The following is a 144,179-nucleotide window of genomic DNA, read 5'->3' on the forward strand; positions in this document are numbered from 1 at the left end:
GATCAGTACCATCACTTATTAATTTCTTTGGTATATGTCTCTCAATTGCACTCGACACTGTCTTTTTTTAAATCATTCCACATCTTTCCTACGCTTACGTGATCGGAACGGAAGGAGTTGAGACAGTCTCTTAAAAAGGCGTTAAGAGCATTTTTATTAGCTTTGCGTTTCTTTTTGATGACTAAGGGTGTTACGGTATTCAGCCTAGCAGCAACTGCCTTGTGGTCGGTAATCCCTGTATCCGTCATGATAATCCCTATTTGTCCAGGATTATTTGTTGCTAAGAGGTCAAGCCTGCTTTCGCAACCATTTATGCTTCGAGTGGGCTCATGTACTAATTGTTCAAAATATTTTCTGAGAAAGCATTCAGTACAATTTCGGATGACGTTTTCTGCATGCCGCTGGCTTTAAACGTCTAATTTTTCCAGCATATCGAGGGTAGATTGAAGTCACCACCTATTATAATTGTATGATTGGGGTACCTATTTGAAATGAAACTCAAGTTTTCTTTGAACTGTTCAGCAACTATATGTTCTGAGTCGGGGGTCGCAGGAACTACCTACTTCAATTTTGCTACAAGGTCAACTACTTCTGACAGCAATAAATACTCTTCCACTAAAAGTACTTAATCTATCCTTTCTGAACACTGTTAGGTCGTTTGAGAAAACTTCGACTGAACTTATTTCCAGCTTTCCACACCTATAACTATTTGAGCTTCAGTGCTTTCTATTAGGGCTTGGAGCTCTGGTTCTTTCCCAACATAGCTATTACAATTTACAACTACAATACCGATCGTCTCTGCAACTACCTTACTGTGTTTTACCAACTCCCTTTTAGACGGACGCCCTTTCTGTGGTTTCCTGAGATCCTCTAACCCAAAAAACCACCCAGTCCCTTCCATACAGCCCCTGCTACCCGTGTAGCCGCTTCATGTGTGTAGTGGACTGCTGACCTATGAAGTGGAACCCGGAAACCCAAAACCCGATGGCGCAAGTCAAGGAATCTGCAGCCTACAGAACAGCCTGAGCCTCTGATTCAGACCCTCCTCTCGGCTCTGCACCAAAGAGCCACAGCCGATTATATCGACGATGCTGCAGATGGTGAGCTCCGCCTTAATCTCGCCAGCAAGACTGGCAGTCTTTACGATTTCCGCTAACCTCTCGAAACCAGAGAGAATCTCTTCCGATCCCAAGCGACACACGTCATTGGTTCCGACATGAGCCACCAATGGAGGTACATAAACAGAGTCTTTTATAAACCCCCACAAGAAATAATCACATACAGTCAGATCCGGTGACCTTGGAAGCCAGTACTGTAAGGCCGAATCATTTAGTCCAGTGCGAAAGATCCATCGTTCGGTAATGCTTTGATTTAAAATTTTCTGCACTTCCAGATGCCAGTGTGACGGTACCCAATCCTGTTGGAAAATGAAGTCCAAAGTTCTAAAGCATGTCGAGATATGTACGCCATGTAACAGTGTTCTCAGCAAAGAAAAATGAACTATACACCTTATCCCGTGAAATTGCACAAAACACAGTAAATTTTGGAGAGTCCCTCCCATTTTGTACAACTTCGTGTTGGATCATGTAAAACTCGAGAGTTTGCGCTTTCCTACTGTGAAACGTCCCCTTTGAAAAATTATCAATGACTGTGCTGATAAACCTCTTACGTTATTTGATTTTCAAACTGCTGAGCAAAACTGAACGTACTCAGACATTTCTCTCTTTACTTATTCTGATCATCACTAAACTGACACGCAATATTTTTTTTAGCGCAACGCAACCTGACTTTCAGTAATCCCTACAATAACCTATACCTTTCATGAATCACTTACCTCACAAAAATCTTGGTTACTCGAACTACTGCAATACAGCGAGCGCCAATACTGCCAGCTAAATAAAAGATTGTAACTACTGAAGGCACTAACTACTGCTAGGCATAGTTAGCAAATGAAAGATTTTGATACAGAACAAACAATGTATTTACCTTAATAGTGTTCAAATATATATATCAGTTCATGACATCCAGTCTTTCAAATTTCCTTTTTCTGACGGACACACGTCCCGATCGTCCGCTCTCAAAACTCTGCCATCTCTCTCCCCACATCCACCACTGCTGGCGGCTCACCTCCAACTGCACAACGCTATGCGCTGTTCACATCCAACTGCCCAACACTACACAAGCGAATATTCCAACAATGAGTCCAACCAGCCACAGACTGCACACAGCACAGTCAGTGATTTTCATATAGAGCGCTACGTGGCGTTACCAAAATAAAAACCTAAACAGCCTACTTACAACTGCACGTTGTTGACGCACATATCTCAAATAACATAACAGTTATGATTTTTTTTAAATTGGGTGATTCCTTTTGTACGAGGTGCATTCAAGTTCTAAGGCCTCCGATTTTTTTTCTAATTAACTACTCACCCGAAATCGATGAAACTGGCGTTACTTCTCGACGTAATCGCCCTGCAGACGTACACATTTTTCACAACGCTGACGCCATGATTCCATGGCAGCGACGAAGGCTTCTTTAGGAGTCTTTTTTGACCACTGGAAAATCGCTGAGGCAATAGCAGCACGGCTGGTGAATGTGTGGCCATGGAGAGTGTCTTTCATTGTTGGAAAAAGCCAAAAGTCACTAGGAGCCAGGTCAGGTGAGTGGGGAGCATGAGGAATCACTTCAAAGTTGTTATCACGAAGAAACTGTTGTGTAACGTTAGCTCGATGTGCGGGTGCGTTGTCTTGGTGAAACAGCACACGCGCAGCCCTTCCCGGACGTTTTTGTTGCAGTGCAGGAAGGAATTTGTTCTTCAAAACATTTTCGTAGGATGCACCTGTTACCATAGTGCCCTATGGAACGCAATGGGTAAGGATTACGCCCAGAACATGGACACCATCATTTTTTCAGCACTGGCGGTTACCCGAAATTATTTTGGTGGCTGTGAATCTGTGTGCTTCCATTGAGCTGACTGGCGCTTTGTTTCTGGATTGAAAAATGGCATCCACATCTCATCCATTGTCACAACCGACGAAAAGAAAGTCCCATTCATGCTGTCGTTACGTGTAAATATCGCTTGGCAACATGCCACACGGGCAGCCATGTGGTCGTCCGTCAGCATTCGTGGCACCCACCTGGATAACACTTTTCGCATTTTCAGGTCGTCATGCAGAATTGTGTGCGCAGAACCCACAGAAATACCAACTCTGGAGGCGATCTGTTCAACAGTCATTCGGCGATCCCCCAAAACAATTCTCCCCACTTTCTCGGTCATGTCGTCAAACTGGCTTGTGTGAGCCTGAGGTTGTTTCGGTTTGTTGTCACACAATGTTCTGCCTTCATTAAACTGTCGCACCCACGAATGCACTTTCGACACATCCATAACTCCATCACCACATGTCTCCTGTCAATGAATTTCAATTGGTTTCACACCACGCAATTTCAGAAAACGAATGATTGCACGCTGTTCAAGTAAGGAAAACGTCGCCATTTTAAGTATTTAAAACAGTTCTCATTCTCGCCGCTGGCGGTAAAATTCCATCTGCCGTACGGTGCTGCCATCTCTGGGACGTATTGACAATGAACGCGGCCTCATTTTAAAACAATGCGCATGTTTCTATCTCTTTCCAGTCCGGAGAAAAAAAATCGGAGGCCTTAGAACTTGAATGCACCTCGTACACCCTACCTTTCTCATGGAGGATCTGTTCGTCCGATTTTGTAATCGTTTGATATCTGATTAATGTGGCACAATCGTCTATGGCTTCCGTAAACGAAAATTTAGTTGTGACCTCGGCGTGATTTGAACATGCAACCTTCTGTTCTGCAATCAGAAGGCTTCTCCACGGAGTTTTTTTTTTTCTTTCCCCTAGTCCCTTAGAGCCCTTCATTGTTCTCACCAATAATGCCTTCGTCAGCCTGGCTTCTTTCCATTCAGGAAAGGTATTGTGGTAATTTGAAGCGAAGTAGATGCAACATACACTCCTGGAAATGGAAAAAAGAACACATTGACACCGGTGTGTCAGACCCACCATACTTGCTCCGGACACTGCGAGAGGGCTGTACAAGCAATGATCACACGCTCGGCACAGTGGACACACCAGGAACCGCGGTGTTGGCCGTCGAATGGCGCTAGCTGCGCAGCATTTGTGCACCGGCGCCGTCAGTGTCAGCCAGTTTGCCGTAGCATACGGAGCTCCATCGCAGTCTTTAACACTGGTAGCATGCCGCGACAGCGTGGACGTGAACCATATGTGCAGTTGACGGACTTTGAGCGAGGGCGTATAGTGGGCATGCGGGAGGCCGGGTGGACGTACCGCCGAATTGCTCAACACGTGGGGCGTGAGGTCTCCACAGTACATCGATGTTGTCGCCAGTGGTCGGCGGAAGGTGCACGTGCCCGTCGACCTGGGACCGGACCGCAGCGACGCACGGATGGACGCCAAGACCGTAGGATCCTACGCAGTGCCGTAGGGGACCGCACCGCCACTTCCCAGCAAATTAGGGACACTGTTGCTCCTGGGGTATCGGCGAGGACCATTCGCAACCGTCTCCATGAAGCTGGGCTACGGTCCCGCACACCGTTAGGCCGTCTTCCGCTCACGCCCCAACATCGTGCAGCCCGCCTCCAGTGGTGTCGCGACAGGCGTGAATGGAGGGACGAATGGAGATGTGTCGTCTTCAGCGATGAGAGTCGCTTCTGCCTTGGTGCCAATGATGGTCGTATGCGTGTTTGGCGCCGTGCAGGTGAGCGCCACAATCAGGACTGCATACGACCGAGGCACACAGGGCCAACACCCGGCATCATGGTGTGGGGAGCGATCTCCTACACTGGCCGTACACCACTGGTGATCGTCGAGGGGACACTGAATAGTGCACGGTACATCCAAACCGTCATCGAACCCATCGTTCTACCATTCCTAGACCGGCAAGGGAACTTGCTGTTCCAACAGGACAATGCACGTCCACATGTATCCCGTGCCACCCAACGTGCTCTAGAAGGTGTAAGTCAACTACCCTGGCCAGCAAGATCTCCGGATCTGTCCCCCATTGAGCATGTTTGGGACTGGATGAAGCGTCGTCTCACGCGGTCTGCACGTCCAGCACGAACGCTGGTCCAACTGAGGCGCCAGGTGGAAATGGCATGGCAAGCCGTTCCACAGGACTACATCCAGCATCTCTACGATCGTCTCCATGGGAGAACAGCAGCCTGCATTGCTGCGAAAGGTGTATATACACTGTACTAGTGCCGACATTGTGCATGCTCTGTTGCCTGTGTCTATGTGCCTGTGGTTCTGTCAGTGTGATCATGTGATGTATCTGACCCCAGGAATGTGTCAATAAAGTTTTCCCTTCCTGGGACAATGAATTCACGGTGTTCTTATTTCAATTTGCAGGAGTGTATTTAGGTCCCAGGGTGAGTCAACAGCCTCGATGCTGATAATGTACTACGTGACTGAGATTGGCAAGTGGGCTGAGAGGGCTCTGAGCCGGCGATAGCTGGAGGTGACACAGCAAGAACGAGATAGCGGTCGCTGTGTTTGTCAGAGATATGATCTCTCTTGTTCTATTTGTTTAGGTGTCACTCTCTGTCCTTCAACGAGCTTTTAGCCTGTATACTCATAATGTAAGCGTTATGCAACGAGTCACAAATAGCATCTGCGGAGTACTCGTAGGTCAGAGTCAAGGAGAGTCATATCTACAAACAGCTTCTAGTGGGTTCCTAACAAGGCAATATCGTCTCTGGAATGCCTCATTTCAATGTCAGTGAGACCAATGTTTCCTGCGAAAGTTGAACGTCAGTATATGGACAGTAGATTAATCCTCCAGTTATATAACGATGAAGCAGAAAATCCACATAGACGCGTCACCTTCATTGATGAACTACGAAATGTCCTAACGGAGACCTGTGGCCTCCACAGCGGCTTCACCCTGTGGAAAGTCTGCGAAGCGGCCGCGAGAGTGATGTGCTGACCACACGCATCTCCATACCGCATCGTTTAATGAACAAAGTAAGAGCATATGGACTATCAGACCAATTGTGTGATTGGATTGAAGAGTTCCTAGATAACAGAACGCAGCTTGTCATTCTCAATGGAGAGAAGTCTTCAAAAGTAAGAGTGATTTCAGGTGTGCCGCAGGGGAGTGTCGTAGGACCTTTGTTATTCATAATATATATAAATGACCTTGTGGATAACATCGGAAGTTCACTGAGGCTTTTTGCGGATGATGTAGTATATCGAGAGGTTGTAACAATGGAAAATTGTACTGAAATGCAGGAGGATCTGCAACGAATTGGCGCATGGTGCAAGCAATGGCAATTTAATCTCAATGTAGACAAGTGTAATGTGCTGCGAATGCATAGAATGGAAGATCATTTAGCTACAATATAACAGGTCAGCAACTGGAAGCAGTTAATTCCATAAATTATGTGGGAGTAGGCATTAGGAGTGATTTAAAATGGAATGACCATATAAAATTAATCATCGGTAAAGGACATGCCAGACTGAGATTCATTGGAAAATCCTAAGGAAATGCAATCCGAAAACAAAGGAAGTAGGTTACAGTATACTTGTTCGCCCACTGCTTGAATACTGCTCACCGATGTGGGATCCATACCGGATAGTGTTGATAGAAGAGAGAGAAGATCCAACGGAGAGCAACGCGATTCGTTACAGGATCATTTAGTAATCGCGAAAGCGTTACGGAGATGATAGATAAACTCCAGTGGAAGACTCTGCAAGAGAGACGCTCAGTAGCTCGGTACGGGCTTTTGTTGAAGTTTCGAGAACATACCTTCACTGAGGAGTCAAGCAGTATAATACTTCTCCTACGTATATCTCGCGAAGTGACCATGATGATAAAATCAGACAGATTAGAGCCCACACAGAGGCATACCGACAGTCTTTCTTCCACGACCAATACGAGTACTGGAATAGAAGGGAGAACCGATAGGTACCCTCCGCCACACACCGTCAGGTGGCTTGCGGAGTATGGATGTAGATGTAGATGTAGAGGGGGTTGTTTGCATCATGGATCCTCAACCAAGCTGGCCACGGCAACGGAGTCGACATTGCTCCACATCTTTGTTGCTGCCTCCCACAACGTCTTTGACTCTTATTTTCAGTCGGGTCCGCAGCATGGAACACGTCATAATATGACATTTCGCAGTGAATAATTCTAGGTAATTTGCAGATTGTTTAATTAGTAATTCTTCTTCTTTACTACAAGCTTATTTCGGTTATTCTGAAGTAAACCTGAAGATGTTACATTTGGTGACTCTACTTTTGTTTGTAAAAGTTGTACATAAAGTCCAGTTTGTATGCATTGATTCTCGGCACGTCTCGCAGTTGTCCGCTCTGTAAAAGAGGGTTATTTAGCTTACATTAATGTTACTGGACTGCGCCAACAGAACCACAAGTGCAGGTCAGAAGTCAGCCCCACTGGGAGTACCCTTCGCAGGTAGCTGGCGCATCTAAAATGACGGTTTGATAATGCGTCGTGTCTCTAGCTTGCTCTTGTATCGCATCACTTCACACTTTTCATTTCTGAATGCGCGGTGAGCAAGTAAAGATGCCCCTAACAACAGTGTGGCTGTTGAAAGGGTTTCGCCTTATTTGACGCAACCCACATAACGTAATTGTCATGCGTTCGCATCCTCAGGACAATTCTCGGCGGCGCACTGTAGGTGCAACCAAGACGGTCCTGCAGCGTTTTCGATGGAAAGTGCTTCATCATACACGTACAGCCCGGATTTGGCTCCCTCCGATTTTCGTACCTTCGCTCACATGAATGGATGGCTGTGAAGAAAACATTTTGGCACAGACAAGGTGAAGATCAGTTTAACAAATTAGCAGAAAGCACAGACGGCTGGTTTCTAAGACGAGGATGTTGGAAAATTGGTTCAACGCAACGACAAATGTGCAAGCTGGAGCAGCGGCTATGTAGATATGTAGCTGGAAAATATAATTAAGTATTGGAAATAAACCATTTTTTTAATTTTCACTGTGGGTTCTATTTCGCGATTGATCAGAGGTAGAAAAAGCTTGCCCTCGTAGCAAAGTTCCGCGGGATTTCCCCATCTCCTATCACCTACTACTTGGCTTTAAATTTCTGTTTATCCAACCGTTTTCTGTATGTTTTAAAAGGGTTGTCCTACATGTACGAAGCACCTTTATTTAACAGTATATGATGAAAATACATACAGATATAAAAACATATCTCCTTTGCAGAATGTTGTGAAGGATCGAGTATAAGGTCAATCTTATCACAACCCATTCACGCTACATTGGTGGTCAAACATGAAAACTCAAATGGTTAAAACTCTTCTGGGTACTGAATTGCATCATTGTATGAAGTAGCTTGAATTATATAAATAATAAAAACGAAGTTTCGACAGAGTTACGACGGCCTTCCTCAGTGTGAAACTAGTTTTGCAGGACGGAAGGTGGCCGTATTTATGGCCGACAGTCGTTCTCAATACGCCAATTTGTGAAACTGTATTGGCCTTAGAATATAACAGGCTTGTTATGAAGAAAGCGAGAACTGAGGAAAGAAGCTATTCGTGGACTTTCCGGCTTGTCAATGATTGGCATTGTATGCAAATCAGAGCTTGGCATATTTCCTTCTTGGCGGGCACTGAAACGCAGTCCCTCTGTCCGTTTCTTTAGGCCACGGGTAGTAGCCAGTGACCCGCGGGCTGGATCTGGCCGTCGATTGGTTTCAATCCCGTCCGAAGAAGAAATTCGCAAAGTAACTCTTAATTGCTTGTCAACAAGGATTGCCTCTGTCATTACCCTAATTAGTTATTTTATTCTTTCTCATATTAACTTTAGTAAATAATTCTGTCCTTTACGGACATGTTAGAACATTGTAATTGTTGACAACGAAGAACGGCTCTTTTTAAGCCAGCTACTGTAAAATGCCGTAAATAAAGATGCAATATTCACAACACGTAAATAAACACCTGAAGATGGAGTGAACATAAAATGAATCTACTCTCAAAAACACCCGTTTTCATTCATAATTTGTTGTCGTGTCAATAAAGGGGTGCCATTGACATTGGTGTGTTACCCCATAAACATTCACGTAACGGACGCTATAGGTTTAACCTTATGCGCTAGGAGCCCTGCAGTCGCGTCACGTGATGAAGTTGCCCGCGAGCTTAAGGAAGTATTACGAATCAAGCCCGCGGGTCACCAAAAACTGGTCGTGCCTGGTTTAGGCTGTCGCACCCGTGCCGGATGAGGCTTCTGTCCGCCAATTCTCGCGGTCCGTCGGACTGTGATTCCTGCCAGCCAGGACATCGCAAGTTTGTAGCCGTCCTCTCCATTAATGTTGTCAGGCTGCTTAAGGCTCGTAATTTCAGTCGCCTCTTGTATTTTGGGTTGGCGCGTCCACGACTCTCTCGCCAGCACATGTCTTTCCTGGAACATGATAGGTTGTCCACAGTCACAGTGGTGTTCCGTTATCGCCGATTTATTGTGCTGTGCTGTCCGCACACAGCATTCATGCTCTGTTACTCATGTTCTGAGCAGAACGGCCTCTCTGTATCGCCTTTGCAGGCAGCCCCGTTCACTGCATCCTTGGTGAAACCTGCGGCTGCTGCAGAAAATATGTTTGACGCCTCGTTGGCAGAGGACTTCACATAATCGTCCACTGACGCCCTTCACGTACAATAAGTGTACTAGATGAAGTTTCTCCCCCTTGACTTCTTCTCTTGTTTTATTTCAGTTGTTATTGGCTGCCTTTCTTACCTTGCGCGATACGATAGCGACAAATTGGCGAAGATGGTATTTCTACAATAGTTCCTGTTATTCCCCAGCGCTGTGCATAGCTTGTAAAAATGTATGGCAGTGGGAAATGGTTAACTAGCACAGGCTAGAGACCAGTAACACCCACGTAAACCTTATGCTACATATATGTAACCAAGGCTGGTGGAGGGTAAAGGCAAATTTTAGGAAAGACAATCGAATTCCAGGGTGGCACGCATCACCTCTTCATTAAAATAGCGTTTGATAGCATAGACAGACAACAACTGATAAATGCCTTGATTGAATGAGGAAGTCCTGGGCAATTGTAAGGGCTCGTGAGAATGACAATGAGTGAGGTGCAGAGTAGTATAAGAATGGGAGGAATGGAGTCTGATCTACCAGATATACAAAATGATGTACAGCAAGGAAATGTTCTGACGTGTCTTCTTTATAATGTTGTCTGGGAGAAGGGTATGACGAATGCAAGCCTACTGAGCAGTGGCATAAGCTTTTATAAAACTGTGCGGACACTCTCACATGCGGATGACATAGATATAGTTGCAAGATCTCGGAAAGCAATGAAGGAGACATTCATCGCACTTGAGGAAGCCACTAGAAATAATAGATTGAATATCAACCAGCAGCAAACTAAATATATGTCTGGTGGGAATGCAGGTAATGAGGACATGCCACCCTCAGCTATTTTGGGCGGTTATACTTTAGAGAGTGGAACAGTTTAAATGTCTGGGATCGACAGTCACCCACTCGAATAACACCTCATATGAAGTTAAATAGAGAAAAAACAGAAAAGAAAGCTTATTATACACTAGAACACTATTTTCCTTGAGGCTCTTAGCTCGTGTCAACAAATCAACCATTTATGAAAGACTTAAAACACCAGTGCTTACATAATTCTTGGAAACTTGGTACTGAAATCAAAAGATATTGGATTTCTAGATGCCTTTGAGAGACAGGTACTTCAAGGAATCATTAGCCCAACCTGTGAAAGAGGAAGATGAAGGAGGAGGTAAAATGAGCTGTGCACTGTACATACAGATCCACCTATTAGAAGAATAGTGAATTCAGCCAGACTGAGATGGGCAGGTAGATGGTATGAGTGAGTGATACAGAAGTAGCTAAGAGAACATAAGGTGGAAATCCAGAGGGTCAAAGAGGACGGTGTAGAATGAGAACCAAGTGTGTAGATTGGATCGTAGAAGACCTATAGAAAATAAGCTGTAGGGGATGGAGATGCAGAAACAGAATTACAGCTTCAGACAGTCAAGATTGCTATTTTACAGCATTTATTGTGATGACCAGTTACAGCAAACTACGTTGTCATTGTCCGATCTGTGAACCATAGATTAACGTATTCCAGCAAACTGTGAGCAGATGTTGTGTTGCTGTAAATTGGCGCCAGCAAACCACGCGGCAAAGAGGTTGTGAGAAGATCGACAAAGGCCAACAACGAATTCGCAGGAAACGCGCCGCCAACGTCCTCTCAGCCGCCAGCATTTAGATAGCCGCCGTGGACCAAAGCGCCAGTTAGTTGGTCTGTTAGAGTCTGTTGCACCGAGTAAGTTCCAGTGTCATCAGTCGCAGCCCAGAGGGAATCAAAGTAGCAGTTAGCTCTGCTGTGAACTCAGGCAGCACATAGCGACAATAATTGTGAACATAGAAGACTTTGTACTTCACCAGCAGTAAGGCTAATGCGGTCTATACAGAAGAGCTTGTACCACAACGAGTATCTTGAGTTAAGTAAACTTTCCATTCTTATGAATAAAGAACCCAGTTAATCTATGTGTGCAATTCGTGCCATAGAAAGAGTATACAGGCCACCAAACAACATCCTCTCGTTGTTTCCCATGCTACAGCTCTACAGAGACATTGGGACGACATAAAAGATGTAGAGGTGTAAGTAGTCTGTTTAGGTTTTTATGTTGGTAACGCCACGTAGCACTCTGTACGAATATCACTGACTGTGCTGTGTGCAGTTTGTGGCTGGTTGGAATTGTTGGAATATTCGCTTGTGTAGTGTTGGATAGTTCGATGTGAACAGGGCATAGCGTTATGCAGTTGGAGGTGAGCCGCCAGCAGTGGTGGATGTGGAGAGAGATACGCCAGAGTTTTGAGCGGACGGTCTGGAAGTGCGTCCGTCAGGAAAAGGAAATTTGTTTAATTGGATGTCACAAAATTATGACTTTTGAATGCTATTAAGGTAAAAACAGTGTTTGCTCTCTATCAAAATCTTTCATTTGCTAACTATGCCTATCAGTAGTTAGTGCCTTCAGTAGTTACAATCTTTTATTTAGCTGGCAGTATTGGCGCTGCCGTATTGCAGTAGTTCGAGTAATGACGATTTTTGCGAGGTAAGTGATTCATGAAAGGCGTAGGTTATTGTTAGTCAGGGCCATTCTTTTGTAGGGATTATTGAAAGTCAGATTGCGTTGCGCTAAAAAAATATTGTGTGTCAGTTTAGTGTTGATCAGAATAAGTAAAGAGAGTCTGAGTACGTTCAGTTTTACTCAGCTGACTTTGTATCAAATAACGTAGAAGTTTACCAGCACAGTAATTGATAATTTTTCTAAGGGGACGTTTCAAAGCGGTGTAATACAATTTTACATAGCCATGGACTATACCACAGAATATAAAATACCTCTTGCAGTACGTTTCACTGAATCTTGATCACATGTATATTATATCGTCTCATATCATAGAATGATACTACATGAGCATGAGAACAAAAGTATATAGGCAAAAAAACATAAAAGAACTATTATATAAATCAGTGTACATATTGCACTGATTATACAAGCTCATCTTCGTACATTAGCAGAATGAAGACTGAGATTTTCAAGCAAACGTCTTAGGCTTTACAGCCAGTCACCAGCTGGCACAGTTGTAGTAGTTACAAATAGAAATACATCGTGTCAGGTGAAGTATAAAGGCAAACTAGCTATCCAAGAATGTTTCACTGCAGACATATACTAAACTTGACAATGGCAAGCATACATAGGACATGGGAAGTTGGTAACTAGTGGAGAATTGTTGAAGAGTCCGCGGTCCACAGTGAACTGCAGCGCCTCAGAAGAAAATAGAAGATCATGGCTGATCAGAAGTCGCAATGTATATTTTCTGAACCGCGTTTTCCACCTCATTAAGAATTTTACCATCCTAGAGCAGCTTGAATACTGCAAAACATGAATAGTAAGTTAGAAGTGGAACCAAGAATAAGAAGAAAAAGAATCATGGACCCATCCGCAAAGGAGCTATTAACTAACTACCCGTAGTACTAAACCTGCTTCATTGTTACTGCTGTAGTTTAGGACATAAGTTGGCAAAAAAATTGACAGGAGATGATACCAGTATCAATCTACACAAAATACTGTAAATAATACTGTATGACTTATACCGTGATAATAATTCCGGGTGGGTCAGTGGTAAGTAAGTCTTTCCATTGGACGCCACTTCGGTGACGTGCGTTTCCCTAACCTAGCCCAGCTATACAACTGGCGAAGGGGACCTACAGTTTTATGCGGAATCCGAACAACGTGTTGTTTCTGGTCACCCCTCAAATCGTTGAGAGGTGAAGGTTGGATTAAAGGCATACTGACAGATTCCAAGGCTCCATCGGGATTCCGTCTTGTGACTTATCGTTTCCCATCTTCACGTTTTATTGCCAGGCCACCAAGCCCGTCATCTTATACAGTGTATGAACAATTTGGTTTATCTGTATGACACGAAGAAGGGCGTACTCTGACTGAAGGAGCATGGGGAAAGAGGTGGTGCTACCTAACAGCCTAACTGTGACTGCCTCTGTAGAAGCAGAAGTTTAAATATGGATGGACAAAAACAATATGAAGATAAATAAGGAGGTATTGAATAGAATTGGGGAGAAGAGGAGTTTGTGGCACAACTTGACTAGGAGAAGGGATCGGTTGGTAGGACATGTTCTGAGGCGTCAAGGGTTCACCGATTTAGTATTGGAGGGCAGCGTGGAGGGTAAAAATCGTAGAGGGAGACCAAGAGATGAATATACTAAGCAGATTCAGAAGGATGTAGGCTGCAGTACGTACTGGGAGATGAAGAAGCTTGCACAGGATAGAGTAGCATGGAGAGCTGCATCAAAGCAGTCTCAGGACTGAAGACCACAACAACAACAACAAGCAAAACGCGAATATCAGAAGGGTACTGAATAATGTACGCTAACGGGGAAAAAATAGCAATACCAAGAAGGACTTGTGCGACATAAACGAAATTTCCTATATTTGAAATTCAAAGTTTGCTCTAGGCACATAAGAGTGGCACCATTATCCCCATTATGAGGATACAAATTAGGTTTGCTTCAGATACACATTGTAACAGTCGTGAGATTGGACGTGGTCAGTTGATGTTAGTCGAGAATGCCTTGAGGGCGACAAAGACCCGATTATCTGCATCTCATTAAGTTTGAATGAGGTCATGCAATCGGGCTGCTGGAAGCTGGATGTTCCTTCTGCGGTATTTCAGAAAGACTTGGCAGGAATGTGACCCCTATACATGACTGCTGACAGTGGGGGTCACGAGAGGGAATGGGATGCGATTTTGTATGACAGTAGGAGCAGTCTCGTGACTATCCCACGCATCCTGACTGTTTCTACGTCAGTCTGGCAATTCTACCTGCTGGGCTGCTGTTCATGAATAGCATTCTAGGGGCTGTTTTCCAACAGGATAATGCCCATCCATATACCGCTGCTGTAACCCAAAATGCTCTTCAGAGTGTCGAAACATTGCCTCGGCCTGCTCGATCACCAGATCTGTCTGCAGTCGAGCACGTATGAGACATCATCGGATGATAACTCCAGCGTCATCGACAAAGAGCATTAACAGTTCCTGCACAGAACAACCAAGCGCAATAAGCATGGAACTCAAACACACAAACTGACATCCGGCACCTGTGCAACACAACGCATGCACTTTTGCAATCTTGAATTCAGCATTCTGGCAGTTACACTGATTATTAATGGACCAGCATTTCACACTTACAATATCTTATCTCTCACTTACATTAACGTGTAATCTTGCAATGTTAATCGCTCAAATGTGTTACCTAGGCGAATGTATTCCCGAAATTTCATTACTCTACAAAAATTTTTCATTTTTTTGTGTTGTGGTATCCGTCAGTGTGTTTATAAAAGTTAAGTGTGGTCTGTATTAACTACATGAAGGCAGGAAGCAATCTCATAGCAATAGTAAGGTTAGCCTGTGAGAGCATAGCAGATTTTCCGCACGAGGTAGCTGTGTGGTGTTAGGCGTCTTGCCAGTGTTAGTGCAGCTCCCACCATCGAAAATTCGATTCCTCCCTTGGGCGTGGGTGTGTGTGTTGTCCTTAGCGTACGTTAGTTTAAGTTAGATTAAGTAGTGTGTAAGCCTAGGGGCCGATGACATCAGCAGTTTGTTCCCACAGGAACTTACCGCCTCATCATAGCAGACTAAAATCTGAAATGCATGCGTTGTAAACTAGGTAATAACGTATAATTCGTGTTAAATGGTATACACAAAATAACTTTGCGGTCTGTCATTCAAGGCAAGCAGCATAATGATTACACTTTTAATCAACATAAACTGTTGTTGTGATCTGCAGTCCATAGACTGGTTTGAGGCAGCTCTCCTCACATGTCTTTTCCATGCCCTTATCTCTGCATAACGACTACAACCTAAACCCCATTGAACCTGTTTCCCGTAGTCAACATTACCGCCTCCCCCCTTGCCCATAGGAACTTTAACCCCCCCCCCCTGCACTTCCCTCAATTGAAAAATTAACTACCCACTTACGCCTTAGGATGAGTAACATCACTATTTTTAGCCAAGTTGTACCACAAATTTATTTTTTTCCCCTATTCGATTCAGTACTGCTAGATATCCTATTTGCTTCCCAAATCTTCAGCATTCTAAAGTATCTCTGTTATCTTCTTATCAGAGCCCCAAATCTTCAGCATTTTAAAAATGTCTGTTTGCTCCTTATCAGAACCGTCCATTGTACACGATTTACTTCCAAATAAGGCTGCAGTAAAAAAAAAAAAAAATAAAAAAAATCTTTCAGAGACAACATTCTAACAATTAAAATTATATTCAATGTAAACATTTTTTCTTTTTCTTGGAAGTTCTTTTTATTATTAATCTGCACTTTGTATCCTCTTAACTTTTGTCACATTATGAGCTAATAAGTTAAGATTGTTCTTCAGTCCATCGACTATCGACTGGGTCGCACCCATGAGCAGTTCGTATAATGGTGATTGATGAAGTCACTCCGTGGGATAAGAGTACTCCAGATCATTTGAAGTAACATACAATTAAATAACAATAAACCGCTAGCGCCCTCAGAAACCAAGAGCATAGTCGAAAAAAATGGAGCAATTTCATTATCTCATTCTCGAGAGCCAACCACGAACTATCCAGTTGCTGTTGGCTTTATGTGAATAACCACTCAAATATCCACAGGGCAGTTGTGGTGTGGTATTAACTAGCAGTGCATGAGTACGTTGCTTGCTGATTACGGGTAGATAGCTCTTCTGTTAACTCCCTTGTTCTTATATTGATCATTTTTCCTGTTCTGATGTGTCTCCGGATACGTAAGTTTTCCAATTATGTGATTTAGTCACATTTTTGTCCTAAATGTCTTGTGGTTTACACTGATCTTGTCTAATCGTTTTGTTATCCAGCTCGCGTGTTCTCAACTTTGGGGCACTAGATAAGTCAACAGAGAAACTACACCGATATTCGAAGGCAAGCATGTGCGAGAAAGTTTTTGAGCAATTGCTTTGACATCTTTATTTTCCGGATTAAAATACCTCACATGCTGCTTTACTAAATACAGAATAATCGTTTTCAACTAAGACATTTTTCAACAACGTTTTGCCAACCCTAGAGCGTCGCTGCTACTTTTCTCACTCCTTTGTTAACTACTTTGTTTTTCCACCGCACACAGTGTGCAATGTAATACAGAGAGACCTAGCATTGCTTGGTATTTGGGTTTCATTCGCTGTAATAACTATGACCATAACTGCAGAGTCGACTTATTTTCGTCTGTTTGGTTGAACTGTGACCTGATGATAGCAGCTGGCAGTGAAATTTAAGGTCATGTGTGTGAGTGAGTGTGTGTGTGTGTGTGTGTGTGTGTGTGTGTGTGTGTGTGTGTGTGGTAGGACAATTATATTATTTATTATTCGATCGTAACAGCTACACCCGCTTTCGAAGTTCAGGCAGATAGCACGCCTGTTATCAACCACACTATTTACCCAAGTCTATTTGCTGTCATAGAAACATTGTGCAGAAAAGTGGAGTCTTCAGTCTGACAGGGCATTGGAAACTTTATCTTCTGTCAATAATGCGATTAAAAATTCAAAAAAATTCCAATATTCGCTAAACAAGCAAGAAAAAATATGCACGTGTACATTGATTGTCTCATGTTCCTCCTTACGTGTATCGTTTGGATTGTTTTAGTCAATGTAGGTATCTCTCTTAATTTCTTCACTCAGTTTTTTAACACCCCCAACTATTCTTGCCACATCCTATATGTGACGTCAGATACATGTTGTCTCATTTTATTTTTAAGGCTCCCTTCCGAAGTTGCAGTCATTCTAGTAATACAGGACATACATCGCCTTTTGTTACTCTAATAAAAGTCTTATTTAAGCCATATGCGTTTCGCTTTATTTTAAAGGATCTTTAGTGGCCAATTGTTCTTCCATAAATCATCTCTAACGTTATCAGGAGATGCGTTCTACGCATCTCAGCGTGGAATGTCAAATCCCTTAATCGGGCAGGTAGGTTACAAAATTGAAGAAGAAAAACTAACAGATTAAAGTCAGATATAGTGTGAATTAGTCGAGTTCGGTGGCAAGAGGAACAGGACTTCTGGACAGATGAATACAGGTTTGTAAATACTAAATCAGCTAGAGGTAATGCAGGTGTAAGTTTAATAATTAATAAAAAAATAGGAATACGGGTAAGCTACTACGAACAGCATAGTAAACGCATTATTGCAGCCATGAAAGACACAAACCCCACATAGACCACGGTAGTACAAGTTTATATGCCAAATAGCTCCGCAGATGATGAAGAGATTGAATAAATGTATAATACGATAGTGGATATTGTTCAGGTAGTTAAGGGAGACGGAAATTTAATAGTCACGGGTGACTGGAATTCGATAGTAGGAAAAGGAAGAGAAGGAAAAGTAGTAGGTGAATATGGAATGGGGGTAAGGAATGAAAGAGGAAGCCACCAGGCAGATTTTTGCACAGAGCATAACATCACAGCTAACACTTGGTTTAAGAATTATGAAAGAAAGTTGTACATGTGAAAGAAGCCTGGAGACACTGAACAGGTTCTATAATCGTAAGAGGGATTTAGGAACCAGGTTTTAAATTTTAAGACATTTACATGGCAGATGTGGACTCTGACCACAATTTATTGGTTATGAACTGTAGATTGAAAGCTAAAGAAACTGCCGGAAGGTAGGAATCTAAGGAGATGGGACCTGAATGAACTGAAAGAACCAGAAGTTGCCGAGAGTTTCAAAGGGAGCATTAAGGAACGACTGAGAAGAACAGAGGAAAGGAATACAACAGAAGACGAATAGGTAGCTTTGAGAGATGAAATATTGAAGGCAACAGAGAATCAAATACGAAGTGCTTTCAAGTTCTAAGGCCTCCGATTTTTTTCTAATTAACTACTCACCCGAAATCGATGAAACTGGCGTTACTTCTCGACGTAATCGACCTGCAGACGTACACATTTTTCACAACGCTGACGCCATGATTCCATGGCAGCGACGAAGGCTTCTTTAGGAGTCTTTTTTGACCACTGGAAAATCGCTGAGGCAATAGCAGCACGGCTGGTGAATGTGCGGCCGCAGAGAGTGTCTTTCATTGTTGGAAAAAGCCAAAAGTCACTAGGAGCCAGGTCAGGTGAGTAGGGAGCATGAAGAATCACTTCAAAGTTGTTATCACGAAGAAACTGTTGCGTAACGTTAGCTCGAGGTGCGGGTGCGTTGTCTTGGTGAAACAGCACACACGCAGCCCTTCCCGGACGTTTTTGTTGCAGCGCAGGAAGGAATTTGTTCTTCAAAACATTTTCGTAGGATGCACCTGTTACCGTAGTGCCCTTTGGAACGCAGTGGGTAAGGATTACGCCCTCGCTGTCCCAGAACATGGGCACCATCATTTTTTCAGAACTGGCAGTTACCTGAAATTGTTTTGGTGGCGGTGAATCTGTGTGCTTCCATTGAGCTGACTGGCGCTTTGTTTCTGGATTGAAAAATGGCATCCACGTCTCATCCATTGTCACAAGCGACGAAAAGAAAGTCCCATTCATGCTGTCGTTGCGCGTCAACATTGCTTGGCAACATGCCACACGGGCAGCCATGTGGTCGTCCGTCAGCATTCGTGGCACCCACCTGGATGACACTTTTCGCATTTTCAGGTCGTCATGCAGGATTGTGTGCACAGAACCCACAGAAATGCCAACTCTGGAGGCGATCTGTTCAACAGTCATTCGGCGATCCCCCAAAACATTTCTCTCCACTTTCTCGATCATGTCGTCAGACCGGCTTGTGCGAGCCTGAGGTTGTTTCGGTTTGTTGTCACACGATGTTCTGCCTTCATTAAACAGTCGCACCCACGAACGCACTTTTGACACATCCATAACTCCATCACCACATGTCTCCTGTCGATGAATTTCAATTGGTTTCACACCACGCAAATTCAGAAAACGAATGATTGCACGCTGTTCAAGTAAGGAAAACGTCGCCATTTTAAGTATTTAAAACAGTTCTCATTCTCGCCGCTGGCGGTAAAATTCCATCTGCCGTACGGTGCTGCCATCTCTGGGACGTATTGACAATAAACACGGCCTCATTTTAAAACAATGCGCATGTTTCTATCTCTTTCCAGTCCAGAGAAAAAAAATCGGAGGCCTTAGAACTTGAATGCACCTCGTATGTAAAAAGAAGAGAGCTAGGAGAAATCCTTGGGTAAAACAAGAGGATTTGATTTAATTGATAAAAGGAGAAAATATGAAAATGCAAAAAATCTAGTGGGCGAAAGGGAATACAAGCGTCCCAGAGGTGAAGTCGACTGGAAGTGCAAAGTAGCTAAGCAGGAATGGCTAGAGGACAAATGTAACAATGTAGAAGAATATATCACTAGGCGTAAGATAGATGACACCTACAGTAAAATTAAAGAGATCTTTGGAGAAAAGAGAATCACCTGTACGAATATTAAGAGCTCAGATGGAAAACCAGTCTTAAGCAAAGAAGGGAAAGCAGAAACGTAGAAGGAGTATATAGAGGGTCCATGCAAGAGCGATGTACTTGAGGACAATATTATGGAAATGGAAGAAGACATAGATAAAGATGAGATGGTAGATATGATATTACGTGAAGAATTTGACAGAGCACTGGAAGACCTAAGCCGAAACAAGGCCCATGCAGTAGACAGCATTCCGTTGGAACTACTGATAGCCTTGGGAGAGCCAGCCAAGACAAAACTCTTCTGTTTGGTGAGTAAGACTTATGAGACAGGCGAAATACCCTCAGACTTCAAGAAAAATATAATAATTCCAATTCCAAAGAAAGCAGGTGCTGACAGGTGTGAAACTTACCGAACTATCAGTTTAATAAATCAGGGTTGCAAAACACTAATACATATTCTTACAGATGAATGGAAAAACTAGTAGAAGCCGATTTCGGGGAAGATCAATTTGGATTCCGTAGAAATGTAGGAACATGAGAGGCAATACTGACCCTACGACGTATCTTAGACGATAGGTTAGGGAAAGGCAGACTTAACGTTGACAACAGTTGTAGATTTAGAGAAAGTTTTTCACAATATTGAAGGGAATACTCTCTTTCAAATTCTGAAGGTGGCAGGGGTAAAATAGTGGGAGTGAAAGGCTATTTACAATTTGTACAGAAACCAGATGGCAGTTATAAGATCGAGAGGCCGAAAGGGAAGTAGTGGTTGGGTGGGGAGTGAGCCTATCCCCTATGTTATTCAATCTGTATACTGACCAAGCAGTAAAGGAAACAAAAGACAAATTTGGAGTAGGAATTAAAATGCACAGAGAAGAAATAAAAACCTAGAGGTTTGCCGGTGACATTGTAATTCTGTCAGAGACAGCAAAGGACATGGAAGAGCAGTTTAACGGAATTGACAGTGACTTGGAAGTAGTATATAATACGAATATCAACAAAAGCAAAACGAGGATAATGAAAGGCAGTCGAATTACATCAGGTGATGGTGAGGGAATTAGATTAGGAAATGAGACACTTAATGTTGTAGATGAGTTTTGCTATTTGGGAAGCAAAATAACAGATGACGTTCGAAGTAGAGAGGATATAAAATGTATACTGGCGGTGGCAAGGAAACCGTTTCTGAAGAAGAGAAATTCGTTAACACTGAGTATAGATTTATATGTCAGGAAGTCTTTGCTGAAAGTATTTTTATGGAGTGTAGCCATGTATGGAAGTGAAATATGGACGATAAACAGTTTAGACTAGATGAGAATAGAAGCTTTCAAAACGTGGTGGTACAGAAGAATGCTGAAGATTAGATGGGTAGAACACGTAATGATGAGGAGGTACTGAATAGAAATGCGGAGAAGAGAAATTTGTGGGATCGGTTGGTAGGACGCAATCTGAGGCATCAAGGGGTCACCAATTTAGTATTGGACGAAAGCGTGGAGAGTGAAAATCGTAGAAGGAGATCAAGATATGAATACACTAAGCTGATTCAGACGGATGTAGGTTGCAGTAGGTACTCGGAGATGAAGAGGCTTGCACAGCATAGAACAGCATGGAGGTGCAGCAAACGAGTCTTTGGAATCCAGACAACAACAAAAACAACATCAACAACGTTCTGTTACACATATATGTTCCTCTTTAGTACAGTGCAGTTCACTGACATGGAATATGTTTTCGTTTTCTTGTTGTGTGTCTCCACCTAAACCTCGTGATTTTTTTTCCTATACATTAGTAAATAAGTGGTCAGTTCGCCCATGCAACGTTATGCCTCCCCATACGGTGACCATTCGACCACCAAAACAATCATTTTCCGACAGTGTTCCAGGCAACATTATGTGTTCCCACCTCCCACCTGCACCCGAATTTTGAGTATTAATTGAAACGGTTTCCTTTATCGTTTGCGCAATAGCTGGCACGTCTTTTTGCAACGCTTTAGAATATGTTCCTTCGTTAAATAACTTTGCTTTGTACTCCACGTTTAGCGCGAGACACTGCTAAGAGCGTTTCCGCGCGGCTCTGTCTGCTCGACACCCGTCGCAAACCCACAAAAAACTTGCAGCACTGAAACGACAGTCGCAGCGGCCTCCAGCTGCTGCCACCTTCACAGTTCTCTAGCTCGCTGTTAACACTGTCTCAACATTGGCTAAATCACCGAGCACTTTTCTTACTCACTGGAGTATCATGTCTATTCAGTTTGCAAGCTATTACAGCTATGAAATATTGAGTGATTGACTTTTGTTTGACCAGTGTATTACCTAGTATTTCGGATAAGACCTCGTTCGTTCTTTACGCAAACAATGAAGGGCAATACTCTAACAAACATTCCCTCTTACAGTTCACTTTTCACAGGTATCACTGCCTACTTTGAACTGTATCCATCCATCAAAAACCAAACTGTTTCTCAGCTGGACGTTCTGCGATGAAACTCACGTTAATTACCCGTCTGAAATAAATCTTATGTGCTATTGTTTGTGGCCACCAAGCTCTAAGTGAGCTACTTACTTTAATTGTTTTATTGAAATATTATCTGCTTTGTAGCAATCTTGAATTATTTATTACTGGTATTTTTCTCTAGCCATTTCGGAAAAAATACTGCGATGATTTCAGTCATCTATCTTTAAAAAGGGGGTGTCTTTTGCAGTTCTTAAATATTGCTTAATCTTCTTGGTGGATCCCATACCTGGCCAGAACTTTCCCGATACGGTCCGTGACTTTATTAATGAACGGTTGGAAAACTTTTCCATTAGTTGACCGTTGTTGCTCTTGACTTCTTCTTTGATGGAGGGCTCGATCAATTTTCTTGCTGGTACATCCGTTTTTCATGAAGGCTGACCGTAAGTCACACCACTAAAGGTTCCTACAGAGGACATTATAGCGAATGTGGAGGCAGGAATCCGTTTGTTATCATCGCATTCCGCGGATGAAATTAGGACTGAAACAGCCAGAATATTACGCCAAGCGAAACCACCAGCAATTTGTCTCAGGCGGAAAGGATGGCACTGAGAGAAACCCATGCGCATAAGAGCATTATTGTACTTGTAGCCGATAAAGGAAATGCTACGGTTTTGCTGAACACCGAAGATTGTCACAAGAAGATTAGTGATCTTTTGGATCCCACTACGTATAAAAAGCTTCAGAAGGATCCTATAACCAAAATTTTGAGAAATACCAATCAACTGGTAAAACAATCTTCTCTTTCTTCGGATGATAAAAATCAACTCTACAAAACGGAAGTTTATCCACCCAGACTATATGGACTCCCAAAGGTACATAAACCACAGGTCCCGATGAGACTGATTGTGAGTGCTATAGGATCTCCAACACAAGAGGTGGCCAGATATCTCGCCTGCTTGCTGCAACCACACATCGGCAGAACGGACTGTTACATTAAAAACTCGGCGCATTTTGTTGAAAAACTGAGGGAGATGAACGTCAGCCCAAGTGATATTCTTGTGAGCTTCGATGTAGTGTCATTGTTTACCATGATGCCTCTAAACGAAGCTATTTCATATATAGCAGATATTTTTACGACTGACATAGTGGCTTTATTTAAACACTGCCTGACGACAACTAGCTGTTGCCAATTTATTTATGGAGATCTTCGAACAGCGAGCGCTGCAGACTGCCAGTAAAAAGCCTGCTAAATGGTACCGCTATGTTGATGACACATTTATAGTGTGGACTCATGGTGAAGAAGAGTTGAATGTCTTCTTGGTGCATCTGAACAGTATTAACCCTAAGATACAATTTATGACGGAGAAAGAGAGCAACGGTCAACTCAATTTCCTGGATGTGTCGGTAATTAAACGGGTGGATGGGACGCTGGGCCACAAGGAATATAGAAAGAACACTCACACGGATCGATACCTCCTCAAGGAATCAAACCATCATCCTAAGCAAAAACGAGGTGTCATGAAAACCTTGGTGGACAGAGCCAACAAAATCTGTGAGCCAGCTTACTTGCAAGATGAATTAAATCAATTACGGTCAGCCTTCATGAAAAACGGATATACCAGAAAGGAAATTGATCGAGCCCTCTATCAAAGAAGAAAAGAAGCCAGAAGCCAAGAGCAACAACGGTCATCTACTGGAAAAGTGTTCCTACCGTTCATTAATAAAGTCACGAACCGTATCGGGAAAGTTCTGGTCAGATATGGGATCGAAACAATCTTCAGACCCACCAAGAAGATTAAGCAATATTTAAGAACTGTAAAAGACGCCCGACTCCCCATAGCAACACCTGGGGTATACAAAATTCCATGCAGTTAGCCGAACATAAAAAAACTGTCGCTTAGGACACATCGAAAAAGCTGAGCATGTTTTTCGAGATGGGAACCACGATATTAAATTTAGTGAGACAAGGGTTCTAGCACGAACATCCCATTATCGTGCGCGCATGTATAGAGAAGCAATAGAGATTCACAAACACCATAATAATTTTAATAGAAAAGAGAAAGTTTTGAAGTTGGACAAAATATGGATGTCGACGTTGCGTCAGCAGAATGACAATCGATTACTCTTAATCAAGAATGATGACGCCTTCCAAAGATAAGCATACCGTCGGCATCACGTGACAAACGGTGGTGCCCTCTATGCGCTCTATAAATGAGAGAATACCTGGCACGCGAAGCGTCATTCACCACCAGCGGTAACGTAAACCGGCATAATATGCCGGTATGGAATCTCTTATCAGAGTCTATCCATGCGCCTACCGCTAATTTTCGACATCAACGTGCAGGTAGCAGGTAGCAGTACTAGCAATGGAGGGTATATAAAGCCTGTCGGGCTGGGGGGGGGGGGGGAGGGGGGTGCGGTTCGTGGAAAACAGTGCAGTGATTCATACAATGTAGGCTTGTAGGCTTTCACGGCCGGTGTTTAAAATTTCCACCTAATGTTTCGTCTCCATCTGCGGGAGACATCTTCTGAGGTTGTCCGGCTACTGCCACAAAGGCTTTTTTTTTTTTTTTTTTTCATTCCCACACCTGAGTGGTGGTGGGCCGGCCACTGGAGAGCTTCTAGCTCTATTTGGCCTTAGCTTAACGTAATTCTGTTTGGACTGTATTTATTTTATTGGTTTGGGGTATGATGGGGGGCTTGTTTCTCCCAGTTGGGAATTTATTCGCAGGCACTTTTGGGAATACCCAGAGAGGTTTGGGTGTAGACCCCAAAAGGGTACACGAAAACCTAGAATGTGCAATACGATTAGGGTGCCTGGTGGAGGCAGCTGTCCTCACTACAGCTCTGAGACATGTGGTGTGTTGGTCATGAGTACGGTAGGGACGCCACCTTCTCGGTAATGGAGGTTGTGGACAGAATACAGTTAATGACGAATACTCTCCTCACCAACTTCGGAGCCCTATGAGACTTAGTTAAGAAAGTTTTCGAAAGACGAAACGAAAAATGTGATTTAGATGAATTGTATAATCAATCTGTCATGACAAATGGGAATCTAGCACACGACTGGGGTAAAAACTGGCCAGAATCACACGTTAGAACATATTTTTCACGTGAGCCATTTAAACATAGGACAGATGAACTCACAAAATACACTCCTGGAAATTGAAATAAGAACACCGTGAATTCATTGTCCCAGGAAGGGGAAACTTTATTGACACATTCCTGGGGTTAGATACATCACATGATCACACTGACAGAACCACAGGCACATAGACACAGGCAACAGAGCATGCACAATGTCGGCACTAGTACAGTGTATATCCACCTTTCGCAGCAATGCAGGCTGCTATTCTCCCATGGAGACGATCGTAGAGATGCTGGATGTAATCCTGTGGAACGGCTTGCCATGCCATTTCCACCTGGCGCCACAGTTGGACCAGCGTTCGTGCTGGACGTGCAGACCGCGTGAGACGACGCTTCATCCAGTCCCAAACATGCTCAATGGGGGACAGATCCGGAGATCTTGCTGGCCAGGGTAGTTGACTTACACCTTCTAGAGCACGTTGGGTGGCACGGGATACATGCGGACGTGCATTGTCCTGTTGGAACAGCAAGTTCCCTTGCCGGTCTAGGAATGGTAGAACGATGGGTTCGATGACGGTTTGGATGTACCGTGCACTATTCAGTGTCGCCTCGACGATCACCAGTGGTGTACGGCCAGTGTAGGAGATCGCTCCACACACCATGATGCCGGGTGTTGGCCCTGTGTGCCTCGGTCGTATGCAGTCCTGATTGTGGCGCTCACCTGCACGGCGCCAAACACGCATACGACCATCATTAGCACCAAGGCAGAAGCGACTCTCATCGCTGACGACGACACGTCTCCATTCGTCCCTCCATTCACGCCTGTCGCGACACCACTGGAGGCGGGCTGGACGATGTTGGGGCGTGAGCGGAAGACGGCCTTACGGTGTGCGGGACCGTAGCCCAGCTTCATGGAGACGGTTGCGAATGGTCCTCGCCGATACCCCAGGAGCAACAGTGTCCCTAATTTGCTGGGAAGTGGCGGTGCGGTCCCCACACGACACTACGTAGGATCCTACGGTCTTGGCGTGCATCCGTGCGTCGCTGCGGTCCGGTCCCAGGTCGACGGGCACGTGCACCTTCCGCCGACCACTGGCGACAACATCGATGTACTGTGGAGACCTCACGCCCCACGTGTTGAGCAATTCGGCGGTACGTCCACCCGGCCTCCCGCATGCCCACTATACGCCCTCGCTCAAAGTCCGTCAACTGCACATAGGGTTCACGTCCACGCTGTCGCGGCATGCTACCAGTGTTAAAGACTGCGATGGAGCTCCGTATGCCACGGCAAACTGGCTGACACTGACGGCGGCGGTGCACAAATGTTACGCAGCTAGCGCCATTCGACGGCCAACACCGCGGTTCCTGGTGTGTCCGCTGTGCCGTGCGTGTGATCATTGCTTGCACAGCCCTCTCGCAGTGTCCGGAGCAAGTATGGTGGGTCTGACACACCGGTGTCAATGTGTTCTTTTTTCCATTTCCAGGAGTGTAGTAAGTTAGTCATGCAGGAACTCCGAAGAGTGATGGAGGAGAGGAGATTGGATGTGCTCTGTTTGCAGGAGCCATACTCCCAAGCTGGGCGAATCCCCTTCGCAGCAGCCAACTGGCAGGTAATCCACAGTGAAGTGGAATCAAAAGCTGCTGTTCTGATTACCAATAGAGCACTGAGAGCTACAGTCCTTGCACAGTTCTATGATGACCACTGCAACGTCGTGGAACTACGGTCACCTGTTGGAGTGCTGTACATTATAAACATGTACTTCCAGTATGGTGGGGAATTGATGAATTCCTAGACAAATTAACACTAGTGATCACGGCGTTGAGGGGGCACAGATGTATCGTCACAGCTGATATAAATGCGAAATCCCCCCTGTGGTTCAGCGGAACCCGAGATGATCGAGCAGAAAAAGCCGAAGAGACCACATGGCATTACAACTAATAGTCGCCAATAAGCATGGGCACCCCTCTACCTATACAGGTCGTGGGGGGTGAAGGTACCTTGGTGAAGTCTAATCTCGTAACCAAGGTAAGAGATTGGATGGTCTGGAGTAAAATTACAACCAGCAACTACAATCTCATTACATTTTCACTAGGAGACAGGGAGTGTTGCTGGGACATGGGGTGGGAGACACAGCTCAACTATAACAGGACTGATTGGGACTGCTTGACGAGGCACTGTGACATACCGACATTGCCAGAAGGTGATGAGAATGTGGAGGAATACTCTGAGGAGCTGGTGAAAGCAGTCATCAAGGCAGTGAAAGCAGCCATACCAACTAGGAGGAGAGCCATTGTAGCTTCCCTGTCACCATGGTCAGCCAAATTGGGACAGATGCGCCAGTCTGTAAGGAGGGCGAGGATACTACCAGCGAAGTGTGGTCTGGGAAGAAAAGCAATGTTGGCTGCAAATATACAGGGAGGCAAAAGAACAGTTCCAACAGGAGCTAAGGGCAGTCAGGCTAGAAAGCTGGGAGAAATATGTATGTTCAAAGCCAATTAGCTACAGACCCATGGGGCATCCCATACAAGTTAGTATGGGAAAAGATAAGATCACCCATGGCGTTGTCTACTGCAAGGGATGGGGGCCAAGTGATGGAAACTTGGCAGGAGACTGCTGAGGTCCTCCTTCGGGTCTTGTTGCCTCACGATAGGGAGGAAGATGACTCTGAAGTGCAACAGCGAATTAGAAGAGGAGACCAAGAGCACTATAGGAACAATAATATGGTATATCCCTTCTCTGAAGGGGAGGTGGCTGCTCACTTAAAGTCCCTTAAGAAGGGCAAAGCTCCTGGCCGCGATGGCATCACAGCGGAGGTGTTGCAATTTCTGGCCACCCAGCTGGTGGCACCTCTCACTAAGTTATACAATGAGTGCTTGAGGCTCAGGAAATTCCCCCTCCCCCCATTTGTAAAAAATCCGATAATCAAAAAAGGTCCAGATAAAGATCCACAGAAAGATGAATCGTACAGGCCCATTAGTTTACTGGACCTGTTGGGGAACCTTTTTGAGTGGTTGCTGGCAGACAGACCGGCAGCACACTGCGTACTGTGTGAGATGAGTGACAGTTCGGTTTTCGGTTGGGAAGATTGGCGTCTGAAACCATCGCCCTTGCCACAGAGGTCTGTGACTCAGCCCCACTTAAATACGTTGTCGGCATCATGATGGATATCAGTGGCACCTTTGACAACCTGTGGTGGCCTTCGCTCTTCTCCCACCTGTGGGAGAAGGAGTGTCCAGGGCCGTTATACGGCTGTCTTAGGAGCTATTGTGAGGATAGGGAGGTCTGGCTATCTTCCCCTAACGGGACAATCAGTAAAAAGATTACAAAGGAATGTCCACAGGGCTCTGTCCTGGGGCCACTCTTTTGGGACATTAACATGGAACCCCTCTTAGATAACCTGCAGAACAGCGATGATGTGCTGGAGGGCACAGCCTACACAGATGACCTCCTCTTGCTGGTTGGCGGTCATAGCCGTGAAGATTTAGAACGAAAAATCGCAAGGGCCATATCTATCCTGACTACATGGTGCCATACTATCAAAATGAAAATTCCACCAAGCAAGTCCACATACTTACTACTAAAGGGACAACTTGTCAGAAACCCGACAGTAAGAATAGATGTCTCACCAGTTCTTCGACACCATGAGGTCTGATACTTAGGTGTAGTTGTTGATGAGAAGTTGAACTATTCATCACATACTGACACCATGAATCAAAGATATCTAGAAACGCTCAATAATTTCATTGGCATTGGTATAAACGATTCCACCTGCCACCAGAATCAATAAAACTTTACCACAATTCTGATATCAATTGTAGGACATGGGTCAGGAGTCTGGGCTCACAGGCTTACAAGGGTCATGCCTACTATGGCCGTAAAAAGAGTGCAGCGAAATATGCTTCTGTATTCTGTAGGGGATTGTAGGACAACTCCAGGTGGAGCACTATCAGTATTAATGGGACTTTGTCCTCTTGGTATAAAGATTGGGTAACAGGCGGCGTGGTATTGGGTAAAAAAGGAGAAGAGGGACAAAATAATAGAACTAAGGGGGATTCACGTGGGGAACAAATCAGAAATTAAACGTATGGGGCCGAGGAGCGATTAGAGCTAAAACACTTCAAGCCATCAAGAGGACTGCTGCAGTTCCTTAGTGGACATGGACCCTGCCTGGCATACCTATGCCAGTTTGGGAAGGAGGCTACACCAACGTGTGACTGTTGGGCCACACCAGGCACCCTGGACCATGTGGTGTATGAGTGACACCTCTTCGAGGATGTAGCGGCACAATTAAGACAACAGCTACCAAATTACGACACGTACCACCTGCTCAGGCAAGAGGTTCATTTCCAAATCTTGAATAAACTTCCTAATGAAATATCAAGCGAAGTTATAAAAGAATTCCTAAGGAACAACCATTAATAGATCATACCTAATTTGGACTCCGTACACCTGTCCTGTTCCGCTGGGGCGTGGACTTGGCCAGCCGCTGCATGGCTCGGATCCGGCACGTCTAGGATTAGGGGGGAGGGTGCACATTCTAACTGATTCACACACTTACCGGACGTGACTGTAGGATTTAGTACTAGGTTAGACGTAGGATAAGATAGGATAATTCCATTAGTATAGTACTGCAGCGATTCACTATTGTGGGCCAGCCTGGTGCCAGGGGCATGCCCTCTGGGATTAGCTCGGTGGGCGCGTCCAACAATGCAGGTTTATAAACGCTGGCACACCTGTAACGCTGCAGGTTGAGTAGAGTAGCAATAAATAGTACATAAGTAAAACACCGGTAACCCAAAGACATAGCAAGTAATGCCCATAGTGGAAACAGGAACATTACATGCCTAGAAATGCAGTAATTGTAATTGTAATAAGTATAAATTAGGACCCACTAATGTATTTGGTGGTGGCTTATTATGTATCATGTATCTGAAGAATACAGATTTTAAAAAAATAAAAAATAAATAAAACAGGGACACGAACTGTCGCTTCGGCATTGTCAGGGCGTACAGATCTTGATCGCCACTTGCTCTCAACTGCACCTATGTAGAGAAACTGCAGCAGATTTGATCAATCACAGTCTGCTCAGCGTCAGAGCAATTCAGCTTGCGTTTCCATATTTTTAGGGCCAGGGTACATGACTTACTAATCACCTAGTTAAACTGTCTTTGCCAACCAGGATGCACCCAGAGGAGTAGTAAATAAGTTGTTAGTTGTTTACTGTATTCAATGTATAACTTGTTTAGTATAATTTATGTCTTGTTTAAAAAAATAAATGTTGTTAGTACACTAAATTTTACCAATAGTCTCAATAATTTAAATAGTCCCACCAGAGTTACCTTTCAACCTTTGCACTTGAATCACCTGAGTGCAAATGTCAGCTCCGCCAGTGCACTGCCCTTTTATTATTGTGTGGGTGATACTAACGCCATCTGTACATGTGCGTATCGCCATCCCATGACTTTTGTCACCTGAGTGTTGCTCAAATAATCTCGTATGCAGTTTGAATTTCTGTCACGATAGATTTGAGTTTCCTGTTCCCGCGGCAAATACATCACATTGGCACATGTTAGGCATGAACGGGGTTTGCTTGTCCGATTACTAGACATGAATGGAGTTTAAGTGTCCGATCAAATAACAGTTTTATTGGTTTTCCCAGCTCAGTTGTGTTACAGAAGACATTATATTTTCCTCTTGTATAGACAATATTGTGTCAGCATCGTTTCTAAATTACGTTACCTGTAAAAAGGGAGGGACAGAGAGAAAAGAAATCAGAGTCTGTCACAGCAAATGTCATAGAAAACATTTGCAACAAACTGCATTACTGTATCCAGCATGTAATGGTACTTGAATTACGTAACCATTATGGCACATCACCTCAACCTCTCGATACCAGCAGTATTCTACTGTGTTCCTGTAAAGTAGTTAGCATATTTCTGAGACAACATTCAGATTTGATTTCATTAATGTAGAGGTACTTTGATAAATGAACATGTTTATGTTGCAATGATATTATTCTTATGTGAATTCTTTTTTTTTTTTTCACTATGACGTTTGACGTACTTGTAACTCTGATTTTTGGACGCGTAAGCGGTTATTGAAAAGTCAAGTCTTGGTCGTCATGTTGAAAAGACGCAAATTGTAGTCAGTTTATAAAATGTGAACTTTAACTGTGAGGAAGATATTTTCAAGTATGTTTTATATATTGAAGTAATATTGCAACAACAAAAAAAAAGAAGTGTAACTTAAATTCGGTGTGCTGATTACTTTTTTTACATCACCATTGTGCGAACTTGCAAAAGTTTAATCTTCAAGAATGGTTTATGAAACACATCTATAAAACTTTTGAATATCGCAGAATAACACCTAGGCCTCTTTGCATCCGAGTGTGGTATCATCACTACCTAGATTTTCGACGATTGAGCCATGAGTTCACAACGAGACCAACGTGGGAAACACGAAAAGATGAGTGCCTAGTTTATCCATTATTTCATGAAATGAATTTATTAACTGTGCTCCAATGACACCTGCCACATAGTATAACTTTGTTGTTGCCCGAAAATACAGTATTTAGCAGCGTGAGCAACACCACAATCATAATTAATTTTTGTCCTTTGTTGTGGTAGGGTTGTTAGAAGCAGAGTTCCTTAGAAATAAATTTCGGTAATCAGGAAAAGGCTTTATCCTCACCATGTAGATTACAGTAGGGTTTCATTCGAAAGCAGTTCGTTGTAGGGGAACTCAGTGAGAGTCACGAAGGTCGTTCCTATGGGACACTACCGTAGTTACGCTACGCCTGCGGTAAGGCTGACATGAGATGTGGGCCGTGGGATGTGCGGCCTGTTGTCGCGACTGGGCAGCCAATGGCGCCTCTGGACCTTGCTTCAGGCGTGACGTCACGATTAGAAGGCGCCCCTGATGTTTGGCAGACCCGCCGACAGTTGCCTGTTGGAGACGCGCGCAGCCGGCCACACACCTGCAGCTACAGCCACAGCGACAGGTAGGCGCCAAAGCTCGGCGCAGCTGCAGCTGCCATCAAGCGTGCGCAGGGCCGCCCTGCCGCGGGAGGCTGACGCAGCCGGTATCGGCCGGCGCTAATCCGGCAACGTTTTAACTCAGCTTTACACCGCAGCGAGCACAACGGAACACAAGGGATCGACCACTCGCGGACAATTCGCCAGCGCTCTCTACCATTCGCTTGTGTCTATAAATAAGCAGTTACACTATACTCGGTTCATCATAAGAATAAACCTGATGTAAACAAACAAACGCGATTATTGGTCAGCAACCGTAGCTCTCGTACACTGGTGTTGTACAGCGATATGTACATATATAGATGGCGGTAGTATCACGAACACAATAATAAAAGGTCAGTGCATTGGCGGTGCTGTCCTTTGCACTCACAAGGGGAGGCCACGACGTTTTGAACGCCGATTTACTGCAAACTTCCTACAGTCGTAGTACTCCATGAGGACAGCAAAATGTGTAAGCAGTAGCGCGTACTTCTCAAGCGTTATTGAGAAAATCGCAAGATAATTTCGATCGTCAAATATATACCTGTGCGTGGCCATTTTTACCATCAAGCGCCGGCAGCCGAGTGGTTTTTTTTCTTTTTTTTCTTTTTCGTTGTTGATCGTTGTGTTTGGTCGTTGCGGACGTCACATGACATCCGTTCAAGTTCGTTTGTTGATCCTTCCACTCAGTATTTTTATTACAGAGGCAAACCGGCTCTCTGACCGAGATTCCCGCGCCCGGATTCCCATGTTCGATTCCCGGCGGGGTCAGGGATTTTCTCTGCCTCGTGATGACTGGGTGTTGTGTGATGACCTTAGGTTAGTTAAGTTTAAGGAGTTCTAAGTTCTAGGGGACTGATGACCATAGATGTTAAGTCCCATAGTACTCAGAGCCATTTGAAGCCATCTCTGACCGAGAAAATCGTAAGATAATTTCGATCGTCAAGTATATACCTGTCCGTGGCCATTTTTACCATGAAGCGCCGGCAGCCGAGTGGTTTTTTTCTTTTTTTTTTTCTTTTTCGTTGTTGATCGTTGTGTTTGGTCTTTGCGGATGTCGCATGACATCCGCTCAAGTTCGTTTGTTCATCCTTCCACTCAGTTTTTTTATTACAGAGGCAAACCGGCTCTCTGACCGAACACGCTGAGCTACCGTGCCCGCCGGTTTGTTTTTCCACGGAAGACCTCAAAAGACCTTGCGTGTGCGGAAACATAGCCTTTATTCAATGCAGCTGGTGCCGTTTAACTTTGTTTTTCTTGTTTTTACGAAAAATAGCATTCCGCAACTTGTAATGTCGAAAGCAACGATTAATTGTACATCTTTCGAAAGCCGTCTGTGCCGGTCAAAACTTGGAGGTAACAAGTCGTTTCTGGCTCCTTCCAGGTATAAGGGATTTCTCAAATCACAGACAAGCATACATTTTCAGTATCATATTAGAACAAATAAGCCCTCGGTCACAAATATTAAGTCAAAATTGACCAGGTTTCGAAGCTACTGTGAGCGTCGTCTTCAGAATTAGACTAACTGTTCTAAAACATATTAGGTATATAAAACATTAATAAAATTAGTACTGACTGGAAAAAGATGCAGTACTTACCAGTCACATATTAAAAAAGATCTAAGCCGGATAGGCGACGTCGTGAACAGATCTTTTTTTAATATGTGACTTGTAAGTACTGCATCTTTTTCCAGTCAGTACAAACTTTAATTCTATTATTGTTTTATATACCTAATATGTTTTAGAACAGTTGCCGGCCGCGGTGGTCTAGCGGTTCTAGGCGCGCAGTCTGGAACCGCCCGACTGCTACAGTCGCAGGTTCGAATCCTGCCTCGGGCATGGATGTGTGTGATGTCCTTAGGTTAGTTAGGTTTAAGTAGTTCTAAGTTCTAGGGGACTGATGACCACAGTAGTTAAGTCCCATAGTGCTCAGAGCCATTTGAACCATTTTTTATCTCGCATACTTTTCCGTTCCTCCTATACTCCATTCATCATAAGAATAAACCTGATGTCAACATTACACCATGTATTCTTCCGCATTTGCTGGAACCTCATTGGATTTCGTTTCACGTGGAGCGGAAGCCGTTTCAAGAACAGTCAAGTAAGATAATGAGAATACCTTTTATGCTGTGCATTACGCATACATCGACTCAGCGATAATAGGCCTACGTTGCAACGACTTTAAGGGCGCATTTAATATGTACAGCACTGACCAGGAAAGTGATGCAACTAAACTGCAGTGATGCAAACAGTTGCAGTAAGGACATAAAAAAAAAGACGAGCATAGAACATTACAGCTTTGAATGTAATTTAATTTTGAATAAGACGGAAATAATCTACGATAAAACTCAGGCGATACGCTTCTTAGGTGATCGGACGAAAAACATAAAGATGACCTCGTCCCATAGTGCTCAGAGCCATTTGAACCATTCTTTGTATTATAAATCTCATTACTGTGTCACTGTGTATGAAACTTTAATGCATTCTGATGTATTAACAGCCATCGACGTTTTTCTTAATCGTACTTTATCTACGTAATTTTTATTTCGAAAATTGTGTACAATCACAGTCTCTCTAAACGCTACTTGTGCTGTAATTCTCTCGCAGTTCATACGTACCGTGAAAACTGATGACACTGTTTCCTGCTTCGTAGTGAAATACGCGCGCAGAACACCGTTAATGACTAGAAACAAGTTGTCCTTAATGTTTTCACAAGATTACGGAGAAAAATCAGCTTTGACGTGTTTTGAGAAACACTCTGTACTATATTTAACACATAAAAATTTAATTATAGGCGTGGCGTAATCGGTGGTGTTGTGGATTAAAACTCGGTTGTCTAGTGGGCGGCCGTTGCAGACCCGTTGGAAATGACAAACTTTTTATTCGGTTTGAATATCTAAATCATTTAACTATGAAATTCATCGTACATATGGTAATTAACTGATACTTAACCATCGTTTTTCAAGAAAAATGCACTTCTTCCAGTTTCTAATAACAAACCGCTCGCAAAATTCTGGTTTTCATTGAAAATACTGTGGTGTGCGTACTGTAAGACCTTCGGTACACACACCGTCAGATTATTTGACTTGTCGCTCTAACGAAGTAGGAGAGTGTCAGCAATATGTCTCGTGGTCTTATGATGGCGTGTTTATCTTCTGCTGTTAGGTCAGACGATAGAAATGCCACTTGCACGCTTAGAGTAGCAGATTGACGGTGACCAACTTTAAACAGAACTTGATTAATGTTCACACACTTTTATTAAAATAGTAAAAAGCATAGACATTACGTAACTTGATTCTGGATGCTGTTTACAATTGACAATCTGAAGTTCATTTGGTCTTGGTACGTTAATCTTATTCTCACATATCTCTGATACTTGACAAAGTGTCTATTCATTTCTCTTCATGGCTATGTACAGGAATATGATAATCTTATTAGGTGCAGACTGAAACTTGACTATAGACTGGTACAGACTAATGCAGACTGGTGCAGACAAAAGCAGACTAATGCAGACTGACTGATCGGAGGTCTGTACACTCGTTATAATACCTCACACGTTCAGGTATCACTGCGCGAGTGTGATCCGCGAGGAGAAAAGGTTCTACATTAGCAGCAATCTCACTGGCTGTGTTACATATTAATACGCGGATCGGCGGAAGCAGAATTTGGTCCGTCTCTGTGGCAGCGCCATCTCATAGTGCGGAGACGGACGAGCGCTGCGCCTGCACTGTTGTGCTTAGAGGGGCGCTCTCTAGTGGGAAAGTTGTGTGCGCGCTGGCTACGCGGAACTATGTACAAAACAAATACATATTCTTAATTATCGATCTTTTATTAAAGTTTGCTGAAGTTAATAAAAATGAAAAATGTAAAATCAAATACTTTTTGTTTGAATATGCCCATTGTTTTGCAGCACAGATACGATCTCACTCGCGCCAGGGTGATAAGCATCGTAGAAACATAGAAAACAATGATTTTCACGGTTTCGAGCACACTGTAGACATGCTGCATTTTTACTGTTGCCACCTTAAAACCAACAGAATTGATCTGGAGACAAGTTAAGCAAGTTCTCGCGAGAAATAACAAGACATTTAAGTTCCCAAAAGTACTGGAATCAATGCACGAAACTTTGTGACTCGTAACTGCCGAACGATGGCGAAAGGCAGAAGAACCCATCCTTAAACACGACGGGGAGGATATGTGGACTTTTAGGTGTCTTCAGTTTCTGCTGCTAATCGCCTCGTTATCAACGTAGCAGTACTGAAATGTGTATCTCGGAGCCAGATATGGAAGGAGTTCAGAGATTACCAGACGACTGACTGTAGTACCTCTAGTGGCTTCAATATTTAACTACGTGGTAAAATCCCATCAGTGTACTTTTGCGCCGCATTTAACTCATGCAGAAAAATTACCATTGTTAAATTAAGGGATTCTTATCACTATTGTTTCTAATTACAATAGTATGTTAGCTAAGATCGACAGCATGTTATGTTTTCCGTCCGATCACAAGAAGCGTATCGCCTGGTCCGCCGCTCGTGGTCTCGCGGTAGCGTTCTCGCTTCCCGAGCACGGGGTCCCGGGTTCGATTCCCGGCGGGGTCAGGGATTTTCACCTGCCTCGAGATGACTGGGTGTTTGTGTTGTCCTCATCATTTCATCATCATCCAGAAAAGTGGCGAAATTGGACTGAGCAAAGATTGGATAATTGTACGGGCGCTGATAACCACGCAGTTGAGCGCCCCACAAACCAAACATCATCATCATCAAGCGTATCGCCTGAGTTTTATCGTAGATTATTTCCGTCTTACTCAAAATTAAATTACATTCAAAGCTATAATGTTCTCTGCTCGTCTGTTTTTTATGTCTTTACTGCAACTGTTCGCATCACTGCGGGTTAGTTGGATCACTTGCCTGGCCAGTGCTGTACAAGTTAAATGCGCCGTTAAAGCTGTTCCAACGTAGGCCTATTATCGCCGAGTCGATGTATGCGTAATGTTCAAATGTTCAAATGTGTGTGAAATCTTATGGAACTTAACTGCTAAGGTCATCAGTCCCTAAGCTTACACACTACTTAACCTAAATTATCCTAAGGACAAACACACACACACCCATGCCCGAGGGAGGACTCGAACTTCCGCCGGGACCAGCCGCGCAGTCCATGACTGCAGCGCCTGAGACCGCTCGGCTAATCCCGCGCGGCGATGTACGCGTAATGCACAGCATAAAACGTATTCTCGTTATCGTACTTGACTGCACTCGAAACAGCTTCCGCTCCACGTGAAACGACATCCAATGAGGTTCCAGCAGACGCGGAAGAAAACATTGTGTAATGTTGACATAAGGTTTATTCTTATGATAAATGGAGTATAGGTGGAACGGAAGAGTATGCGAGATAGTTGGCATAGCATATGAACACTGAGTTGTTGTTTTTTGGCGCTAATAATTGGCACACAGGATACAACTCTATACTGGATGAACCAGAACTCCACCGACAAACTTTCAGAGGTGGTAGTACGGACCGCAGCACGAAAAAAAAATCTACTAAACATGGACTTTGAAATGCACGTATTAAGTGCTTTGAGCACTTATTCATCTTTGCTACTGTGAAATACATCTCTTCTGTTGCACAAGTGCCCATAGCTCTTAAGCTATTCAATTTAGAGCCGAGGTTTACTGGATATTTTTTTCTCGATTTTCTCCGCACCACTGCCGGTGGTGTTCTGGTTCACCCAGTATTCTTAGTGCTATGACGCGAGACATATTCTGCTGGGCGAGTGTACTGTTTTCGATGAAGTAAACAAGATGGCGCAGGAAAAGAGGAATTTAAGTTTGTGAGTTAGTACTTCAGCGTGAAATGCCTGGAGGTAGTGTGATCAACACTGAATTGCAGCTCCAGCTTTCCTTAGCATTATTCCAAAACTTTGAACACCTGTGGGGGGGGGGGGCTTTTCAGTTGCTACTCACTACAATGGAGGAAAGTAGAACGGTAATTGCCGATGACGAACGTAACATGAAAAAGGATTGGCATTTCCACTCTGGTATTAGCAACTGGAAACATATACGCTAGGTAGAGATTGTATCAAATTCCAATACCGCCTATATATCAGTTTCTGGTATCTGCAGTTAAAATGCGAAGCACTTTCTGCATTTTAAAGTACATATAAGGAAGGTAATTTCAATAAAATATCATTAATTAAATGTGGAAGGCACATAAAAGATGTCAGATAGGGTACTTGATAAAAGCTGCTTCACGGGATGTTACAGGACAGATAGCTTTATCACAAGAAAATGATTTTTACTTGTTTGGTTAATTACATAACAACCTCTTAAAATAATAGTGAAACCTCAGCCACATAACTATACCGACCATGAACATAAGCAACTAGAATGATTAGGGCTTTTGTATACCTTTAATATTAATCAGCATTGTAGCTACATATTCACACTTGTTTACTTGCAAGTGCGTTAATGGTGCTTTACCTTTTTAATCAAAATAATTAAAAAGCTTGTTCTTATTCGCTCTGTTCCCATCCGGTGCAAGTAATCATCTTGTGGTTGTTGCAGTTCTTCTTATGTCCTTGCTTGCTAAGAAAAACTGGAGGGAATTCCGCCTTAAGAATACACAGTTTCACAGTACTGTTCTTACCCAGTAGTATCTGTGCTATATTCAGTGCGTTTCTGTTTATTTTCTTTCTGAAAAATTGTTGTTACACTTTAACCTCTTACATGGACTTTTGGCACAAAAGCGCAAGGAGCACTGAAATGAAAACGAGACAGATGAAAAAAAGTTAGTAAACTGTTTATTATTTCAAAATTAACAGCTATACCTGTTAATACACTGGTCCCACTGTGAACAAGACGGTCATTGCTTCCATGGAAAAATGTTTACTATTGCCTACAGAAGACTGAAGAAAAATCAAGACATTCATAGGACTTCAACACCTCGGCAAAGAGTTCGACGATAGAAAATGGCGCAAGATGTACGAAATTCTGAGAAAAATGGGGGTAAGCTATAGGTAAAGACGGGCAATGCACAATATTTACAAGGACCACGGGAAGGCCAAGAACAAAGTTTTCGTATTAGAAAGGGTTTATGTAGTGATGTAGTCTTTCGCCTTTGCTCTTCAATCTATACGTCGAATAAGCAATAACGAAAATAAAAGAAAGATTCAAGAGAGTGGGAGAGTGGGATTAAAATCCAAGGCGAAAGGATATCAATGACAAGATTCGCTGACGACATTGCTGTCCTCAGTGAAAGTGAAGAAGAGTTGCAAGAATTGTTGAATGGAACGGAGAGTCTAATGAGTACAGAATACTGATTGAGAATAAAGCAAAAAAGACGAAAGTAATGAGAAGCAGCAGAAATGAGAACAACGAGAAATTTATCATGAGAATTTGGGATCACGAAGCAGAAGTTAAGGAATTCTGCTACCTAGGCAGCAAAATAACCCATCCTGGAGGGAGAAAGGACACGAAAAGCAGACTAGTGATGGCGAAAATGGCATTCCTGGCCAAGAGAAGTCTACTAGTATCAAACATGGGCCTTACTTTCACGAAGAAATTTCTGAGAATGTACGCTTGGACCACAGCATTGTATGGTAGTGGAACACGGATTTTGAGAAAACTGGAGCAGAAGAGAATCGGAAAAAAGGGGAACATGATTGTACACAGGTGTGCTCCTCATCGTTCGAAACAATTCGACGAACACGAATGTCTTTGTTCGAGGTTTCAAAAATATGGAAATCGTGCGGGAGAAGATCAGGACTATATAAAGGATGTGTAAGGGCTACCTAGCGAAGCTTCTGCAGCGTACTATAAACAACATTGGCAACATGTGGGAGGATGTTCGCATGGGTACAACCGTGGTTCCGTGGGCAAACGCAAACAATTCTCCATAGAGACATAGCCTGTCTTGTCTCACAGTGAGATAAAGGTATTAACAATCATGGCGATCACTTATGAAATAATGAACAGTTGCTGGCCGGTGTGGCCGAGCGATTCTAGGCGCTTCAGTCTGGAACCGCGCGACCGCTACGGCCGCAGGTTCGAATCCTACCTTGGGCATGGTTGTTTGTGATGTCCTTATGTTAGTTAGGCTAAAGTAGTTCTAAGTTCTAGGGGACTGATGACCTCAGCAGTTAAGTCCCATAGTGGTCAGAGTCAATAATCAGTTTACGAACTTCTTTGTCACCTGTCTCGTTCTCATTTGACTGGCCATCGTATTAACATTTGCAGAGAGACAAACTATTGTCAAATATTTTTCATTAGTGTGCATCTGGAACAGAGTTTTGAGACACACATCATTGAGTTCAGGCCTTATAGTAGTCCATTTACGATACGTCTAAAGATTTTGGTTTTGTAGTATTTTAAATAAAGTGGATATATACATTTGTTTACATACCTCACATGAAGCAATTGATTGTGTAGCCTCAAAATGCTTCAAATGGGTCAAATGGCTCTGAGCACTATGGGACTTAACATCTGTGGTCATCAGTCCCCTAGAACTTAGAACTACTTAAACCTAACTAACCTAAGGATATCACACACACCCATGCCCGAGGCAGGATTCGAACCTGCGAACGTAGCAGTCGCGCGGTTCCGGGCGCTCCTAGAACCGCGAGACCACCGCGGCCGGCGATTGTGTAGGCTGGAAGCTTTAAACCTACAACACAATCTACAGCTTGTTATCTGTAAACAACAGAACTCTTTTTACTTTTCTGTTTATTGTTCATTTCGGAGTCGAATGTTTGTTTTGGTTTTTGATGTGTGTTTTACATTTTTTGTCGAGTGAATGCGCTTATTTCTTTCGCTGTTGTCACGCACGAATTTTGTGTATTTGGCGTGTCCGCTCCATCTAAGATGTCTGAAAGAACAGACATCATTTTGATCGTTGAGCCGTCATGAATTAAGAGATAACGGAGTTGCAGACATTGGGGACTTCCAGACATTGGTTATGAGTGGGCATTGATTAAATCAACAGGAAAGCTGAAAATTTGTGCCCGACTGGAATTCTAACGTGACTAGGCAGATAGCTGACCGCTAGAGCATCTGGACACAGAGATCATCGCAACTGCACGCACCATCTATGCTAGACCGCCTCCCGTCAGACCCAAATTCTCAACTTATCGACACACTACTGATGAAGTGGCCCTTGCCCATTATCGTCACCACTCGGGGCATTTCGCCGATTCCCGTTAAGTTCGAGCCCGCTGTGCATCTCCACTGACCACGGACGTGATCATTGGCTGTCCTGGCCTGAATTAGTATCCGTTCTCTCGGACAAGTCCGAAAGAACAGACACCATTTGGATCTAGCAGCGACTATGAATTGAGACAGAAAGGAGTTACAGACATCAGCTGCAAATAGACGTTGATTAAATCAGTGGAGAAGCTTGAAGATTTGTGCCGGACTGGGATTCGAACCCGGGTTCCTGCTTACTGGGTCTGACGGGAGGCGTGCTAGGGAAGTCCGATGCGATGACCACTGTGTCCAGATGGCCTCGTGGTCAGCTATCTGCCTAGTCAGGTGGAGATTCAGGTTAGAATCCCAGTCGGGCACAAATTTTCAACTATCCCTTTTGATGTCCACTCGCAACCAACGTCTGTAATTTCTTTGTAGCTTAACATGCATTCTGTATTGTTAGACAAGCACAGAATTGCCGGCTCGGGTGGCCGAGCTGTTCTAGGCGCTTCAGTCTGGAACCGCGGGACCGCTACGGTCGCAGATTCGAATCCTGCCTCGGGGATGGATGTGTGTGATGTCCTTAGGTTAGTTAGGTTTAAGTAGTTCTAAGTTCTAGGGGACTGATGACCTCAGAAGTTAAGTCCCATAGTGCTCAGAGCCATTTGAACCATTTTTTGAAGTACAGAATTTCTGCCGTTGTGTCACGTATTGTTACGGCTGTGTGGTGATCATTTGTTTCAGGGATGGTTTGTTTTGGATGTGGCGCTCAAATTTAAACGGTTGTTGACCTCTGTGATGTGGGTGAAAGTACCTAATTAATTCATCGCCTTTGAACTGTGGATCTCTTGGGTCCCAGAAACACTGTTACGATAGCCCTTCGAAAACTGAACACAGATCAAGCCCGAAAACAAGAATAAATGAAATGTGAAAAATTAAATAAATATAAGCAGTGAACGGCCCAAACGCAACAACTGAAACATTGAGGAAGGTTGAACGACCGCCGCGTCGTGGATAAGTGGTCACGGTGTTGGACTATAAGGCGGACGGACCGTGTTCAAAACTCTTTCGTGTCGTTCTTATTTCACAACGTTGTGATCTGTCAGTCCGGTCAGATTTGTTCTCCTTTTATAGTCTTGGCAGTTGTCATGCTATACATCTGTTATAGAGTATGAGTCATGTGGTAAGCATACGTTACCGTCGCAGGTAAACGTGATGAATAGAGAGATACCACGTAGACGTCTCACAGAAACGTAAACAACATATAAACGGGTGTGAACTATGTTACAACAAAGGTATTCATGAGCAAAAACTTCCAAAACGGAACGCTACTTCAAAAACGTTAACAACGTATGTTTTGACAGTGCACAGAGAAATTGTGCGGTTGTGAAACTTTTAACTACATCTACTCTTCATGGATACTCTGCGAATCACATTTAAGTGCCTGGCAGAGGCTTCATCGAAGCACCTTCACAATTCTCTGTTATTCCAATCTCGTATAGCGCGCGAAAAGAACGAACAGCTATATCTTTCCGTACGAGCTCTGATTTCCCTTATTTTATCGTGGTGATCGTTTCTCCCTATGTAAGTCGGTGTCTACAAAATATTTTCGCATTCGGGGGAGAAAGTTGGTGATTGGAATTTCGTGAGAAGATTCTGTCGCAGCGAAAAACGACTTTCTTTTAATGATGTCCAGCCCAAATCCTGTATCATTTCTGTGACACTCTCTCCTATATTTCGCGATAGTACAAAACGTGCTGCCTTTCTTTGAACTTTTCGATGTACTCCGTCAGTCCTATCTGGTAAGGATCCCACACCGCGCAGCAGTATTCTGAAAGAGGACGGACAAGCGTAGTGTAGGCAGTCTCTTTAGTAGATCTGTTACATTTTCTAAGTGTCCTGCCAATAAAACGCAGTCTTTCGCTAGTCTTCCCCATAACATCTTCTATATGTTCCTTCCAACTTAAGTTGCTTGTAATTGTAATACCTAGGTATTTAGTTGAATTTACGGCTTTTAGATTAGAATGATTTATCGTGTAACCGAAGTTTAACGGGTTCCTTTTAGCACTCGTGTGGATGACGTCACACTTTTCGTTATTTAGGGTCAACTGCCAATTGTCGCACCTTTCAGATCTCTTTTCTAAATCGTTTTGCAATTTGTTTTTATCTTCTGATGACTTTATTAGTCGATTAACGATAACGTCATCTGCAGACAACCGAAGACGGCTGCTCAGATTGTCTCCCAGATAGTTTATACAGATAAGGAACAGTAAAGGGCTTATAACACTACCTTGGGGAACGCCAGAAATCAGTTCTGTTTTAGTCCATGACTTTTCGTCAATTACTACGAACTGTGACCTTTCTGACAGGAAATCACAAATCCAGTAACATAACTGAGACAATATTCCATAAGCAAGCAATTTCACTACAAGCCGCTTTTTCATTAGCTATTTTGTTGGAGCTTATGTGACAAACTACTATATTTTCGTCATTTCCTTGGGAGTGATCATATTTAAATTCATGAATCGGGCAAGGAGGCATATCCCACTCACTTTACTGGCGTACAAATTAGGTGCATCGATAAGAGATTCCTTATAATATGAAACACGTAGTAATACCGTGTATGACACACCACATATGTTTTCCGGTGGAAGGTTTGGCTGACTTGTCGTCTTGTCATCAAACGTTTGCGGTTCCCATTCGATAGCTACTGGCTTTCGGCTGCTAATAGACTAGTTGTGCAGAATCTACTGTCATTATAAGGCCCTTCCTTACACCACGCTGTTGTAAAAGGACGTTATAATACGACACAGACACAAATTTGAACATAGCCAACTGGGGAAGGGGGGAGGGGGGGGGGAATAGGTGCGCGTGAGGTTTGAACAAGACCCGCGCGGTTCGCAGTCCAATACTGTAACCGCTTATCCCCGATACCGTTGCTAGTTTCTTCTGTTCTGTATTGCACTTGTTGTGATTGGACGGTTCCCTGCCCGCATCTCGTGGTCGTGCGGTAGCGTTCTCGCTTCCCACGCCCGGGTTCCCGGGTTCGATTCCCGGCGGGGTCAGGGATTTTCTCTGCCTCCTGATGGCTGGGTGTTGTGTGCTGTCCTTAGGTTAGTTAGGTTTAAGTAGTTCTAAGTTCTAGGGGACTGATGACCATCGATGTTAAGTCCCATAGTGCTCAGAGCCATTTTTGAACGGTTCCCTGTTCCTGTTGTGCTCTTTTTTCACAGTTCAGTACACCTTCTTCCTGTTTTCATGCTTGATCTGTGCTCATTTCTTGACGAGCTGTCCTCTGGAACCTCTCACCACTGAATCTGACGGGAGTACGGTGGAGCCGGCCGCTGTGACCGAGCGGTTATAGGCGCTTCAGTACGGAACCGCACTGCTGCTACGGTCGCAGGTTCGAATCCTGCCTCGGCCATGGATGTGTGTGATGTCCTTAGGTTAGTTAGGTTTAAGCAGTTCTAAGTTCTAGGGGACTGATGACCTCAGAAGTTAAGTCCCATTGTGCTCAGAGCCATTTGAACCATTTGGTGCGGTGGAGTTTCCTTTGTGAGCTGTTCCGTGGCGACAAAAGAAGCCACAGCACAGGACTTTTGAATCTATCTTGCGCCACTCTGTTTTGCGCATTGTACGTTTCGGTTACTGCTTATTACAAGCGTTGTGAAGGTATTTTCGCGGAAAAAGGCTGATTGCGGTAAGATATCTAAAAAATCATAATTACATTATTACTGTGTAACGATCTGCTGGTATGAATAAATACATCAAGTTGCGGTTTTTCTGCTAAATTATAGCGGACAATATGGCGAATTACCTAACGTTCGCAAGTAATTTTTATCATTACAGTCGCTGAATTACGAAACCGTCTTTGTCGTTTCTAATGAAACTACATACTTTTCTGTGTGGTATTTTAAATAAGCTTCTAAGAGAACTTTAGCGACAGAACACGCAGGGAGTCGATCAAATAGGACCAAGATAGTGCCGCAAACCATTGTCAGCCGAAGTTCCGCGAACGTCTTCCCTGTTACAGCAAAATTAAGCAAACACGTCACTGACGTATGGCTTTTGTGTTACCTATGCGCTTAAAGTCCATCGGCCTGTGTCGTGTTGTTGTAGCAATCAGATTACTTGCTCGTAAAGCTATCGAGTCGTTTCCAATGTATATGGCACTCGAAGAAATGAATATCGTTCATGGCGAATGTCGACAAGCTATTAGAGAAGCAGTGCGGTTGCATGCTAAAGAGTGTCCGGATCGTACCAAACACTCACGATCTGTCTTCACAAACATTACAAAAAATTCTAGAGCCTGTAAGTGCGGTGAACAAAACACCCCAAGCAAAAACGAGAGCAACAGATGAAATAAACAGAACTAGCATTTTAGCAGCAATAAACATAACGCAAATGTTCCTAAGAGGCATCTCGGAAGTACGACTGGGATCAACCAAACGAGAACTTTGCAAACAGTAGATTCCATCACATTTCACTCTCTTCACATTTCGCTGCATCTACTGCTTTGCGCCAATGACGTCTAAAATTAATTGCAGTTCTCCGAATGTTACCTACGAAAAGTTCAAAGTGATACGGCACATCTATGCAAAATTTTGCTTAAGGAAGAAGTGTCGTTTGATAACCATGGGCAACTCAGACGTCGCTATATGCACTAATCGTCAGCGGAAAATCCATGCTGGCTCAAAGAAGTGGATAAAATCAAAGCGCTTCTCTGTCAACGTTCGCTGCTCGTTTTTTAAGATCCGCGTCAATGGTCCCTGTTTTACTGGTAGAACACTAAATACACTGGAATATCTCTAGTTCCTAAGATATGTTGATGCTCCAGTTACTGGAAGACATCCCACTGAACATAAGGCAGTCAGCGTGGCACCAATATCACGAATGTCCCTCCCATTACGCCATCCTCTCTTAAGAGAACATTCGAGACCATTGGAGCGGTCGATCAACAAACTCAAAATGGTCTGCACCCTCAGAAAACTTAACGCTCCCATATTTTTATGTGTGGAGTAAATTAAAACAAGATGTCTATTAGGAAACACCGACGACTCCTGAACGCATGAAGTGCCTTGTAACAAGGGTATGCGCTGCTGTTAATTCCAGATGAAATTAAAAAGAAATGGTCAAATGGCTCTGAGCACTATGGGACTTAAAATCTGAGGTCATCAGTCCCCTAGATCTTAGAACTACTTAAACCTAACTAACCTAAGGACATCACACACATCCATGCCCGAGGCAGGATTAGAACCTGCGACCGTAGTGGTCGCGCGGTTCCAGACTGAAGCGCCTAGAACCGCTCGGCCACTGGGGCCAGCGATGAAATTCAACGTACAGTATTATCTCTCCAGAGTCGCTTCATTGCGTGTAGCAATGCGCAAGGTCTACATTTTGATCGCTTACTATCACAACCGTAATAGTAAACACAAGAACAGTACCTGACGCACATTTTTGTATACTAGGACAGGTGTTTGTGAAACTTCTTCGCATGACGGTGGCACAGTGGTTCGCGGTGCTTATGTCGTGATACAATTTCCATGTTATGTCATTGAAGTTCTCTTGGAAGCTTCTTTCAAATGCTACGGAGAAAAGTAGAAAACAAAGCAAGTTTCGTATTTCGGCGAGTATGGACAATAAAAATTACTTTCCAGCGTCAGTAAATTCGCCACATTGTCCGCTATAACTTGCCGAAAGCGGTGTCCCAATATATTCATTCATTCTGGATATATGGGGGTGGGCTGAATTAGCTGCCTCATGAGTGTGTGTTTGTGTGTGTAGTAATTAAATAAACGCTCTTAGTTCGTGAACCGGAAGAAGAGCAAAGAGAGTTCCAACTGGGTACGTCCAGTTATGTCATCTTCCTTCTACTCCAGGGAAACCTCCCAAGAACATTGGTCAGAATCTAGGGATGGGAGCTATTTTTAATTTGACGCTGATATTTGTTTTGGCATATAATGTACAGTGTGCCAATGTCGTCGATACTCGCATGCTATGCTATCGAGCCGCGTTGTTGACAACTGAAATCTGTTTGACATTTGCTGGGTTCGCAACAGTGGTGGGTGTACGACGATTACTTCGTTTATGTAATTTCCATTACACTGTATTCGCTGACAGTTCCCTAGAGGTAATTAAGCTCAGAAGCGAAAGGAGGATGGTTCCCTATATTTAGCTGAGAAGTTTTCGCACGAATGCTCTATGCTGTATTGAATTAGATACAGCACGTTAAGGCGACTATTGCTATGGGTAGGTCAAACAAATGCGCACTTACGCCACACTGATTACTTCACGGTATGGCTTGCAGGGTTAACGGCCAATTAAGTGCCCGTCGATAACAGAAACTCGTTTCCGTAGTCCGATGTCGCGCTATCTGTGAATGCATTACAGGCCGAGTTTGAGGCTCAGATACGAGTACTTTCTCCTAGCCTGTTTCCACAAGGCCATCCGCAACCGTCGGTCTACTTACGAAAGCAGGCCACAAGAGGTTGGACGAGAAGCTTTCCCCGCGTCCACAGTGACTAGCAACGGCTCCAAGTACATTGAGGTCGTTTGCCGTACGCCGCATCGAGTTGTCAAGACAAGCGCTCGTATAGGATCCGTCACTTTTTATCTTAAGACTCAGTCGCTGCAAACGAACGCTACGTCTACGTATATAATTTACGAGTCACTGTACAGTATATGGTGGGAGGGGACTTAATATAAATCTCACCCAGTCTCACTCCTACTGCATAATGACGTCTACATCTATATCTTGAAAACCGCTGTGAAATGCATAACAGGGGTCACTACTCATTTTATGACTTACTAGGTGCTCTTTCCGCTCCATGCGCATATGGAGTGAGAAAAGAATGATTGCTTAAATGCTTCTGCGGGTGTTGTAATTAACATTGTCATCGAAGACCCTGCGAGAACGGTGTGTATTAGGTTGCAGTATATAGGTCTACACATCTACATCGCCAAACACATTCCGCAAGCCGCTATCGTGCATGGCGGAGGGTACTTTGTATCAGTACAAGTCATTTCCTTTCCTGTTCCACTCTCAAACATAAAGTTGGTAGAGATATGGAAAGTCGACTGACTGTATGCCTCCGTATGAGCCCTAAGTTCTCTTATCTTATCCTCGTAGTCCTTACGCGAAATGTACGAGGGTGAGTCAAATGAAAATCTTAAATATTTTTTACATATTATTTATTGTGCAGAGGTAGTACAAAATTTTCAACATAATCTTAAATATTTTTTACATATTATTTATAGAAGACACTCAAAGAGCACGTCTGTGATTGTTGCAACTGTTGTACGGGCAGCGTGGGGTCTTGTATTGTCATGTTGCAAAAGGACACCTGCTGACAGCAATCCATGACTTGATTGCAGGCCGCAGATAATTTTTTAGGAGATCTGTGTATGATGCACTGGTAACAGTGGCCCCTCTAGGCATGTAATGCTCCAAAATGACACCTTGATGTTTCGTCCCCAGTAACGATTCTTGCAAGGAAGCCATCACCTTCTCGTTCAAAGCGCCGAAGAAGTTCTTCACAAGTATGAACACGTCGTTCTCTCATTTCAGGAGTCAGCTGCCGTAGCACACATCTTGCAGACACTTTGTGAAACTGGAGCACATCATGCACAATATGGTGTGCTGACCCATGACTAATCTGTAAACATGCTGCAATATCATTCAGTGTCACTCGGCGGTTTTCCTTCACTATAGCTTCAACTGCTGCAATGTTCTGTGGAATCACAATTCGTGGTGCCTGACCTGGACGAGGAGCATCTTCCACTGAAGTCACACAAATTACGAACTTCCTACTCCATTCGTATACTTGCTGGTGTGACACACATGCATCACCGTACTGAACCTTCGTTCGTCGATGAATTTCAATAGGTTTCACACCTTCACTACGCAAAAACCGAATTACAGAACGGTGTTCTTCCCTCGTGCAAGTCGCAAGTGGGGCGGCCATCTTTATATTGATACTGCGACGGTATGTGTGCAGTTGTGCTATGCTGCCACCTACAGGCCATTCTGTACGCTCTTTGTAGCATGCTTACCAACTTGCAGGATAGCGGCGCGAAATTTCCATTTGTTATTACAAATTTAAGGTTTTCATTTGACTCACCCTCGTACATTGGTGGCAGTAGAATCTTTCTTCAGTCAGCTTCAAATGCTGGTTCTCTAAGTTTTCTCATAGCTTTCCTGAAAAGAACATCGTATTCTTTCCAGGACTTTTCCTTTGAGTTCACGAAGCACTCCGTAGTACTTCCGTGGTTACCGAATCTACCGGTAACACATCTAGCAGCACGCCTCTGAACTGCTTTGAGGTCTTCCTTTAATCCGACCTGGTGCTGATACAAACACTCGAGGAGTACTCAAGAATGGGTCGCACTGGTGTTCTATACGTGGTCTTCTTTACAGATCAGTTACACTTCCCTAAAATTCTCCTAACAAGCCGAAGTCAAGCATTCGCCTTCCCTATTAGAATACTTACACGCTCGTTCCATTTCACATCACTTTGCACCGTTATGCCCAGGTATTTAATCGACGTGGCTGTGTCAAGCTGCACATTACCGTTGCTGGATTCCAACATTACGAGATTGTTTTTCCTACTCATCTGGATATTCTGCTCATCCTGTCCTTCAGATCGTTTATGTATATAGAGAATAAGTGCGGTCATATCACACTTCTTGAGGCATTCTTGACGATACTGTTGTGTCTGATGAATACTCGCTGTCGAGAACAACACATTGAGTTCTACTACTTAAGAAGTGTTCGAGCTTCACATATCCGGGAACCTAATCGGTATGCCTCAGTGTGGCACCGTGTCAAACACTTTCCGAAAATCTAGGAGTATGGAATCTGCCTGTTGCCCTCGATCCATGGTTCGCGGGGTATCAAGTGATAAAAAGGCAAACTGAGTATCGCACGAGCAATGCTTTGCAAATCCGTGCTCAGTTGTGCACAGAAGCTGTTGCGTCTCAGGGAAATTTATTACAGTCGAGTTGAGAATTGTTCAAGAATTCTGCAGCCAACCGACGTTAAGAATATTCTTCTGTAATTTTTGGGATCCTTTCTTTTACCATTCTTAGAAACAGGAATTATCTGCACTTTTTTTTCCAATAGATTACTCACCTAGTGGTACTTGTAAGTAGACTTTCAGGGGACATTTTGAGTCGCCCTTCAAATGTCTGTTAGTTCACGTGTTTTTTTGTTTTTTTTTGTTTTTTTTAACTCTCTTCCGGTAGTCAAGCAAATCTGTAAACGTTCGTGCTGCTCCTTCATTACATTCAATACTTCCGATTAGTCACATTTTCTAAGGGTCCCACATACTTGAAAAATATTCTAAAATGTGACGCACACTTGATTTGTGAACAGTCTCCTTTTGTAGACTCATTGTATTTTCCTAGTACCATACCAACGCACCAATATACCACCTTCGACTGATACTGTGTGATCATTTCCGATCCCTGTCAGCTGTTACATCCACGTGTTTGTACGATTTGACTGATTCCAATTGTAGCTCGCTGATGATGTGGCAACTATGTTTTTTTGGTTTTGTGATCTGAAAAATTTTACATTTCTGAATATTTAAACAAATTGTCCTTCTGTGCACCACTTTGAAATCTTATGTCCGACTCGATATTGTGCATCTTTATCCAGACAGTACTTTATTACAGATAAGTTCATCAACTGCAAAACCGTTGAGGTTTATTGAGCGAGAGTATAATATGTGGGGAAAATTATTGGAGATTTGTGCCACAATGGAGAAAGAACCTGGATTTTCTGGTTATTACGGAGTATCCCTTGTACTAGGGTAATCCACTGTGTTCTACCGACTCCGGTGTTTCAGACGTGGTTTTCCCATATGCCACATGGCAGAACCTCTAATAGAACTCTTCGAAAATCGCAGGTAGAAGAACCACTGCCGGTCAAAGCAAGAGTCTGACGTGCACATGTGCTCTTGTAGCTTAATAATATGGATGAGTGATCGCTATAATCTGTAATTCCGGCTTCGAGCCACATGTGGCACAGATATTCAGCACCGAACATATATCCTATAATACTATGACTGCAGCTTTACTACTCTATGGATCCGATGTACGGACTAAGCTACCAGACAATTACAGAGAACTGAAACGCTGGAAATCAAACTTATAACACCTTTAGCAGGATACAGATTAGATCATAAGAGGAATGATGAGATAAAAGAGGAGTCCCACGTTCTGGAAATAGCAGAGAAAATCCAGCTGTATAGAAAGCAATGATACGAACATCTGCTACGTATGGATCAAAGCCGGATACCAAGGGAAACCTGTGACTACAGATCCAAGGATAGAAGGAAGATAGGGCGACCACGAAAGAGATCGTACCATGTAAATTGCTTGAATTCCAAACAGACAAACTGTCTAAACCGAAAATGTACATGGCAATGATGATTCTGTCATTTCAGGTTCTCTGTATCTGAAACGTTTGCACTGATAACAATTTATTTCATTGCATGTTTACTGATTAGGTTACCATAGATCCATTCTTTTTAGTTCACAGCCTGTAACTCATTTCAGAAAAATGACTGTTTGTATACCACCGCAATCGTCTTAACGTATCATTTTTTCAGACAGATATACGATGAAGTCGGAGGAATTGCGCACAGTCTATGTCGGAGAGCGAATCTTTGCATTTACCCAGCAGACTGCTAAGAGAACAATGTCTTCTTTCTTCCCTTCAAAAATCCAAATTTACGTTTTCTGCCCCTTTCTGTTTCTCTTCCATACGAACATTCACGATCCCAACTGTGCATTCGTGAGTTTGTAAGGCGTCTGCTGTCACATATTCTTGATGTTGTTGTTGTGGTCTTCAGTCCAGAGACTGGTTTGATGCAGCTCTCCATGCTACTCTATCCTGTGCCAAGTTCTTCATCTCACACTACCTACTTCAACCTACATCCTTCTGAATCTGTTAAGTGTATTCATCTCTTGGTCTCCATCCACGATTTTTACCCTCCACGCTGCCCTCCAATACTAAATTGGTGACGCGTTGATGCTTCAGAATATGTCCTACCAAGCGATCGCTTCTTCTATTCAAGTTGTGCCACAAATTACTCTTCTCCCCAATTCTATTCAATACCTCCTCATTAGTTACGTGATCTCCCCATCTAATCTTCAGCATTCTTCTGTAGCACCACATTTCGAAAGCTTGTATTCTCTTCTTGTCTAAACTATTTATCGTCACGTTTCACTACCAAATTACTACACTGCATACAAACATTTTCAGAAAAGACTACCTGACACTTAAATCTATACACGATGTTAACAAATTTCTCTTCTTCAGAAACGCTTTCCTTGCCATTGCCAGTCTACATTTTATATCCTCTCTACTTCGACCATCACTAGTTATTTTGCTACCTAAATAGCAAAACTCATTTACTACTTTAAGCGTCTCATTTCCTAATCCAATACCCTCAGCATCACCCGATTTAATTCGATTACATTCTATTATCCTCGTTTTGCTTTTGTTGATGTTCATCTTATATCCCCCTTTCAAGACACTATCCATTCCGTTCAGCTGCTGTTCCAGGTCCTTTGCCGTCTCTGACAGAATTACTATGTCATCGGCGAACCTCTAAGTTTTAATTTCTTCTCCATGGATTTTAATTCGTACTCCGAATTTTTCTCTTGTTTCCTTTACTGCTTGCTCAATATACAGATTGAATAACATCGGGGACATGCTACAACCCTGTCGCACTCCCTTCCCAACCACTGCTTCCCTTTCATGCCCCTCGACTCTTATAACTGCCATCTGGTTTCTGTATAAATTGTATATGGCCTCTCGCTCCCTGTATTTTACCCCTGCCATAATTTGAAAGTGAGTATTCCAGTCAACATTGTTAAAAGCTCTCTCTAACTCTGCAAATGCTTAAACAGTGCTCTAGAACATGTCCCACGTCTAAGACATGTAGAACGGATTCTGAGAAAGTGAAGTGAATCGGTACAGAAACCACTTACAAAATGGTAGTCTCCATTTCATATCACTTCGTCGTATTAGCGATGGATATTTGAACAATGCGGCAGGATACAGATGCTCTCAAAAATATTGTAACCGGATAGTACTGGGCTCTTTCGGCTTGTTATGAGCATTATCCCGCATTTTGTGACTTTTAAGAAGGGATGCAAAATCACATTGTCAGTAAATGCACTGAGACTACGGCTGGTCCAGTTAGATAGAACTTTAAGGTATATAGAGGACGTTAGTAGCCTAAATGTACTTCCTTGAAGCTCATCCGGTGTGTCTAAAGTTTCCCTGTCCAGTGAAACGCGCTGGCTTCTATTAGTCGAAAATTCTTGGAATCTACCACACATGCAGAGTAGATATTCGGCACGATTATATCTCAATTAGCAGCCGACCACAGTGTGGACAATTTTCGAAAACCTAGGGAGACGCCATCTACCTGTACACTTACCTCTACTATTTATAGAAATAGTGTTTGAATGGGGACGAGCTGGAAATCAAAACGCAGTTTCTTCGTGGATCAGTCCTGATTCTTTGCAGAACCCTCTCTTCATCCAGGAATGTCTTAATGTATAAGATTGGAACATGCTCTAGGACCCAGCAACAGACAGACCTTAGCAATATTTCGATATTGCAATGTCTGTGTTATTCCGAATACGATACAAAGTTACTTTGGCACTGTGACGAGTACAGCCGTTATGAAGTACATTAAATGTATTCGCAGTTGCGAATATGAACAACCATAAGCTGTAGAATGGAACGAGGACAATGAAAACTCGTGCCGGACAGGGATTCGAACCCGGACTTCCCGCTTATCGCGAGCGGACGTCCTATCATTTGGTTATCCCCGCGCCACTCAAGGCCAGACCCAAAATTCCATATGTCGTCAACTCTGTGTCGACAACCAGAACTCGTACATCCATTGTGTACACTACTGGCCATTAAAATTGCTACACCAAGAAGAAATGCAGATGATAGACGAGTATTAATTGGACAAATATATTATACTAGAACTGACATGTGATTACATTTTCACGCAATTTGGGTGCATAGATCCTGAGAAATCAGTACCCAGAACAAGCGCCTCTGACCGTAATAACGGCCTTGATACGCCTGGGCATTGAGTCAAACAGAGCTTGGATGGCGTGTACAGGTACAGCTGCCCATGCAGATTCAACGCGACACCACAGTTCATCAAGAGTAGTGACTGGCGTATTGTGACGAGCCAGTTGCTCGGCCACCATTGACCAGACGTTTTCAATTGGTGAGAGATCTGTAGAATGTGCTGGCAAGGGCAGCAGTCGAACATTTTCTGTATCCAGAAACGCCCGTACAGGACCTGCAAACATGCGGTCGTGCATTATCCTGCTGAAATGTAGGGTTTCACAGAGATCGAATGAAGGGTAGAGCCACGGGCCGTAACGCATCTGAAATGTAACGTCCACTGTTCAAAGTGACGTCAATGCGAACAAGGGGTGACCGAGACGTGTAACCAATGGCACCCCATACCATCACGCCGGGTGATACGCCAGTATGGCGATGACGAGTACACGCTTCCAATGTGCGTTCACCGCGATGTCGCCAAACACGGATGCGACCATCATGATGCTGTAAACAGAATCTGGATTCATGCGAAAAAATGACGTTTTGCCATTCGTGCACCCAAGTTCGTCGTCGAGTACACCATTCCATCGCAGGCGCTCCTGTCTGTGATGCAGCCATGGTCTCCGAGCTGATAGTCAATGCTGCTGCAAACGTCGTCCGAACTGTTCGTGCAGATGGTTGTTGTCTTACAGACGTCCCCATCTGTTGACTCAGGGATCGAGACGTGGCTGCACGATCCGTTACTGCCATGCGGATAAGATGCCTGTCATCTCGACTGCTAGTGATACGAGGCCGTTGGGATCCAGCACGGCGTTCCGTATTACCCTCCTGAACCCACCGATTCCATATTCTACTAACAGTCATTGGATCTCGACCAACGCGAGCAGCAATGTCGCGATACGATAAACCGCGACCGACAGGCTACAATCCGACCTTTATCAAAGTCGGATACGTGATAGTACCCATTTATCCTCCGTACAGGAGGCATCACAACAACGTTTCACCAGGCAACGCCGGTCAACTGCTGTATGTGTATGTGAAATTGGTTGGAAACCTTCGTCTTGTCAGCACGTTGTAGGTGTCGCCACCGGCGCCAGCCTTGTGTGAATGCTCTGAAAAGCTAATCATTTGCATATCACAGCATCTTCTTCCTGTCGGTTAAATTTCGCTCCTCTAGTACGTCATGTTCGTGGTGTAGCAATTTTAATGGCCAGTACGGGCGACACACTTTACTTGAATGTCGCTTTCCCGGTGTCGGTGGATAAATACGATATTGCAGTTCTGACAACACATTGAAATTTGGGTCTGGCCGTGAGCCGTACTCGGATAACCATATAGTAAGGCGAGTGTTCACGATAAGCCTCAAGTCCGGGTTCGAATCCCGGCCTGGCACGAATTTTCATTCCCGTCACTCCATTCTGCAGCTGATGGTTGCCCACAATCGCAATTATGAATACTTTTAATTCTTAGCAATGTAGCTGCGTAATTGTGTACATTCGTTGTTTGATCCTTCATATTCTTGTCGCGCGGTCCTACCCACCATAAGATATGTCCTTTAGGAATGGACAATGGCTAATTCAATATTCAGTCTAATAGAAAGTCGTTCAGGCTCTGGAGAGTTTCTTGCTTTGACTAATGTCATTGTTTTTCAATACTGGGAGAGCTAATTACAGTTTCACCTGCTGGTGATTTCGTGTAGTAGTAAGGTAGTAGAATCTTGTTGAATGCATTTTTAGAACGCAGTATTTGATATTTAGGCTTTCCAGCCGTTGTGTTGAATAAATTTGTTTGTATGTTGAATGGTAATACCACTGCGAATGAACTGCTTGTAGCTTCATGAAGAAAAATATTTTGTCACCAGATACCTGTGTTCTGTTGCAGTTATTATGCCATATTGCGCAACCGGTGGCTCAGTGGTATTCTGAAGCGATATAATATTATTATCTGTTTACGAGTGTTCGGTTGTTTCTGTGACTGTAAACGCAGACAGCGCGCTGACGAAAGATTTCTGCCTTATTTATGGCAGTGGAGGTGTGTACCCACAAGAAACGGGCACATTATAGACTGTATACTAAAGCTGTCATTTCCAAACCTGCACCTGAGTAGCAAGAAGAGCAACGATAAATGGAGAATTTAAACCATTAAGGCTTTCTAATTTTAAAGTTAAGTTCGTTGGATTTTGCTTGTACCCATTACAGTTTATTTTTGTATATGCCACAAAGATCTTATCATTCAATGACAGTGTTGAGAAATGTCGACAGCAAAATTCAAAGGCTTCAGCCTGATCAATGGCTTTTCCAGCCACACATTTCGCTTGATGAATTTTCCAAGAAAAGAGCGTGGTTTATGAAACCTGAAAATACAATTACTGTTTGATTCGATCCACTAGACTGCAAGAGACTATTGCGCGTGCGTCAAGATTAATGATATATTATAAGGGAACTGTTCATTGTTGATTCTAAAGGAATTATGAAGCAAATAACAATGAGTGATCTATCAGTGGGGCGAAGTGTGAAAGGAGCGCTCGGAATTGCTTAAGGCACTCCAGGATGCAAGCAGATGGTCCAGCCGGCTGGAAACATGGAGGAGACAAGATTGTGCCACATGCCGTACAGAAGAAATAATATGAGACTGGGTTTTAAAAGCAGCTGAAAGGCTCCACTGTAGGACACGTAGGTTTTCTTGAACTGTTAGAGATAATATTACGTAACTGAGATTAAGATAAATGTCTCTACTGTCTTATGTTTTTGACAAGTTAAATTTTTCCCTTGATTGGAAATTTCGTCATACAGAACGTTATCCCAATAAATAACATCATATGAGATAATAGGAGGAGATTAGTGTTTAACGTCCCGTCGACAACGAGGTCATTAGAGACGGAGCGCAAGCTCGGGTGAGGGAAGGATGAGGAAGGAAATCGGCCGTGCCCTTTCAAAGGAACCATCCCGGCATTTGCCTGAAGCGATTTAGGGAAATCACGGAAAACCTAAATCAGGATGGCCGGAGACGGGATTGAACCGTCGTCCTCCCGAATGCGAGTCCAGTGTGCTAACCACTGCGCCACCTCGCTCGGTCTGAGATAATAGGACTGAGTGACATTTTGGTTTATGTCGTTAAGAATGTCTGCGTATTGGTTATGGCTTTTCCGTAATAGTAATGACATGCTGCAGTTAAACACAATGTGATCAATCTTTATTATGAAGCACTCCGTCGCCAGTCCACGAGCGGCCTACCGGGACCATCCGACCGCCGTGTCATCCTCAGGGGAGGATGCGGAGAGGAGGGGCGTGGTGTCAGCACACCGCTCTCCCGGTCGTTATGATGGTATTCTTGACCGAAGCCGCTACTATTCGGTCGAGTAGCTCCTCAGTTGGTATCACGAGGCTGAGTGCACCCCGAAAAATGGCAACAGCGCATGGCGGCTGGATGGTCACCCATCCAAGTACCAGCCACGCCCAACAGCGCTTAACTTCGGTGATCTCACGGGGACCGGTGTATCCACTGCGGCACGGCCGTTGCCTGCCCTTTATTATGAAGGGGGAATGAAAATGAATAGAATTACTTCTTGATGCGGAAGTTATGAGTACAGTTGGAACTGAACTTTAAATTTAGAAAGCAGTAACTTGAACGGTTCAAATGGCTCTGAGCACTATAGGACTTTAACATCTGAAGTCATCAGTTCCCTAGACCTTAGAACTACTTAAACCTAACTAACCTAAGGACATCCATGCCCGAGGTAGGATTCGAATCTGCGACCGTAGTGGTCGCGCGGTTCCAGACTGAAGCGCCTAGAACCGCTCGGCCACACCGAAAGCAGTAAGTGATCTATTATGTTTTTCTAATATTTGTATTACATGTCTCATATTTTGTATTAGTTAATTTTTCCCTTCATTGGATTGCCATACATACTGTATTAATTCTGATTATTGTGGAGGTTACTTTTAAGTAACGACACAATTTTAGAGACTTTACTGGTTTCATACAGATATGATTTTATGTACATAGACTAAAGCGGCGAGTGGAAATTTGTACCTAAGCCGGTAATCAACTCGGGTCTCCTGCTTACAAGGCGGGTGCGTTAGGCCACTAAGCCACAAAGCCACAGCGGTTCGCACAACTGCACGGATTACCTGGTATGCCTCCCTCTTCGATCCAAATTCTCACTGCCGCCTCAGTCTACTTTAACCTTCACCTGCACCTGGGTTTCAGGCTGGAAAAAATTTGTGGTAAGTTCTTATGGGACCAAAGTGCTGACGTTATCGGTCACTAAGCTTACACACTACACTAAGCACGACGCACGCACCCATGCCCGAGGGAGCATTCGAACCTCCGGCGGGGAAAGCCGCGCGAACCGTGACAAGACGGTTTCAGGTTGGATCCCCCATTTACGTTCGATGTTGATGTGCTATTCCAGAACATGGAGAGCCTCGGCAATTCTGTTCGTGTCTAAGGGGGAATTTAAAGTAGACTGGGGCGGCAGTGAGAATTTAGATCGAAGAGGTGAGCGTGCCATTGTAGCCCGTGCAGTTGTATGAACTTGTATATTACAGCCTGGCATTTCTGATTTGCTGGTAGGAAATGTCATCTTTCATTCGTCTCAGTTTCCTATTAAAAAAACAATTAAAACTTCCTTACCAGTCTATGGATGTAATTCCACTATGTAGAGTATACTATTATTAAATAATTCTTCTGCAGCAAATAAAACTGGTAAAAACGCAAAAAAAGCGATAATGTGGTAAACTAAGAACCGAAAGGTCTCTGGTTGGATCCCAGGTCAGTCCTAGGACTTTTACGCATTGCTTCTTTCATCTCTGTCAATGAGATTTGTTTGTGAAAAATTTTAAGTTACGCCGAGTTTGAGAACCCATGTGAAACTGTAGTCCCCCCACTGTGACTGGCTAGAGAAGTCAGTTCCAAGATTGGGGGAAGGGAAAAGCATACAACCTCTAACGAGACAGTGCCTAGTAATGCACTGTGGCGTTCACAACGATCTTCATATTGCTAACAGCTCAACCTTTCTGTTACTACACAACGTGCCATTAGGAGGACGGAAGACATGAGACTGTTTGTCTAACTGGGGGTTTGTTTTACTTGACGGGCTACCACGTCGACGGAGGTGTTCGTACGAGAGTGAGTAGAATCCACAGAAGTTCTACGAGACGCAACGGAAATAAACATCCGCCCAAACGTGCCTGGGCAAGCATCATACAACAGGGGGGATGGCAGCTACTGCAGCTGTTGCCCTCCAATGACTGTTTCGCCCTAAGAGAAAAAAACAGTTCAAATGGCTCTGAGCACTGTGGGACTTAACTTCTGAGGTCATCTGTCCCCTAGAACTCAGAACTACTTAAACCTCACTAACCTAAGGACATCACACGCATTCATGCCCGAGGCGGGATTCGAACCTGCGACCGTAGCGGTCGCACGGTTCCAGACTATAGTGCCTAGAACCGCTCGGCCGCAAAGGCCGGCACTAAGAGACAGACTGACATTTTTAGAGGGTTGACCTGTCCTCCCAATGCTCGTAGGCACACGTCCGCGCTTCACGATAGTCACTGAAGCATTCTCAGGGTTGACGGTACCAGAGGGCTCGAGCCGTAGATTTGACCCACGGCTGAGAGTTGGGTGGAGGAGACCAAAGAGCGATGTTATCGTGAAACGTCCCCTTAGAAAAATTTATGAATGACTGTGCTGATAAACCTCTTACGTCATTTCATTTTCAAACAGCTGAGCAAAACTGAACATACTCGGACATTTCTCTCTTCAATAATCCCTACAAAAGAATGGCCCTGACTAACAATAACCTATATCTTTCGTGAATCACTTGCGTCACAAAAATCTTCGTTACTCAAACTACTGCAATACAGCGAGCGCCAATACTGCCAGCTAAATAAAAGATTCAAACTACTGAAGGCACTAACTACTGATAGGCATAGTGGGCAAATGAAAGATTTTGATAGAGAACAAACAATGTATTTACCTTATGTTCAAAAGGCATAATATATATAGCAGTTCATGACATCCAGTCTTACAAATTTCCATTTTGTGACGGACACACGTCCAGATCGTCCGCTCTCAAAATTCTGCCATCTCTCTCCCCACATCCACCACTGCTGGCGGCTCACATCCAGCTGGCCAACACTACAATAGCGAATACTCCAACAATGCAAACCAGACACAGACTGCACACAGCACAGTCAGTGATTTTCATACAGAGCGCTACGTGGCGTTACCAACATAAAAACCTAAACAGCCTACTTACAATCGGTCTCATCGGATTAGGGAAGGATGGGGAAGAAAGTCGGCCGCGCCCTTTTCAAAGCAACCATACCAGCATTTGCCTCAAGAGATTTAGGCAAATCACGGAAAAGGTAAATCAGGTTGGCCGGACGCGGGATTGAACCGTCGTCCTCCCGAAAGTGAGTCCAGTGTGATAACCATTGCGCCACCTCGCTCGGTACGGCTGAGGCAATCTCACGAAAGTCACTACAGCATTCCTCGGATTGACGGTAGAAGAGGCCTCGAGCCGTTGAATTGACCCACGGCTGAGGCAACCTGGATACGCAAAACGCATACCCAGCCATACTGCCGCAGTTTCTTGAGGTACTTGCCATCTAGACCCACACATCCGCCTGCATATGAAAAAACATGGACGTGACGTGCGATATACCACATTAGTGCTAACTCCACACACTTGAATGGTAAGTATACCGATCTCAGTAAATCAAATATCGCGTCCTCCAAAGGTGAATATTATTATCTTCGCTCCACATAGCAGCAAATCTGTTTCTTTTTATAAGTTAGTGACTGACTTCCAATCGTAAGGAGTGAACATTATTCTTGTATTCACTGTACGCTGCAGTTTTACTGCATTTTTAAACTTAAATTTAACCATGTTGTGCGACTGTATTACAATTTTACTACGTTTTGCGTCCATAGGAAACTTCTTCAATGGCTCTACCCCTGTTCCACTAGGTGAGTTTCTCTATTTTTTGGCACCTAACACCATCTCCCGTTAACTGTCACCTCCTAATGTGTTTAACAGCTTTTGTCGACGTCGTGGTGTAAGCGACCCAGCACGAGGCGGGGTGGAAGCAGACACAACGACGGCGCTGCTTGCGCACTCACCCGTACTGTCCAGTTCAAGCTCGCTTCTTCCTTCGTAGCAATGCACGGCAACCAAGCGGAAATTTTTCATGAATACGTAGTTTGCTGCGGAGACAATTTGTGGGTGCTACACGAAACTGATAAAATTTCAGTATACTGATAGCAATTCACTTCACAGAGCTGCACTGTTTGCACACTAGATATGATACATTACTTGAAGTCACGTTTACAACCAGTGACTGCAATCCACCAAACTTTTGACTGTGGGGACGATAACCAATCCTACAGTTCCATTAACGCAGCACCCGAGATGTGCGTGAATATCAGCTCAAACGGGTGTAAGCACGCGATTTCGTTCAATCTTGTGCATTACGCGAACCATCGTCACTGTAACGTGGTATGTACAAAGGTTTAAGGGGTTTTTCATAAGAAGTACGACGTGTATATTTCTTATTGTCAATATAGTGCATATAGATGAAATGGAAAGTGAGTACATTCAATACTAAAATGTAATGAATAGTATACTGATATGCTATATACTCATCTACCCGCCAGATTAGCCGAGAGCGCCAATGAGCTGCTTCCTGGACTCAGGTAGGCGCGCCGGCCCCGCATCGAATCCGCCCGGCGGATTACCGGCGTCGGCCGGTGTGTCGACCAGCCTGGATGTGGTTTTTGGGCGATTTTCCACATCCCACCAGGGGAATACCGGGCTGGGCCCCACGTTCCGCCTGATTTACACGACTCGCAGACATCTCAACACGATTGCACTATTCCATGGCCGGCCGCGGTGGTCTAGCGGTTCTAGGCGCTCAGTCCGGAACCGCGCGACTGCTACGGTCGCAGGTTCGAATCCTGCCTCGGGCATGGATGTGTCTGATGTCCTTAGGTTAGTTAGGTTTAAGTAGTTATAAGTTCTAGGGGACTGATGACCTCAGTAGTTAAGACCCATAGTGCTCAGAGCCATTTGAACCATTTGAACCACTATTCCATGGATTACACCAGACGCATACAGCTGGAGTACACTAATTCCATCGTGGGGTGTACGGGGTGGCGGCAGGAAGGGCATCCGGCCACCCCTTAAAACTATCTTGCCAAATCCGTTCCTAACCGTGCCGACCCTGCGAAACCGCAGGACAAGACACCAGCAAAAGAAAAAAAAAAGAATGCTATATACTCATATGTATGGTGTCAAAGTGCTATGCTCCTCATTTAACTAGGAGATGATTTTGATCCATGGGTATTCATCCTCCAGTGAAAACCCTATGTCACACAGTTTCTTCTCATTTTATTTCACATTCTTACCTATTTATCATAGTAAAGTATTTCATACCTGTCCAAACAAAAGATTTTTTGTATGCGCTGTACACGTTCTTACAGATCACAATCTGACAACAGAATGCAGCTCGATCGCAGAAGAAACGCAGAGAAACTGAGACTGACTGTTCTATATGTGAAATTAGAGCTTACCAGAATGTTCTAAAAGCTATTTGTTCAAACTGAAGATTATAATGACATCCAGCTTTACAAATAGTAAACATTCAAGTGAAAAAAAATCATTTTATTAACACAAAAGTCTGAGAAAACAACAACGAAAGTTATTTCATTTAGTTTCAAAAATAAATTTTACGATTTCTAGATATTCCACCAGTAAAAGTTTCAAGACAAGTTGTTTCTGAATAAATTAAGTGTGTTTTTGAAATATAACAATGATTCTTAATTTGATGCATAGTACGATGTCGTTTATCACTCGTCCGCAGCTCGTGGTCGTGCGGTAGCGTTCTCGCTTCCCACGCCCGGGTTCCCGGGTTCGATTCCCGGCGAGGTCAGGGATTTTCTCTGCCTCGTGATGACTGGGTGTTGTGTGATGTCCTTAGGTTAGTTAGGTTTAAGTAGTTCTAAGTTCTAGGGGACTGATGACCATAGATGTTAAGTCCCATAGTGCTCAGAGACATTTGAACCATTTCTTTTGTTTATCACTATTCAATTAAACTTGGAAAATAAACATTAGAATGAAATATGCAAATCAGATTACGTTTTACATAGCTACATATTTAGAATCTATGTTACCGTAAACTGAAATCTGTAGGATGACTAATTTTCGAAACACAACATTGGCAACTAGACGCATGCAAAAATGTTACCACGTTAGGAACAAATTGGGAAAGGTGTAAAATTTCGTGAGTGCACCAGTGTACTGCGTAATTATACCAGAAACATGAATCTCACACATTGTAGCCGGCAGTCGGAATAAACATTACCGGAAAGAAGATGGAATCGCAAACTTCGATTAATCCAAGAAGTTGTAAATCTTGGTTAGTTATTCATTGTTGCGAAGCTACATTTGTGCGATCATCATAAATTGAACCAGTTTTGCACTCGCCTCACAAAGAAGAAAAACTGAGAACGCTTAGCAATTCAGATGGTGTAGCGTGTTTAGCGTACACACACACGACTTGCGTTGGTGAGACGACGTCCCGTGTTGCAGGATGGACCCCTCTGGCAAGGTGGCGCTGATCACGGGGGCGGCCGGCGGTCTGGGCAGAGCCTTCAGCAGGGCGCTGCTGACTGCAGGCGCCAAGGTGAGTCGCTGCTTCTCCTCATACCTCACTTACAGCCTCGGCACATACGGCGCCTAACAGCCTGAGCATTACACGACTAACGCTACCCCTAACATGTTGTACAAACCTTCTCATACAACACCCTATTTGTTCTTATGTGTCTTTCGAGTCTTCTCCTTCCTTTCCCGCTTTGGCTCTGTCCGTTACCTTCGACTTCAGTTTTGAAGACCACTCTTGACAATAGCTACGCAACGACATGTTGAGATGATTAGTCCCGTCAGTAGTCAATATAGTATGTAGTAGTTCAACTAATGGGTTATTAAGTTAACTAATCCATCCTTCCATTCTTGATAGAACAACTTTATAATTACAATTGAAAACCAGACTGTAAAGGTAAGACGCAATTACTAACCAGCAGTGGGATATACAAAATTATTTGTTCTGGGGCTGATAAGTTTTATTTTGCTCATTCAGGCAGATACGTTCCAGAATTATGACTCCATACTTGCTGAGCATGTACTTTGCGAGTGACACAGCTACACTACTGGCCATTAAAATTCCTACACCACGAAGATGACGTGCTACAATTTAACCGACAGGAAGAAGATGCTGTGATATGCAAATGATTAGCTTTTCAGAGCATTCAACAAGGTTGGCGCCGTGGTGACAGCTACAACGTGCTGACATGAGGAAAGTATCCAACCGATTTCTCATACACAAACAGCAGTTGACCGGCGTTGCCTGGTGAAACGTTGTTGTGATGGCTCGTGTAATGAGGAGAAATTCGTACCATCACGCTCCCGACTTTGATAAAGATCGGATTGTAGCCTATCGCGATTGCGGCTTATCGTATCGCGACATTGCTGCTCGCGTTGGTCGAGATCCAATGACTGCTGGCAGAATATGGAATCGGTGGGTTCAGGAGGGTAATGCGGAACGCCGTGCTGGATCCCAACGGCCTCGTACCACTAGCAGTCGAGATGACAGGCATCTTATCCGCATGACTGTAACGGATCGTGCAGCCACGTCTCGATCCCTGAGTCAACAGATGGGGACGTTTTCAAGACAACAACTATCTGCACGAACAGTTGGACGACGTTTTGCAGCAGCATGGACTATCAGCTCGGAGACCGTGGCTGCGGTTACCCTTGACGCTGCTTCACAGACAGGAGCGCCTGCGATGGTGTACTCAACGACGAATCTGGGTGCACGAATACCAAAACGTCATTTTTTCGGATGAATCCAGGTTCTGTTTACAGCATCATGATGGTCGCATCCGTGTTTGGCGACATCGCGGTGAACGCACATTGGAAGCCTGCATTCCTCATCGCCATACTGGCGTATCACCCGGCGTGATGGTATAGGGTGCCATTGGTTACATGTATCGGTCACTTCTTGTTCGCATTGACGGCACTTTAAGCGGTGGACGTTACATTTCAGATGTGTTACGACCCGTGGCTCTACCCTTCATTCGATCCCTGCGAAACCCTACATTTCAGCAGGATAATGCACGACGGAATGTTGCAAGTCCTGTGCGGGCCTTTCTGGATACAGAAAATGTTCGACTGCTGCCCTGGCCGGCACATTCTCCAGATTTCTCACCAAATGAAAGTCCGCCTCTGGTAGCTGAGTGATCAGCGCGACAGACTGTCAATCCTAAGGGCCCGGGTTCGATTCCCGGGTGGGTCGGAGATTTTCTCCGCTCAGAGACTGGGTGCTGTGCTGTCCTAATCGTCATCATTTCATCCCGATCTACGCGCAAGTCGCCGACGTGGCGTCATTTCGAAAGACTTGCACCCGGCGAACGGTCTACCCGACGGGAGGCCCTAGTCACACGACATGTATTTTTACGAATTGAAAACGTCTGGTCAATGGTGGCCGAGCAATTGGCTCGTCACAATAAGCCAGCCACTACTCTTGATGAACTGTGGTATCGGGTTGAAGCTGCATGGGCAGCTGTACCTGTACACGCCATCCAAGCTCTGTTTGACTCAGTGCCGTTATTAGGGCCAGAGGTGGTTGTTCTGGGTACTGATTTCTCAGGATCTATGCACCCAAATTGCGTGAAAATGAAATCACATGTCAGTTCTACTAAAATATATTTGTCCAATGAATACCCGGTTATCATCTGCATTTCTTCTTGGTGTAGCAATTTTAATGGCCAGTAGTGTAATAATCAGTCCCGTGCGTATCGTGACTGCGAAGACAAGATGAGGCTAGTAACAACACACACACACACACACACACACACACACACACACACACACACACACACAGGGGCATTTAAGCAATCATTATTCCCGCTTTCAATACGTGTTTGAACCGAGGATAAACGTAAACATGAGGTATCGTGCTAAGTACCCTCTCCCATGCACTTCATAGTGGCCCGCGAAGTATGTATGTAGAAATATATGCAGAACACTGCTGTAATTTTTCTACTTCACAAGAAAGGGGACAGACGATACACACACACACACACACACACACACACACACACACCAATACCGTCAGCCTCCTCCACGTAATATACAAGATATTCACTAAAATTATCCGAAAAAGCGTGCAAAAGACGTTATATTCAAGTCAAGCAAAGGAAGGTGCCCTTATTAGATGTCAATGTAGGACAATTTAGCACTGGTAAGTTGCGAATGAACTTGTAGAACAGAGCTGTGAATGTATCACTGCTCTACCGTTAGCATATTTTGAGAACATTTTTGAATCCGTACGAAAAAAAATCTCTGCACTTACAGACCTTGAGAAACAAGGCGTTGGTTGTATCCATGTTGGTATGCTGAAGAATATGTGAGAAGAATGAAGGTCTGTCCTCAGCGACATCATTCTGGAATTGTATTATCAAGGACGTATCATACAGATATGTACTACAGACAATCTCATCAACGGGGATGGTGGATTTCAACCAAGAACTGCCTGGAATCCACCAGCACTGACTACCATTAAATTACGAGGAGCGCACAATAAATAATACAACACATTTTTTCAGCCAATTTCGATCGAAAAAAATGCGGAATTTGTTGTGAGACGTCGAGAAATATACCCGCTGCAGCCCCTATAGTTTCGTGAAGTTCCGATAGGTGGCGGCGCTATACGTGACCTTCAAAATGGCGTTTGTAACGGAGATGCGTCCCAAGCAGAGAGCTGTCTTCAGGTTTCTTTTGGCAGAATATCAGAGCATCACAGAAATTCATAGCCGCTTGCAGGATGTCTACGGATACCTGGCAGTGAGCAAAAGCATGGTGAGTCGTTGGGCGATGCGTCTGTTAGCAGCTTTACAAGTTCGTGCGTAACGGCCGCACATGGCAGTGACTCCTGAAATATTGGAACGTGTGAAAACTCTCGATCGAGGTGATCGCCGGATCACAGTGAAGCAGCTCGCTGCCCTTTGTTGGCAGTGCTGACACACTCGTCCACCAGCTGGGGTACTCAGCAGTGTGTGCCCGCTGGATTCCTCACCGCCTAACAAAAGACGGATCTCGCAGCTTCCGACTTCCGCCTCTTTGGCCCAATGAGGGACGCACTTCGCAGTAAGCAGTAAGTGGATGATGGGGAGGTTACTGATGGTGCAAGACGTTGGCTCCGTTGTCGACCAGTAGAGTGGTATTCATCATCTGTTATCTGCTATATTAGCAGGTCCTTTACCTCTCCATTTTCTGCGATCCATTGCTTCCTTCTTAAGGCTGCTGTATGTTGTACTGTCCATCATGTCATCCAGTATCAGGAATCTCTTCCTTCCTCGCTTCCTTTTCCCTTCTATATGACCTTCTAAAACTGTTTTTATCAGTCTGTCATTCTTTCTTAATATATGCCCATTCCAATTTCTTTTTGCTCTCCTTATTACATCTAGTAACTGTCTTTTCTCTCCCACTCTTCTCAGTACCTCTTCATTTCTTACTCTGTCCATCCAACTTATTCTTTCCATCCACCGCCATGTACAGATCTCAAAAGCCTCCAGCCTTTCTCTGTGTTTCTTCCTCATAGTCCATGTTTCAGCGCCATATAGAACAACACTCCATACAACACATTTTATGAGTCTCTTCCTGAGTTCTCTGTCCAGACCGCTGCAGAAAATTCTCCTTTTCTTATAAAACGCCTCTTTTGCCATTGCTATCCTTGCTTAAATTTCTGTGGTGCACTATCAGTCAGTGTCTATCCTGCTTCCAAGATACTTAAAATTTTGCACCTGTTCTAGTATTTCCCCATTCAGCATGATTTTTATTTCCTTATTTCCTCCTAGTGCCAATACTTTTGTTTTATTTGTGTTAATTTTCATTCCATATTTTTTTCCGTTAGTTTCAATGGTGTCCACCAAATCCTGTAATTCTTTTATGCGGGCATAAATGCTGTCCCACTAAGGACGGCGTTAAGCCTTTGCACTGAACGGAAATTATGTCGAAAAATAGGATTTTGTAGCCAAAAGAGTGGATGAAACCAACCTGCTTTGAGAAAAAAAATGTGTTGCATAACTTATTGAACGCCCTCGTAAAAAGGGGGAAAAAAGAACAGCTTCGGCCCCCAGAAGGGGACAACATCATCGCTACCTTTGTCCAACAGTGAGTACTTCTCCGCTCACGCGACTAACGACAGGAACTACCACTACCTGATAAGATCTCACAGCTCTTTAGATGAAAGATTCCGCGATTTGCGTAGTCTTACCCGACGGCAAAACTGAGATGTGTATTTGCAAGAGCCGGCGGGAGTGGCCGAGCGGTTAAAGGCGCTACAGTCTGGAACCGCACGACCGCTACGGTCGCAGGTTCGAATCCTGCCTCGGGCATGGATGTGTGTGATGTCCTTAGGTTAGTTAGGTTTAAGCAGTTCTAAGTTCTAGGGGACTTATGACCACAGCAGTTGAGTCCCGTAGTGCTCAGAGCCATTTGAACCATTTTGTATTTGCAAGAATATAGATGCCAGTTCTACAGCTCGCACTGGGCTTCATCAGGATGGCGAATTCAAAGTCGAAAGAGGATTGAGGCAACGAGATTTAATGAGATCAACACGCTAGACGAAATTTTTAGGACCTCAACCTAGGTAAAAAGTGAAAGAATGTAGGTTCACGTTATATCTGAAATACCTTTGTCCTGCAGACAACGTTGTTTTCTGGCATTGGTGTAAATAAACTGTAAAAATGAATGAAAAAAGTGAATATACCAGTGAATATGTCGTGACAACTGAAAAATTGTACGTGATCCAGACTCTAACGCGAATTTCCTGCTTTATGCGAGCACTGGATTCTGTTCTCCGAGTACTCCTCCACATTTGGCTTAGACTTTCATTATCACTCATCTCCCCACCTCTGATCTCAACGACCAGCAAAAAAAAAAAAAAAAAAAAAAAAAAAAAAAAAAAAAAAAAAAAAAAAAAAAAAAAAATGGTGCAGATGGCTCTGAGCACTAAGTGACTTAGCATCTGAGGTCATCAGTCCCCTAGAACTTAGAACTACTGAAACCTAACTAATCTAAGGACATCCGAAATGTCTTCACAAAAGAAGACGAAGTAAATATTTCAGAATTCGAATCGAGAACAGCTGCCAACCTGAGTAACGTAGAAGTAAATATCCTCGGAGTAGTGAAGCAACTCAAATCACTTAATAAAAGCAAGTCTTCTGGTCCAGACTGTATACCAATTAGGTTCCTTTCCGAGTATGCTGATGCATTAGCTCCATACTTAACAATCATATACAACAGTTCGCTCGATGAAAGATCCGTACCCAAAGACTGGAAAGTTCCACAGGTCACACCAATATTCAAGGGAGGTACTAGGAGTAATCCACTAAATTACAGGCCCATATCGTTAACATCGATATAAAGCAGGATATTAGAACTTATGTTGTGTTGGAACATTATGAATTACCTCGAAGGAAACGGTCTATTGACACACAGTCAACATGGGTTTAGAAAACATCGTTCCTGTGAAACACAACTAGTTCTTTATTCACATGAATTGCTGAGTGCTAATTGACAAGGGATTTCAGATCGATTCCGTATTCCGGAAGGCTTTTGACACGTTACCACACAAGCGGCTCGTAGTGAAATTGCGTGCTTATGGAATATCGTCTCAGTTATGTGACCGGATTTGCGATTTCATGTCAGAGAGGTCACAGTTCGTAGTAATTGACGGAAAGTCATCCAGTAAAACAGAAGTGATTTCAGGCGTTCCCCAAGGTAGTGTTATAGGCCCTTTGCTGTTCCTTATCTATATCAACGATTTGGGGGACAATCTGAGGAGTCATCTTCGGTTGCTTGCAGTTAACGCTGTCGTTTATCGACTAATAAAGTCATCAGAAGATCAAAACAAACCGCAAAACAATTAAGAAAAGATATCTGAATGGTGCAAAAAGTGGCAGTTGACCATAAATAACGAAAAGTGTGAGGTCATCCACATGAGTTCTAAAAGGAATTCGTTAAGCTTCGGTTACACGATAAATCAGTCTAATCTAAAAGCCGTAAATTCAGCTAAATACCTAGGTATTACAATTAGGAACAACTTAATTTGCAAAGACCACACAGAAAATGTTGTGGGGAAGACTAACGAAAGACTGCGTTTTATTGACAGGACACTTATAAAATGTAACAGACCTACTAAGGAGACTGCCTACACTACGCTTGTCCGTCCTCTTTTAGAATACTGCTGCACGGTGTGGGATCCTTGCCAGATAGGACTGACGGAGTACATCGAAAAAGTTCAAAGAAAGGCAGCACGTTTTGTATTATCGCGAAATATGGGAGAGAGTGTCACAGAAATTCTACAGGATTTGGGCTGGAAATCATTAAAAGAAAGGCGTTTCTCGTTGCGAAGGAATCTTCTCACGAAATTCCAATCACCAACTTTCTCCTCCGAATGAGAAAATATTTTGTTGACATCGACCAACAAAGGGAGGAACGATCACCACGATCAAATAAGGGAAATCAGAGCTCGTACGGAAAGATATAGGTGTTCATTCTTGATTGGAATAATAGAGAATTGTGAAGGTGGTTCAATGAACCCTCTGCCAGGCACTTAAATGTGATTTGCAGAGTATCTATGTAGATGTAGATGTAGATCACACACATCCATGCCCGAGGCAGGATTCGAACCTATGACTGTAGTGGTCGCGCGGTTCCAGACTGAAGCGCTTAGAACCGCTCGGCCACACCGGCCGGCCAACGACCAGCACGAATGGACATAGGTTTCCTTGACTTCTGGGAGAACATCATCTTCCCGCGCTGCATACCTGAATGGGACGGAAAGAAGTCCTAATAACTGGTACTATGTGAAGCACGCTCTGCCATACACTTCGCTATACTTTGCAGAGTGTGGGTGTAGATGTATGTGTTGATGCAGACCAGTGAGAATGAAAATTAGTCAGGTCCGGAGACGTGCTCACGTAACTTAATGACTGAAGCTAATGCCAGCCTACAGCAGGAATTCCCAATTACAGTCCCGATACGTTGTACTTTGCGCTGTTAATGCATTTGATGATTTTTTTCTTTTTTTTTCACAGATTGTGGCGTCGGACGCTGACGAGGCAGCAGGGAAGAAGGCCGTGGCGGAACTGGAGAAGCAGTTCGGAAAGGGGAAGGTCATCTTCGTCAAAGCGGACGTCACCAACAGCAGCTCGCTGGAAGGTAGCACCACCTCTCTGGAACCACAAAATGTTTCTTCCAAATCGCCTCAAAGTGTATTTATCGCTACATTTTTTCCTCGATAGATATATTTCATTTTACCTGTTAAACAGCATTTGTCAGGCAATCTAAATCAGGTTTATTTTTGCAACAGGGACGTGCTACTTAAACCAATGTAATTATTTCCATACGTTCTAGCCACCCATGTGTCAGCTGTTACTACGGGGGCCACTCCAAAAGAAAGGCACACTATTTTTGTAAAAATACAGTTTTCATTCTGCATGTGTGAAAGTTTTACAGTGTGTAGATACATCCTTCCCGCTTGGTTTTAAACTTAGTTCAACCTGTTCCCATGAGTGGCGCCGTCACAGCATGTCTTCAAGTTGGCTGCTACACTTGACGTTCGTCAGAAGCAACATGCTGTCATAGAATTCCTGTGCTGTGAAAACGAGACAGTGGGAAACATCCAGCAGAGGTTGAAAAAGGCGTATGGACATGCTGCTGTCGACTGCAGTACAGTTAGTCGGTGGGCAAGCAGGTTACGTGATGAAAGTTGGCACGGCAATATTGAGAACTGTCCTCGCAGCGGCAGGCCTCGTACTACACACACTCCAGACAATGTGCAGAGAGTTAACGAATTGGTCACGCTACGTTGGGATAGGGGAAGGAAGTATTTTGCAGAATACTGAAAGTGTTGGCGTTAAAAAAGGTTTGTGCCAGGTGGGTTCCCAGGATGCTGACAGTGGATCACAAACAAGAAAAACGGTATGCAGCGAACTTTTGGAACAGTACCAGAATGGTGGACATGAATTTCTTGGAAGAACTGTGACAGGTGATGAAACATGGCTCCATCATTTTTCACCAGAGACGAAAAGGCAATCAATGGAGTGGCATCATGCAAATTCACCCAAGAAAAAAAAAAAATTCAAAACCACACCTTCTGCTGGAAAAGTTATGGCTACGGTGTTTTTCGATTCCGAAGGACTATTGCTTGTGGACATCATGGACGTTCTGATGCATATCGACTGAGTCGTGTTTGACCACATCAGCAAAAGCAGGATGTTTTGCTGTTGCACGACAATGCACGGCCACATGTCAGTCAAAAAACCGTGGAAGCAATCATAAAACTCGGATGGACAACACTGAAACACCCGCCTTACAGTTCAGACCTGGCTCCATGTGACTATCATCTCTTTGGCAAACTGAAAGACTCTCTTCGTGGAACAAGGATTGAAGATGTAGACTCCCTTGCGCACGCTGTCAAACAGTGGCTCCAACAGGTTGGTCCAGAATGTTACAGTGCGGGTATACAGGCGCTGGTTCCAAGATGGCGTAAGGCAGTTGAGAGGGATGGAAATTATGTCGGGAAATGAAAATATTGTTCCTAAAGCATGTATCTACACACTGTAAAAGTTTCAAACATGTAGAATAAAAGATGGATTTAAAAAAAAACAGTGTGCATTTCCTTTGGAGTGACCCTTTTATTTTGATCTCCCATCCTACTCCTATCCAACTACGCTGTTCCCCACGTCGTGTGATTCTACTCACTCTCTCTTACGAACCCAGTGAGTCAGCGTCAGATTCAACGTAACTTCTCCCCTAGTTTCTTGGAAAATTGTACGTTTCATAAATATGAAATAGGAGGCAGAACACGAAATAGCTGCAATAGAATGATAGATAAGTCGGTCGAGAAATCTCATACAAAGTTTGCATGACATATTTATTACGGTGATATTACAGTTCCTCAGCTGTACTGAGATATCTGCACAATGCGGAACAGTTTTCAAAGTTCACTGCTGCCTTACGGTTCAATGCACAAAAAGCTAGTTAGGCCTACTCTGCCATTCAAAAATGGCTCCACTGAGACCTGGGGACTGACTGCCTGTCTTCAGCATGCAAGTACCACTACTAAATCGAGTCATTGCAGATAAACTCTGCCGTGTTCCGCTTTGTACCCTGTGGGAAAAATAAAACTGGTTCGGAAAATATTTCGCCCACCTTAAGATAGACAACCCAAGGACCTGTTTCCTGGACTCGGGTAGCGCGCCGGCCCCGGATCGAATCCGCCCGGCGGATAAACGACGAGGGCCGGTGTGCCGGCCAGCCAGGATGTGTTTTTAGGCGGTTTTCCACATCCCGCTAGGTGAATACCGGGCTGGTCCCCACGTTCCGCCTCCGTTACATGCATCGCAGACATTTGAAACACGTCCGCAGTATTTCCCCATTTACACTAGACACAGACAGTTGGGGTACACTGATTCTGTCCTGGGGTGTACGGGATGGCGGCAGGAAGGGCATCCAGCCATCCCTAACACTAACACTACCAAATCCGTTGTAACCACGACGACCATGCTATCGCTGCAGGACTATGCCGTAAGCAAAAGAAGAAGTAGGTAGACAACCCAACATGCATGATCCACCCCAGCTAAGGATGATGTAAGATAGATTGCTTATCTTAATGTGGGCGAAATATGTTCTGCCCTGGGTGTGGCTGATGTCAGATAGGTTGCCTATCTTAGGTGCATGAAATACACTGGTGTGCAAAAGTAACTTTCGCATACTGTGTCATGGCCAAGTAATACAGCTCGACGAAACTTCCATTACACATAAAAAAATGATATAGTGTAGTACAAAAGATATCAAAGAAATACACAGTGAGACGAAAGGAAATGATTTATTCGAAGATTCCTGTGGTCTCTTACACATTATAAATGGCTAGGCATGCATGGTTCTTTGTAGGCTGTCTGATCACCACAGTCTGCTTGACATGCTCTGCAGCGTGCTCCAGTGCTGTTCACAAGATTGGTGTGGTAGGACATCGCATTCCTGCAGCAGCACTGGATGGTCGTTGGTGTGTGTGGATGTTCTGTAGTGCATCTCCTCAATGCATCCCACACGTGCTCGATGGGATTTAAGTCGTCGGAACGGCCAGACCGAACGTTCATTCATTCCAAGTGCTCCTCCACTTACCTGTTCGTCGCGGTTGCGTATTGCAATCCATAAAAATTAAATTAGGGCCGTATGCACCCTTAAAAAGACTCGCATGTCGGAGGAGTACAGCGTCGCAATAATATTGACTGATGCTTAAACTGTGTTCAAAGAGCTGAAGGCAAGTATGCCCGTGCAGCATTATATTCTCCACTCCATAAGATCTGTACCACTAAACTATCACGTTCGACATCGTTTCTGGATATTGTTACGCGTTCCCATATCTCGCCATATGAAGGTACATCCAGCAGTGTCGAACACGATCGTTTTGGTGGTTCAGATGTTATGGAGTGGAGAGTCACAATGTTGTTTGGGCATACTGGCCTCCATATCTTTGAACACAGAACACTTATTGGGACACTGTACTCCTTTCCCATGTGTGTCTTTGCAGGAGTTCATTCGGCCCTATCTTCCATTTCATTGATGACAGTGCCCGACGGCTTCGAACAGCATAAGTGGAGAAGATCTTGGAACGAGAGTATATTCGGCAACTGGACTGGTCTGCCCGTCCACCCTCCCCCCCCCCCCCCCCCCCCAGCTCAAATTCCAGCGAGTATGTGTGGGATGCATCGGGGAGATGTATTGTTGTAGCATGTCTATAAGCACCAGTTGTCAACTGCACTGGTGGATGAATGAAACGCCCTCTCGTAAGAATCGCTTATCAACCTTTTGGCCAGCGTGGAAGCACTTTGCGTAGCATGCATTACCGTCCGTTGTGATCATACAGAGTGTTAAGAACCTTGTCTCACCATTTGAACGGTCCAAGGGACATAATTTTTTCATATTGTAGCAGATATACCTCTGTGTGGTCCAAGTTTCATCCAGCTATGTTTCTTGGCAGTGACACATAATGCGACAATCACTTTCGTCCTTCAATTTTCCAGAGTCTTTACTAGTCAGTTTTTTCCCATACCCCGTGTATTAATTACGTATAGAGAACTGTGTCTACCTCTGTACTCTGCAAGGCACCGCACGGTATGTAGTGAAGCGTATACAGTGTGCCAGCGGTAAATTTCCCCTCCAGGCTCCACTTATGGATAGTAGACTGGAAGGAAGATTCACGGTTCCCTTCGGTATCGACCAGAAATTCTCTCATTTTGGTGACGTGGCCATTAACCGAGATTTATTTTGGAGAAAGTAATGCATCTTGGTCCATTTTCAACAGTAATATTTACGTCACACTGTTTAGGTAGTGTAATATTATTGCGCATCAACATTAGATCACTTTTCTTGCAGTTGAGGCTGAGAAACACTAGCTTACTGCAGTCTACTTCTAAAATTTATCTTCAGTGTGTCGTGTATCTTTTTCTGCTGGAACCCATTAAGTGCACGTGATGGATTGCTGTTGTTCAAATAATTTTGTGAAGTCTATCGACAACATGCATGAAAAACTATTTACGTGCACCTAAGTGTTTTCTGCTGTATAGAATATTCAACTACGTACTCTGCAGGATTTCTGCCATATCTGTTTATTCTTCGAGAACTGCACTTAAATGAACAGACGAAAGATAGTATTTTCTGATACGGAATGCATAAATAGCCCAAAAATTGTACGAGTACATGTCAAAACCGTTTTATTGATCATTTCCGTTTATTGTTCTTGCAGAGGCCTTCAAGGCAGCCAAATCCACATTCAACCGTCTGGACATTGTTGTCAACAATGCCGGCATCATGAGAGATTCGGTCTGGGAGAAGGAAATCGACATCAACGTGGTAAGTGAAAGATACTGAGGAAGAACACAGCTACGCAATAGCGGCGGACGGTATGAGGGGTGTCTTCTACATTCTTTGACGACATGTGAAGAAAACAGATATTGAGGACCATGTGAATAATGCTGGTCAGTCATTTCTGTACAGCCACATTGTTATTGTATTTGCACTGACGGGTCGAAACATAGCTTAATGCTTAATAGCGTGTTGTCCACTTTTGGAATGCAATGTAGCAACGATTCGGTGTGGAAGGGGTTCTACCTGCACTTAGTAGATTTCCGGGGATACGTCGCACGTGATGTGCTTGTGGACGCGGATAGTGTGGTGTCACCGCCAGACACCACACTTGCTAGGTGGTAACTTAAATCGGCCGCGGTCCATGTAGTACATGTCGGACCCGCGTGTCGCCACTGTGATCGCAGACCTAGCGCCACCACCTAGGCAGGTCTCGTGATACGAGAGTGGACTCGACCCCAGTTGTACGAGAGCCTAGCTACCGACCAGTTGTACGCGAACCTAGCTATCGCCCAGTTGTATGAAGCCTTTCTCTCTCATTAGCCGAGAGACAGAATAGCCATCAGAAGTTAATGGCTACGAACTAGCAAGGAGCCATTTGTATCAGTGCCTATAGCTTACGAGTATTCAAGAGAAATAAAAGATAAGTACAAAGCATCTACATACTTTTCTTCTTATTCATTAATAAGTTCTCATGTTCCAGACTTCACGCCCGTATGCTTAATGCGTGCACTATCGGCTACAGCGTTAGTCAAGCTTTCTTTTGCAGCAATCCACTTCACAGTGTCGGTCCAGCTACCGATACTACATATGGCGACGAGATAAAGAGTTTGTATTCCTTCGTTTGTTTGCTTCGTTGGCGCCGTTTTAAAGTTTTTTGATTGCTTACATTTATTTGTGTCATGGCTTCGCCACAATCTCCAGATGTACTGTCCGAATTTTATCGCTTGCAGAATCAGCAGACGCAGGCGTTACTGGATGCCCTTGGACAGCTCGTCCAGGGTCAACGTGCGCTGCACACCGATGCGGCCGCCGCCGCTTCTTCGCTACCGCTGCCACGGAACGCTGTTGCACCTCCCTTTCGACCATACGTGGCAGCCGACGAGACCTGGCACGAGTGGTCTCGTCAGTTTGCATTTCACCTGGCTGCATACAGGATTCAAGGTAATGAGCGGCAGCCGTTTTTGCTTTCTTGTGTCGGTGTGTCCACATACCGTGTGATAGTGAAATTGTTTCCCCGACGCGACGTCGCAACTTTGTCATACGAGGAAATTTTGTCTGCCTTAGATGTCTATTTCAAAGAAACAGTTAATGTGGTTGCAAAACGGTATACGTTTTTTCGTACAAAACGTACGGCCGGTCAAACTAATAGGGAGTGGGTAGCAACATTGCAAGGACTTACTAGGGACTGTGCCTTTGAATGTGACTGTGGTCTTTCTTATTCAGATACAATGGTGCGTGATGCAATTGCACAGAACGTTTCTGATGTTCGCATACGGGAGCAAATTTTGAAACTAGTTAATCCCTCCCTTCAACAAGTGATAGACATATTGGATAGACAGGACACACTGGACTGTGCTCAGGAATCTTTTGAAACTTCGCCAGCCGTGTGTAACATTAACCGGCCCGCTGCACGCGCTGAGCGGCCCGGTAACCGGGCCTCGCGCACGGACGCACAGCGACCGCCGCGTGCTAAGCCAGGTGTGCCGCGCCAGCCCACAACTGCAGTGAAATCATGCCCGCGGTGTGCTACTAGACATTCACGTGAACATTGCCCGTCACGCCAAGCTATTTGCTTTTTCTGCAATAAGAAAGGACATGTTCAAAGTGTTTGCCAGAAAAAGCTCAGATCAGACAATCACAATCATTCCAGGCCCTTTGCTTCGCGCCGGAATCGAACCAAGGACACTCAGGCTCGTGGACCTTCGCCTATGGACATTCATGTCGTTAATTCCACTTCGTCCAGTGACACTTTCTCTCACAGTAACTGTGATCGTCCCACAAAAACTGTGCGTCGACGTCGCCGGAAGTCACGTCACTTAGCAAGTGATTCTGTACCAGTGTCTGTTCCCATTGCACAAAACAGTCGCTCTTGTCAGCAGGACAATAAACTTTTTGTGGACTTAGACTTTGCAGGCAAAGTGATACCATTCCAGCTCGATACCGGAGCTGCAGTTTCATTGCTCAATCACGACACGTACAAACAACTGGGCGCACCTCCGTTGCGTGCCGCAAATGTTAAGCTAACTACATATTCCGGACAGAAAATTCCTGTGTTAGGACAGTGCAGCCTTCTTGCAACATTCAAGGGACAAACAAAACTTGTGTCATTTTACGTTCTTCGTTCTTCTTCTGCTGTGAACTTATTTGGTCTAGATTTATTTAAGTTGTTTAACATGTCTATTGTAAATCAGGTCCTATCAGTGAATCAGACTGTGCCTACAGACAGTGTTTCTCGGCTGTGTGACGAATTTGCAGACATTTTTGCACCGGGCTTAGGTTGCGCTAAAAACTATGAAGCACATTTAGAACTGGAAGGAAACGCGCAACCGAAATTTTTCAGGGCGCGCAATGTTCCCCACGCATTGCGTGATGAGGTCGCAAGAACATTGAACAATGTAGAATCATATGGTGTGAGTGAATGTGCGCAATGCCTCTTTCATTTCAGCTCCGCTTCATCGCTTACGCCGTACAAGTGTTCCGTTCGTCTGGACGACGGAATGCGAACGCGCCTTTCGCCAGTTGAAATCGGCGTTGCTTTCTAATACTTGCCTTACGCCATTCGATCCCCAGAAACCCCTTTTGTTGATGGTCGATGCATCGGATTTCGGGATCGGTGCTGTGCTTGCGCACAAAGTTGGCTCACATGATCGCCCTATTGCCTTTGCGTCCAAATTGCTCTCGTCTGCGCAAAGAAATTATTCACAGATAGAGAAAGAAGCTTTGGCTCTCGTGTTTGGTGTTACTAAGTTCCATGATTTCTTGTATGGTCGTCACTTTACCATCATCACAGACCACAAACCTTTGACATCGCTTTTTCATCCGTCCAAGCCTGTACCTCCACGTACAGCGCAGAAATTCATTCGCTGGTCTATTTTCCTCTCGCAGTACCGCTACGATATCTTGTATCGGTCCACTGCTAAGCACGGCAACGCCGATGCGTTGTCCCGTTTGCCTGTTGCTGAGGATCAAGCATTCGATTCTTCCGAACTTGCTTGCATGTTCATTGATTCGGAAACCGATGAAGTGGTCGAATCGTTTCCGATTGATTTTCGTCGTGTCGCTACAGCCACAGCTGCTGACCCTGTCCTTGCTACTGTTTTGCGTTTTGTTACTACGCAATGGCCTTTGTCAAAGTCTCGGATCGCGGATCCGTTGGTTCGCCGATTTTTTGCTCACAAGGAGAGACTTTTTGTTCGACGTGGTGTTTTGTTGTTGCGTTCTGATAATGATCAGTCCCGAGTCGTGGTCCCACGTTCGTTACAGTCCTCTGTCTTACGGCTTCTTCACCAAGGACATTGGGGTATAGTGCGAACGAAACAACTTGCTCGTCAGCACTGTACTTGGTTCGGAATCGATGCTGCGATTACGAATATGTGTTCTTCGTGCCCGGCGTGTGCCGAACAACAGTCCGCACCGCCGCGGAAAGTCTTTGCGTGGCCAAAAGCCACTTCCCCTTGGCAACGCTTGCACATTGATTTTGCTGGTCCATTCTGGAATGCTCGATGGTTGGTTCTGGTCGACGCCTTCAGTAATTTTCCTTTTGTTGTCCGGATGTCTTCCACGACGTCCTCCGCCACCATCCCAGCGTTGTCTGCTATCTTTTGCATTGAAGGTCTTCCGCAGACTATTGTTTCCGACAATGGCCCACAATTCATGTCCGCAGAATTTCAGTCATTCTGCCGGGCCAATGGTATTCAACATCTGACATCCGCGCCGTTTTCGCCTCAGTCCAACGGTGCCGCTGAACGATTGGTCCGGACTTTCAAGTCACAGATGTTGAAATTGAAAGAGTCGCATTCTCGGGAGGACGCATTGTTGATCTTTTTGTCTTCGTATCGCTCTCAGCCCCGAGATGGTCGCTCGCCGGCTGAGTTGCTCCACGGTCGTCCTCATCGCACCTTGATGTCTTTGCTGCATCCGCCGCATCAGGTTCCTGTGCAGCGGCAGCCTCCTGCTTTTGCTCCAGGCGACGTTGTATTTTATCGCAACTATCGAGGTTCACGGCGTTGGCTCGCAGGGCGCATTCTTCGCTGCCTCGGCCGCGCGATGTATTTGGTTTTGGGGGCCTCTGGTGAGGTGCGTCGGCATCTCAATCAGCTGCGCCTCTGTCGTCGCTCGGGTTCTGCCGCTCCCCGTCTGCTTTCAGCGACGGTGCCGTCCGGTCAGCGCCCTGGGGACCCATCTCCTGGCTCGCCTCATCCCCAGGTGTTACCGACGATGCCTTCCATTTTGCCCCATGGCGACGCGCCGCCGCCGCCGCCGCCGCCGCAGCAGCAGCAGCAGCAGCAGCAGCAGCCGCCGCCGCCGCCGACCGCATTCGACGCTTCCTTGCAGCCGCCAGGCGCCTCCCAGGGTCACGCGCCGCCGATCGCTTCCCGTGACCAGCTGTCCTCCGCCATGGAACTCCAGCCCGCTCCGGACCACGTGACGTCATCGCGCGTCGGCTACCCCGACGCAATGGAGGTCGACACTTCGGCCCCTCATGTTTCTTTACGGGTGCATACACCGCATGTTGACGTGCACCCTGGACTAGTTTTGCAGGCGTTTCCTAGCTCCCCTCGGACCGGATGGCCGGGTGCGGGTGGCACAGCCTCGCCTGTTGTTAGGCTCCCCACCTCATCGCATACGTCAACATGTGGTCCTCCCCACGGCGGGCGGAAGCCTTATCTCACGACCGTTCGCCGATTTGCGGGGGAGGAATGTGGTGTCACCGCCAGACACCACACTTGCTAGGTGGTAACTTAAATCGGCCGCGGTCCATGTAGTACATGTCGGACCCGCGTGTCGCCACTGTGATCGCAGACCTAGCGCCACCACCTAGGCAGGTCTCGTGATACGAGAGTGGACTCGACCCCAGTTGTACGAGAGCCTAGCTACCGACCAGTTGTACGCGAACCTAGCTATCGCCCAGTTGTATGAAGCCTTTCTCTCTCATTAGCCGAGAGACAGAATAGCCATCAGAAGTTAATGGCTACGAACTAGCAAGGAGCCATTTGTATCAGTGCCTATAGCTTACGAGTATTCAAGAGAAATAAAAGATAAGTACAAAGCATCTACATACTTTTCTTCTTATTCATTAATAAGTTCTCATGTTCCAGACTTCACGCCCGTATGCTTAATGCGTGCACTATCGGCTACAGCGTTAGTCAAGCTTTCTTTTGCAGCAATCCACTTCACAGTGTCGGTCCAGCTACCGATACTACAGATAGCATCTGGGATGTGTTCAATCGCCTTCAGATCAAGCAAATTTGGTGGCCAAGACACCAGCGTGAGTTCAGTATCGTCCTCCTCAAACCACTGTGGCACAATTCTGCTGGAATATGTCTTCGGCCTCAGGGAAGACATCAGTCTAGAGATTCAGATGGTCCGCAGTAATATTCAGTGTCCACAACTGTCGTGGTGCCTTCGATTACTACCACCGGTCCCATGGCAACCCAGGTGAATTTCCCTCACAGTGTAATATGACCCAGCCAGCCTGTGTGTGTGGCGCGCTGCACATTTCCAGCATACGTTCGTCTGGATGTTGGCAAATCTGGACACGACTGTCATCCTGGTGATTCATCCGACCAGGCCACACGTTTCCATTAATTCCAGTCTCGATCATCCCGTATTGACTGCGATCATAATTGATGACGTCGTTCGGTCAATATGGGAACACCTTAGGGTAGGCTGCTGCGGAACCTGATGTTCAGCAATGTGCCCAAACGGTTTTCTCCGAAACGATTGTACTTGGAGCAGTATTGTGCACTATCGTCAGATCTGTCACAGAGCACCATTTACCTTGATTTGCATTGCAGGCCAGCATCCGACCTACACTATCAGTGTTGAGACGTGGGTGTCCAATATGTTGTCGCCTACTAGTGATTTCACTGTCCTTCAAATCATTCCACGCGCCGGCCCGTAACAGTTCGTTATTTGTTAAAGACGGCTTTGTCGGTGAACTACCCCATTTGACATCCGTATCACCGCTAGGATTCCCCATCGTCTCTGCTCCGTTTACACATGGTGTCCCATGACGAATGGTCAGTAGTCAGGGATATGACGGAAATGATCAAGCGAAGCAAAAACATCTTGTAAACGTGGGCGGTAAAGTGCACAGTTTCAGAGCTACAAGCACTTCATCTTCGATGCCATGACAGAAATCTCTTCTACTGCAAGCTCCTTGATTTCCATATTTTGGGACGACGCAGTATAGACCCAAACAACAAGATATTGTCTAGTAAACGTGGACTAAGGTGCATACGTTAAGAGCTATGAGCACTTGTTCAGCAGAAGGGATGTGTTTCACAGTAGCGATGATGAACACGTGCCCATAGCTCTTAAGTTATACACTTTGGAGACCGTGTTTATAGCAATTTTTTTTTATTTGGTGCACGCTACACGTTTCAATATACGGAAAGCAAAGAGCTTCGAGTAGAAGAGATTTGTTTCACACTCTAGAAGATGAAGAAGTGCTCATAGCTCTTAAGTTATGCATTTATGACCCATGTTTGCTTCGAATGATCGTTCCTGTCATATCCCTGAGTATTGACCATTATTCCTAGGGTTCCCTTATTGTTTCCCTATCTCGCCGTATGTCCGCAATGTCACCAGGCAGCAATCCATCTCGTGGTAGTGAGCGGTCGTAATGTTGTTCATCAGTGTACGCAGTCTCCAGGAGTGTATTATCGTGTCGTATTTCTCTTTTTCTTTGACAGTAAACCACTTTAATATATTTTAATGAAGTAATTTATCTCATTCGTAATTTGGGAAGTCTTACGTAAATGAAGAATGTGAGAGGCACATACAGTGGGACTTCATTTTATACTTCGTAGTGACAATGCAGCTTCCCGTCTGATCTCACCAGTTTCTCAGACGAGTCGTGTAGCCTTGGAAGCATCGTCCCTGACAAAATTTAAAGGACTGAAACAAACAATTATTTCCTACATTCATCAATCGACGTTAATCTTGGATATCTTGATATAAAGGAAGGTCAGTAGCATAATAGTACCACTGGGAAGAATGTACAGCAATGATTAACATTTACGTAAGCCAACAAATATTTTGCACCGAAATTATTGGAATCTAGTGCTCTATTATCGATTATCAGTGCTGATCATCAGGTCTGATCTCAGGAGTAATTTCCCATATATTAAATGCGTTGCTGGAGGTCACACAGTTGGGATGAGACTTTATAGAGTTTAATAAAATCAATGGACTTACTGTAAACTGTTTACTTGAGGATGATTTCTGGTAGTCTCAGACCTATCTCTAACGAGTCCCTAAGCTGGCTTAAATTGTCAATGTGGTTTCTTCGACATCAGGGAAATATTTCCTTCTTTCATGTTACCCGCTCAGATAGCTGTGCGTGTTAAGATGCCGATACCGGGGCGATGAGATTCACCGCCTCCAGATCGAATCCGCCCGGTGAATTAACGACAAAAGCCCGTGTGCTGGGCTGCCTGGATGTGGTTTTTAGGCGGTTTCCCACATCTCACTAGGTGAATACTGGGCTAGCACCCAAGCCACGCCTCAGTTACAGGACTCGCAAACATTTCGAAAACCTTAGCTCACTTTGATATCAACTTTTCTATACTCTAGAAAGTTGGGGGTACACATATCCTTTCCCGGAGTGGTGACAGCAAGGGCATTCGGTCACCCCTTCAATTAACTATGCCACATCCGTTAATGACCATGCAGACCTGCGTCAATGCGGGACAAAGGCACAAGCAAACAATATTTCCTTCTTTCATGTTGTGTGTATTAGTAACAGGAGGCAGCACTTGGAACCGATACGACATTGGCGAAAGATGATTCACTGCTGCACCTGGTAGCTATGTGTGTGTCCATTATCCAGGGATTCACTGCGGGACAAAGGCACAAGCAAACAATATTTCCTTCTTTCATGTTGTGTGTATTAGTAACAAGAGGCAGCACTTGGAACCGATACGACATTGGCGAAAGATGATTCACTGCTGCACCTGGTAGCTATGTGTGTGTCCATTATCCAGGGATTCACTGCTTCTTCAGGTAGAGTATTTTTCTGTTGCTTACCGCTACTTTCTCCTCTGCCATCAATGATTTCTGAATGTAAAAAGAAGTGCAATGAAAAATTACTGTTGCACCATCTTCTGGTGGACTGCTGTGTTGAAACCAATCACTGTTCACAATTATCTGTGAACCATGGCATGTAACACCTCGTAGCAGAGCCAATCAAAATCAACAGCTACGCTGTTCTATTCAGGGGTGGCGAGTGTGTGCTCTTTCGGTACTACATTCACTTTGAAACATCCCCTTAGAAAAATTTGTGAATTACTGTGCTGGTAAACCTCTACGTTATTTGATTTTCAAACAGCTGGACGTACTCTGACATTTCTCTCTTTACTTATTCTGATCAACACTAAACTGACACACAATATTTTTAGCGCAACGCAATCTGACTTTAAATAATCCCTACAAAAGAACGGCCCTGACTAACAATAACCTATACCTTTCACGAATCACTTACCTCAAAAAAATCTTCGTTACTCGAACTACTGCAATACAGCGAGCGCCACTACTGCCAGCTAAATAAAAGATTCAAACTACTGAAGGCACTAACTACTGATAGGCATAGTTAGCAAATGAAAGATTTTGATACAGAACAAACAATGTATTTACCTTAATAATATTCAAAAGTCATCGTATATATATCAGTTCATGATATCCAGTCTTACAAATTTACTGTCTCTGTCCAGATCATCCGCTACGAGCTGTTCACATCCAACTGCCCAACACTACAATAGCGAATATTCCAACAATGCCAACCAGCCACAGACTGCACACAGCACAGCCAGTGATTTTCATATATAGCGCTACGTGGCGTTACCAACATAAAAACCTAAACAGCCTACTTACATAGCCCAGACTGCACACAGCACATCCAGTAATTTTAATATAGAGCGCTACGTGGCGTTACAACATAAAAACCTAAACAGCCTACTAACAACTTGACATTCGCACACATTCAGTAGGACACTCATTCCCACGTACATTCTCTTGAGCACCACAGATGTTCCAGACTTCGTCTATTCAAAATTGCTATGCACCAGTAATATCACTATGGGATGCAACGTGATTCATTGAGACAGCAGTTGGTTGTGGATTTCTATGATGCTTTCCCTCTAGCTAAACCACCCCCTCCAAGCAAAGAAGCTCTTCTTTGAATCCTTTCTATCATTCGAATTGATCCAATATGGTATGGGTCGTAGACAGAGTCACTAAGTAGATGCGCATTCTGCGACTCTTAAAATTTGTGCCAGAGTGGGCCTCTAAACCGGATTTCCCGCTTATCACGAGAGGTTCCCTTAACCACTTCGGTCATCTGAGCACGCTTCCAGGACCGATACAAACTTCCATATGTCACATACTCGCAACGATTATGCTCGCACAACTTGTGATTCCCGCACAGAGAGAAAAATATTATGTCGTCATTTTAGCCATTGGAGGCATGGATGCATAATTGATGGCGTTGTAACCATCAATGTCCTAGATAGCATTATTCGCAAAAATTTCAAGTCGCTAGTAATCAGACTTTTGTGTGCAACGGTTATATATCAACAAACAGTACACAGGAAATTGTCAAACAAGGGTTTTTCGAGCGTCCTGTTTCATGTGTTCATTATGATTCCTTACCCTTCTTCATGAGGCGGCATTCACGTTTGCCTCGACTAAATTTGTGTGGTAGTTCCATCTGAAATCATTTGAGACAGAAACCCAATATACTTGTACATGTAAAACCATACTCTGCAAACTACTATGAAGTGCATGCCAGGGGGTACTTAGCATTGCACCACGATTAATTTCATTTGCGTATGGAGCGCAGGAAGAATAAAGCTGCACTGCAGCTAGTCTAATCTCTTCGCGATCACTCTGGCAGCGATACATATGGGACCCCCACATGGTTGTGGCCAATTGGCAGTGGGCTATCAATTATTAGCAGTCTATGCAACCCACAGATAACTGGCCCGACGCTAACCATTTCTATTTTAGGGCCAGTAAAAGACTAAGAAATTTGATGTCGGTTTTAGTGTCCTGCGGTCAGCAGGAAAGAACTAACGATCAAGTTTGAACACACTTTATTTAGCTAAAACGCCTTCTGGGCGTGCACTGATTTTCAAACTCAAGAACAATAGGAAGCACAATAATTCTTGTGGTGGTAAAAACCAGATAAAAGTTACAAAACAATGAAAAGAAATAATAACGACCGAAATACTGCGCTACACATTTCGAAACTGGCGTTGCGGCCAAGAAGATACAAAGCTCTACAAAAGACTATGGAGAGGGTCTACATCGCTAGAGCCAGCATAGGTACTGGCTGGAGCTGTCCTAGCTGTAGCTACACACTGCCAGTCTGACTCTGGTGTCGTGCTTATAAGACCGATTCTGTGAAGCGCTACAGTTAGTCCCATTAGATCCAATTGGTGGATCTCTGTCACATGGCTTTTCAGGAAGTAGTGCCGTGTTTATACGGAAAGTCTGTTGATGTTTACATTCACTGTGGATGTTTTTGATAGCAGCTCTTGAAGGGAGGTCGGCAGCCCATCTTGCTTGTCTGTTGTGTATGTGGTTCCTCTAACAGATAAGGGGCAGCTATGATATCGGTAGTCTTATGACAGAAGTGCAATATATTGAAGCACCCATTCTACAGTTAAGCAAGTCTAAGCAATGAGGAGGGCCTCTCAAACATGATCTAAATGTCGGATGTACATTACTTTTTGCTCATCTTAAGTGTTTTATGAGATGACAAAGTAGCACACCCAGAAGGCTTTTATGGAGACCGACACTGTCTGCAGAAGCATACGTATATGCATCATACTTCTCCTACCCTTTCGCGTTCGGCCAGCTGTGGTCTGTTGGGCGCATCCTTTTCTCAGTCTGCCAGGATTGCTTTTCCCTTTTGGTTTTAAGTTCCTTATCTTATGTGATAGTCTCTCTGGATGCATTCTTGGCAGATATTCATTCCATTTCTTTTTGTTGTAATCCATTTTCCGTTCACACTCCATGTTATTAAGTCCTTTCAAATATATCTTCATTTCCTACTTTATCTATTCTTTTATATCCCTTCATCGCTTTAAGAAATCCTATTTCTGCTCCTTGTATTTTTTCATCGTTTATACAATACCTACTATTCAGTTCCGTATAATTCGATTGGCAATGTGACTGTTTTATAAAGTTTCACCCGTGTTTCTTTCCGATTTTTATGATTTAAAGTTCTGTTAACTGTTATACAGAATTTAATCTGAATATCGTCTTCGCATTCACACAACATTTTAATCCAATATTTTAAAAATATTCTACTCGTCTAATTGCTGTTTCGTTGGCTACTATCTCAGTTCTCACTGAATGTTTTCCACAAAATACGCTTGACTGAGATTACAAGTAGATATTTTCAGGTTATAGTCTGTATATACTTTATTTCATTTAGTTCATTAATTCCCTTTTGTATATCATCTTCCCTTAAAAATCAGTGTAAGATCATCAGCATGTTGAAGTGACCTTAGTTTTACCCAGTGAGTCAGTTGTACCCTAGCGTTTCTCCTAGAATTCCATCTGCAGACAGAACTCTAAATATAATTATTGAGCATCTTAGGGGATATACTACAAATGCGTCTCAGTTCTTCACTCATTTGTATCTTTCCTGTGTATATGCCTTCTATATCTAAGATTACTGATGTTTCTTTATATAGCCTTTTGATAGCTAATGTAAACTGTGATGATCAACGTCTGTGCTCCATTATTCTCCATAAATTTTCTCTAAACACATAAAAAAGTCTATAAAAACAACATGTGTTTCTTTCTTAAACTTCACTTGCTTTTCAGTTAGCCATCGAAAATTAAAACTACATCAGTCTTTCATCGCATCTTTCTAAATCCTGCCTATTGTTCCACAAATAAGTATCGTGCTGTTGTTTTTAGTATTGTATTTAAAATTCTTGCATAAAATTTATATGCTCTCAAGTAGGCTTATCCATCTGTTTTTCTCAAATATATTTTTTTTCGTTTCCAATACACCGATACGTTTTGCTTTCCTCCAGTGTCGTGGTGCCTTTTTTTCTTTTTTCTTCCAGTGCATGTCAAACAAATGCAATAGCTTAAGGTGTAGTGATAATTCTCCATATTTAATTAATTCTACACTAATTCCATCTAAACCTGTTGCTTTTCCATTTTTTTGTTTTGTTTAGAATTCTGCTGCCAGTTTCTTTGTCGTTCTGTCATCTATGCCTTTTACTTCTGTTTCTGGATTTTTTGCTTTCTTCTCTTCCGTGTTAGCATCATATCATAGGTTTTTATAGTACTTCATCTACTCTTCTTTCGTAATATTATTCAAACGAATTGTATACTTTTCCGTATTATTCAACGTCTGCAAAGCTTTATATGCTGTCTGCTGATAGTCATGAATATCATGTTCTTGACTACAAATGTATATGTTGCATGGGGGCTTAATTAAATATATAAGATTGAAAATACTTTTTTTTGTTTTAGTAACTGTATGTCCGATTACGTAATGTCTCGTAATCGGCTGGCCCTGACTAGAATTGTTACGCTATCTGACTGCAACAAACAATATAAGAAAATTTTCGTAAACACAGTTAATTAATTAAGTCCCCAGCAACTATAAAACCTACAAAATCCAAGCACAAATGTAACTGTTCTGTATGTGGGAGTGTGACTCAACGTCCACATCTGGCACGGTTCTTTTCCCACAAGACAAGAATTTTGATACCAATTATACTGACGTGACAAAGGAAATTTAGAAAAACTATAATTATGCAAAAAAATCACAATTACACTCTAATCCAAGAACACAAGCCAGATGCTTTGTTGACTGAACCTGTAGTGACACATTATTTCAGATACACAACTAATAAAGGAACATTATAAATTTTACCTTCATATATTGACGAAATGCACTCATTACAATAACATCTGCTATCTCTCCCATCAAATCACTGCATAAAACATGGAACACTCTTTACTACAACATCTTACTCCAACTTCACGACAACCACGAGCTCTTAACACACACTGTCCTCTACGAGCTCTCTGCTAGCACTGACTGCTATGAACTCTCGACAACCACTGACTTCTACAATCTCATAACAAGCACTGTGGAGGCGGCTTAATAGTACTCTTTGGCGCACTCTCTGGCGCAGTGGCACAGTGTAGCCACCTTTCATATGCCCCTCCTCCACAGGCCAGAATTTGATGGTATTTTTGCCAGCATTGGTGGTGAAAATACCACCAAATTCGTCCACAAAAATACAGACAAAAATAAAAGATAATATTAATACCTAAATATCACATAATTAGTTAAAAATATTGGCTTTGCACTGACCTTTCACTAACCTAATATATGAAAAATAGTCAGCAATACAACTTCTTTTCATGCATTTAGCTTTACATAATAGTTTACACAATATACAAAAAATCAGTTTATACAAATGTTCACATAAAATGCTTTCAATGATTAGTTTATACAAAAAAAGGACACCAACAGGTAACATCTTTTCAGTAAAAGCAGTCCATCAGTTGCAACCAGTAAAGTTTAGCAGGTACACCCAACAACAAGTCACGTTATTTCAGTAAAAGCAGTTCATCAGTTGCACCCAGCAATGTTGAGTAGGTGCAGACAGCAACCAGTGACTTTATTTCAGTAAAAACAGTTCATCAGTTGCACCCAGCAATGTTGAGTGCAGGTGCAGACACCAACAAGTGACACCATTTCAGTAGAAGCAGTCCATTAGTGGCATCAGCAATGTTGATCAGGTGCACACAGCAACAGGGGACATCTTTTCAGTAGAAGCAGTTCATCAGTTGCACCCAGCAATGTTGAGTTGGTGCAGACAGCAACCAGTGACTTTATTTCAGTAAAAACAGTTCATCAGTTGCACCCAGCAATGTTGAGTGCAGGTGCAGACACCAACAAGTGACACCATTTCAGTAGGAGTAGTCCATCAGTTGCACCCAGCAATGTTGAGCAGGTGCAGACAGCAACAAGTCACATCATTTCAGTAGAAGCAGTCCATCAGTTGCACCCAGCAAAGTTTAGTAGGTGCAAACAGCAACAAGTGACTTCATTTCAGTAGAAACAGTTCATCAGTTGCACCCAGCAATGTTGAGTGCAGGTGCAGACACCAACAAGTGACACCATTTCAGTAGGAGTAGTCCATCAGTTGCACCCAGCAATGTTGAGCAGGTGCAGACAGCAACAAGTGACATTATTTCAGTAGAAACAGTTCATCAGTTGCACCCAGCAATGTTGAGTGCAGGTGCAGACACCAACAAGTGACACCATTTCAGTAGGAGTAGTCCATCAGAGGCACCCAGCAATGTTGAGTAGGTGCAGACAGCAACAAGTGACTTCATTTCAGTAGAAGCAGTCCATCAGTTGCACCCAGTAATGTTGAGCAGGTGCAGACACCAACAAGTGACATCATTTCAGTAGAAACAGTTCCATCTATGGCACCAGTAAAGTTCAAGAGGTACACACAGCAACAAGTCACATTAATTCAGTAAAAGCAGTTCATCAGTTGCACCCAGCAATGTTGAGCAGGTGCAGACAGCAACAAGTGACTTCATTTCAGTAGAAACAGTCCATCAGTTGCACCCAGCAATGTTGAGCAGGTGCAAACACCAACAAGTGACACCATTTCAGTAAGAGTAGTCCATCAGTGGCACCCAGCAATATTGAGTAGGTGCAGACAGCAAAAAGTGACTTCATTTCAGTAGAAACAGTTCATTAGTTGCACCCAGCAATGTTGAGCAGGTGCAAACACCAACAAGTGACACCATTTCAGTAAGAGTAGTCCATCAGTGGCACCCAGCAATATTGAGTAGGTGCAGACAGCAAAAAGTGACTTCATTTCAGTAGAAACAGTTCATTAGTTGCACCCAGCAATGTTGAGTGCAGGTGCAGACACCAACAAGTGACATCATTTCTGTAGAAGCAGTCCACCAGTGGCACCCAGCAATGTTGAGTAGGTGCACACAGCAATAGGGGACATCTTTTCAGTAGAAGCAGTCCATCAGAGGCACCCAGCAATGTTGAGCAGGTGCAGACAGCAAAAAGTCACATCTCTCAGCAGAAGCAGTTCCATCAAACTCACTAGCACTGTTCACACTGTTCGTCAGAGTTTATGAGCACCAATTAAACATGTCCTAGTGGCACCACTCATGTAGAAAAGGTACCAGTAACAGTTCAGAATATTTATCTTCACTAATCAGACAGTTCAGGCATGAACAATAGTTTGAATACACATACAAATGCTTTTACAGTAACATACAAATCATAACAAACACACAAATGATATCAGATAATTGTCCTATTAACTATTACAATACACAAATACCAGTAAACCTATAATATTTATGGGTGTCAGTGCAAGCCACTACAAACAAATAAAATAATATTTAGGAGATAGGTGGTTAGGATTAGTAAAGGAAAACACACAGAACACACTCACTCATCTCTCATCCACCTTAAGTACTACTGTGTAATTGAATAGTGTTAATTGTGTAAATGTAATTCTGTCAAAATCTGATGTTCATCATGTGTATCAAGTAGTACTGGCAGCAATGTATAATAGTCAATAATAGTTAGTCAACGTCATAGTCATCATGTCAAGACGAATGTTTGCCAAGCCAGATCAAATGTACTGTTGTTGAACAACTGTCAGTGAGCCACGATATGCAATTACTTCCTCTCTCCAAAAAAAAAGTATATACTGCTTATTGATTTAACAAAGTGTGTGTATAGACTATCTTCCTTCTACTTTAGTGTTCTAGTCTGGTATCTTCATCCTCCTTGTTCCATAAGACCAACAAAAAAAATATGCTCCTCACTTACTTTACCTCTTATACACCAAAACTCCAATAATCAACAGCATCACATAATCTCAATACGTCACTAATACTTCTTCAATACGTCGATACATATAACTCTTATCATCAATATCATTTACCTTATCTCTTGTCCACAAACAACTTCATATACTCTCAATACCTATAATAATACGTCGATAAATATAAACCTCATTGCCAATATCATCTCACTTCCAACACAACTCTTTCCTCTAGTCAGTCTCCTTGAACAAGTACAGATAAAATCCTAATGCAACTTCAATTCAGCATCCCATACAATCCGAAGACACAGTGTCCACACACAACCTCTGTGTAATCCATCTGACCCAAATTTTCTACTCATTATAAATTATAAGATACATTTTGGTTCCTTGTCCATCATTAAATAAAAGAAATGCATACCTGACCTCTAACAGACTTAGTTCGAATAACTCTCAGTAATTAAGTACGATTACGGAGTGTGAATGATCATAATATTTCACAGTGTGTACACCACTTCAAGAATCATAGCAGAAGCAAACATGTGGAGTATTTTTTGTGTCAAGTGTCACTTCCTATTTCAATTGCTCACGAAAAATGCAGTCTAATAATTGTTAATGGTCTAAACCTAGTTTCGGTCTGTCATGTCGTTAGCCTCCTTCCTATTTGCATAAATTTATACAGCTTCCATAAAACCTCAGCTCATGTGACTTCAATGACTTTCTTGTACTAATGTCGTCCGTCGAATTATAGCAGTTCATTTTCTTATCTTAAAATATAAGGCACTGAGCGTAAGCAAAACATGCAATAGCGCGTAAATATACCAGTAGATAACAGAATGTCAGCAAGTGGATGCAGCACAATTCTTACAACGAGGCTCTGCCAAGCGAATAATCTATAATTAATACAATAGTGTGACCTAAACTCTATGTTTGTACACCTTATATCAGCATTTCTATATACCAAATTAAAGAGCAGTTATGACAACAAAACAGAAATGTGTAAATATGCAATCCATACGCATAGCAGTAAACATATATCTTACGTAATAAACAGGTCATTAGTATCATATCAGCATAAGCAAATAAATGTTCATATGTCATCTTAGCAAGTAAACATGGAGGCGCAAGCAGATAAATCACAAAGTATAACCTACATACATAATCACATCAGCACAATTAATCAGGTGACAATTATAATTTAAATAAATAAGCACAGCAGGCACATAATTAAAAAAATGACATCAGTGAAAAAGCAGTGCAGCCAAGCGATGCATAATATATACAAGTTACAACCCAGTTCATTAATAATCATTGTCAAAATCAGTTAACGTACGCAAGCGCGTCGCTTCACACGTAAATTCATAGGACATGAAATTAGCACAAAGTATGAGTCACGTAATCGTGAGCAGCAAATTACGTCTAAAGTACGTACCTAAGTGGAAATATGTTACCTGAAAAATGAACTCAATTAACAGTTACCTTTTTTAGTTTATTAGTTTCTTCTTCGAAATTACATTCTTCCTGAAATTTTCTCGATAGCAGGTCGTCTTAACGTCGGACACGCACAGAATTTACCTGAAGTTCTTAAATATTTTATACACCGTATCCTGCAAAATACTGAATGTTAATAACACAATTCAACAAGTCCTTATAGCTTTATACTGAATTTAATCGGAGAAATTAAACTGTGTATTTGTTTACGGCTGTCAGTGCATTCGCACTGAGCGCTCGATCAGCTGTGGGCGCGTGACGTAGGAAGCAATTGTTCGCGGTCAACGACTGCCTTGTGCGGCGCGCAGACTTGACTGTTGCTTTGAGTATGTGCCGCCGCCAAAACACAGCGCGGTATCCTTGTACTCTCCGCATGTTTACATCTAGCTGTTGGTTTCTCAGAAGTATGTCATTCCACAAAAATTTTTCAAAAGTATATCATTCCACAAAAATTTTAGAAACTACGAACCTCACGTTTTGTGGTAGGAACAGCATAATTACGAATAGCATCTAATTTTTCTGGATCAGGAAGAATACCTTCTGTAGAAATAATGTGACCGAGAAATTTCATCTGAGAACGACTAAATTCAGATTTTTCCAAGTTCACAGTAATGCCAACTCTTGCAAAGATACGTAACAATGAATCCAAAATTTTGTTGTGCTCACTCCAAGAACGTTTAGCAATAATAATGTCGTCAACATAAGAAGTAATATTGTCACGAAGACAAACAGGTAAAATTTCATTTAGGCTACGAATAAATGCTGCTGAAGATACAGTAAGTCCAAACGGTAATTTCCGAAACTGGTAACAGTTACCAAAGGCTAAAAAGGCAGTATATTTTCTACAATCAGGGTGGAGTTCTATTTGCCAAAAACTTGCGCGCATATCAATCGTGGATAAAACTTTAATTCCATGGAAATGTTGAAGAAGTTCATCTAAATTTTGTGGGCGGTCAGTTTCAGGAATGATGATGTTATTTATCTGTCTGGAATCCACAACCAAACGAATTGACCCATCCTTTTTAAGAACAACGTGTAATGGGCTAGTATAAGGACTGACTGCAGGCTCAATAATGCCCTGATCTAACATGTACTGAAGTTCATTCTTAACCTTGTCTCTGTAAGCCAAAGGAATAGCGTACGTTTTCCCGCGAAATGGTGTGTGTTCTTTTACTTTAAATAAATATTGTAAGCCATGTATAGTTCCTGTGTGATGACTAAACACTGTAGCATGTGAAGTTAAAATGTGGTGCAGCTCTTCTCTTGCAACGTCATCTGGCACTTCAGCTTTCTTAACCTTCTCTTTAATTAACTCTTCGCTATTAATTATCTCATCCATCGCGTCTCTGTATCTATTGTCATTATCATGAATAAACACATTGTCGTCATAATGCTCAACGAAAACATCAGAAGTAAGAAACCTTAAACATTTTGTATCTGACTCAGATCTTGTTAAACACTCGAAGAATTTTAGACATTTCGGCATTCCAGCAACGGTCAAATTTACACTTCCTTCTTTAAAGTTCAAAATTGCCTTATGTGCGTTAAGAAACTCCATACCTAATATAATTTGTGTACTGAGTAATGGAACAATAATAAAATTAGCAGAAAATTCGTATCCTTGACAAACGAAATTTAAATTGGTCTGTTGTCTGACCTCCACACTTTTTCCAGAAATCGCACCTCGAATTGTAGTTTTAGAAATAGGTAACACGGGACAAGCAATAGTTCTTACACATATACGAAAAACTGATTCACTAATGACATTCAATGGGCTCCCAGAATCTAACACTGCAGTGAACTTATTCTTACCCACACATACTTCAATAACAGGGTGTAAAAATGCGTCTACATTATTTTCCTTTTCGTCTAATAAAATGTCTCTCATGTCTTCCAGGCGTACGTAGTGTAAAGTCGTAGTGTCATTACTTTCTGAGCCGTCTATATTGCTGCCAGAAGCCGAAGCTACAAGTCATTGTCGATTGTTTGCGTCACGTCTTTGATTATTCGCGTCATTTCGCGGATCAATTTCAACGATTTGTACTTGTCTCTCAGACGTTCTGTCACGTGGAGGATGCCAATTAGGTCCCTCCTGTCTGCTAGATGCAAATTCTGGGTTGTGTCTGTTATTAAAATTTCTATTTTCCTGTCTGTCTGCATAACTACTTCTTGTATAATTTCGACTGTCACTTCTGAAATTATTGTTGTATCTACTACCCTGGTTATTTCTGTAGTAAGAATTTCTATTACTGTATGAATAATTTCTGTCCTGATGATACCGATTAGTGTTTCCGTATGATTGATCATTCCGGTACGAATTACCGCTATTGTCTGTGTAATTTCTGTTAGAACGTCTGTTATTGTCATAGGGCTGGTATCTATTGTCGTGTCTGTTACGTCTGTCATTCTCAAAATTACCCATATAACGCCCGTTCCGACCACTATCACTTTTCTCTGAAAATCTATTGTAATTACTGTTACTGAAAAAGTTACAAGAGGTCCCGTCGTCGTTGTCATACTCCAGTTCTTGCAACAAAGTCTTAAAAGTCTCAGTGTCATCTTTACATCTTCCGGCCAAAGCAATTTGTCTTATGGATTGTGGCAGCTTAGTTAAACAAATGCGAATTAATTCAGTCGGGCTATAAGGGTTGGACAGGAACTGATTCTTTCGAATCATGTCTTCAAAGTACTCTGCCGGCGTGCGGAACTCAGACTGTTTGAAATTACGCTGCATAATAAGACTGTGTTTGACTCTGTCCTGCGTGTTTTCGGACCAATATGCCGATAGAAATGCATGATAAAAATCATTCAGATTATTACAATCTCTAATGAGTGCGCGCATCCGCGTCGCCGGTTCGTTTTCTAAATATCCACACATAAATTCCAGTTTGTGACTTAGTGGCCAATTTGGTGGAAGTGCGTACATAAATTGATCTAACCATGCACATGGATGTATGTCATTCCTAGAGTTGCGGAAGATCTTAAATTTCCGGACAGTCAAAAAGTGTTTATAATCAAAGTTTTCGCCTCGTGGCGACAAAGACCTACCGCGTCTGTCCCAGTCCGAATGTCGATTATTGTAAAGTTCGCGCGCCTGGCGCTCTCTTGTTGCATCCCGTAAATGAAACAAATTATTTTCTTCAAACCCCTCTGCTACCTGTGATTCTAAATTTCTTCTGCTATCTTTTCCTACAATTTCGCCTTCGATCTGCTTGACTTGCTTCCGTAATGCCTCAAATTCCTTTTTCACGCGTTCATTAAATTTTCCCTGATTCTCAACATGCTTATTTATGTTCTGATACTCTTCGGTTTCTACAAATGGTAATGGAGCTGTATCATCCGAATCTCTGTCCCCATGTAAACTAAGATTTGTCAGTTTATCTGAAATTTCCTCAACTCTTTCCGATAAGTCACCTAATTGTTCTTTCTGTTTATTTACGTCTTCCGTAAGTGTCGCGACTCGGGTTTCAGTATTGTCACATTTGGTAGCTAGCTGTTCATATTGTTGTGTTAGGTTATTTAATCTGTCATTTGGTACGGATCCTTCGATTCTCTCAAATATTTCTTCCTTATCCTTTGCACGTTGTAAATTTAACTCTGAAAAATTCTGTACTATCACGCGATCTCTTTCTTCCTGCTCTCTATCCTGTTCCCTTTGTCTGATTTCTACTGCAATTAATCTATTATTGTGAGAATTCAGAATCGGTTGTACTTCTTCCCTGATTTCTTTCTTTAATTCATCTTTCATATTTTTGAAACATGTCCCTATTCTTGAATCTAACCGTGTTTCCAAAGTTCCCATCTCTGTTTTAATTGTTCCTATCTCTGTTTTTAATTCAGATCCTAACCGAGTTTCCATTGTTCCCATCCGTGTTTCCATTGTTCCCATCTGTGTTTTAATTGTTCCCATCTCAGTTTTAATTGTTCCCATCTCAGTTTTCATTGTTCCCATCTGTGTTACCATTGTTCCCATTTGTGATCCCAGATTTAATATTGCACCCATCAACTGCTCCAAGGTAGCCGGTTCGCAATTCTTTTCGCGCCTAACATTTCCCGCAAAACCAGTTTCCTCCGTCATAGCTGTAAAGCTATCTGTGTTCGATACAATTTCAGAATCTTCTATCGTTAATCTCGGATTCTGTGAATTTTCTGATTGAGAAAAATTTTGAAATGGTTCCGGACTATTTTCCCGACTTATTACATTGTTTTCCACTTCATTATCCATCATACTGTTTTCCTCTGTTGGCGAGTTCGCCATGTTAACAATTTCGTTATTCTCACTATTCATCATTTTTGCCTTTTTCATTGATCGCGTAATCATTTACAAAATATACGAAAGATTCGTCACTGTACGAAAATCACACACAATGACCCCTTATCTCCAACAATACTATTCACACGCAATGTCTCCCTCAAACACGATCAATCGAACAATTGAAATAATTGCACAAGATTGTCAAACGCGTATACAAGGCAATAAAAATTAAATTTTGAAAAATACCATTAGAAGAATGCCAATTACCAAATCTACACACTCAATACAGACTACAATCACTAAACTCAAAATTACTACAACAATACTACAGTCTACAATTTTCACAATCAGAAAAATTCCAAGGGAGGATCCTGGCAGGGTCGCCACGTGCATGGGGGCTTAATTAAATATATAAGATTGAAAATACTTTTTTTTGTTTTAGTAACTGTATGTCCGATTACGTAATGTCTCGTAATCGGCTGGCCCTGACTAGAATTGTTACGCTATCTGACTGCAACAAACAATATAAGAAAATTTTCGTAAACACAGTTAATTAATTAAGTCCCCAGCAACTATAAAACCTACAAAATCCAAGCACAAATGTAACTGTTCTGTATGTGGGAGTGTGACTCAACGTCCACATCTGGCACGGTTCTTTTCCCACAAGACAAGAATTTTGATACCAATTATACTGACGTGACAAAGGAAATTTAGAAAAACTATAATTATGCAAAAAAATCACAATTACACTCTAATCCAAGAACACAAGCCAGATGCTTTGTTGACTGAACCTGTAGTGACACATTATTTCAGATACACAACTAATAAAGGAACATTATAAATTTTACCTTCATATATTGACGAAATACACTCATTACAATAACATCTGCTATCTCTCCCATCAAATCACTGCATAAAACATGGAACACTCTTTACTACAACATCTTACTCCAACTTCACGACAACCACGAGCTCTTAACACACACTGTCCTCTACGAGCTCTCTGCTAGCACTGACTGCTATGAACTCTCGACAACCACTGACTTCTACAATCTCATAACAAGCACTGTGGAGGCGGCTTAATAGTACTCTTTGGCGCACTCTCTGGCGCAGTGGCACAGTGTAGCCACCTTTCAATGTCACAGGCTTCCTGGTGGGTTTCTTTCGCTATTACTTTTGCTATTTATAGATCTGTATATTTTCCACGGTAGCTATGGAAGATGCCCTTTATATGCTTTTTGTTTTCTTGTAAGCCTCGGCAGTTTCTGTTGATCAAATCTTTAACTCACACTTCTGGCGCCATTTTATTTTCGTTCCTAAAGCTTCATTTGCAGCTTTTTTTTATTGCGTTTTCAATGTTTGCCCAATTTTCTAGAATTGTGCTGCAGGCCGCTAATTGTTCTAATTCTTTTATTAATATATTCTGGTACAGACCTGTAAAACTTACATTCTCGAGAAAATATTCTTTACTAATCTATTCTTACGTCTGTGGTGTAAATGTATCTTCTGCTCCTGTGAAACAAAAGTGTCAGTTTGACTTTTGGAAATATAATGACCAGTCCTGATACCGAAACTTCCATGTAGTCTTGTATTCCTTACTCTACTCTGTATTATTGTCTATACTAGTAAGAAAACTGTTAAACTGTCATGTCTGTCGCGTTGTCTGTTTGAACACGTTAATCTCCATAACTACTAGACGAATTTTCATGGGGTTTTCACAAGTAAGGAGAAAGTAACTTGGAACAACGTACATGCTTTAGTTACTCAAACTCGGATCACGAAAAAAAAAAAAGATCTTGTTATTTTCAGTCTTATAAATGAGAAAATGTGTTTGTCTGTTACCTTTTCATGACCAAGCCGCAAAACTGTTTTGATAAAATTTAATATGGAGATAGTTTGAATGCCGAGGAACAACATACGCCACTTCAGAAAGTCTCTAGCACAAGATATTTAATTATTTGTAGAACATTACGCGGATTAGGGAAATATATGTACTCTTTGAGGAAGCTATTGGTTTTTTTGACTTTTGAGCTTTATCATATTTGTGAAAATGCTTTTATTGATCTATATTCCTCATAATGTGACACAACATAATGAATACAGTGCTTGTACAGTCGTCAGTGTGTTTAATATACACATCCAACCTATAATATAATATGTGTGAAAGTAATTCCGTTGCGTTTTCACGAATAAACCACTGACCAATCTCGATTAAATTTGGTATGGAGTTATCTTGAACACCGAGGAACATAGGCTACTTTAGAAAATTAAAAAGAAAAGAAAATTCTACGCTTAAAAGTGTGAAGTAGGGGATGGAATGCATTTTTTACATCAGTGAACGCAAACCACGTTAGAAGTTAATAAATTTGTTACATAATGTACGCACCGTATAATGTGTAGCTGCTTCAGCAGCGCACTGGATAGATGGTCGGACCTACACACACCTGTCTCCATGCGTCATCGCCACATCGCCTTGTGTTGTGGTAGGTGGAGCGGGGCGGGGGGGAGCTTACCCAAACAGGCAGACACCTGAGAGCAGCTGACGTTGTTGTAAGCACAGTAGCTTACTTACTTACCATCACTCAACAACAAAACTGCTGATACGAGAGTGTAGCTGTGGGCAACAGGTAGTAGAAAATAGTTGTGACTTTCCTTGTGCCCAGAGAATTGTTGGATTTGGCAAGAATGGTGGACGATGACTTAATGGCTGCGTTGTCGCAGATTCTATGACAGCGTTGTTACGATATTAGGTCTGTAATTAGAATGGCAGAAGTGACCCTGTGCGGTTGAACACGCTTGGTGCTTTGTGTGTGCCTACAGAAGGGCGTGGTGTACGGCATCCTGCTGGCGTACAAGTACATGGGCAAGCAGAACGGGGGCGCGGGCGGCGTGGTGGTCAACCTGTCGTCTGTGGCGGGCCTCGATGAAGTCCCTCAGCTGCCCATCTACTGCGGCACCAAGCACGCTGTGTCCGCCATGACGCGCTCCTATGGGGTGAGTACCAACTCTGGCTCCCTTATATTTCAGGTGGCCATATTTTATAGAACCCAATTCGGGACACATTAAAAAGATTTTATATTGCAAAAATTAAAAAAAGATTTATATAAATGTAATAAATGTAAAATTTCACATAAATTTGTACAAAAGGTACACTAAGTTATGCTTTATTAATGCAATCTAAAATGAAGTTTCTGAGCGAAGGAGCAAGTGAGGTTCTGTAAACTCATTCTTGCTGGGAAGTATGGTTATTGACGCACCCGGTTAGCCGTTCAGTCTAACGCACTGCTTTCCAGATAGGGAAGGAGCGTCTGCTCCCCAGCACAAATCCGCCCGGCGGACTTGTGACCAGCTCCTGTGAGCCGGCCAGTCTGTGGATGGTTTTTAGGTGGTTTTCCATCTGCCTCGGCAAATGCGGGTTGGTTCCCCTTATTCCGCCTGAGCTACACTATGTCGGCGATTGCTGCACAAACAAGTTCTGCATGTACGAGTACACTACCATTGCTCTGCCATGCAAAGATAGGGCTTACACTTGTATGGTGTGAGACGCTCCCTGGGGGGGGGGTCCACCTGGGGCCGAACCGCACAGTAACCCTGGGTTCGGTGTGGGGCGGCGGAGAGGTGAAGTGGATTGCAGTAGTCGTTGTGGGGTTGTGGACCACTGCGGCTGCGGCAGGGATGGAGCCTCTCCGTCGTTTCTAGACCCCCGGTTAACATACAATACAATACATGCGATACAATGGTTATTGGTGAAGAAAAGCAACTAAGCTCAACAGTTGCAGGACGGAGGCGAGTCCCACTTGCGAGTCTTAGAGCCACGATTTTAGTTTGTTACTTCTTTCCTGCTAACTTCATTCACAACAAATTTTGCTGACAGTCCCCCCTCACAAACTGCTCAACATGTCAGCAAACTTATATGATTTTGCCAGCCGTGGTGACCGAGCAGTTCTAGGCATGGGAGTGTGTGTTTGTCCTTAGGGTAATTTAGGTTAAGTAGCGTGTAAGCTTAGGGACTGATGACCTTAGCAGTTAAGTCCCATAAGATGGCACACACATTTGAACATTTTTTTGTTGCATAACTTATTGAACGCCCTCTTCGGCCCCCAGAAGTTGACAAATCGCTACCTTTGTCCAACAGCGAGTACTTCTCCTCTCATGCCACTTGTGGTATTAACGACAGAAACTATCACTATCTGATAAGATCGAACAGCTCTTTAGATGAAACATACCGGGACTTGCGTAGTGTACCCGGCGCAAAACCGAGATGTGTATTTGCAAGCCTACCGGAGTGGCCGAGCGGTTCTAGGCGCCTCAGTCTGGAACCGCGCGACCGCTACGGTGGCAGGTTGGAATCCTGCCTCGGGCATGGATGTGTGTGATGTCCTTAGGTTAGTTAGGTTTAAGCAGTTCTAAGTTCTAGGGGACTGATGACCTCAGATGTTAAGTGCCATAGCGCTCAGAGCCATTTGAACCATTTGAACTTATATGACCATCTCGGAAATATTAGCTACTGTAATACAGTATAACACTATGTAAAACATGATATAATTTGGCGCGTAAGGATGACATATGTTGCTAGAAATCATGTTTATTCCTTGTGCGAGACTGTGTAAGTCGGTACACTTTGATAGTAATAGCATTTCTTGTCAAACACTTTCGCCAACTTAAACTAATAAGACAACATCCCGAACAGGTGTCTGATTTGTAAATGTCTAATTTGAGATATATTGTTTCATAATTGTTGAATCTGGGACAAATAGGTGTTCCAAATTGCCTTTGAAAAAACTCGGGAAAAATCGTGCCTGTCCCGAGAAAAATTGGCGCTCTGAGGGATCTGTGAAAGTGAATTATGTGTGTAGACAGTCTAACCATTGCAGGAATCGAGAATAATGATGATTTTTGCCTCTTACCGATATTGACAATGGCAAGATATCGATCCCGGGGATTCCAGGGCTTCCGAGAATGTTTTAATTTCGAGTTTGAAGTCGAGTAACTATTGACAAAAGAAATATTTTTCGTATGATATAATTACAAATTAACAATTTCGGATTTGTACTATGGAAACTTGCTTCCATGATTCTGGATCAACAGGAACCCCACAGGTTTTGATTAATGAGTTTTCAAGTGTCAAAATAAATGTCCTTGTCTTTTAACTGGATTGAATTAGAAGCTTAAACGTTTTACACCGCCAAGGAACTATATACCTTAGTATCTGACATAAATTTGAACTTTATACATCTACTTGTATCTGAAAGAGAGGATTCTTGATAGTCGATCGAATGGATAGACAGACAGACAACAAAGCGATCGGAGATAGTCTGTATAGATTGAGGCATGGAATCGTAAAAATACGCCCGGAACTTGTCATATAACTGAAATACACAGTTGTACCTCCATCATAAGTTGCATTGAGAAGTTTAGTTTTTTCCTTGATGTTGACTAGTTTCGAACACGTGTGTTCATTTTCAAACCATACGTAGCGTGTGACAAATACAGGTGATAGTCTACATACAAAAACTGTCCCTGCAGTGATGATGAAAGCGGCACTATGGACGACTCAACAACAGCTAATACACCACATAGGACGTACATTAGAGAACTTTCAATGCAACTTATGACAGAGCTACAACTACTTATTTCAAGAAAAATTTCAGTGTCAGCGCTAAAAGCAAACTGTAATTTCTCGCTACCACTGGTTAACTGAAACAATCCTTACACTGCCTACACAAGCTGCCGCATTATCAACCGATGAACAGCCCGGTTGGCACTAGGTTGCAGATTATATGTGAGACAGACTGATTCCAAACAGAAAAGAATGATAGGATGAAAAATAAGAGCTATTAAAAACATCAGTACCATGACGGAAATGACGCGGCAAAGTATTAGAAATAAAAAAAATCCATTTAAAATAATCAACTGAATAAAAATAATAATCAAAGTCTTTGGATTAGATTTAGAAATAAAATAAGATTCGCTGCCAGAATGAGCAGAGAGCACTTGCCCGCGAAAGGCAAAGGTCCCGAGTTCGAGTCTCGGTCCGGCACACAGTTTTAATCTGCCAGGAACTTTCACATCAACGCACACTCCGCTGCAGAGTGAAAATCTCATTCTGTAAACATTCCCCAGGCTGTGGCTAAGCCATGTCTCCGCAATATCCTTTCTTCCAGGAGTGCTAGTTCTGCAAGGTTCGCAGAAGATTGGCTCTGAGCACTATGGTCATCAGTCTTCGCAGAAGAGCTTCTGTGAAGTTGGAAGGTAGGAGACGAGATGCTGACAGAAATAAAGCTGTGAGGACGGGGCGTTAGCTCAGATGGTAGAGCACTTGCCCGTGAAAGGCAAAAGGTCCCGAGTTCGGATCTCGGTCCGGCACACAGTTTTAATCTGCCAGGAAGTTTAAGATTCGCTGCGTTTGATGAGTTCCTAAACTACGATCTTCTACGTGTCAGGTCTCAGCGCTAACCAGTACGAACTACACCGCCAGTGCACTGCAGTATGCTCTTATATTCATCACTCTGAAGCTATAGTCTCAACAATGAATTGTAGCCTTCAAAAATTCGGCTTCTTGTAATATCATGCGAAGCTTGTAACCCCCCCACAAAAAATAAAAAAATTATATAAATAATATTCACATTTAGTGTAACCTCAAAACAGAAAAATTCCTAAACCTCTCAACAGTAAAAAATTATAATTATGTCGTTCACATTCAGCGTAACCTCCCTCAGATAAATTCTGTAATCTTGGAACAATAAAATGTGACTAATCTCCTAATAAAAAAATTGTGACTCACTTATAACCTTTCAATAATTGACTGTCAATTTAACCTGGTAAATTTTGGACGTCAGCAGTGCTGCGTCATGGCCCTGAAAATTCATTCTGAATAAATTTAAAAATCTTACCTCAATTAGGTCGCCGAATAACGCATATATATCTGCTCCTATAAGAAATTTTTCTGGCACAGCCGAGTGCAATGCTGGCCGATAGATCTGTCATATATAAAAAGAACAACAGATTTTTCTTTGCAATAATCGGGATGACCATGGATTGGAGAAATTAGTAAATTCTTTAAATTGAGATGAATGATCGTCAAAAGTTACTTTTTATGAGAAAGATTATTATTAATAGATTTTTTAAAACATTTACATAGGACTTGATTTAACAATACTACATATGCGCGAGGCTGCTTTTACCTTATACTACAACGCTCAGGCTCCGCCATCGCTCCACACGACCGGCCCAGCCAACACGATACACCAGACTGCTCGCTAGCAACTACTTACTGCTACTGCTACACAGTTCCTACTGCCGTCAACACTGCTCTTTGGTCTGAGATTCTCTTATAGTTTACATATCGCAGGCAGCGCGTGAGCAATACATCGAAATTACATCAACTCGATTGCGCTAGTAACAAATTCCTTAATCATGGACCTCTTACAAGCTTATCTAAAGTAAGCCGATCTCTGTGATTATAATAACTGTATATGTGTCACTGAATCGCGTCTTGCATGAAAGGATCCGGTAGCGTTTGGTTAGTGCTGTGTTTGAAACATGTGGCACTGATTAGAATCGTTGTGTGTCTGTTTGTGTGTGTGTGTGTGTGTGTGTGTGTGACCGAATAAGAGGGCCAGATCCAAGATTCGGAATCCAAACACATCAATAAAGAAAGCTGGACAAGGAATTGGAAGTAAGCTGACCAGTAGTTGTGGCAGTTTGGCAGTGGCAAAATGTGGGCGTGACATTGAGTCCTTTGACTGGAGGAAACCGGCTCAAACGTTTGAAGAGTCAAGTAATTTTCATCTGATTATAGTATATCTTATGAGTCATTAGGAAGCAGCGGACCTTGTATGTTGTCTCATGTGGTTTGCATTTTTCGGGACGCGACTTGTGCCTAAATTCTGCAAGTTTGAGGACATCACCATTGACAGTGAATACCACTGGATGAATATGGGCCTGTGACGTAATGTGTTGTGTTTCAGGACGATCTGCACGTGAACGTGACGGGCGTGAGGATGGTGGCGCTGTGCCCGGGACCCACGGACACGCCGCTCGTGAACGATGCCCACCACTACTGCCTGCACGACTACGTCAAGCAGTCGCTGATCGACGTCATACCCACTTACGGGCCCCTCAACACGTTCGTACCACTTTCTTTTTCAATTTTATTGGCGTTTAGTGGACATACCCGCAGTCAGTACCATGTTCATTTGTAGAATGTCTGATGACGTAGCAAGCATTTGTTAGCACACATGAAGTACATGTTGATGTGGTCTTGATGCAGTTCTCCACGCTAGTTTACCTTGGATAAGCCTTTTCATCTTGAATGACTACTGCAACTGAGATCCGACTGAATGGAAATGGAAATGAGCGTCTGGCGTCATTGGCCGGGAGGCCCCTTGCGGGACAGGTCCGGCCTTGGTTCAGGTCTTCTTACATTCGACGTCACATTGCGCGACCTGCGCCCCCGATGGGGATGAAATGATGATGACGAAGACAGCACAACACCCAGTCCCCGAGCAGAGAAAATCCCCGACAGAGCCGAGAATCGAACCCGGGCACGCTGACCACTCAGCTATGGGGGCAGACATCCAACTGAATGTGTTTATTGTATTCAAGCTTCTGTCTCCTATAGTTTTACGCCTTCACTCATTCCTCCATTTCACATCAGTCGCTGCCCACTCACGGTGCGAGAGGTCTATAAGACACTGTCCACGCCATACAAACCCGCATACCATAGCGATGCACAGTCACTGATGGAAAGACTCCCTCATGCTCTAACAAGGAAGCCCTATGGGATTCACACGAATGACTGACTTTTGGAGATGGATGTTACTGGTTTTAACGTTTTACGCCTAGGTTGGAGTACGTCTTCACCTTGGCTTCCAGAGGCGTCCAGAGTTACACTACTGGCCATTAAAATTGCTACACCACGAAGATGACGTGCTACAGACGCGAAATTTTAACAACAGGAAGAAGATGCTGTGATATCCAGATGATTAGCTTTTCAGAGCATTCACACAAAATTGGCGCCGGTGGCGACACCTACAAAGTGCTGACATGAGGAAAGTTTCCAACCGATTTCTCATACACAAACAGCAGTTGACCGGCATTGCCTGGTGAAACGTTGTTGTGATGCCTCGCGTAAGGAGGAGAAATGCGTACCATCATGTTTCCGACTTTGATAAAGGTCGGATTGTAGCCTATCGTGATTGCGGTTTATCGTATCGCTACATTGCTGCTCGCGTTGGTCGAGAACCAATGACTGTTAGCAGATTATGGAAATGGGTGGGTTCAGGAGGATAATACGGAACAACATGCTCGATCCCAACGGCCTCGTATCATTAGCAGTCGAGATGACAGGCATCTTATCCGCATGGCTGTAACGGATCGTACAGCCACGTCTCGATCCCTGAGTCAACAGATGGGGGCGATTACAAGACAACGACCATCTGCACTAACAGTTCGACGACGTTTGGAGCAGCATGGACTATCAGCTCGGAGACCATGGCTGCGGTTACCTTTGATGCTGCATAACAGACAGGAGTGCCGGCGATGGTCCACTCAACGACGATCCTGGGTGCACGAATGGCAAAACTTTTTTCGGATGAATCTAGGTTCTGTTTACAGCATCACGATGGTCGCATCCGTGATTGTAAACATCGCGTTGAACGCACATTGGAAGCGTGTATTCGTCATCGCCAAACTGGCGTATCACCCGGCGTGATGGTACGGGGTGCCATTGGTTACACGTCTCGGTCACCTCTTGTTCGCATTGACGGCACTTTAAACAGTGGACGTTACATTTCAGATCTATTACGACCCGTAGCTCTACCTTTCATTCGATCCCTGCGAAACCCTACATTTCGGCAGGATAATGTACGACCGCATGTTGCAGGTCCTGTATGGGCCTTTCCGGATACAGAAAATGTTCGTCTGCTGCCCCGGCCAGCACATTCTCCAGATTTCTCACCAATTGAAAACGTCTGGTCAATGGTGGCCGAGCAACTGGCTCGTCACAATACGCCAGTCACTACTCTTGATGAACTGTGGTATCGTGTTCAAGCTGGATGGGCAGCTGTACCTGTACACGCCATCCAAGCTCTGTTTGACTCAATGCCCAGGCCTATCAAGGCCGCTATTATGGCCAGTGGTGGTTGTTCTGGGTACTGATTTCTCAGGATCTATGCACCCAAATTGCGTAAAAATGTAATCACATGTCAGTTGTAGTATAATATATTTGTCCAATGAGTACCCGTTTATCATCTGCATTTCTTCTTGGTGTAGCACTTTTAATGGCCAGTAGTGTATTTTAGAGTCGACGAATTTTAAGAAAGATTACACTCCAGATTTTTCGTTTTAATATCTTTTTTTAACATGTGAGAGAGGCATCGCGTTTTTAAAGCTGCGTACACAGAAGGTTCCCAACAAGGGAAGTCTCTTTACTGTACAGTCGTATTTCCCGACAGTGTCTCGAGGATCTGCTTTCCCCATAGCTATACTGTAATTTCCGCAGCGCTCCGCGGGTCCCGAATTCGCCCTACCAGACGAGGCGTCTTCAGGGTAACGTTTCTCATCTGCAAGAATTCCGTGAGTGCTCTACAGTCATTGTAGCACACGTACCCAGCATAAAAAATAACCCATCTCACACTTGATCAACTGTACTTCCTGGAGCGACAGGGGAAGACGGTGTAATTCGGCTGGGTATCGGGGAAAGTGGAAATTCGGTGAAATGAACAGGCAGACAAAGCTGCCAAGGAGACCTGCAGCGTACGTGACGTTACACAGGGAGTTACATCCAATTGTGGGAGGAGCAATGGCTGCCAGTGACGAACAATAAGTTGCAGTCAACAATGTGGCCATGGCGTTCGTCATGTCGCTCACTCCAGCAAGATGAGGTGATCCAGAGGTGTCCGTTGCGCGTAAATCACTGTAGCCACATTTTAATTGAGTGCATTTTATTTTGTGATAAGTGGAAAGAAGGAAATTTAGGCATGGGTCTCCCCTCTATTTTAGTTGATGACGAGATGAGTGAGGTGTTCTGTAAGAAAAAAATGGCGCGTTCTTACATACAAACACAGAGCAACACACAAGATAGCAAATATACCAAAGAAACAGGGATTACATATAACAAGAAACACACTTCAATCACATTTACAAGCAACAGACAAACCAGCTAAATACCAAGGAGCAATATACGCCAGCTAGAGTGCCAAGAATGTAAATCAGGAACTTCAAAACTAGATATAAAGAACGTATAAGGAGCTGGATGTATGAAAATAGCCATTCTACCTTCGCCGAACACCTGATAAAACATGGACATGAACCATTCAACATGGAATGTGACATGACAGTTATCAGAGTGAATAATCACAACAAAAACATCCTGACATCGCAAGAAGACGTTCACATACAAAGAGCCACTGCAATGGAAAAGAAGGTACTCAACGGCCAAATCTATATAAGCAATAACTCTCTGATCATGCTAGCCATCAAAACAATAACGCCGAATTGTAACCATGATAAATATGATAAATAATTAATGAATAACCTCCTCCCCCTCTCCCTCTCTCTCTCCCCTCCCACACACACACACACACACACACACACACACACACACATAAACTTATATATATATATATATATATATATATATATATATATATATATATATATAGTAAAATAACACTCACACACGCATGCACAACAAATGAAAATATCAAACCACAAAAAGCAGACAAACACACAACAACAGTTGGCAACACTATAAACCGAAAACACACATATGTTGATCACAAAATGGAAAGTGTAAGCGATATATGCGAGGTGACAAGAGTGGGTGAAAGAATGCCAGAAATCGGCCAGCTGGAAACTAACAAATACAGCTCCAGGACCGCACACGTGAGTTAACAGCGCTGGAAATCGCAAGTTACACCGAACGATAAGTTCACACTACGGAATTTGTGCTACAAAAGTTCATTATAACCTAAAAAAAAACAAGAGAAAAACACGATAAAATGTAATATAACAGGGTATTATATCTACGACATAATTCGTTTATTGTATGTATAAAACCAAATGTGTATTTCAGGCACTGATGATGCCTTCCAAATAAAAGAAGCGAATCGCGTATGGTAGTAAACAAACTGCCTTCATTTAGTTACATAGACAGTAATACCTCCACGAAAAATTATTTTATTAAAGTAATTTTTATTATTTTATCATCCAGAATGAAAAAAATTCGACTTCTGTTATCTGTTCAGAACTTGTCTTTAAATAAATTCTTAAATAAAACATTCAGTGTTATCTGATTTCGTGAAGCGAAATCGATGCGATTAGAGCATTTTATTACGTAAAAAAAATATTCCTGAGCACTCATGTTCTATGGTATCATTAAAAGACTAAATATTCTACTGCTTTTTGTTCCTGTAATATTATTGAGAAAGACAGGCGAAGCCCGCAAATTATTAAATAAAAAGCTATTAGCGGTTTATGACAATGACATGCAATGGCTTATGGCCGTTAGAAAACTCTTGCGCGTTTGCTTAATAATTCAAGGAGAGGAGCTTTTCAGAAAGGAACAAAGTAAATTAATATTTTAACTATTGAATTGTATTCTGAAATTAAGCACAAAGTAATACATTTGCAATACACACGTTTTCGTGTCACAAGTAGTAAGCGCCAGAGCTACTATTACACAACTTCCTTCTTGTACAGCGAGACAAAAAGGGTTGTCAATTTTCTCTCTGACGCCGCGTGATATGTTTATTACGCCAGAGAGCTTGATGAGTTTTATCCAAAGCTAACACCGTCATCTGCTATTCTTTACACATTTTATACGTTGCGAACTCATTTATTGGGTTTCATTTCACACTTCACTACATTTTCACAACACGACGCTGTTTCCTATTTTATCGCCATGGCACATATAAGACTTAAACATGGATGGCACAACCTCCAAAAGGGCACTCACAGACGTTAGGCAGATAGGTTTAGATACCTGCGAAGAAATCTTCCTTAACAGAAGAAATAATTCAATTAATCCACCAAAGCAGGAAATAGAAAAATGTTCTGGAAAAAGAAAGGAATAAAGTAATACAAATGATTTAGGAATGAACTGGATATACGATGGAAGGAAACTAAAACGAAATGGCTGCGGGAAAAATGTGAAGAAATCGAAAAGAAATGTTCGCCAGATGGACAGCTTAGGAAAATGGACAAGTCGTAATAACTTTCGGTGAATTTACGATCGAGCGTTTCAGCATTAAGAGGGCAAAAGGAATTTCACTGTTGAACGCAGAGTCGATTAAAATAAGCGCCTCTGAGAGAATGAGGAGTAAGAGGAACTGTGTCATAACATGATATAAGGAGAAATTGAAGTCGATTAGGAAGACATTGGAGAATCAGTGTTAGACTAACAAGTCTTTGGAACGGTTGTCAAGAAACAAGGAGTAAGGGATTTATACCTGTAACATTCCTTCGGAATTTACAATATCATTGGAAACAAACGAGTATTCAAGTTAGTGCACATAATCTATGAGAGTAATCAAGTTGGTATGTAGAATCTATGAGTCTGGAGGCATACCGTCAGGCTTTGGGAAGAATATCACCCACATAGACGCATTGCTAACGAGGCCATATAAAAGTAAAAACTATCACACAATCAGCTTAACAGCTCCTGCTTCCACGTTGCTGACACGAATAATACACAGGACGATAGAAGAGAAAACTGTGGTCTTAAGGAAGGTAAAGGCACGAGGGATGCAGTTCTGATGTTGCGATCGATAATGGATATTAGACTCAGGAGAAATCAAGAAACATTTGTAGGATTTTTTGACCTAGGAAAAACATTCAATAAGAGATGTAAGACTTTTGAAATTCTCAGAAAAATAGTTTTAAGCTATAGTTAAAGACGGGTAATATACAGAGCGTCCAAAAGTCCGGCTACCATGTAAAAATAGCATAACTTGGAAAGTACTAGAGGCAATGCATCCTTCGTCATTGTAAAACGTTTAGCAGCTGTCAACGTTTTATTTTTGCTATACTAGAATTTCATTGTATACCCCACCTGTTACTCCTAGAACATTAAGGCGACATTAGGAGTTCTCCCTATGTACGGGTCAGCATCGCAGCACCAATAGTCGCTTCACTGATTCATACACGAAGGGTAGCAATGTCATTGACTGGTGTTGTGTACACGCGACCCTTGTCGTAACCTCACAAAAAGTAAGCTAAAAGGCATGACATTGGGAGAGCGCAGGGGGCGTGCGATGTGACTGCCGCGACCCAGGTGTTTCCCAGTTAATGTGTTACTCAGTACACCCACACCTTCAAATTCCATCGTGGGACTGCGCCATCATACGAGCGAAAACTGTTCGAGCACTATTAAGTAACTTTTCCAATACGGTTTTTTCTGCGAAGAAACATAGACCTCTCACGAATCAGGCTACATCAAACGTGAAGCTTTGGGCTATCACCGTTGTGTTCACGTGAGTTGCGTGCTTTTTCTGATGCCTCAATTCCTAACGCTGAGGCGATTCACATGTTCAGAAATGCGGACCGTTGTTTCATCTGGAAACAGGCACTTTCCCAGATAGTCATTGTCAGCATCTGTAGGGGTCATCCTGGAACACGCGAATGCATATCGCAGAGGACGATTGTTTGGCTGCAGTGCTTGGAGCGTTTCCATTTTGTATGCAAAAAGGCGTAACTGCTTTGTGATACTTTATGGACAATTGATCGTGCTTTCCTCAATCCGCGTGAAGCGCGACGAAGTGACTTCTCTGGACTGTGTGGAAATGTAGTTTACCCTATGTTGACAGGTGTCTGAGACACAGGGGACTCCCACTTCGAGGAATACGTTCAACACTGCCTGTCTCTTTAAAATTTTTGAACGATCTCATTATGCGTGTTTGTGCCGTTGGTGTCTTCCCATACTGGCGTTGATAATTCCGCGGTATCTTTCTCGCAGACCTGGAAACAGCGTACCCGATGACACATTCCACCTTAAACTGGTCTGCCTTCTTTTAGATGCAGTTCAAGTCATAATCTGCAAGAAATTACACAGGAAAAAAAGAGGTGCTAAATGTTTTACAACAAATCACGTTTCTCTATCTCTAATAGTTTCCAAGTTATGATTTTTTTTAAACGGTAAGTGGGCTGTATGTGCACTCTGTATAATGTCTACGAGAGTGAAGAGGGGACAATAAAAAGACAAACAAAGAAGTGGTCTATTTAAAAAGTAGAGAGGTTGCATTCCTATCTGCTGCTCCTTACTGATCCACCTGTACACTGATGAAGCACTGACGGAAATGAGGACAATGTCATTGCATCACCCTGGAGTTGAAATGCCGGTAGATGATAGGGCACCGATAAGATTCGCCCAAAGTGTGGAATACTTACAGGACCTGTTGATTGAGACGAACAGTCTACCGAGCACAGAATACGGCTTGAGAGTAAACTACAGAAAGACGAAACTAATGAGGAGTTGCAGGAACATGAGTGAGGACAAACGTAACAATCAGAAGTGGGGACAGCGTTGTAAAAGCATTTAGGATCTCTGCTACCATGAAAGTAAAATAGTAAAAGTAAACAATTACTAAATTCCATTGTTTCAGCATATGGTCTATTATCTTTGTATTTTGTGCTAAAATAGGAGCTAATATTTTTTATCGAGTTTATTTCATTAGTTTAGGCCTCTTAGTTTCTTTAACTAAGTGAAACACAGATGTGTCTGTAGTAAGGTCACGTCCTATTAATGAGTGATTCACATAAAGATAGCAAGTCTCCCACCTGAAATTTAACCTAATGTACCCTAACCAGAAACTCATGCTCAAAAGTTACATAAATAAGATATGTAATAAATTGTTTTAAAGAAGTAGGAAGCCAGATCCTCTGCTGTGATGGGTGTTCGCCTTGGTCGGGTACAGTGATCCTGCCACTTTGTTGTTGCACATAGTTAACCTTGCCCCATCGCTGTCTACTGTTCCCTAACTTCTGAAGCATATGCTACATAGCAATAAAATGATTCCTCTGCTAACTCCCAGCTAATAAATAATTTCATGTGGAAGTTGGAATTGCTCTTGTTACTTACTACGGTATATTATTTCGGAAGAATGTAAATGACGTGTGTGTGCGTGTGTTGTCTTCACAGGCCTGACTTCATCGCCCAGGGCATGATGACTGCCATCCGAGAGGGCAAGTCGGGCTCCGTCTGGATGGCCAACAACAACAACATCAAGGAGATCGTCTACCAGCGACTCGTCCAATAAGGACTGCTATACACATCTTTCATTTTGTATACGTCACATTATCATGAATAAAGCATAGGTGATTTGAGTGCAGCAATAAGAGTTACTCTGTGTGTTTGCCACCCACTGCACATACCCCATGTTCTGGTATAACTGGCTCCTACAGGCGATGTGGGAACCTTTTCCTAGAAGGTGAAACGTTGTTTGAGGTTAATCCCATTCGCAAAGGTTACTCTTTCAAGTGCTTAGTTTTTTGCAGCTGAAGTCAATTTCCATAAAATTCTTCTTGGGTGTAGACAGCGACATGTTGCGAAGTGATGCTTCAGAGTTAGGGCTACTATTTCAAATGGCCATCATAGTGTGTAACAATGAATAATGCGTGCCATGAATTATTCAAACAATGCAGGAAGGTGAAAATTTTAATAATTGGGGAGAAATTACAATGGGACTCCCACAGTGCTCCTATACCTTATATATGTGAATGGCCTTCCACTTAACAGTTATGAAGCACAATTGGTACTTTTTGCTGACGATACCAGTGTTATAATAAATCCCATTAGAGAGAAAGCAACAGTGTTAATGATGTTTGCCAAAGAGCTATTTAAGTGATTCTCTGAAAAATGGTCATTCCCTAAGAATTTTGAGAAAGCAAACGATATTCATTTCTGTAGAACAGATAGTGTCATAGCAACAACTGACGTAGGACGTAAAAAATAAAAACGAGTCAGTTATCAGATTAGATTGATCAAAATTTTTGCGTGTATATACTGATGTAAACTTGAGTTGAAGGAAGAATATTATGGAGCTTCCCAGACAGTGAAGGTCAAGTACTTCTGCTCTTCGTATAATTGCTAAACCTGAAAACGAACTAACCAACCTGCTGACATATTGTGCTTATTTCCGTTGCATAATGTCTTATGCGTCATTTTCTGGTGTAACTCATCACTTAGAAAGAAAGTATAGATGGCATAAAAATGAGTAGTAAGAATAATATGTGGTGTTCATCTGGGTTGTTGTAGCATGTTCGAGAAGCTAGGCGTTTTAACTGTACTATCCAATACATGTATTCGTTAATGAAACGCGCCATAAATAATCTATTACAACTTGAGAAGAATAGTGATGTCCTCACATACGACACTAGAGAAAAAAATTAGCCAGAGTGCCAGAGGAATGTAAAGAGCGTCGCAATGGCAAAAATTTTTATGCGATTTAGTTATAATTAACAATTTTAGCATTTTGTATTATTTTACTTGTACCTTGAAACCTTGATTCTTGCCAAATTTCATGATCCTATGTCAACGGAAACTACCCTATAGGTTTCGGTGAGTGAGTTGGCGAATTTCAAAATATGTGACATACTCGTAAGTGGGCAAATCTTTTGATTACATTGATTTAAAAGCTTAAATTTTTTACACCATGGACGAATGTTTTGTCACCTGTTACCAGAGCTGGAAAACATTGAACTTTCGTGGTGAATGTGAAGATTTGCATTTACATGGTCTCAGCTGCAGAATACCTCGAAGAACTGCGCCAGCGTCAACTTACCTGGATCACTGAAAATTTCTTACAAGAGAATAAATACTAGTGGGGCATACATGTGCAACATATCCTATGAGAAAATGAAACGTAAGTGTAGGAAACACGCTTCCCCGTGAATCCAAGTGTAAAGAATCAAACATGGATGCCAACACGTCTAGTGAAGTGGAACTTGCAGGAAAAATGTGTAAGGTACTGCATTTTAGAGTAGAATCAGAAACTCAGCATATAGTGGTTGGAAAAAATATCTACATCTGCATGGTTACTCTGCAATTAAGTGCCTGGCAGAGGGTTCATTGAAACATTTTCATACTACTTCTCTACCATTCCACTCTCGAATGGCGCGTGGGAGAAGGGAACATCTAAAATTTCCGTTAGAGCTCTGATTTCTCTTGTTTTATTATGATGATCATTTCTCCCTACGTAGGTGGGTGTCAACAAAATATTTTCGCATTCGGAAGAGAAAATTGGTGATTGAAATTTCGCAAATAGATCTCGCCGCAAAGAAAACCGCCTTTGTTTCAGTGACTGCCACCCCAATTCACGTATCATATCTGTGACACACTCACCCCTATTGCGTGATAACACAAAACGAGCTGCCCTTCATTGCACTTTTTCGATGTCCTCCGTCAATCCTACCTGGCAAGGATCCCATACCACGCAGCAATATTCCAGCAGAGGACGGACAGGTGTAATGTAGGCTGTCTGTTTAGTGGGTTTGTCTTTTAAGTGTTCTGCCAACAAAGCGCAGTCTTCGTTTCGCCTTCCCCAGAACATTATATGTGTGGTCTTTCCAATTTAAGTTGCTTGTAATTGTAATTCTTAGGTATTTAGTCGAATTGACAGCCCTTAGATTTGTGTGATTTATCGTATAACCAAAATTTATCGGATTTCTTGCAGTACCCATGTGGATAAGCTCACACTTTTCTTTGTTTAGTGCCAATTCCCACTTATCGCACCATACAGAAATTCTCTCTAGATCATTTTGTAATTGGAATTGGTCGTCTGATGATTTTACTAGACGGTAAATCACAGCGTCATCTGCAGCCAACCTAAGGGGCTTGCTCAGATTGTCACCTAGATCATTTACGTAAATCAGGAACAGCAGAGGACCTATGACGCTACGTTGCGGAACGCCGGATATCACTTCTGTTCTACTCAATGATTTACCATCTATCACTACGAACTGTGACCTCACTGAGAGGAAATCACGAATCCAGTCACACACTTGAGACGATAATCCATACGCACGCAATTTGATTAATAATCGCTTGTGAGGAATGGTATCAAAAGCCTTCTGGAAATCTAGGAATATGGAATAGATCTGAGAGCCCTTGTCGACAGCACTCATTACTTCATGGTAAACAGCTGGCTGTGTTGCACAAGAACGATATATTCTGAATCAGTGTTGGTTATATATCAATAAGTCATTTTCTTCAAGGTGATTCATAATGTTCGAGTACAATATATGCTCCAAAATCCTACTGCAAATTAAGGTCAGTGATATGGGCCTGTAATTCAATGGGTTACTCCTATTTCCTTTCATGAATATTGGTGTGACCTGTGCTAGTTTCCAGTCTTTAGGAACAGACCTTTCGTCAAGTGAGCGGTTGTATACGATTGCTAAGAAAGGCGCCATTGTGTCTACCCTGCAAAAAATCTGATTGGTATACCATCTGGACCGAAAGAATTACCTTTCTTAAGTGATTTGAGTTGTTTCGCCACACCTAAGATATCTGCTTTTATGTCACTCATCCTAACAACTGTTCTGGTTTCGAATTCTGGAATGTTTACTTCGTCTTCTTTCGTGGAAGAATTGCGGATAACTATTTAGTAACTCCGCTTTAGTGGCACCATCATCGGTAACATTTCCATCGCTATCGCGCAGTGACGGTATTGACTGTTTTTTGCCACTGGTGTACTTTGCATACGACCAGAATTTCTTTGGGTATTCTACCATATTTTGAGACAATGTTTCATTGTGGAAACTATTAAAAGCATCTCGCATTGACGTCCGCACTAAATTTCGAGCTTCCGTGAAACTTAGCCAGTCTTGGTGATGCTGCGTTCTTCTGAATTTGGCATGCTTTTTTCGTTGCTTCTGCAACAGTGTTCTGACGTGTTTTGTGTAGCATGGTGGATCAGTCCCGTCTCTTATTAACTTATGCGGTTTGAATCTATCTATTGCTGTACGTTGGAAGTGTTCTATATTGTTATGAGTACATTACATCAGAGAGTGTGCCCATGTGGTGGAAGCTTCCGTAGCGAAGGTAGCCGAAGTGTTTGGTGCTTCAATAAGCACCGTACCCAAGATTTACTAGTATACCGCATACAGCGAAAGCAAAAAGCATCATCCGGTAAGTCGTAATACGGAGAAAGAGTATGCTCGTGACAGACGGTCGTTGGTTGTGACGGAAAATAAGGGGTCGAAAGCAGCAAAGGTGGCTAGAACTGCATGTAGCACTCGCGAACCCTGTCAGCAGCAAAACAACACGAAGGGAGCTCGATAAGCAGGCAATTGCAAGGGGAGCTGGAATTCCAAACTCACCCATCAGTCATGCAAATGCACATAACAGGAAAGCATGGTACCTGGATAGTGGAGTAGTGGATGATTTAATTTGGTCGGATGAGTCTTGTTTCCCCATGTTTCCAACATGTGGCCGAGTTTACGGCCCAAGAGTGAAGCATGGCGGGGGTTCGGTGATAATTTGGACAGCCATATCGTGCTATTCCATGGACCCCGCTGGCACCCTGCAAGGTCACATTACTGTCAAGTATTTTGGCCCATCAGGTTCATCAAATGGTAGAATGTTTGTTCCCCAGTGGTGACTCTGGTATGCGACAGAGCCCATGTATATTATTATAAATATTTAGAATGAGGGGAAATGGAGAGAGCATTTTGCTGTTAACTATGGTACCTGATGTTTTAGAAGACGTCGTTATTTAGCCTCGTGCGAGTACACCGGATTTCGACATAAGCGCATGTTGTTCCGTGCAATGACGTGTCGGGTACTTGAAAGAAGCGATCAATAACTTTGATACACTTTTCTGGGAAACAAAAACGGGGATTATAATCAAATTTTCGCCGGATAGCTTCTCAGCCTGGATTTCAACAAGATTACCGAAGGGACCTACGTTTGGAAATAAAGTACAGCGAATTACCACTCAGTGACGAATAGTAGTTTGCCGATTACGAAAACTTCTTTCAAGTTCCTTCGTCCCGTGGAAACGTCGATGATTTCTGTGAACGTTTGTACTAAAATGACAATTAAACATTTATGAACATAGGGCATGAGAAATTGATTGTTGATTGCTATTTAAATATCAAGTAAAATAACTGCTTACAGTTTATAATTAATTTTTAATAAGCTAAAGAGAAACTTACTTTAAACATTTACACACGTTATCATGGCTGACAATGTCACATAAACCAGCTTTTGTGGTAATAATTACAATTCCTCAGAAACAGGCAAATATCCATTGGTTTTTTATACGTCGTACTTCTTGGTATATTGAGACGTTTCACATCGAAACTATTCACAATTCATATTTTTAATTATAAATTACAATGAACTGTAATAACGTGCGTCTACACATACAGACAGAAAGAAACGTAAGTGGAATAGGATTTAGTACACACTTTATTTTCACATTGTATTTCATATTTTGTTTCTCCGCGGTCGGGCTTAAAAAATGTCTTCGGCCGCTTTTGAGTATATCGGATCGCAATAGTAATCTTTGGCGCTCTGCGCCAGAACAGTTCACGTCATATCACGCAACTTTTACAATTTCACTGAGTCTTTCTTTCTCTGGAGAACTTATTCAGTTAAATTCGATCGATGGACACACATAATGTTACATCGCACCCAAATACATCGAGAGATCTGTCGAGAGGCATTTCCATTCATAACATTATGTGTTCCACTATTTATGGATTCTTACGTAGAAGAACATTTACATTAGACGGGGATAGTAACTGAAATCAATTATTGGAGTAAACAAATAAAATTTTACAGGTTTGAAAATTCGAGGCTTATAGGTAAGAGTACATATTCATAAATTGGCCTCAAAAATTTGACAGAGGAAGGTTTAGAAGCTTTATTTTTCAAGTGAGAAGTATTAACAAATGTTCAGGGTACGTACATGAATACATCAATTTACATACACAAAATACTTATAGGTAAGAATGGGGAAATATTCACTCAGGTCCGCACTGCACTGATAAAGATGCGTGGCATTAGTTGGACATAGGTATTCTATTAAGCATTTCATCGTTTGATGACTGAGCGCTCGTGAGAAAAAGCTTGGTCACGAATGGATGGAATTTCATCCAGGAAGTCAATGGCATAATATGGTTTTCATGAAAAAAAAACACATTCACTTATATTAGAATAAATGTGCAACTTAATTTTAATATTTACAGGTTTTTGTGGAGAAGGATCATAGGATCTGTGATGTACCATCACTACGATGCTTTTCTTTACATTCGTGTTGTGTTTCTTATTTTAATAATTGGTTCACATCGGGTGACCACTGTGGATCACACTTGATTGACGTTGCATTTTTGATGACGTCATTCGCTTAGCAATATTCGTTGCGTCAAAATGTTGTGCTACAATAGCGCATGTATATGGTCATTTCTTCGGATTATTGCGAGGCAGGCAAGCGTGCCACGTCGTGAGCCGGCAGCGCTAGAGAATGCGCGCGCATATGCTCCAACGGTTGGTCGCTTAACTGTGTGTCGTTTGAAGTGTGGAGCCGTGTCGGCGATAGCGAGGTGATGACTCGATAAAAATCACATCACTTCCTACACATCTGGCCATGGGTGCATCACAGCCGAGAACTGATCGTTAAGTTGGCTGCTGCAACACCATGCCACTACGTGCTCGGTGAATTTCACCTTTGGTAGCACAATGAAAACGAAGCACACGTGCATTTTTTCACTAAACACAGGAGGTCATTGACGATTTCTGTGTGCACTTACGCAATCACCAATCGATCACGTCAGCTTTCTTGAAGACTAACATTTTGTTAAAGGGACACAGTCACTTTGCTTCCACAAGATGCTATTCGTAGGAATACACACGTTATGAGAACAATTATTTGTAGGTAGTCACCATACAAAAACTTTCATTACATCAGAGTATCGACTTTGTAATAGCTTTGAGTTGAGACCTACAGTTGCTCAAGCTTCGTTCATTTCCATCTTTTCATTATTACGCATTAAATAACAAGTTTTGGTCAATTTATCTTTTCAGCAAAATTTATATTCTGTTCACAGCCGCTTAAAGTACTGAATCTCTCTTTTAAGTTATCGGGTTTTTCTGACAAATACTCTCGTTATTCGAAACATTCTCTCCTTTTAATGATTCATATTTCTCATACGCTGAGAACAGATCTTTAGACAGGGGATCTATACTCGGAAAACCATTTGACTTCAATACTGCATAAGTCGTCTACAGACTTCATCAAAAATTTAAATAGCTTCGCGTTCGCGATTTATTATTGACAAAATTAATAAAAACATGTGGAAGAAACGAAATTATCGTGACTTCTTTCATCAAATCTGCGTCGTCAAATGACAGCATCGCAATAAGACACAAAATCTGTGATCCAATTTGGGAATGGAATCACAGGTGTAGACGGGTAACACAATAGGGTTACACGCAATTATTCAGACTCACATATAAACAAATTTTTCAGTTAATATAAGCAAAGTCACTGTGTACTTAAACTGTACGCTACAGAAAATATTAGCCATTCTTTTCAGAGTTGTGGACGCACTTCTCTGAGGAATGCGTTCTCTTCCGCCTATACATACTGTAGTTCACTGTAGCTTAAAAGGTACCCTTTAACTGTGTGAAACATTATATATATATATATATATTATAATTAAAGACTTACCTGCTAAGCAAGTTTTGCAGTGTAGACGGAGGATGTCTTACCGTACCGTTTATTAAAAAAAATTCTTTCAGCAGCTGACTCAGGTGTGTGACATATTTCTTTTTCTTTTTCGTCTCGCTGAAACAGTGTTAGTGACGTGTAATGGTGACGTGTTTTTGTTCTTTTTGCCGAAGAATCCTGAATGGGAGTTCTACATTATATAACCTTGTTTATCCGAATAGCTTCGTTTATTTGTGACATAACAACCTTAAAACTAAAAGTGATGATGACGTTTGGTTTGTGGGGCGCTCAACTGCGCGGTTATGAGCGCCCGTACAAATTCCCAACCTTCGCTCAGTCCAAACTCGCCACATTCATGAATGAGGATGAAATGATGAGGACAACACAAACACCCAGTCATCTCGAGGCAGGTGAAAATCCTTGACCCCGCCGGGAATCGAAACCGGGACCCCGTGCTCGGGAAGCGAGAAGGTGATAGTGAGACCACGAGCTGCGGACAAAACTAGAAGTGAATGCTTATTCATTCATCAGAGGAAGTCGGCGCTTTTAGCTCGTCCGTCGCTTATGATTACTCATCCATTTTACATAAAATATACTTAAATCTAAAACTTAAAACTACGTGGTTATATGCCGCGAGCTTCTCTTTAAGATTCGACGATTTTTCTTCTTTTCATTGTTACATTATCCATTACTACTGTGAGTTGAGATTGATGTTTTCATTCATCAAGAGCTGTCATGTTTATGTCATATGTTCATGTTTTATGTTGTTCGTAGATAACAGATTGGACTTGAGTGATTATATGTGAGCGCTGTTGTTGACGTACATAAATCGTGTCGTTGTTGTTACACTAGTTAGCTATTTCTCCGTCATAAGCAATGCTAGATGTTAACATTGCCGTTGATAATTGATGGGGCGTTTGATTACTCACTCCTTGCACTAATACATCTTCAAATCAGCGTGGTGATACAAGCCTTTAATTCTGCCACTTACCGGGTCTGCTATTAAACAGCATCCGACGTCAGGCTTCCTTATTACTATATACGGTCCCTGAAAAAGCGACTGCCATTTGCGGTTCTTCTTAAGAATAAGTGATGGCTAAAAATGTGTTCTCAAGAGTACCTTTTCACCCTGTTTATATTCCAAAACTTTATGTACGTTGCCGTCGAAAGCTCTCTTGCGGATTTCAGCTTGGATAGTGAGTCAAATTAACGCTTGTCGGATTTTTGCATCAAGATTTGGCTTGCATTTTGTGCTTTAGGAATGAGGTTAATCCATTCATTTTGTTCTCTTCGCTGAGAAATCAAGTTGTTTGGAGTAAAACCGGTGGAGAAGTGTGGAAAGTTATTTACGATTTCCTCAAAAGGTGTTACATATTCAACCCATTTTGTTTGTTGATTTGGTATGTACGTCCTAATGAAACGATTGAATTCTATAAACACACGTTCAGTTGGATTGCTCTGTGGTCTAAATTTTGATATAAGGATCTGTTTGATTTGGTTATTGCGTAAAAAGTGTCTCCATTGCCTTGAAACGAAATTAGAGCCATTATCGGAAAGTATCGATTCGGGAATGGCGGATCGCATCCCATAAATTCTAACATGCTTTGTAAATAGCTCAATGAGGCAAACAATGTATTTCAGGACTCCATGCCCACGTGCGAGATCAGTTCCTATTACCTGATTAGGTTTTTCTGGTAAGATGGGGTTTAGAGGAAGAGCGTTTGATAGATTGAAGGGCTTTGCTTTTTGACATATCGGACAAATTCGGAGAAGTTTGTTAATCTTCGTGTGTATTTTAGGAACGTAACAGAAGTTGGCTATCTTTCGCTTACATTTTTCGGGGCCAAAATGTCCCCAAGAGATATGAGCGTGCCATAAGAGATGTTCTTCAAATTCCTTAGCAATTCAGACAAGTCGGTTGTCGCTTGTAAGAGATGTCCGATGAAATAACATTGTTGTGCATCTTGAATCGTTTGCATAGAGGATTGTCAATATCGTCAGCAAAAGGCCTGTAACACTACCTTGGGGAACGCCAGAAATCCCTTCTATTTCACTCGATGACTTTCTGTCAATTACTACGAACTGTGACCTCTCTGACAGGAAATCACGAATCCGTTCACATCACTGAGACGATATTCCATAAGCACGCAATTTTACTACAAGCCGCGTTTGTAGTACAGTGTCAAAAGCCTTCTGGAAATCTGGAAGTACGGAATCAATTTGAAATCCATTGTCAATAGCACTCAACACTTCTTGTGAGTAAAGAGCTAGTTGTGTTTCACAAGAACGAGGTTTTCTAAATCCGTGTTGACAGTGTGTCAATAGAGCGTTTCCTTCGAACCAATTCACAATGTTCGAAAAAAATATATGTTCCAAAATGCTGCTGCATATCGACGTTAATGATATGGGCCCGCCGGCCCGTGTGGCAGAGCAGTTCTAGGCGCTTCAGTCTGGAACCGCACGTTCGCTACTGTCGCAGGTTCGAGTCCTGCCTCGGGAATGCATGTGTGTGATGTCCTTAGTTAGGTTTAAGTAGTTCTAAGTTCAAGGGGACTGATGACCTCAGACGTTAAGTCCCATAGTGCTCAGAGCCATTTGAACCATTTGATATGGGCCCTTTAATTTAGTGGACTACTCTTATTAACTTTCTTGAATATTGGTGTGACCTGTGCAACTTTGCGGTCTTTGGGTGCGGATCGTTCGTAGAGTGAGCGGTAGTATATGATTCTTAAGTATGGAGTTATTGTATCAGCAATTCAGCATACTCTGAAAGGAACCTAACTGGTTTGCAATCTGGACCGGGAGGCTTGCTTTAGTTAAGTGATTTAAGTTGCTTCACTACTCTGAGGATATCTACTTCTATGTTATCCGTATTGAAAGCTGTTTGTGATTCGAATTCTGGGACATTTCCTTCGTCTTATTTGGTGAACGCATTTCGGAAGGCTGTGTTTAGTAACTCTGCTTTGGCAGCACTCTCTTCAACAGTATCTCCATTGCTATCGCATAGAGGATGCATTGATTATTTCTTGCCGCTATCATACTTCACATACGACCAGAATCTCTATGGATTTTCTGCCAGGTTTCGAGGCAAAGTTTTGTTGTGGAATTTTATAAGCATCTCGCATTGAAGCCCGCGCTAAATTTCGAGCTTCTGTAAAAGATCGCCAGTCTTAGTTTACATTTGTCATGTTTGTTTCGTTTTTTCTTTAACAGTGTTCTGATCCGTTTTGTGTACCAAGGACGATCAGCTCCGTTGTTTGTAATTTATTTGGTATAAATCTCTCAATTGCGCCGATTCTATTTCTTTGAATCTAAGCCACATCTGGTCTACATTTACATTGATAATATGGAAGGAGTAGAGATTGTCTCTCAGGAACACATAAAGTAAATTTTTATCTGCTTTTTTGAATAGGTATGTTTGTCGTTTATTTTTGGAGGATTTGGGGGTTACAATATTCAGTCTCGCTACGACAATCCTTTGTTCACTAATCCCTGTATCCATTTTGATGTTATTAACTCAAAATTATTTGTTGCTAAGAGGTCAAGTGTGTTTTCGGAACCGTTTACTATTCGCGTGGGCTCATGAACTAACTGCTCCAAATAATTTTCAGAGAGCGCGTTTAGGACAATTTTGGATGATGTTTTATGCGTACCTCCGGAATCAAATACGTATTTTCGCCAACATCTCGAGGGTAAATTGAAGTCGTCATCAACTGTAATTGTATGAGTCGGGTACGTGTTTGAAATCAAACTTAAGTTTTCTTTGAACCTTTCAACAATTGTATCATCTGAATTGGGAGGTCCGTAAAAGGATCCAATTATTATTTTATTCCGGCTGCCAAGAATGACCTCTGTCCATACTAACTCACAGTGAATTATCTACAAGGTGTACAACTTTGCTTCTGCCGTTTTTTCCCCAACATTTGAGGCTTTAATCAAACAAACTGGTTACACATGTATCATTCAAAGTGTTTTCCATCGCTGGCCACCACTTTCTTCCATCTTTCGGGCACTGTACGCATCGCGCGTCGAAAAAATTGTTCATCTTTTGAAGCGATCCACGAATCGATCCAGTTTGTGACTTCTCCATAAAGTCGGAAATGTCGGTCAGCCAGGCCATGCGCCGTTCATCTAACAGTTGATAGAGGGAGCAATGTCTGGAGAATACGGCGGGTGGGGTAGGACTTCCCATTTTAACGTTTCCAAGTACACTTTGACCTCTTTTGCGACGTGGGATCAAGCGTTGTCGTGCTGCAAAATCACTTTATCGTGCCTCTCGCTGTACTGCGGCCGTTTGTCTTTTAATGGTCTCCTCAAACGCATTAACTGCGTTCGACAACGACCACCTGTGATTGTTTCACTTGGCTTTAACACCTCATAGTACACGACGCAGAGCTGGTCTTGGAGCCGTGAATATTCGGTTTGGCCGACGTCGTGGAAGAATGGCCGGGATATCACCATGATTTTTTGCGTTTAGGGTTATCGTAATGGACCCATTTTTCGTCCCCGGTCACAATGCGATGCAAAAATGCCTTCCGTTTTTGCCTCTGAAGCAACTGTTCACAGACACACAAACGCCTTTCAACGCCTCTTGGTCTTGCTCTCTTGCTCAGCTCACACGGGACCCAAATTCCTTCTTTCTGAATCATGCCCATAGTCTTGAGACGTTTTGAAATGTGGGACCTTAACTTTTCCCGGCGAATCGAATGTTCAAATAACTTACGGGTATGCTGCTGGGTGACGTCGTCGAACACCGCCGATATTTCGGCAGGAGCACACCCTGCCATTCTCAAGGCACAAATGCAAGGAAGAAAAAATGTGCAAGCAAATTTAATACCTCGGTTCACAGAGGAGAAACAAGGAAGACACCACACACAGAACAAGTGTCAACACAACCAAAGATAATCAACATCAGAAATATTGATAGTTACTATGAATCAACAGGTGAGGTAGCACTAATTCTGTCCCTCTGTTTGTTTTTTGATGAGAGGCAGAGCCGGATTCCAAGCAGCATTTAAACAAAATCCACCATCTCTGTTAATAAGGTTGCTTGATTGTTTGATTTCAACAGCTTCCTTAATAACACTATCCCAGTAGCTGGACGTGCAAACCAGAATCTCCGTGTTGTTGTATTCCATAGGATGACCGGTGTCAAGGCAATGTTCTGCAATAGCGGATTTGCTCGGCTGTTGTAAGCGTGTGTGACGCGTATGTTCAATACACCGGTCTTCCACAGTCCTGATTGACCAATATATGACATGCCACAACTGCAAGGAATATGATAGACCCCAGCCTTACGCAAACCAAGATCATCTTTTACGGACGCCAACAGGTCCTTAATCTTAGAAGGTGGCCGAAAAACACATTTCACATCATATTTCCGCAAAATAAGGCCAATCCTGTTGGAAATGCTTCCTGCGTAAGGCAAAAAGGCCGTAGACTTAGGTGCTATCGTCACTCACCCGTTGTACAGAAGGCTGATGGCGCAACGCACGTTTGATCTGCCTCTCACTGTAACCATTCTGACGAAAGGTGACTTCGAGATGTAATAGCTCAGCTGCCAAACTTTCAGGGTCTGAGATAACGTGGGCCCTGTGAACCAAGGTGCGAAGTACTCCTTCACGCTGAGCTGGATGGTGACCACTATCAGCTCGCAGATACAAGTCGGTGTGGGTGGGCTTCCGATAAACAGAATGTCCCAACGTACCATCAGTCTTCCTTTTCACCAACACATCAAGGAAGGGAAGGCATCTATTCCTTTCCACCTCCATAGTGAACTGAACAAAAGTATCGTCTACATACCTGAAAAAACACGCAGGTTTCAAGGTCACTGACTCCAATGCATGTTCCTCAAAGTCCTCCATAAACAAATTGGCCACAATAGGTGACAACGGGCTTCCCATCGCAACTCCATCAGTCTGTTCGTAGTACTGACCATTGAATAAAAAGTAAGTGGAAGTCAGCACATGTCGAAACAAATTTGTTAACTCGGTACTAAACTTAAACTCAATTAGCTGCAACGAATCAGAGAGAGGAACAAGAGTGAAAAGAGAAACCACATCAAAACTGACTAAAATATCAGAGTCATTCAAACGCAATCTCTGCAATCGACGTAAGAAATCTGCAGAGTTCTTAATGGGGTGTTCACACCTACCTACTAGTGGGCTCAACAAACCAGCAAAATGTTTAGCTACACGATATGTCGGAGCACCATATAATCTAGGTGGTACAGCACACTTTTCTTCAGGAGGTAGGTGTGAACACCACATTAAGAATGGTTATAGTGAGAGGCAGATCAAACGTGCGTTGCCGGCCGGTGTGGCCGTGCGGTTCTAGGCGCTGCAGTCTGGAACCGCGTGACCGCTACGGTCGCAGTTTCGAATCCTGCCTCGGGCATGGATGTGATGTCCTTAGGTTAGTTAGGTTTAAGTAGTTCTAAGCTCTAGGGGACTGATGACCACAGATGTTGAGTCCCATAGTGCTCAGAGCCATTTGAACCAAACGTGCGTTGCGCTATCAGCCTTCTGTACAACGGGTGAGTGACGATAGCAACGAAGTGACACCTAAGTCTACGGCCTTTTTGCCTTATGCAGAAAGCATTTCCAACAGGATTGGCCGTATTTTGCGAAAATATGATGTGAAATGTGTATTTCGACCACCTTCTAAGACTAAGGCCCTGTTGGCGTCCGTAAAAGATGATCATGGTTTGCGTAAGGCTGAGGTCTATCATATTCCTTGCAGTTGTGGGATGTCATATATTGGTCAGACAATCAGGAGTGTGGAAGACCGGTGTATTGAACATAAGCGTCACACACAGTTACAACACCCGAGCAAATCCGCTATTGCAGAACATTGTCTTGACACCGGTCATCCTATGGAATACAACAACACGGAGATTCTGGTTTGCACGTACAGCTATTGGGATAGTGTTATTAAGGAAGCTGTTAGACTATCAAGCAACCTTATTAACAGAGATGGTGGATTTTGTTTAAATGCTGCTTGGAATCCGGCTCTGCCTCTCATCAAAAAACAGAGGGACAGAATTAGTGCTGCCTCACCTGTTGATTCATAGTAACTATCGATATTTCTGATGTTGGTTATCTTTGGTTGTGTTGACACTTGTTCTGTGTGTGGTGTCTTCCTTGTTTCTCCTCTGTGAACCGAGGTATTAAATTTGCTTGCACATTTTTTCTTTTTTGCATTTGTGCCTTGAGAATGGCAGGGTGTGCTCCTGTCGAAATATCGGCGGTGTTCGACGACGTCACTCGCCAGCAAACCCGTAAGTTATTTGAACGTTTTGAAATGGCTTGCTGTTTCGCTCCCACTAATCGTGCCAAATCTTCTTGAGTTTGACGCGAGTCCTCACTCAGGAATGTCTCCAAGTCTCCATCTTCGAAAACATCCTCTTTTTCACCACTATGCCGGTCTATGACGTTAAAAATCACGTTCTTTCACTGATAACGATCTTAACATACGTACTTGAGAGCATTCGATGAGACGCAGCCGCTGTTTTCTTCATATTGGTCAAAATACCTCCCGCAAATGACGAGAATTAGGCTCGTAAACTGACATTTTCAATCAAGAGCAACTTTATGATACAGACACAAATCGACTAATGTTTGGATGAGGTTATGTTGACCGAGGCCCAGGCTAACTGTCTGTCGTCTGTGATCTGTTTCTTTCGACCGCTACATACTGCTGTCGCCACCTATCGGCAAACGGTGGAAGCAAAGTTGTACACCTTGTATTTCAATTTCGTGACAACTACTTCTAACAGCAACAAGTACGCCGCCTGTGTTTAGCCTATCCTTTCGGGACACGGTTAGGTTCTTCGCAAAAATTACGGCTGAACTTATCTCCGACTTTAGCCTGATTTCAGTGCCTAAACGATTTGAGTATCAGTGCTTTCTATGAGCGCTTGGACCTCTGGTACTTTGCCAACACAGCTACGACAATTTACAACTGTTATACCGATGGTTCCTGTATCTACGTTCGTTCGGCCTGTATCCTTTGTGACTGAAGCCCTTTTTGTGTTTTCCCGAGACCCTCTACCCTAAAAAACACGCCCAGTCCACGACACTCAGACCCTGCCACACTCGTAGCCGTGTCCTGCGTGTGGTTGACTCCTGACCTATTCAGCGGAACCAGAAACCCAACCAGCCTATGGCGCAACTCTAGGAATCTGAGCCCTTGATTCAAACCCTACACTCGGCTCTGTACCAGACGTCCGCAATTGGTCCTGTCGACTGTGCTGCAAATGATCAGCTCTGCTTTCATCTCGCAAGCAAGACTGGCAACCTTTACCACTTATGTTACGCGCTCGAAACCGATCCAAAGCGACAATCATCATTGGTACCGACGTGCGCTACTACCTGCAGTTGGGTGCACCCTGTGTTCTTCATGGCTTCCTGTAGGAAACGTTCCACATCTGGAATGCTCACGGATTGCACATTGGCTTTCTTCCCCTTGTTGTCAGCCATGTCTCTAAGGGGCCCCATTACGATCCTAACTTTGAAGCTCCCAACTACCAATAATCCCGCTCTCTGTGATTGGCCAGATCTTGCAGGCTGAGGGGTTTCTTGTGAAAAAGGACAGGCAACAGCATCTGGCTCAGCGACAGTGTCAGCCACAGACAGCACCTGGAACCTGTTTGTCAAACAAACCGGGGAGGCATTACATGCGGCCGCCTGGGAAGTCTTTCGCCGCCCGCTTCGCCCCGGGGCGACCTCCTACTCGATCACAGGTGAGGGGTCAGCCTCAGTGCGAGCAGTAACTGGGTTGGCCACCGGTGAGGACCGATCGGAGGACTCTAACATGCTGGACGTGGGTTGGATTCCCACGGTTGGCCCACAACAGTGGTGCCCATCCACTGCAGCCTCAAGCTGTGTAACCGAAGCCGTCACAGCCTGAAGCTGAGAGCGAAGTTTCACCAACTCGGCTGGCATCCGCAAACAACAGTCGCAGTCCCTGTCCATGCTAAAGACCATGAAAAACTTAACTATGCAGATAAACGGACTATCGGCACGTGCTGCGCAACTCTACTGTAGACCGTGACGAAAACGCACCAACTGTGTCTAGTAATATGCAGATATTCAAAAACGTAACTACCAATGCACTAAGGTGAAACTAAATAATTCGCCCCTGATTAGGAACTTGTAATATGTCACAAAATTGGTTTACTTTCCGACTGAACGAAAACGCGAGTACTGTGTCTATTAGATATTAAATTAACAGCAGAAACTCAGGAAACTAAACTATCGAAGCACACAGATAAAAATTATACAATTCTCTCCCGATTAGGAACTTGTAAAAGTCATAAAATCTGGTACTTCCCTGTTGCCGCTTCTGTCTCGGCCGGCTGCTGCTGCCTGATGTGCTTAATTACTTCGTACATCAAAAAATGGTTCAAATGGCTCTGAGCACTATGGGACTTAACATCTGAGGTCATGAGTCCCCCAGAACTTAGAACTACTCAAACCCAACCGAACCAAGGACGTTACATACATCCATGCCCGAGGCAGGACTCGAACCCGCGACCGCAGCAGCAGCGCGGTTCCGGACTGAAACGATCAAAACCGCTCGGCCATTCCGGCCGGCACTTCGTACATCACTGTGATTCGATGTATTCAAGGAGGTGGGACAGCGTTTTGTTGCAACCGACCTGGTTGGTGATTATGCCCGTAATTTCCATTGAAATTACGATTATAATTTGCATTCAGGTTTGTATTTCGATTGTATCTCTGCTAGAAGTTATTCTCACTCCTAAGCCTCTTATTATTGTTGTAGGGTTGATTACGATTACTATTAAAGTTGGAAAAATTTCCATTGCCACTCACCCCTTTATTACTGTACGGTGAATGCCCATTAATCTTATAGTGTCTCTCTTGTGAGTTAACTTCCCTGTTCTGCATGTCACGATTCCTTTTTCCATTCCCATTATGGTTATTAGTATTGGTGCAGTGCGAATCGTGCATGTGTTGGTTACAGTTCCTTTTGATGCCTCCCTGTATCAGATCAGTTGAGGCTATTGCTGACAGAAATTTTTCTAGGTCAGTATCCGGTACACTGATCAGTTTATCTTGGATACTCAAAGGGAGTTTCAGTTTTAAATTTCTTATTACATTTCTATGTGGCATAGGCTAATATCAATGTTTTATTTACGTACATTTCGAAGTACTTCCTGAGAGAACCTTTTTTGTAATAACATGGCTCCTGGTTGCACACTTCTTTCCTAAGTTTTTCTTTCATACCAATTGATCAGTATTTGTCCAGAAAAGCTTTTTCAGTTGATCAAAGGTATGACATTGTTCTGCAGACTCTGTCGCACAGAGAGCGGCATCTCCTTGTATAAAGGTATTACAAACGCAATCTTTTGCTGTTCATTCCACGATCTCGGAAGTACACCTCTAAATGATTTTATAGATATCATCGTATGAGGTGTCTTCCGATCTTGAATCAAGATCGGCAGTTTTCTGTGCTTAATTAAGCTTTCCTGTGCCAATACTCGTATATTTGTAGTGTTTTGCGTTACGTAATTCGCGACGGTGAAATGCTGCTCGATGTTCTGTCGTTGTACATATTCTCTGTACGGCGAAACCATGTGATTATTGCCGTAGCAGGCATCTCTTTGCTGAGAAGCAGAAAGGTTATCCTGATTTGTGGAGAAGCTCCATCCTGTTGGAAAATGAAGTCATCGAAGCCCTTCTGAAGTTGTGGAAAAAGCCAGTTCTGCAGCACTCGAAGATAGCTAATTCCAGTCACTGTGCTTTCCACAAGAAAAAAGGGAGCATATACGTTTTCACCCAAAGAGGCACACTTTAGGTGAGTGGCAAATTATGTCGGTTTACCTTACCGCTAAAATGAAATGTCGCTTCATCACTGAAAATTCACAGTGGTAAAAATGCCTCTAGCAGAGCACTGCTGAAGTCAACCCGCTTCCTTTTTTCACCTACCTGAAGAGTTTGCACCAATTATAATTTGGTACTTTATATACCAAACGACGTCTTTAACACTCGCCACCCAGTCGTATGAGGCATTGCCACGCCGCTGTTTGCGCAGCGAATAAACCTTCATGGACACCGCTCAAACATTTGCCAAATTCTTTCTACCATGCCATCACAAGTGCGACGACGGACTCTTATCTTTGCATAAGCATTCTGTTTCCCCAAACTGGCAATGCCAACAACGAGTTTACGCCCATTTCCTTACCGGTAAGTCCCATGTTTCGTAACTGATGTCCTCCCATGTCAGTCTTTTTGAGACATCCTTTGTTAGTGCTAGGGACTTCCAACGACCTCTTGAGTCTCCATCACGTCGAGTTTCTGCGCCAGCGGATATCGAAAGTGCTTCACCAGAATGTTAACGACAAAAATCCAGAGTGCAGCACCAACACAACAAAGAACAGTTGTGTGATTAGAAGTTGTGTGATACTTCATCAGAAAAAAGCCGTTTTTAAAATAACGTTTATGATTTTAATTATTCTTGTTTTACGTATTTTGCGGTCAGCATTTGAACTTGCAAAGTCTCTCGACTGAACAGCCGTAAAAATGTAAATATTGATTGCACTTCTCTGTCTGGAGGAACCAAACAAAAAGTAAGAAAAATATGTGTTGGTATTCTAAGTCTTGCAAGATATATGCGATTTCACGGTGAAAAGGGAAAGTTAGAAGCCGTTGAAAGAGATTTTTACTGACAGAAAATCGTCTGTATGTTTGCACGTCTACGGTACCTATCAGACACTCACTTATCTCGTGCTTTCTGGGTAAAGGGTGTCGCCAGTTTAAACCGATAAGGCAATAACGAGACCGTCACTGGTCCACTAGTACTTGAATATTGTTTGTTGGATGTTGATAATACTTATCGTTGTTTGTAACAGGGGCTCTTGACATCTGCCATATCTCGCGCGCTGCGTTTGATCATCTTATCTCTTGTTTATAAGTCCGTATTTTCAGGCATGTAAATTGTGTGACAACTGTCAACATTGGTGGAAAAAAGGGTATAAAATCGTGTTACATATTATAGTCCAAGTAAGACCGTTATAGTGCGTTTTCCTGTACCAGAGGCAGTCATAACATTACAGCTATGACCTCTAAAAACCAAACCGCGACCACGATAAAAATGATGATATCAGTCCTCCTCTACGTATTTACCTTTCAATGCGACACTTTTTCCCAACGAAGGGTGACTCGGCGGAGAGCTTGGTTATAGATGTCAGTATTTGACTTTGCAGAAACCGTTCCACCTCCAGACATCATCTTATAGTCTTTATGAAATTGCCTGACAAGCAAAGGTCTCTTCATAAGAAATCTGTAGTGTTGTAGTGCATAAGCCAAGTGGTACTGTGTCGTCAGTAGAATGCCCTAGTAAGAAAATGTTTCATGGACCCCACTAATTACAAATAGTATTACCAATCTGCTCGTGCCTATTGCATTTGGTTATCCCCATCCAAACTCATTTTAAAACTGCTGCCCCGTTTGCAGATTAAACGGACGTCGAAAGGTAACGCGTTTGTTTGGATACTGTATGCAGTAGTCGGTCTCGGCAAAGGTGCTGCGTCATCGAGATCGCCAAGAGGTGACTAACGTTCATCACATTGGAAAGAAACACGCTAGTGCCCAGCTAGTCGTCACTTGGTGCATCAGTTTATTCAGTTAATACTTCGTCAGCTGACTTAAAACCTGTCAAATTTCATTTTCTCTAAAACAATTTCATCTGAACAAAACTAAAAGAAGTACGTTAACTTCTGGGGCGCTTTCTTGTTTTTTCTTAGTATAGCAGTTACATTTTTACCTGTAGCTATGCATGTGTATGATTCCAGAACTTTTCAAGTCTGGGGATTGTTTTTCGGTATTGCTACTTTCGGTATTTGCTAATTATCCAGCAAAATCAGGCAGTTTGGAGTACAGAGATGCGTTATCGTTCCAAAAATTACTGTCGGTAATTAGTTTTGACAAGTAACAATTATGTGGTTAACCGTCGCCGACGACTGCGTAACGTTTTGCATTTATGCACGAAGCACGTCGTGAACACAAGCAGGAAGTGAATAGCCGTGTGTGGTGGGTGACCGAAGAGGGGACATAACATTCCGCTCGGCGTACAGCGACACAGGTGACCTTCTGACGGACCGGGAACGACCAAAACATCGGCGGCCTAATGGGAAGCGAGGCAGCGATCTTGGCAACCTAACGACGTTGTACAGAAAGGTTAACGTAAACCTCTGAACCCAAATCGATTGCAGAAACGATAGTGTTTATACCATTCACCACTTTCCATAACTATGCACGAGATATAAGTGACGAGACTGAGGCAATTTCGTCGCAGTAATAAAAAAATTAATCAAATATGAAGTGATTAGCCATGAAAGAGCAGCCAGGTCCGACCTTTACAAAGTGACAGATGTTCGTTGTTTTTCTTTGGTTCCGCGGCCAAATTAATTGAAGTTACGTGTTATAGTGTGGCATTCCAGAGTAAGTATGGCTTGGAGACTTCAAATGCATGTGGCGTTATTTGAACAACATTGTAAAACCTACAAAGTGGTAGTACTCTATTTCTATTCTACATCAACGATAGCATGTACGTCAATGGTTCTAGTAGCTGCCTTATATTAAGTGAAATAAATTTTGTGTGGGGAGGGGAGCAAAAACGAAGAGTCCCGTTATAGTTCAGTCACGATACTCTTTTTTAATTAAAAGTTATCTCTTTTATAATATTCCGTTAGATAAGTTCGATGGATACATGAAGTTGACGTTCTCATTTCACAACTTTCACAATGCATTTTGACTTTTTCACGAGAAGCGGAAGAAACTGACAAGGGGAGGCCGCCAATTGTGAAATTCAGATTCGATTCATACTGCGCATAATAAAAGCTCATGGCCAGAGGTGCAATGTGGCAAAGCACCAAGATGCACTTCTCAGCCGTTGTCGAGGAAATCGACAGTTAAAAGAAACCGTTGCGGTGAAATACTCTCTACGATTAACAGTTTTCTACAGCGTTGTGGCGCAGCGGTAAGCGCTCGGGTTTGTAATCCGAAGGTCGGCGGATCGAATCTCGCACCATGCAATTTTTTTTTAGTATTTGTTTTTTGTAATTCAAATATATATATATATATATATATATATATATATATATGTATATATATATATATATCCCGGCAATCAGTTGCAACAATTATGCCTATAATAAGTTGTTGAAAGTCGTTTGTCGTGGAAAAACTGGCGACTTCGAACATCATTATGTTTTCCGCAAACAAAGTTGTATTTCACAAATGTTATTAATTGTCTTCATTATGTTAACCACGTATAGTTAACGGAAGATGTAGAAACGATATTCGGAAACGAATACGTATAGCGTAAGTCGAACGTTCGAATTAGAATAGAGACCCCACGAACACAAATTTGCTGTGGCAGGTATGAAATATAAACTCCGTTACTCGCTCGTTACACTTGAATGACAGATGTTGAATGGGCCGAAACGAGCCGCCGCATAACAGCGTAGTTGCCTGCTAACTTCGAAAGAAGGTAGATGCGGTCCCTAGCGCAACTTATCAAATAAAAATTCCCATTCACAGAGGAGATAATGGAGCACCTGTTAAGAGAAATAAATTACATTACTAGCCATTAAAATTGCTACACCAAGAACAAATGAAATTGATAAACGGGTATTCATTGGACAAATATATTATAGTACAACTGACATGTGATTACATTTTCACGCAATTTGGGTGAATAGATCCTGAGAAATCAGTACCCAAAAAACCACCTCTGGCCATAATAACGGCCTTGATACGCCTGGGCATTGAGTCAAACAGAGCTTGGATGGCGTGTACAGGTACAGCTGCCCATGCAGCTTCAGCACGATACCACAGTTCATCAAGAGTAGTGACTGGCGTATGGTGACGAGCCAGTTGCTCTGCCACCATTGACCAGCCGTTTTCAATTGGTGAGAGATCTGGAGAATATGCTGGCCAGGGCAGCAGTCGAATATTTTCTGTATCCAAAAAGACCAGTACAGGACCTGCAACATGCGGTCGTCCATTATCCTGCTGAAATGTAGGGTTTCGCAGGGATCGAATGATGGGTAGAGCCACGGGTCGTAACACATCTGAAATGTAACGTCCACTGTTCAAAGTGCCGTCAATGCGAATAAGAGGTGACCGAGACGTGTAACCAATGGCACCCCATACCATCACGCCGGGTGATACGCCAGTATGGCGATGACGAATACACGCTTCCAATGTGTGTTTACCACGATGTCGCCAAACACGGATGCGACCATCATGATGCTGTAAACAGGATCTGGATTCATCCGAAAAAATGACGTGATGGTACGCATTTCTCCTCCTTACAGGAGGCATCACAACAACGTTTCACCAGGCAACTCCGGTCAACTGCTGTTTGTGTTTGAGAAATCGGTTGGAAACTTTTCTCATGTCAACACATTGTAGGCATCGCCACCGGCGCCAACCTTGTGTGAATGCTCTGAAAAGCTAATCATTTGCATATCGCAGCACCTTCTTCCTGTCGGTTAAATTTCGCGTCTGTAGCACATCATCTTCGTGGTGTAGCAATTTTAATGGCCAGTAGTGTAGTTGTGATATGGACACGGACAAGATTCAAGAGCTGTTAACCGCAGAGCTTCAGATTGAACATCATTGAGGTTAAGAATTCTATTGGTTCCTGTAATAATGTGTATTTTAACCACGCGTGCGTTTTGTGTTGTAGTGAGAGGAAACCGGCCAACCACATATCATACCGCCCTCTCCTCAGGAACCACTAAACATTACAAGACACGACAGCCATAACAGAAAAAGTTACACCCACTTTCGAACTTTACACAGATAGCTCGCCTGAGGTCATCAACCTCGTTATCTCCCCAAGTCTAATTGCTGTCTTAGCAACATTGTGCCGGAAAATCGAATCTTCAGCTTGACAGGGCACCGGAAAATTTATCTTCTGTTATTCATGCGATGAAAATCTCAAAAAATATACTGCCGTCCAAAATTAAATCAACAAATCGCTATTTCCCCGTCCTGTGTCTAAGTCACGATATAATCATACCAACTGTCAACAGATATCTGTACGAGCGTGTTCTGCACGGAAGATGGCATTCCGGTCAACGGACAATCATGCCAGTGATGACGTCGGAGCACCCATCAAATGGGGTAGTATTTGCCGGTTAGCCCCACTTCCACAATCGCCGTGTACACAGTCACAGACAGTGCAACATGGCACAGAGAAGACGCTTAACTGTCTTTTTGCAGTGGGGAACCATAGGAAGAATAGAAGCATCTGACCTCGCAACATCCATTGGACGTGTTGTATCGAGGCAAACGGTGTACAGAAGGCTTCGGCAGAGTAGGCCTTATTGTCAGAGACTTGCTGTGTGCGTACCTCTGACGCGTCTTCATAGAAGGGAACGTCTAGAGTGGCGTCGTCAACATGCCACTTGGACGACAGAACAGTGGGCCAATGTTCTTCTCGCAGATGAGTCCCGATCTGGTCTTGAGAGCGATTCGCGACAGATTTATCTTTGGAGGGAACGTGGAACACGATTTCGGGACCCAAACATTGTGGACAGAGACCGATATCGAGGAGCATCCCTAATGCTATGGGCAGGGATTATGCTGACCACTCGAACACCTCTTTATGAAGTTGTACAGCGAGTTGGCAATGTTTAACTGCCGTCTGGTATCGTGATGAGATCTTGAGACCTCACGTGTGGTTATTGCGAGATGGTGTGGGCCCAGTATTAGTATTCATGGACAATAATGCTCGGCTTCGTAGAGCAATGGCGGTTGATGTTTCCTTGGGAACGTAAGATATTGTTTGCATGGCGTGGCGTGGTCGCTCTTCCTATTTGAATCCCATAGAGCATGTCTGGGCTGCACTGCGCAGACGGGTTGCATCACGTCAGCATTCACCAACCGTTCCAAAATATTTGAGAGCAGCTCTGCAGTAAAAATGGGCATTATTGCCTCAACATGAGACTGATGACAACATTCACTGCACGTCCCGTCCTTGTCAGACCTGTGTTGCTGCCAGAGGTGGTCACACCCCACCCCATACTAAGCACATTAATCACATGTCGGAATGCGTATGCAAAGAGGTCAAGGAGAAAGAAACGACGAACATTTCTGTCTACCGTTATGCATGCTGCAGTTGTTTACGTTCTCTATGGTTTAGATTGTTTCTACTTCACCTGTTTATACTGTTTTGTGGCAAAATAAACGCAAGCATGCAAAATTTCCGTTTGTTGATTTAATTTTGGACATCAGTGTATATCAATAGGCGCTAAACAATCAATATAAGATATGCCTGTGTACATTGATTGCGTCATGTTCCTCCTTATACATATCTTCTAAATTGTGATAGTATAGCTATCTCCCACAATCGCTCGCTCAGTTTTGTGACACCTACAACTATTCTCCTCGCGTGCTATACTGTATGTAAGTGACGTCATAGACAAGTCATGTTTTTTGTTTATAGGGCTCTCTTACGAACTCGCGGTTATGCTATCATTACACGGTGTATTGCACCTTTAGTGACTGTAATAGTCTTATTTAGACCATGCGCGTTTCGCTTTAGTTTCAAAGAGCTTCAGTGACTTTTTTTTAAAATTCATTTCTAATGTTCTAGTAAACACAGGACTTGCATCTTAGTAAGATGCAGTTCACTGTCACGGAATACATTTTCATTTTCACATTGTGTAGATCCACTGACACCCGGTATACTTCATTTTATACCACGGGTAATAAGTCTTCACTGCGCCCGTGCATCATCGTTCCATCCACACCGTAGCCCCTCGACCACCAAACGGTCACGTTGGACAATGTTCCTGGGAGCGTTACGTGTTCCCACCTGTCGTCATGTGGGTCTACGTCGAGAGTCAGTCCTCAGACTGAACCCGCTCTCTTCTGCGAAAATCAACCGTCGCCACTGCCCGTTGTTCCAGTCCCTAGGCTCCTGGCACCACCGCCGATGTGCGGTTGTCAACAGAACACAACGTACTGCTCGTCGGAAGAAGAGACCATCCCAATCCAGTCGACGTTCCAGTGTGGAAAGTGGAATTGCCTGCTTTCCAATCCTGTTAAATATGAATGCCATTTCACCAGCTGTTTGACGTGGATGCCCCCTCATCTGGGGCACAACTTAGCCGTCATCTGCTGCTGTAGGTGACTGTGTTCCTTCCACTTTCCCAATGATTCTTCCCCATGTGAAGTCATCCAGGCTATATTGTAATGAAGAACAGGACCACACCCGGCCAACAATTTTTGGCGTTATATTCACGCTGGCTTTCCGCCATGTGTCTGTGCACGACTATGACACCTCTGGCAACATGCTCCTACACTGCCATTTCTTTCCACCTAGTGGTTAGTATGTTATGGCACTTCATCTATCTCATCCTTAAGTTTTGCACACAAGAGTATCTGTCCTCTGAACCTTCTACAACACAGCGATATCAGAAATATTGGTCGATCGTTGTGTTAATCATTTCTGCTACCCTCTATTTACGTGAGTGTGATGTGTTTCTTTAACGGTATATTCAGATTAAAAGGGGTGCTACATCAACCAGTAATTCTGTATCTTATACGCTGTTCAGTCATATTAATGTGACCACCTATCAAAAGCTTGAATAACCAGCTTTTGCAGTACGAGACGTGTCAGCGTGTTTTTGGAAGGCACCGACAGGGACGTGGAGCTAAGTCGACTCTAGTGCTGTCGTCAGCTGTGTTAGGTTTCTCAAATCCATGGCGTGAACACCCCGGTTGACTTGATCGAACAGATTCTCGATTGGAATTACCTCCAGGGAATCTGGTGGCCAGGGGAGTGCGGTCGACTCATCCTCGTGCTCTTCGAACCATGCACATACGGTCTGGGCTGTGTGACATTCTGCTGCTAGATGCCATCGTGCTGAGGAAAAACAAGCAGCATGTGTGAGTGAACATGGTTCCCAAAAAGGGAAGTAGGAGTAATCCGCTGAATTACAGGCCTATACCTCTAACGTCGATTTGCAGTAGGATTTTGGAACATATACTGTGTTCGAACATTATGAAGTACCTCGAAGAAAACGATTTATTGACACGTACTCAGCACGGATTTAGAAAATATCGTTCTTGTGAAACACAACTAGCTCTTTATACTCATGAAATAATGAGAGTGCTATCGACAGGGGATGTCAAATTTCCATATTTTTAGATTTCCAGAAGGCTTTCGACACCGTTCCTCACAAGCGTCTTCTAACCGAACTGCGTGCTTACGGAGTATCGCCTCAGCTGTGCGACTGGATTCGTGATTTCTTGTCAGAAAGTTCACAGTTCGTAGTAAAAGACGGAAAGTCATCGAGTGAAACAGAAGTAATATCCGGCGTTCCCCAAGGAAGTGTTACAGACCCTCTCTTGTTCCTGATTTATATTAACGACATAGGAGACAATCTGAGTAGCCGTCTTAGATTGTTTGCAGATGATGCTGTCATTTACCGTCTTGTGAAGTCATCAGATGATCAAAACGAGTTGCAAAATGATTTAGGTAAGATATCTGCATGGTGCGAAAAGTGGCAGTTGATCTTGAATAAAGCAAAGTGTGAAGTTATTCACATGAGTACTAAAAGAATTCAGCTTAATTTAGATTTCGCGATAAGTCACACAAATCTGAAGGCTGTAAATTCAGCTAAATACTTAGGGATTACAATTACAAATAACCTAAATTGGAACGATCACATAGATAATATTACGGGTAGAGCAAACCAAAGACTGCTATTCATTGGCAGAACACTTGAGAAGGTGCACCAGGTCTACTAAAGAGATTGCTTACACCACGCTTGTCCTCCCTATTCTGGAGTATTGCTGTGCGGTGTGGGATCCGCATCAGGTGGGACTGACGGATGACATCGAAAAAGTACAAAGAAGGGCAGCTCGTTTTGTATTATCGCGAAATAGGGGAGATAGTGTTACAGACATGATACGTCAATTGGAGTGGCAATCATTAAAACAAAGGCGTTTTTCCGTTGCGACGTGATCTTCTCACGAAATTTCAATCACCAGTTTCCTCCCCGATTGCGAAAACATTCTGTTGCCACCCACCTACATAGGGAGATACGATCATCACGATAAAATAATTAGGGCTCACAGAGAAAAATTTAAGTGCTCGTTTTTCCCGCGTGCCGTTCGAGAGTGGAACGGTAGAGAGTCAGCTTGAAGGTGGTTCATTGAATCCTCTGCCAGGCACTTTATTGTAAATAGCAGAGTAATCACGTAGATGTAGATGGTCCCCAGAATGACGAGATCACCCAGGAAATCCAATGAAAACATCCCCAGACCAAAACGCTCCCTCCACTCGCAGTTTCCATTTGCTTTCAAACATTTCACGCCAACGGCCATCTGTCCACTGGAGCATAAAATGTAATTCATCTGAAGAGGCCTCCTGTCACCACTCATTGGACGTCTGGTTATGCTATTGGCGTGCAAATTCCAGCCTTCCTCCCTGATGAACAGCAATCAGCGTGGGTGACTGAGCAAACCACCTGCTGCGGAGGCCCATACACAGTAACTTTCTTTGAACGATCGGTGTTTGCACGACACCCCCGGCTTGCAGCCCCTTGGTTCATCTGGGTGATCATGTCTCTTCACTCGTACACATCTGCGCAACCGTCGTTCATTCCTGTCATCTATGGCCCTTGGTGCTCCATAGCAGCCTAGCTGCCAGTTTTTGACCTCCACAGTATACTGTAACCACGACACCATGTGAAGTTATCTGTTTTGGAATTGCTTTCACTCTTGGCCCGAAATCCAGTGATGTCACCTTTCGAACGTTAGATGAATCACTCCGTTTCCACATTACGATAACGACTGTACTATTTTCTGCGTCCCCCCGACAAACTCTATACACACTCTGCTGGTAGTACTACCACCTGCCCGCCTGTGAGTGCTGAATGCTCATTGACGCCGAATACAGGTAGTGGTTATGTTAATGTGACAGGGCCGTGTAGAATCTGACAGATATTCCGGCCCTGGGGTTCTGTTCAGTTTTATTGATTTCAGTTGTTTCTTTTCGCCACTGACACTAATATCTGCATCACTCATCTTTGCAGTGGTGCTATGCAGAAATAACCTGGGGCTGTACGACTTTTTCTTCCTTAGTAAAGGAACACATGAAAACAGAGTAATTCTTCCATACCTCTTTAACACTCCATTTCAGGCCCTGTATCACGTGTGAGTGTCTTTACGCAAATCTTTGTGCCACCGACAGTTTTTATATGTCACCATAATTTGTTTTGGTGTTGTGAGAGATTTTCCTATAATTTTCTCCTCCACCACTCGTTGGAGGCTTCACTCATTGCTCTTGTAACAGCCAAGCTTGTTTCACATAGCTTCTCTTTATCACTGGCCGTATGATTTATGTTACACTTACTTTGGAGAAGTTTCTTTACAGTGACGGTATACCATGGTGCGCCGTCTCATCACTAACTGTTTCTGTACTTGGTCTAATTTTCTTCTGAAGTTCACCTACACTTGCTTACATGCTCCTACCCAGACCTAAATGTTTCTAGTTCTCGTAGCGATATTACACTACTTCCTCGCTATCTAGCCTACTGACCATTTAAGTGTTTCTACTTGTTTTAGTTGCCGTTTGTCCTTTGGTGTCATTCATTATTGCTGCAACAGTCTGATGGGCAATGATACCAGTTTCAACGTGGTTATCCTCAAAGAGATCAGGTGTATTTCTTGCTGTTTTATCTAATATATTTCCACCATGAATAGAATTCCGAACTATTTATTGAAGGTATCTTCCTGAGAAGTCGTTTAACATTGTTCCATAGATAGTTTTTTCACACCCACCACTTAAAAAAACTGTAATTA

General features: G+C 43.1%; 1 protein-coding gene and 1 pseudogene across 1 annotated transcript; one reads left to right on the plus strand and one right to left on the minus strand.

The window, feature by feature from the left end:
• The first annotated feature begins 32,436 nt into the window (after positions 1-32,436).
• LOC124789441 (15-hydroxyprostaglandin dehydrogenase [NAD(+)]-like) lies at positions 32,437-114,982 on the plus strand. The gene is made up of 7 exons (XM_047256791.1): positions 32,437-32,520; positions 64,412-64,505; positions 71,983-72,106; positions 76,698-76,804; positions 101,468-101,641; positions 106,618-106,775; positions 114,789-114,982. Exons 2-7 carry the CDS (start codon positions 64,413-64,415, stop codon positions 114,904-114,906), a joined length of 774 nt encoding a protein of 257 aa, XP_047112747.1. The 5' UTR covers positions 32,437-32,520; position 64,412; the 3' UTR covers positions 114,907-114,982.
• On the minus strand, positions 58,220-58,336 carry LOC124790245 (annotated as a pseudogene).
• Positions 114,983-144,179: the final 29,197 nt, after the last annotated feature.

The sequence above is a fragment of the Schistocerca piceifrons genome, chromosome 3 (genome assembly GCF_021461385.2).
Source record: "Schistocerca piceifrons isolate TAMUIC-IGC-003096 chromosome 3, iqSchPice1.1, whole genome shotgun sequence".
NCBI lineage: Eukaryota > Metazoa > Arthropoda > Insecta > Orthoptera > Acrididae > Schistocerca > Schistocerca piceifrons.

Coding starts and splice junctions, on each gene's coding strand:
- LOC124789441 (XM_047256791.1), top strand. CDS start 64,413: ATGGACCCCTCTGGCAAGGTGGCGCTGATCACGGGGGCGGCCGGCGGT. Junction 72,107..76,697: donor CAACAGCAGCTCGCTGGAAG/GTAGCACCACCT, acceptor TTGTTCTTGCAG/AGGCCTTCAAGGCAGCCAAA. Junction 106,776..114,788: donor ACTTACGGGCCCCTCAACAC/GTTCGTACCACT, acceptor TTGTCTTCACAG/GCCTGACTTCATCGCCCAGG.